A 144,179-nucleotide genomic window follows, 5' to 3' on the forward strand; every position below is an offset into this window, starting at 1 on the left:
TTATAAATGATCTGGAAACAAATACAACGAGTGAGATAATCAAATTTGCAGATGACACAAAATTGTTCAGAGTAGTTAAATCACAAGCAGATTGTGATAAATTGCAGGAAGACCTTGTGAGACTGGAAAATTGGGCATCCAAATGGCAGATGAAATTTAATGTGGATAAGTGCAAGGTGATGCATATAGGGAAAAATAACCCATGCTATAATTACACAATGTTGGGTTCCATATTAGGTGCTACAACCCAAGAAAGAGATCTAGGTGTCATAGTGGATAACACATTGAAATCGTCGGTACAGTGTGCTGTGGCAGTCAAAAAAGCAAACATAATGTTGGGAATTATTAGAAAGGGAATGGTGAATAAAACGGAAAATGTCATAATGCCTCTGTATCGCTCCATGGTGAGACCACACCTTGAATACTGTGTACAATTCTGGTCGCCGCATCTCAAAAAAGATATAATTGCGATGGAGAAGGTACAGAGAAGGGCTACCAAAATGATAAGGGGAATGGAACAACTCCCCTATGAGGAAAGACTAAAGAGGTTAGGACTTTTCAGCTTGGAGAAGAGACGACTGAGGGGGGATATGATAGAGGTGTTTAAAATCATGAGAGGTCTAGAACGGGTAAATGTGAATCGGTTATTTACTCTTTCGGATAGTAGAAAGACTAGGGGGCACTCCATGAAGTTAGCATGGGGCACATTTAAAACTAATCGGAGAAAGTTCTTTTTTACTCAACGCACAATTAAACTCTGGAATTTGTTGCCAGAGGATGTGGTTAGTGCAGTTAGTATAGCTGTGTTTAAAAAAGGATTGGATAGGTTCTTGGAGGAGAAGTCCATTGCCTGCTATTAAGTTCACTTAGAGAATAGCCACTGCCATTAGCAATGGTAACATGGAATAGACTTAGTTTTTGGGTACTTGCCAGGTTCTTGTGGCCTGGATTGGCCACTGTTGGAAACAGGATGCTGAGCTTGATGGACCCTTGGTCTGACCCAGTATGGCATTTTCTTATGTTCTTATGTTCTTATGAAACAGGCCAGTGCAGTCTCTACACCTCAGATGGTTCCAGTAGTTCCTGCTGCTGATACAGATGAACCTATGCAACTTGGTCTCGGTCGCTTGACCTCCAAAGAGAGATTTCGGAAGAAGCGCAGCCTTTGCATGTACTGTGGTCAGCCCGGCCATAATGTCTCCACATACTCCATTCGTCCGGAAAACGGACAGGCCTAAGTCCTGCAGGAAGACTGTTCTTAGGCCATACCGCGACATCTCCTCCGCTCTCTCTCCCAGCCTCTTTGACCTACGGACCGATCTCAGTTCAGACTCCTGCCCTAGTGGACTCAGGGGCAGGAGGAAACATCATTCTCAGACATCTAGTGGAAGATCTGAGGAGTCCTCTCATCAAATTAGAAGATCCACTATTGTGCTACAACTTGAAGTGGGCTTTGGACGATCCCCAACTTCGCTACTTCCACTGAAGATCTCAGTGACGTCCCCAGCAGCTCATCCATCGCTGCTGATATCCTGAAACCACTCACACTCAGTGAATTTTCTTCCAAGACTCAAGATCTACCTGTCATCAGTGCAGAAGACGACTTAGAATACAAAGTCGAAGAAGTTCTGTATGTTCATAAAAGAGGCAAGACTTTTGAATACCTTCTAAAATGGGAAGGTTTCGGCCCCGAAGAAAACTCTTGGGAGCCTCAGACCAATATCCTGGACAAAGAGATGCTTCGTCAGTTCCACCTCGTGCATCCTTAAAAACCTAAGCCTGGTACCCGAAGAGGAAATCGCCCTTTGAAGGGGGGTGCTGTTGTGTCCGTTGGTTCCTGATGCCCTGTCTCTGCCCTCCTTACCTCTTTGGCACCTCCCTCTTCGTCCACGGGAAGATTGGTTGCTGCGGCGTTCTTTTGCCGAAGTCCTCCGGTGTCCTCAGACCGGCTGGATGCTGCAAACTGCCATGTTTCCTGGAGGCCTAGGGGCGGGGGCGCGCGCGCGCGGCGAGGCCCTGACTGAAGTACCGGCGATGGCGCGAACCTCGTGGGCATCCCCCGAAGATGACATCACCTGTGACGGATATACAAGGTCTTGGAATTTGCTAACACATCGAGTTAGCAAGGGTTACTCTACCTAAGCTACTCTGCCTCCTCGGACTTACTAGGGGTACCAAGACCCAAGCAGCAATTTATAGTAGTGGATAACACATCTAAGGTAGCTATCATGCACTATAGATGCATTCAAATTACATGTATTTAAGCAATTCCAATATTCTACAACCCAGGCATGGATCACTCGTTTGTTCAACCCACATATATTCAAAGACATGGACATGTAAGTGCATAAATCAATTGATCTGAATTGCAATTTATAAATGTTTTTCTTTTAACAATAAATCCCGATGTTGGATAATGTCTAGTCCCGCCTTCCATGGTGGTACTACCAAACTGGCAATCTATGTTTTGTGGGTGATACATCGGAGTCACTTAAAACACATGTAATTTGAATACACCTATAGTGCAACATTGTCTTGATTACAATAACAAATTTGCATAGATCAAGTGGATCATCTTGGAATAGATGTTAAGTATGCCTCAATCAGTGCCAGTACAAGGATGTTCAGCTTCCCTAGGCAATAACATCACTCTACCACTTGATCTCTCTCTCTCTCTCCGGCGATCTCGCAGAGAGACATTGCATGGGTGCCATGCGATACCCTCACATTGACTGCAGCACTCTCAGTGCCCTGCCCACTTCCGGCGCCAGCGACCAGGGCTGCCTAGCTCACCAGCCCTAGCCTCAAGGAGGAAATTGGGAAGCATGCCTGAATTATAAAGAACAGGTTGGATTTTTAAATTAAAGACATATTAGGACATCATGACAATTTAGATTGAAATTCTTTATTATGATTCAATCAGGGCATCAATAATAGCTTATGTAGCAACTACAATTGATAGCAGCTGATGTATCCTATTGGGTAATTCTTCAGGGATGCTGACATATAAAAAGAGTGACCTGGACGGCAGCATTCCATTCCATTCCAATTTGAGTTAAGTAGCGATAAGGAAGAAAAAATCCCTTACAAAGATTTGAAACATGGCTGGCTTAGAGGTAAGGATTTTGCTGCAGCTCTGTTAAGATAAGTGTTTAATTGCACTAAAAATCTTTCAAAAAAGTCTTTTGATGAATTATACTATTGATAAGACATAGATGATGATTATAACAATTTACCATGGCTGAAGCTATATCAAGTATACACGGAAAAAAGTGTATGAAGGCATCCTTCTTATCATACTATGGGGCCAATGCAATAATCGTGCACAGAAAATGGGGGCTCAGTGTTGAACACCCGTTTTCCTAATGCGCGCCCTGCCACCTCTCTTGGGTGCATGATTCAAAACTTAAATGAGGTGTTGGGCTAAAAAAGAGGCACTAGGGAAAATTTGCGTCCCTAGGGCCTCCTTGGCATCAGGCGCCCAGGAGAGGTGGCTGTCAAGCAGACTGTCAAGTGAGTTGGGAAAACAGATGCTCAATCTACGAGCGTCCATTTTCTCCCGCTACCAGCATAGACATGCACAAGATACACGGCCTGGACTATATATCTTGTGTGTGTATTGGGCGTCCAGAATTTTTTTTTTCACTGTGGTACCCCATATTTATATTTTGTCATAGTGGCTAGAATTTCATTAACCAATACCTGGCAGGATCTATTTATCAAAATCCTCCTTCCTTTTATTCTTAATACCTTACATCTCATAGCAGAATCAGGTGCTCCATTAGATCAGGGATAGGCAATTTCAGTCCTTGAGTGCCGCAAGCCAGATATCCACATTGAATATTCACAAGATGCATTTCCATTCACCATCTCCATTATATGCAAATACATCTCATGCATATTCATTATGAATATTCAGAAAAACTGAATGGCTTATGGCACTTGAGTGTCTACTCCTGCACTAGATCAAAAAGGAGACATCTAAAAGAACACAGTCTCATCCCTATCCACTGTACATTGTCATCAGTTACTGATACCAAAATGGTCTCAGCACTGTTAACCTTTTGTAATCCCCCTTCCATAATCTGACAAAAAAAGTAATTGAAGCTATGGGTTAATAGAATAAATTCCCTCATCCAATGAAACGTTCTAGTACTAGTGTAACTGTACTAGTGTAACTGCTGATCTTCCTAATCTAACAGGCACTCTACCCACCTCCAAAAAGCTGTTGATTTTCTGTCTCACATAGTCCAGATCCACATCACTAACTTTGCCAGGTATGGATGCAGAGTACAATGTGTAGGATATTACCTGTGTGTGAAAAATTAGCTCCACCCAGAACTAAAGGAGCTTACTTTCTGGGACATATGTATATGCACTCCCATGCAACATTCATGTGCTAGAATCCAGAAAAAACCCCACCCCTGTCAAAGTCCCTCATATCCCCCCTAACATATCCTGAAAATTTGGTGTAGACAAGACACGAAATAAAAAAAAGTTATTAGGGAAACATACACACAGATGCAGAAACACAGACATAGCGATCTTATAAGGCTTCTTTTCCTTTGGAAAGTAGGCTAGTAAGAGTTATACTGAATAAGGATTATAATTCTGGATTTCTTGACACACTCTCAGCTCTATTTCTAAGTACAGTGCTCCTTTGCTTAGGTGAGCAATACCTAGATTGCTCCATTATGGACTGTGGAGGAATGTTCCCTTGAGGTACATTTTTGAGCAAAGCCTCCAGTATTTTTTATAAAACACTTATGACTATGAAATTTGTACTTGCTTTACAACATAGATTATGTCCTGTACTTGGTGCCTCATACTTTGTAAATCTCACCACTGCATTTATGTGCTTCCTTAGTTGCACCAGCAAGAGGTACCCTGTACAGGTCCTAGTTTCTAATATACTACATTTCTTTAGGGAGATATTGCTTGTGCATGACCTCTTTTGCCTGCCACTGTTGTTACTAAGCCTTTGATGATTCTCATAGTAGCAGTTTGCCAAGACCCCAGAGCTTCTGGGCCTTACAGGAGACAGTATTATGCATCTGTTTCCATGGCATAAGGTACTGACTTTTCCCTTGTAATGTGTTTATGCTGTTGGTTGGAGTCATCTTTCTCATTATCAGGGAGGAACTGCAAACTTAAAATGGCTCTTTAATTTCACTATCCTAAACATTCCCAGTTCGCCAAGCAGTACCTCTCTGAAAATGGCAGCAGGGCCTCACTCTGTTCTTATAAAAGATATCAATCTTTGTGCATGTGGGTATACAGCAATATAAACTCATTTGTCTTCCACTATGATGGATTATCAAAATTAGATGGCTACTTTTTTCTTTAGTGTCAAAACCCAGGTATGTCCCAGGCTCCGCAGCCCGAGCTCCCCTTCTGTCACTGTGTTTCACAGCACAGTTCATGTCTTTCCTTATTCCCCAGCACTTTAAACCTTTCTCTTCCATCTGTGTCTGAGGAGCTAAACTGAAAGCCGAGATGCCCATGAATTCTACTACCCCAGTTTGCCTATGTAACAGGTTCTAAGGGCTGCTGGTGCAGCTTCCCTGCCAGGAGTATTAATAGTGCCATTTCATTAGTTTGGGGATGGTATATGTGATACAGCTTCATCATCCCTGAATATGTGACACTGTTAAGGAAGGGGGAGGAGGTGGGTCTCACCTTCCTAAAATAGAGGCAAAGGGGATATATAAGTGGAGAGCCCTCAGAGGATTCTCACTATTTGACGTTTGACCAACCCTTGAACTAACAGCTCTTCCAGTGCGCTCCACTCTCACCAACGGTAAGTACCAAATGAGACATGGCTTATGGCTGCCCAATGCAGAAAAAGAAGGACGGATGGATATTCTAAGAAACTAACCAAAGAAAAATACAGAAATATTCCTGCAAGAAAACAGCAACGCAGAGAAGGGGGAGGGGGAAACAACCTGAAAGAGAAGGAAAATGAAAAACAGAGATTAAAAGGCACAAAGGAAAGAAGCACAAAAAAAAGGGAGTGCAGTTCTAATTCTGGCAGATGAAGGAACTAAAAATGGAATAAAAACAGCAAAAACATAAAATGTGGAGGACCACAAGGAGTTAAAGGAAAGTCATGACATGGTGCATGGGACTGGAGTGGGGGGTTGGGGGGGGTGAAGGGTGAGGGGAAGCCAAGACACTGATAAAATAGAAACAAGAAAGAAAAAGAGCAAGAGTGAGAAACTAAAGGGAAAAAGTAGAAATAAAATAAGACAAAACAAAAAGAGAGGTAGCAAAGTGAGAAAGAAAAATAAATCAAATTGGTAGAATAATCAGAAATGCAAAACAAACTTATATCCCACTTACCTCCACACAATTTTGTATTTAGAGCAATGTTCCCTACTGAATAGAGTTCTAAGAAATTCACAAGCTACATAATACTGAAGGTGCAAATATAACTGATTTACTCCTTCAGTTGGACTTCCCCTTTCCTCATTCCCTCCAGAGACTTCTGTAACTCTTAGGGGTAAATTTAGCAAAGTTTTGCTTCAATGCAATATTTGTCCTAGAACAAAAATGAAAAAATTCGAACATTTTCAATAGGGAAAACATCTCTAGTTTGTACGCTGGAATCAGACTTTGATTAATGTGCTCCCTTGGATTTTTGGGAGTAGAGGTGAACCAGATAGCAATGAAGGTACTATACAAGAAAAAGAATGGTTTCTTTGACTAAAGGGGGAAAGCAAAGAGGATAAGCTGCATCTCTCAGCACTCCTTAATTCGTTCCCTAACATCATAGAAATTCACTTATCTTTTTGCACACTTCTTGAGCTTCATTTCAAGGCTTGGTTTACATCGATCGGTTTCCAGGTGTACAAACTGCTTAAGATCATATCAGTTTACTGTTATGCTACTGGATGGCTAGGAAGGTGAAACTGTGGATCTCGTTATGGTTTAAACAGTACAATTTTGATGGCATAGTGATGGTGCTAATGTGTGTGGGGCGCACATGAGATCTTCTATTTTCCCAGAAAATTTCTCTATTCAGATGTGTTTCTTCTATGTTCTCCTATATGTGTTTCTCCAAAGCATGTGATCATTCCACTGCTACCTCCCAGATAACCCAGAGGTTGAATAGGCATTTTGTATGAAGCATCTGGTAATTTCATACATAAGAATGACCTATGAAAACTGAGTTTTAGTTTTAATCCACTTTCCAGTGGATGAATCACTAAAATCCAGCTTCTCAATTAATACCTGACAGTCTCAGAAGAGATGCCAAGGGCAGAATTAGGATAGAAACAGAACTTACCTTCTAAAACTACTTTGAGGTGTGTGGGAGTCTTGTACTGCTGCTCCGTTTCTTCTATACCTGTTCTGTGACTTACCCAAGAAATTACACAGCATGCATTGGACACATAGGAGAACACTGAAAGATGGTGAATTAAACCAAGCTTGAGACATGCAAGCAGTAATTCCCAATATCGAGGTTACCCACTTCGGTTCATTCACCTCTCATTCAGTCACCACACTCAACTCACAAATATAGTATTGAAGGAAGTTAAATATTTCCTAGATAAATAGCTCCTTTAAAACAGCCTTTATCATAACTATGAGTTCCTTCACCACTGCGTTTGTGAATTGGATGTAAAGTAATAAGAATTGGAACTTTGATGGTGATTATGATATTACTGATCTCACATTTTACACTTCTGCTAATTCAATCATATTTCTTAGTCACTGAATTACTGGTAGACTTCTTTCTCCAATAGTCAGCCTCGTAATTCCCACTTGCACTTTGCTCACTAGAAGATTGCAAATGAAGGGCCTGATTTTCAAAAGCACTTACACATTTAAAATTGGATTTTACACATGTAAATGCATTGTACCTGTGTAAGTGGGCTTTTGAAAATTGCTGCAATATATGCCATTGAATTGCGCAGAGAATTTATCCACTTAAGTGCACTTTATGCGAGTAAATGGTTTTTGAAAATTGCTACAATAGTTGTTACATTTATATGTGTAAATCCTTTCAAAATTACCCCCAAAGCTTTTCACCTATTGCATGACAGTAACTCTTGGCCTGGCTTGATGGGCAGCGCTGTAAGGGTGCTTCATGCCAGCTATGTCAGCATACTTTGCTTAAGTATATGATGCGCCTGTGTGGTCTTGGGTTACTCATGGGGCTGCCAGGAGAGACATTCTTGGAGTCTTGCTCTGTCAGCGAGTTGTTGTTGGGAAGAAACATTATCTGGCAGAACTGGGTAGCATTGCTGCCCACATTATAGGGAGATGCTCAGCACTGTATCTGAGATGGTTATAAATTCTAGAAAAGCAAGATATAGAGACAGAAAAAGAGGAAAGCAGAAAGAAAAAAAGTAGTAAAATAATAAGGAAAAAGAGAAAGAAAATCAGAAAGAAATAAAGGGAGAGAAAGAGGAAAAAGGGTAAAAAATCACAAAGAAACTAGAGAGTGTAAGAGACAAATAAAGACAAAGGAGGTTGCATGTCTCATTCAAAGCCAAAAAGTAACTGTAAATAAAGAGAATGTGGAAATGGAGCCTTTCAAGTTCTACATTTCCGTGTGACATAGGATCAAACTGTGAGACCATTTACAGAATGGAACCGCATCAAGGGGAGGGAGTTTGGTGGATGTGCACCCTACACTGACCTCATAAAGGGAGGGCGGCTCTAAAAAGCTAGTCACAAATGTGTCAAGTTAGTCTAATAGAGAGGTATCATGCATTGCACGTTTGAGGATTTGGTAGAAATCACTGATACTTCCTAGGATGAGAAAGATAAGTAAACCACCCCCAATGCCTCTTCTTCCACCATATCTCAATACTAACACAGAGCGGTCTCTTAGATCACCAAATAGGCCACCTTGCCCCTTTTAGAAGTGCGCCGACTGCCAAGCTGAGCCCCAAGGACACCTGAGGTGAAACCCTTGATTACTCCAGAGGCACTTAAGAGTTCCTGCTGGCATTATTTTAAAAGACCGCACTGTTCTGCAAGGAAAGGAGAAGGCTGGATCTATCAAAATTTGGGGGGATCTGCTGAAGGAAAAGGCGTTCAGCCCTCCAAGGTGCCGACACTATAGAATGAGAAGGGACTGAAGAATTGTGGGAAGCACATGACTAAAGAATGGCTGGTCACAAAGGGGGTCAAAACTAAAGCATCTATGTGGTCGCAAAAGCTGATGTGCAACATTTTTGTATACTTTTCATGGTAGTCTATAAAGTGTATCTCAACCTGCAAAAAAAAAAAGTAAAAAAGAAATGCTGCAAAGGTGCCAGATAGTATCAGGTTATGCAGCAACGAGGGTGGAAAATACAGGCAAATGTTCAAGCTTTCAGGGTCTCTGCAAATCAGCTTTGACTACAGTGAATATGTGAACCTGAAACAATGTCAAGATCTCCTCCAAAAGGAGGGACCAGGTTGATTTTAACACAAAGGACAAGTAACAGATGAGTCCCTCTTAGAACTGAGGAGAGATGCGGAATATAAGAAACAGTTTCTGGAAAGTCAGATAGTTGCAGTGTATAAATAATAAATGAAATGAAAATAAAAAAAGTGTTAAAGTGCTGACATTAGAGACAACCTTAGAACGAAGTGGAGATAAAGGACTGATATCAGGTTCTATTAAAGGCTAGTTAACAGAAGAGGGGAGGAAGGCTAGTTAACAGAAGGCTAGTTAACAGAAGGCTAGTTAACAGAAGAGGGGAGGAAGGCTAGTTAACAGAAGGCTAGTTAACAGAAGAGGGGAGGAAACAAAATGACTTCAGGCGGTCTAAGAACGCCAGAGAGAGAGGGGGCTCTGCATCCTCAGAAGGGTCTTAGTGCAGGTATGATTTGTCGAAAACCATATTTTCTTAACTGTGCTAGATGTTCCACTCCCACTTTGGTTCCTACTTCACTGCAGGTTTCTGCTGTACCGCAGTATCTAATTTATCATTTCTGCAGCACCCCCAGTCACTGACTTTCTAGTGTTCCCATTCCAAGTCAGTCCCAATAGGAGAGAGCAGACCAGAACTCTGCATGACCCGAACTCAGCATAACTCCCTGGTTTTAAAGGAATTCTCCTTGGTGCAGTACACTCGAGGTATATGTAGTGGATGGTGGCAGGCATAGGCACAGTGCCAAGGGCAGCTCTCTGGCTCAACTCCAGTCTTTTTTTTTTTTTTGACTGCATGCCATCTCTGCACATCACCCTGCAGTTCAGGCATATGAACAGGAATGATGAGGAAAGCACTTTTCATCTTTTATTTCTTTCCTCCTTATCCAGTTGCAAGATGTCCATGACCGACGTGCTCGCTGCTGCAGATATCACCAAAGCTTGTCAGGCTTTTCATGGTGAGTGATAATACAATTATTCCTGAAATTCAAAGGGGATGGGGAAACCACTAAAACTATTGGTGAAAGAAGATATCAGATGAATTGAATATCAGATGCAGGCTATAGCTAAACTCTGTGTGTGTGTGTGTGTACAATACATAAAAGCTCATCCTATAAAGTACTGAATCCTGCTGCTACAAAAACTCGTCTTAGAAAAGTGGAGGAAAAAAAATGCCTCATTAATTCTGAGACCTGCATTGCTAAAATGAACTGAAAACTCTATTGCAGAGCGTGAGACGGGGAAAGAGGAGGACAGGGGAAACATTATGCAATAGTGATAAGTACTGGAGACAATGTCTTTGGGTTGGATTTTTACACAAGATAGAATGTTGAGGTACTACTGGCATGTACTCAGTGATGTGACAGAGCACCCATCAGTCTCTAGGAAGGGATACCGAGTCTGCATATTCAGATGAAGTCAATGAAATAGAATTGAATGAGGGTACCACAAGGAATAAAAGCCAATATGTAGTACATGTTAATGTCTTGCACTAAGAAAGGTTGTCACATGCCAAGATTTATTACATGAATAAATATATTTAATAGCAGAGAGCTCTACCAATGTACATAGTCAAACTAAACGGGAACTCAGATTAAGCAAAATGGATACCTCCTCCACTGCCACTCCCTCTCGTCACTCAGCAATGCTAAATCTCTGGCTTCTTTTAAGGCACAGACTATGCTCAGGGATGGGTAAGAAAATTAAGTGCTTTACTATATTCTCCATTGCAGTTTTTTCCCCCATACACCTAGTCTTCTCCTCCTCCTCTTTTTTTTGTTAGTAATGTTTCTCATTACAAAGTAGGGAGTCCTTGGTCTCAGAAGTAGAGTTAGGGCACTTCATAGCAGGTCAGCTCTTCAGTATTTAGATAGCATAGGTAAGACTTAATCCTCTACATGCTTTCCCATATTCCCTTGCCTCCTTCCCGCTTCCTCCCCTGCACTTTTCTGTCTCTGTGCTCCATCCTCTTCTCTCATAGGTGGTCCATTTTAAGATAACTGGTTTTTAAGGCTCTCAGGATCACAGGTCAGGAGAATTTTCTAGTCCTGAACACAATAGGATGCCTTTTGTGCTGTACTCCTTCCCCGGCACCCTGAGCAGGGAGAAACATAATGATCATCGATTCCTAACTGCTGAGTAGAAAACTGGTTTAACCCCCTTTTCCTCCCTCTTTGAGGGCGTCATCTTTTTTGATACACTGACTTGTTAGATATAACCAATTTTTTCACTGGGTGCTGCACCGAAATTAGCACAAGTTTGGAACCTGCAACCATGCCAGTGCAAACATTTCAATTTTTCTTAGTATCCATTTGCTCACCCCATGTGAGTGTTCAGTCCATATTCAGCTCCCAAAATCAGGAAGTAAACTAATGAAAGAGTCAATGAATAAAATGCAGTATGGAGACTATGTTAAAAGGTGAGACTGTTTGTTCTAAGGAGAGTTTGATATTCATTAGGGTGCTACTGGATTCTGGCTGAGTGAGCAGAATCTGGAGAGAGAAAAAAATGCAAAAGCCCTCCTCTCTTTTCAGCTTCTTCTTTCCTCATCCAGAAAAGAATGACCTTGTAGGTAATTTGTTGCATTGCTACTTTTATTAACTTATGCATTTTTTATTTTATCTCAACTTGTATGTATTATTAACATAATTAAGTTTGGATTTTATTTTAGTTTTACTGTATGCCTTGATTTTAATTTATTTATATTTACTAATAATTTTTTTAACTTTCTGTTTTTACTTTATTTTATACTTTTGTAACTATGAGAAACGTTGTGATGGCTCCCCCGAACAACGGTATACAAAATCAATCAATAAATAAATAAATAATCTACAATAATTTTACCCAACGTGAAGTACAGTTTGCTAAGGGACACAGGGGGCATTGCTGGACAAGGGACCTTAGTGGCAGGGGAAGGGGCAAAATCCACACACCAAGACCTGTAACAGCACAGTAGGTAGGCACAAACAGGCAGACTGACCCTTATCTGCAATATTCTATGTTTCTAAATGAGGTTATTTCAACAGCGGAATATGAGCACAACATATACTCCATGTTTGAATTTAGCCATAATACTACTTTATACAAAAAAAAGTATGGGACCCAAAAAACAAATCAGAAGTCGATCAATAATGCTGGAAAGCAGAACAAATGGTAGTGATCGGTGTATCAAGGGATTCTTTATCGGTATTTATTCGTATTTGCCCAAATACCAATAATCCCTTGATACACCGATCACTACTGTTTGTTCTGCAAAAAAAGTATGCCATGGAAGTAGACAAGATCTTTGTTTCATACTTTCTATGAAAATTGGTTCTCTTTTATTCCATACAGTAAACAATATATCCAGTGCTCCTTGGCCTTCATATCCACATGAGTGGTCTCATTTGACTTTTCTGGAAATTAGAAGTGCTCAGGTTCCTTTGGCTTGCACAGCAAAAAGAAAGCAAATGAGATCATATTTGCTAGAAAACCGACTGTCCCACACCAAACTCCATTGAATGATGGCACTGCACTGCATATAATCCATGAATACCCTAGCACCATTGTAATCTACTGCAGTATAAATAAGTATGGTATTTAGGACTTTCTCTTTTTTTTATGGCAGCTCCTGATTCCTTTTGCTACAAGAAGTTCTTTGAGCTGTGTGGTCTGAAGAAGAAGAGCAAGACCGATGTACACAAAGTTTTCCACATTCTAGATCAGGATAACAGTGGATTCATTGAGGAGGAAGAATTACAGTAAGGAATGCCAATTTCAGAAATTGAATAGCGATAGCCCACAACCAGGGACACTAGAAACTTATAAAGAATTTTTTAAATTGCTGAGATTTTTCAGGTTTTGTGAAGCATAAACTTTAGTAATGACAAACTATTTTATAGCTTTGCAGTCTCTATCCTATAAACTCCTACCTTGTGTCCTGGAACACTGGAAATTAGTAGGAGCTTTTCATAGAGATTGCACAAAATTTCCACTGATTTTCATAAGTATGTATAATTTTTCTCTTCCATACTTTAAGAATGATACTCATTCAAAATACTCTTCAAGACAATTTCCCCAAAGAAGGAATACAAATTTAAATGTTTATTCAAAATGGGGTAGATTTTCAAAAAAACGCGAATAGGCGTACTTTTGCTGGCGCATCAGGCGCCAGCAAAAGTACGCTGGATTTTAGTAGATACGCGCGGAGCCGCGCGTATCCACTAAAATCCTGGATCGGCGCGCGCAAGGCTATGAATTCTGTATAGCCGGCGCGCGCCGAGCCGCGCAGCCTACCCCCGTTCCCTCCAAGGCCGCTCCGAAATCGGAGCGGCCTTGGAGGGAATCCTCTAACGCCCTCCCCTCACCTTCCTCTACCTAACCCACCCGCCCGGCCCTGTCTACACCCCCCCCCCCTTACCTTTCTCCGGGGATTTACGCCTCCCGGAGGGAGAAGTAAATCCCTGCGCGCCAGTGGGCGGCTAGTGCGTCGGGACGCGATCTGGGGGCGGGTCCGGAGGGCGCGGCCACGCCCCCGGGCCCGCCCCCGGAACGCTCCCGACAAGCCCCGAAAACGCCGCGCGGTTCGGGCCCGCCCCCGACACGCCCCCTCCGAAAACCCCGGGACTTACGCGAGTCCCGGGGCTCTGCGCGCGCCGGTAGGCCTATGTAAAATAGGCTTACCGGCGCGCAGGGCCCTGCTCGCCTAAATCCGCACGGATTTGGGCGGATTTAGGCGAGCAGGGCTCTTAAAATCTGCCCCAATATTTTTATTTACAAATTTTTTTTAATACCACCTATAGCAGAAAAACTGTTATAAGTGGTAAACAATAAAACAGATAGCTAATCCAATTTCATGTTATAAAAACATCAACACAGTAGACAAAAAGAAAATATAGGATACATGACTAACTGACAGAAGAAATAATCAAGGGAAGGCCAGATGAAATAAATGTGCTTCCAACTGTTTTCTGAAGAATTTGTAATCAGCACATTTTCTCTACTCCATGGGTAGCTCATTGCCCTGGCTCATTTCTATCTCTGTGACAGTGCATTGCACCGTAACTACGCAAGTTACTTGTCGAATATAATCAGAATAAAACCACCACCTTTAAAATAAATAATAGCAAGACTGAAGCCTTCAGAGGGATGTCAGATAAAAGGTTTGACTTTTGCCCTTTATATTTCTTCCCATTAGCTTATTAGCTCCACATTTGTGTCCTTTACCTTCCTGTCTAACAACCCTTGCTGCTGTTCTCTCTTTATTATTGAGAACATGAGACATGCCATACTAAGTCAGAGCAAAGGTCCATCAAGCCCATCATCCTGTCTCTAACAGTGGCCTATCCAAGTCCCATACAGTAGACCCATTTCTTATTGTTTTCTCCTAAAGATAAGCAGTGGCTTTCCCAAATTGTAAGAACATAAAATAAGTCATACTGGAACAGACTAAAGGTCCATCAAGCCCAGTATCTTGTTTCCAACAGTGGCCAATCCAGGTCACAAGTACCTGGCAGGATCCCAAATAGACAGATCTCATGCTGCTAATACGCAGGGATAAATAGTGGCTTTCCCCAAATCTACCTGGTTAATCAGCCTGGCTAATGATGGTTTATAGATTTTTCCTCCAGCAACTTGTTCAAACCCCTTTTATGCTAGTCACCTTGATCACATCGTTTGCCAGCAAATTCCCACAGCTTGATTGTGCATTGAGTGAAAAATTATTTTTCCATGTTAGTTTCATGGAGTGTTCCCTAGTCTTACTACTGTTTAGTAGGGTAACATCTACCCCCTCGAGCGCAGAGTCTAATTTTGAATGATCCAATTTTGTATTGATACATGCTGGAAGTCGTCACCCAGGACATTATGTTCCTTTTATTTTGTCTTCTCCTTCTGAACTGCGTCTTGGACGGCTGATTCTGGGGTGGAGGGGGGGGATGGGAGATATTGATTGCTTGTTCTTTGGTGATTATGATGCTAGGGGGCAGCAGTGTATGTATTCTGGCTTTGGTTGTTCATTTGCTGCAATCCAAAATAAAAATATATTTAACCATAATTGACCCGTCCCACTCCACACAGAGCTAAACCTCAAACACCACATAACACTAAAGGTTAAAGAAGGGTATGCTAAACTCATGATACTCAGAAAACTTAAGCCATTACTCTCGCTACCAAACTTTCGCACAGTGCTCCAATCACTGATATTTGCAAGCACCGATTACTGTAATGCTTTACTAGTTGGTTTACCCAACACTACGATAAGACCACTGCAAATATTACAAAACTCCGCAGCTAGAATTCTCACTGGAAAAAGTAGAAAAGATCACATCACAGATACACTGGCCGAACTACATTGGCTACCCATAGAGCAAAGAGTGAAGTTCAAAGCTCTCTGCACAATATATAAGCTAATCCATGATGAAAAAGCAGAATGGCTAAACACAGCACTCCGAGTACATGTTCCACATAGAAATTTAAGATCGGCAAACAAAGCCCTATTAACCATTCCCTCTGTGAAAACAGCAAGACTAACCTAGGTTAGGGAATGCGCACTGTCACTGGCAGGACCCATATTATGGAACACAATGCCCCTTGATCTAAGACTTCAGAGAAATCATAAATACACCTCAAAACATGGCTTTTCACACAAGCCTTTAAGAAAGAGAACGACGCAAGCAAATAAATATGGATAGCGGACTTAGAGCACCCAGCTTATAACTTCCAGAGTCTGCCTGGAAATTATTTCATCCCTCGTATAATTGTAGTCAAACCGATAGGTTGAATAACAATAAAACTTACAATCACCCATGGGAATTTCATCAATGAAAATTCCGTGTCATAAACCATAATTTACTTAATGTCGTATTGTTACCGAATAATAATGGCACCCTATATTTAAAGTATGATCTATATTTTCCGTGATCTATGTGCCCTATTGTAAACCGTTATGATGGTAAATAACTTAATGAAGGTATATAAAACCTTTTAAATAAATAAATAAATAAATAAATAAATAAAACACAAATGATTGTGTCAAATGTAGATAATAACAATGTCTCAGTACTAAAGCTCTTCCTGAATCTGTGTTGAAGGTCACAGATAGAACTGTCAATGCCAAAAATAAATTAATTAACCAAAGACAACCGATTCATTACTTTGGTTAGTGATGAAGGAGACAAGATTAGTCGATAGTTTGACTTGTCTGATGTGTCGGCTGAAAGCTTTTTTAACATAGGGGTTCATAGCAGCTTGCTTTAGAAGGGTGGTAATGTACCTGAAGCCATCAGGGGCCCCATTCAGAACTGTAGTGCTACCCTGGATGAACAAGCTGGAGGAAGTAGAAAAGGGTGGCAGACTTCTCCATTGTCAGAAAGGCCAAGCGGGAAAACAAAGAGATGGCAGAAAAAATAGGGCTAATGAATATGGTATTCTGAAAAATTATATCAGGTCACACAGCTATTTAGTCATCAAGTGCAGGTTGTGGGGATATCATGCCTATTCTAACTGACTTGCTTAAGCATAATTAAACATTCATGTACAAGTCCATGGTCCTGGATAGTCATGTGTTTCTTTGTCCTCCTACCCTTCCTGTACTGGATTGCAGTATACAGTGTTGTGAAGATCTATCAGTGCATGATACTTTAGGATGGAATACCATATTCATTACAGTGATGCGATGCACAGATGAGTTTGTGTATGAAGGGAATGGTCATCTTCATTGATGAGCTATGCCATTTGGGAAAGGATTGAGGGAAAGGAAAAACCTGCAAAGACTCTTTTCTTTTCACATGCCTGTGATCCTCCCCTAACTCTTACATAATATCATTTTCCTACTACTTAGAACAGAGATTTTTCCACCAAGGATGAAAGAATTCTGCGTTTTGTTCATTTTAGCTTTTTGCCTATTGATTCTTATGGAGTTGGTTTGCATAACTGCTTTTAAACAATATTCATATGAGATTCTATTAGTGAAAGAAGTGTGGGCAACCATTTTTTTGTTTATTGCCCATCGTTGTGGAAACCTGATCAGTGGGCTTTCTTCACCTCTTTCTAAATGTTTGAGAAATCAAGCAACTCCATTCATCAGAAGAGAGATAATGTGGGTCACATTGTTAAAGGTGATAGTGCATAACATAATATTAGAGCAGGAGGTGGTTCTAAAAAATTATGTGCAGAGGGTTTACTCAGATTTTATGAGATATGCAGGACTTCTAAGCCAATCTTTTTTTTTTAACTATAGAATTTTATTTTGCTCTTCAAAGTCAGTAAACAGCTTTCTGCTGTACATTTTTTTAAGTTCTAAATTTGAAGCTTGTGGAGTAGTCGCCTTGAAATATATATAAATAAATATTGAATACTTTCAATTCATGAATATTTGGACTGACTAATTTTCTGCTCTCATTTATTTCTGTGTGTAAATAATGTCCTAAACATGTAAACGCATACGGGCGGATTTTAAAAGCCCTGCTCGCGTAAATCCGCCCGGATTTACGCGAGCAGGGCCCTCGCGCGCCGGCGCGCCTATTTTGCATAGGCCGCCGACGTGCATAAGTCCCGGGGGTTTTTTTAGGGGGCGTGTTGGGGGCGGGGCCGAACAACACGGCGTTTTGCGGGTGGGACGCGGCATTTCTGGGGCGGGCCCGGGGGCGTGGTTTCGGCCCGGGGCGTTCCGGGGCGTGGCCGTGCCCTCCGGAACCGCCCCCGGGTCGGGTCTTGGCGTGCCAGCAACCCGCTGGCGCGCGTGGATATACGTCTCCCTCCGGGAGGCGTAAATCCGTGGATAAAGGTAGGGGGGGGTTTAGATAGGGCCGGGGGGGGGGTGGGTTAGGTAGGGGAAGGGAGGGGAAGGTGAGGGGAGGGCGAAAGAAAGTTCCCTCCGAGGCCGCTCCGATTTCGGAGCGGCCTTGGAGGGAACGGAGACAGGCTGCGCGCTCGGCGTGCACCGGCTGCCCAAAATCGGCAGCCTTGCACGCGCCGATCCAAGATTTTAGAAGATACGCGTGTATCTTATAAAATCCAGCGTACTTTTGTTTGCGCCTGGTGCGCGAACAAAAGTACGCGAACGCGCTTTTTTTAAAAATCTACCCCAATGTGTGGGACGTTCAACAGACATTCTTACTCATCGTCTTTACTATGATGGAGTCATACTACTTAAGTAATGTTGCCTTCATTGAATGCCTGGTGAAACAGCCAGGTTTTAACCATTTTTCTGAAAGTTGCCATATTTGATTCTAGTCATCAAGAGGAAGGAAGAATGTGGGAATCCAGGAGTGAGGCTTCTTTTTATGCGGGGAGGGGGTTCAAGTAGTGACTATGGACCACATAAGGCCTTGTGTTAGATTCTGTAGGTTAATCAAAAATCATAACTACACCTCAAGGAGGTCTACTTAATTTTTGTATTACTGGAATGTTAACATAATTAGGTTTCTAACACAATTTGTTAACCCTATTTTAATATTATTGGGATATTTTGCACGTGGAAGTTCACATTAACTTTGTGTTAATATTATTGCAGACTAACACAAATGTGCGTTAAAAGTAACACAATGGTGACGTGAGTTAAACCAGCATTAACCCACTTTAGGTACATTGATTCCCATAAGTCAGCTGTTTTTAAAGAGGCCACTGTGATAGTGCTCGCACAGACTTTTGTCTTTTATTTTAGACTGTTACATTTAAAAAATATATATATTTGGGCAAAGCTATGGCTTTTACTTTTTCAAAGGACTCCTCAATCATGTGTGTAGGGAAATAGGAGGTACATAACAGAGTGGTTTCACAAACAAGGTGCATTTTGATATTAGTATACCGATTAAAGTTACATTGTATTAAATACAAAATTAACTTCTCATTCAGAGTTAATGTTGGAAAATAAGCATAGTGAGTGATGGCATGTGTTGAATGGCATAACCTTCCTCTTTCTTTCTCCTTTCTTCTATAGGAAGGTGATGCAGGGCTTTGAACCTCACAGCAGAGTTCTCTCTGTCAAGGAAACCAAGGATTTTATGGCTGCTGGAGATAAGGATGGGGATGGAAAAATTAGTGTTGATGGTACGTGGCCTCGTGTAATTAAGACTGGAGCAATCACATTCATTTGGGAGCCTATATCCTGTGTCATGGGCACAGTAGGAAACCAAGATCTGGCTCCATGGCTAATACTGCTGTGTGGGCTTATAGGCATGTCAGAGAAGGGATAAATTTAGGTCTTGGGAAGGAAGCAGGAGTGCTGCTAGAGTAGCAAATCCCTATTGTCCATATGAGTAGCCCTGAAAGGCTGGAGGAGACTTAACACCCACACCTAAGCCCTCAAAGCAAGTGGATTTGCAAAGAAAAGAAAATGGTAATAACATTTAAAAAGAGACATCTGTTACAAGAGGTGATGGGTGAGAGAGAACTAGGTAATAATTTGCTCATAAACACATTCATGCTTTAATCATAACAGATATCAAATTGGGCATTCCAGGTCAATAAAATCTCTCAGATTTGCCTCACTGTTCCCTTACAATACAAATGAATGAGAGAACTTCTCTTTAAAAAACATGGTCTTATAATATACATAGATAGAGGGTAAGTGCAATCAGTAGAGTTACCTAGTGGAATGCCCTCCATAATTTTAGATCAGTACATACTAACATCTAGTTGGGAATGCCAAATACCAAAATTCCATCAGTACTGTACAGCAGGGATCACTTTCAGAACTCAGTGCCTGTTGCTGTATACAGGGAAGGTAACTTTCAAATCAGCGCGCAGCCACCCATACAGATGCGTATGGGCTTGCGAGCAAACATACACTGGAATTTTAAATCATGCACACATTTCCGCGTATATCATTTAAAGTATGCCTACTGTGCATATGTATACTCATAATTTTAAGTGATTGCTTAAGCAAACATATTTTGCAATCTTCTGGAGCCCATATGCACACACATTATCACAACTGGCAGGAATTAACACCCTTGACATCCTTGATAAGCTTATCATGCTTATTTTACTGTTGTAATTTATAAATGATGCCCTGGTTTAGGATTAGCAAATAAAATGAACAAGGCAGTCCAATATGTCAGAAGGAAAAATGAAAATGTAATCCATATCTGATTTGACATTTTTGTTCTAAGCATAATCTTTGTGTTTTAGAGCAGTGGTCCCCAACCCTGTCCTGGGGGCCCACCAGCCAGTCAGGTTTTCAGGGTATCTGCAATGAATATGCATGAGAGAAAATTTGCATGCAGTGCCTCCATAACATGCAAATTTTCTCTCATGCATATTCATTGTGGATACCCTGAAAACCCAACTGGCTGGTGGGCCCCCAGGACAGGGTTGGGGACCACTGTTTTAGAGTACCATATAAAAGTCAAAATTAATTTGCTGTAAACAAATTGTCAAGGAAAAAATGTCATTGGTAAGAATCATAAAATTATCGCCAAGCTTTCTGTGCTCCCATATGTCTATGTGAGATAGGGATGCACATGGAAACAATTTTTGTTCTGCACATCATTTCGGTTCATTTGGCTCAGGTTCAGAATTTTCATTTGTTTATTTTGCTCATTTGTTTTCCATCAAAGTCAATAGGGGATGCAATACATCCTGTTGTGGACTCTAACACTAGAGTTTTCTACCAGTTTTAATGAATCTTGCAGGCAGGCATAAATAGCAGAGGAAAGGATACTTCAAGACATCAAGAGTGGAACAAAATGTCAAAAGAATTGCCAAGAACATAAACACCTCAAGGCACCATGACAGGGGCAAAGCAATACCAATAGTAGCAGGAATATACCGAAGCCCCAAAAGAAGGCCAAATATACTAACAAACAGTGACATGAGAGAGAGAGGCATGATAGGAGGAATAAGTTGAGCAGCAGTGGAAAATGGCAACAATATAACAAGGTGCTGAGAGCAAAAGCTGTGGGCACTGGTTCACTGTAGCTGTACACTTAATCTTCCTGCCACTCACATGGAAATTCAGAGAAACCCAGGAAAAGAAGATTTATTTTAATGAAGACCAGCTTTTCCACCAACTCTGGTGCCATCTGTGAGGAATGTGGACTTGTGATGTCCCCTGCCATTGAGAATACCCATTCACTAGGCACATTGGTTGGTGGGTACAAAAGGAAATGCTGGGCAACCTTGTCCAGGTCGGATGACACAATGGCCTTGTGTGCTCAGTATGCTAATGAGTCTGTGGCCCTGTTCTTGATGGGCTCTGCGACATACTATGTGACTGAAATTTGTGCAAGGGGAAGATGCTGATCTCTGTTGACAACTGTTGTAGCTCTGCCATGTATCTGGAGAGCCCATTCTGCAGTGACCATTGAAGGGTGATGGAAAAACATAGGACAGGGTGTGGTCACTGACAGGGTGCTGCTCATGCTGACGGTACTCTGTGGGGTATAGTTAGAAGGAGCCCATGAGCAGCAACACCTGTTGTTTCAGTCCCTGTTACTCCAAGAAGGTGTTGCTCCACTAACCTTTGCAGAGTTAAATAAGTAGAATTCCATCTGGGGCCTACATCCTGAATAAGCTAGTGCAGAAGCCTCCCCACTACCTTCTGCTTCTCACCTAGTTGTCCACTCTTCATGCTCTGGTGAAAAAGCCCTACTATTTTCCCAATTCTGCATTTTACTTCCTTCAGAACTAAGCAACTGCATTTCTTGGCCTCCGGCCTCAGGGCATCCCTTACTGCCAGGTGCAGCAGATGTGCAAAGCATTGGATCTACTGATAGACCCCATCTTTCACTGCCCTTTTCATGATTCTGCTACCATCTGGCCTAGTTGCCAGCTCTGTTATCCTCTTTATTTCTGCTAAGACATGGACCAAGGTATGGCTCAGCTTCATCATTTGGATGTGCAGCACAGCTCACCTGTAGCCTGTTGGTCCATCCCCACTAGAGTTACTACCTGCTTGTCTCATCCAGCTGCCACAGGGTTCTGTCAGAGAGAGATAGGCATGAGTAGCATTCTAGTTGGTCCAGATGTTGCTAGTATAATGAATCGTACTCCCCTGCACCTTGGCCAGCTGTGCTTACATCTGAATATAGAACTCAATGTGCAGGATAGGGATTGCCTGCCTACTAGATGTTGTCCTGGACAGCACTTTGTAACTGGAGGATAAAAGGTGCAGCAGCCACTTAAATCCCATGTTCTCTAGCACCTGAAGGGGCTGGTCATCCAGAGATCATTTCTCTGATACACTGTGTCACCACTTACTATATGGCCTGTCTCTTATCCTGGGACAGTGATATAGAACACCACCCCATCTGCTCCAAGATGGCTTGCTACTGACATGGTGGTGGGGGCTGCTGGCCTACCATCTCATTGGGGGAAGGAGAGGGGATCAACTTGGGAGGCAGACTATGACTTTCCTGATCCTGCTGCTTCGAGTGGAATACAGGGTCTCCAGACTAGTATCGGCGGCCTACCATGAAAAAACGCTAACAGGTGTTGCTTTTGCAAATGATGCAGCATACAACTGTTTCAAAGATGCTTGTGTTGGTCCTAAAATCCTGTGGAGGAACAGCATTTCCTCTTCCTCTCTCATTGCCATTTCTGCCCTCTGATGCCAGTGGCATGATGGAATTTGAAACGGATCATTAGTAGCTAGGGGATTAGTAGTGTTACAATGTATACCCAGTTGTAGTGTGGATACACACAGACCACAGTCACTTTTGTTGGAAACAAAATATAGACTTTTGTCTGATTACTGGCTATATGCAGATATACACAAGTAACTGACACTTGCAAAAGAGTTCCACACAGTACACACACATCTTTACACACACAGAAAGACAGAGAGAACAAAGGCTGCTGTGCCTGCCTGTCAGAATTACTACTGTATACTACTGCTCACAATGCAATACAGATCTCTCTCTACTATGTGCTGCAGGCACATTGTGTCAGCATCTGCAGTGCTCGTAACGTCTTTCTCCTATCTAAATCTTTTTATAAGCTTTTTCTTTCACTTTGGCAAAGAGATTCAGAACCTCTCTCCTCTCTGTCTGAAATCCAACAGAAAAATAACTGTAAACTATATACTGACTGCTCAAAGTTAAGATTTCCTTTCAGTTTCAGGCTTAAAATAAATGAGAAAGTCATGCTGGGATAGACTGGTTGAAAAAGTGCTTCACCTTAATTGGTTCTGCACTTTCCTGGTCTTTTCCTAGCTCTGCTCAGTCTGGCTTGAAAAGAAAAAACATGCACGTTTGCTTGCCCCATAGACATTTATGGATATGAAAACAAATGAAACAAAAATGTGTGGATATTTTTGAGGGCATTATCCATTTGTGCACCAACCACACCAAAAATGGAAACATTTGTTTTGTTTTACCTATTAGTTTCAAATGAATGCACATCCCTAATATGAAATACCCACTGCATTGATAAACATTTATAAGAGATCTTCACAATAGAAACAGCAGAAAAAGACCATATGGCCTATCCAGTCTGCCCATCTAAATGACACATGAAACTAGAGGGCTTCATTTATCCAGGATTTTTTTTTTTTTTTTTGCTAGAGCCAAGAGACCAGGAGACATGCCTTCAGATTTTAATATTTAAAAATTACAACAGTGGAAGGGGGGGGGGGAAGCTGCTTAAGAATGTAGATGTATAGTTGTAAATGCAAAATAATCGGTGTCTTATCTTACCTTTCCATTTCTTTTCTCTCCAATCATTTCTGGCAGAATTTACAAACCTGGTGACCGCATCATAAAAAGTTCTAACCAACCTGGACCCTCTAAACCTCCTTCCTCACCTGATGTCGTCTTATTCCGGCCACCTCCTGCTGAGCTATTTGGTTTCTGTCCTATTTATTTCTCTTCTTTTTTACTCCACCTCTGATATCCACAGCCCTGGAATTCCGTGCTGGAAGATATGTAAAGTCAAACAATAAAGGTCAAATCAAACTGGGCTCTGATTGTCTGACAGTCTATCACATCCTTGAATCCTTGGTTTCATTTTGTTACAGAGGGGCTTTCTCCCTGCCCCGCCCACTTTTCTTTCTTTTCCGAGGTGGGAGCTCTCGCAAAATGAAAATTGTGACTTGGGGGCTATAAATACAGGTAGGGACTATTGATTTATCACTGAGGGATAAAGGATTCTTCTCAAAATAAACTGGAGAGTCCATCTCCAGAAACAATAAATTCAGTTTCTTAATAGGTTAAAATAAAGATGTCAGCAATAAAGGATTAATTTATCTATAGAGTAAGTGGAAGTTCTCTGTAATCAATTTCCCTATATACAACAATTTTAGAGGTAAAGGAAGAGGTAGCTCCATTGGTACAATCATTAGACACTCAGTTCTCATAACTATCTGCTAGTAGGAGTTTCATAAGCTATAGAGCCCATCTCCAAAAATATTAAATGGCTCTTGAGAATAAAGGACTCATCAATCCACAAAATAAATACTTGCAACAACATTCTCCACCTCTGCCCTCCGTGTCTATTTATCACAGATTGACAGAGACCGAAAGACACTAATGCCTGCTAGGGCTGAGAGTTTTAAAGAGATCTGAGAAGATATGCATGAGTTTCCTTCTTGATCACCACTGGTTGTCAGGACACAGTCCTGCTTTTTTCAGTATCCACATCATGGGTATGATGTACGTAGGGACAGATAGACCCATTCCACTTTTTTTTAGGAAGAATAATGAGAGCAGTACTGAAATTAGAGCTGGATTAATGAGAAAATCAGAAATAACTTGTTTGATAGTAAAGGATGGATGAAAAGTTAATGTGAGTGAATGTGCCATGGGGTAACTTTGTCTCAGGAGGTGTTGACCTCTTGTGGTAGAAGGATGAAATTTCACCACAGATTGAGGCCATTTAACTGATTAGCGTATGTGCAGTTTCCTGGGTTTTGTAGGATTATAAAAATTACACACTCGGTAACAAAGAACATGTTTCAAGTATACAGGGTTTCAATTTACTCAGGTTAGACTCTCTAACTTCTAAAGAATATATAACAAGAAGGGGGAAAGTAACTGAGTTCCAAAAACACTTGTCTTATTAGAAGTTATCATCTGATTGCTATGGGGATGGGGATAGTTCTGTGGCAAGGCACAGGGAAATTCATGTTTGGATCTCCTGTCCATTAGAGCTGTACAGGTCTCAGCATAATGCGGAGGGTGATGTGCTCAGGCTTGGATGGGGAGGGGGGGGGGGTGGAGAGATGGCTGCTGCTTCTGTGGCAGCCTTTGCTATCTAACAAGCAAGTGTGCCTTGAGCCACTCACATATTCTGTCTGATTGGGGAGAAGGAGAAAAAAAGAGGGAGTAAGGTAACCAACTTTTTTACAAACCATAACTGGACACCCAGCAGGGGGTGGGGATAGTGCATGGGTGTCCCCTCTGAGCCCGAGGGAGGGTGTGTTCTATAAAAATGAGCTATACATGTGACTAGAATGGAAAACAAATTTAAAAACTGGTTATTACCTGATGATGGGGGAACCTTTACCCATGGGATGCCCCTTGGTGGTACCCTGGGAGCTAGTGCATGGGGCTGGAGTGAGGCACATGGTTGTTGATAAAAACAAGGCTGTCAAGGTCAAAGTGAGAAGAAGGTAATGGCTGCAAGTGCAGGGCTGCCTTGACATTGGAAGGAGCTTTGTTGTCATTTTTCCCCTTATTTATTTATTTAAGAGTAAACAATTTTTTATTGAGCTTGATCCAAGAAAATTATACAACCAAAGGGGCCTGGACACTTGAACCCCACTGGCACATTTCAAGAAGATAAATCTGTAAACCAGCTCATTAACAATTTTGGTCCCCCCTATCCCACAGACTGCTGTACCATACCCCCACCCCTTTTTCCCCCTTCACCTTCACCTCCTCCCCCTCTTTCCCCTACCTCCCATTCCTCCCCTCCCACCCCACTAGTTGTGGACTCATATAATGAATGTACTGAAAAACTGCTGAACTGCCCAAAGATCAAACAGGTGTATACATCGAAGAGCAGGGTAGCTGCAACACAAGTCACCCCATCTACCGGCCCGGGAGCAGTCAACATTAGTCATTGAGAATGAGATTTCTGACTCAATGAGGTAAAGATTGTATATATACATCCCAAAGTTTTAAGAATTAGTGACGGTGCCGAGGTGTCAATCTGGATGCTAAATTTTCCATCTGCAGTAACTTATGGAAGGCATTTCTCCACATCCAGTATGAGGGCGCATCCATAGATCTCCAGTGCAGCAAATAGGGATGTGCAGAAGGAAAAAATTTGTTTTGATTTGTTTTTTGTTTCGCCGGGACCCAAATTCGTTGCATTAGTTTCATAGGGGGGGAAACCAATTTGTTGATTAGTTTTATTCATTTTCCGTTTTCCCATTAAAGTCAATGGGGGAAGTATTTGCAGCCTATTTTTGGTTGCAGAATTGGGGTTTTCTTATCAATTCTGATGAAACTTCTGGGGAGCAATCATCAGAATGAGAAAAGAGCTCCAAGGTACTTAGACTGTGGCAAAGTGGCATCAAAGTGGCATGAATAGCCTAAGGCACTGTAAAGGGGCAAAGGAGTACCAGGAGTGGCAAGAGTGCTTTAACAGAGGTGCAAAGCAGCAGTGAGAGTGTCAAAAACACACCACAGCTTCAAAAGAGAGCACCGATAACAGTTGCATGAACCCTTGAAGGCAGAATGACAGGCAAAGTGGCAAGACAAGTGGCATCAACATCCTACAGCACAATGAAAGGGGAACATAGCAAGCAGAAAGAGTATCAGAAAAAACCACAAGGCGCCAATAAAGGTACAAAGCAGCAGAAAGACTAGCACCAACACACTGAGGAACCATGATAGTGGCAAGAACACCACAAGTAGTAGAGGGAGTCATCTGGTGTATGGCAGCAAGGCAGAGTGGCAGAAAGTTGATAGGGGCAAGACAGGCTGGCAGAGTGGAGGTAGTGTGGTCCCCGTGGTTTTTATAGGGGCAAGACAGGCTGGCAGAGCTGAGGTAGTCAGGTCCCTGTGGTTTTGATAGGGGCAAGACAGGTTGGCTCCAGGGAGAGTTCCCTTTCCTTTGTGCAGGAAAGGGCTCCCTAGAATGGGTTCGCCCCTAGAGTGGGGTGTTTCCGTTGGTGTCTAGTGAGCTCTCGCTGGTCTTTTAAAATCTGGTGGACAAAGCAGATATACAAACGATAATTTTGAAGGCCGAGGCGGAGGAGGTTTCCATGTGAACAGCAGTTCAACATGGGTCAGCGGGTGTTAAAGATAGGCTGGCTACACCTGTGGAGAGTTCCCTTTCCTTTGTGCAGGAAAGGGCTCCCTAGATTGGGTTGTTGGCCCCTAGAATGGAGCATGAGCATTCAAAGCATGGCGAGTCGACGTGGAGGAGGTTTCCATGTGAACAGCAGTTCAACATGGATCAGTGGGCATTAAGAGATAGGCTGGCTACACCCGGGGAGAGTTCCCTTTCCTTTGCGCAGGAAAGGGCTCCCTAGAATGGGTTGTTGGCCCCTAGAGTGGAGCACGAGCCTTCAAAGCATGGCGAGTCGATGTGGAGGAGGTTTCCATGTGAAATGAAAATTGGTTCTTACCTGCTAATTTTTGTTTCTGTAATACCACAGATCAGTCCAGAAAAGTGGGTTGTGTATCCCTACCAGCAGGTCGAGTCAGAGAACAATTAGAACTTTAGGCACTGCTACATAACGAGAGTGCCATCTGCAGTCACTCAATATTGACCTGTACCCAAGCCCATGCTAACAGAACTAAATAACGAAGGGTAGCACCCAACCAAATTTCCGGACTACCACTTCGCCGCTGGCAAAAACCAGACCGAACAACTGCTAAAAACTGCTCCATGAATCATGTCTGCAAAAAAGGAGCTTCAACAATAAAAAACTTAAGCAGGTACTGACCAAGACAGTCTTTCGGTATCTGAAGAAAGGGGTGGGCCTCTGGACTGATCTGTGGTATTTTAGGAAAGAAAATTAGCAGGTAAGAACCAATTTTCATTTCCTAAACATATCCAGATCAGTCCAGAAAAGTGGGATGTACCCAAGCACCCTACACTGGGCGGGAACCCGAAAGACCCGCATGAAGCACACTCTCCCCGAAGGATGGTTCATCAGAAGTCTTAACGTCCAATTGGTAATGTTTCACAAAAGTGTGAGTAGACGACCACACTGCCGCCCTACAGATCTCCTGAGGCGACAGTAACTGACACTCTGCCCAGGAGGTAGCCTGAGCCCTAGTGGAATGAGCTCTGAGACCCAAAGGCTCCTGACACCCTCGGGCTATGAATGCCACGCAAATGGCTTCCTTAATCCACTGAGATATGGTCGCCTTTGACGCTTTGTCCCCGTTCTTTGGGCCACCAAAGAAAACAAACAAATGATCGGAACGTCTGAAATCATTGGTAACCTCCAGATAACACAATAAGGCGCGCCGCACATCCAAAAGATGAAGGTCTCTGTTCTGAGAAGACTCCCGGGACCAGTTAGGGAACCCCAGAAGCTCCATAGTTTGATTGACGTGAAAGGCTGAAACCACCTTCGGGACAAAGGACGGAACCATACGTAACGATACCAGATCGTCGTAAATCCAAAGAAAAGGATCCCGACAAGACAGCGCCTGCAACTCTGAGAGCCGATGGGCTGAGCAAATGGCCACCAAAAACACCGTTTTCAAAGTCAGATCTTTCAGGGAAACTCCACGAAGAGGCTCGAAAGGAGCGCCACATAGAACTCGCAGGACTAAATTCAAACTCCAATCCGGACACACCGAACGGATGGGAGGGCTCAAATGTTTGACCCCGTTAAGAAACCGAGCAATATCCGGATGCGCTGCCAGCGAACAGCCGTCAAAGCTTCCCTGCAAGGCACCTACAGCTGCAACTTGTACACGAAGGGAATTGAACACCAAGCTGTTAGTGAGGCCCTGTTGCAGAAAGTCAAGCACCCAAGGAACATGCACCGCTAAAGGGTCGCAGGAACGCTGATGCCACCACGTCTCAAAAAGCTTCCAAAATCTCATATAGGCCATAGAGGTGGCTGGACGTCTCACCTGTAGGAGGGTGGAAATGACTTGTTCTGAATAACCCATCAAGCGTAAACGTCGCCTCTCAAAGCCAAGCCCCGAGAGAGAAGCGATCCTCCCAATCCGAAAATATGGGCCCCTGACGGAGCAGATGCGTTAGATGAGCCAGCTGAAGTGGACCCTCTAGAGCCAAGCGTACCAGATCCGCAAACCATGGACAACGTGGTCACTCCGGCGCCACCAGAATCCCCCTTCCCGGGTGCCGCTCTATGCGACGGAGAAGCCGACCTATGAGGGGCCAGGGCGGGAAGGCATACAGAAGAATCCCCGTGGGCCAAGGACACATGAGAGCATCTATGCCCACCGAACCCTGTTCTCGGCAACGGCTGAAAAAACAGACTGTTTTTGCGTTCGCCTGCGTTGCCATCAGATCCAGCTGAGGAGTTCCCCATCTGGCGCAAATGAGATTCCACGCCTCGAGAAATACCGTATTTTTCGCTCCATAAGACGCACCTGACCATAAGACGCACCTAGGATTCAGAGGGGGAAAATAAAAAAAAAAAAATTTAGTGCTAAACCAGCTCTGTCCCCGGGCATCTGTGCGTCTTATGGAGCAAATTAGGGGAGTGCATAACTTTTTTTTTTCTCCCCATTTTGTTTTCGGGTCTGGGGAGGGCCATTTTGGTTCACTCCCCAGATCAGAAAACTTTTCTTTCTCTGGAAGCCCCCCCCCAAAAAAATACCCCATCCCAAACCTTTAAATTAAATTAACAACCCCCACTCTCCTGACCCCCCTCCAAGACCTGCCAAATTAATTTACTACAACCCTCCACCCTCCTGACCCCCCCAAGACCTGCCAAAAGTCCCTGGTGGTCCAGCGGGGGTCCAGGAGCGATCTCCAAGGCTTGGGCCGTCGGCTGCCAGTAATCAAAATGGCGCCACGGCCCTTTGCCCTTACTATGTCACTGGGGCCGACCAATGGCAGCGGTAGCCCCTGTGACATAGTAAGGGCAAAGGGCCGTCGGCGCCATTTTGATTACTGGCAGCCGACGGCCCAAGCCCAGGAGATCACTCCCGGACCGCTCCTGGACCCCCGCTGGACCACCAGGGACTTTTGGCAGGTCTTTGGGGGGTCAGGAGGGTGGGGGGTTGTAGTAAATTAAGTTGGCAGGTCTTGGGGAAGTCAGGAGGGTGGGGGGGTTTTGTTAGATTTTTAGTTTTTTTTTTATATTCGCTCCATAAGACGCACATAAATTTTCCCCCCACTTTTGGGGGGAAAAAAGTGTGTCTTATGGAGCGAAAAATACGGTAGTTCCCATTCTCCTGGGTGTAGTTGCTGACGGCTGAGATAATCAGCTTGCACATTCTCTACTCCCGCGACATGGGATGCGGCAATGCCCTTGAGATGGTGCTCCACCCAGGTGAACAGAAGACGTGCCTCCAGTGCTATGGCGGGACTTCGAGTCCCACCTTGCCGGTTAATGTACGCCACCATTGTCGCATTGTCCGAGAAGACTCGCACCATTCTTCCCTGGATCCAGGGAAGAAACGCCTGCAGGGCCAGACGTACAGCCCTGGTCTTGAGCCGGTTTATGTACCAGGATTTTTCCATCGCCGACCAGAGCCCTTGGGCAGACCTGTCTGCACATACCGCCCCCCAACCTGAGAGGCTGGGCATCAGTGGGGATTATCAGCCAATTCAGTGTCCAAATCCACCCCCCGTTCCAGATTGTCCAGTGACAGCCACCATGACAGACTGGCTCTGGATTCCGGAAGTTGAGGCATTGGTAGATGGAATTGCTCTGACACTGGGCTACAACGAGACAAAAGCGCACGCTGTAAAGGTCTTAAGTGAGCGAACGCCCAAGGAACCAAGACAAGGTTGAAGCCATGGAGCCCAGGACCTGAAGATGATGCCACTCTGTAGGATTGTTCCTTCGAAGAAGGGAATGTATTTGTTTCTACAACTTCCCTATTCGGTCCGCCGCTAGAAACACTTTGCCCAGCAAGGTATCGAATTGTGCTCCGAGATAAATCAACTTCTGAGTGGGTTCCAAGTGACTCTTCTGCACATTGATTACCCAACCTAGGTATCGCAATGTGAACATCACCATGTGCACCGATCTCTTGCAATCCTCCTGAGACTTCGCGCGAATCAACCAGTCGTCCAGGTACAGGTGAACTAAGATTCCCTCCTGACGAAGGAAGGCCGCCACCACCACCACCATCAGCTTGGTGAACATGCGAGAAGCTGTTGCGAGATCAAATGGGAGGACTCGAAATTGGAAGTGTCGTCCCAAGACCTTGAACCTCAGAAACCTCTGGTGATTCAGCCGGATCAGAATGTGTAAATACGCCTCCGTGAGGTCCAGAGAAGTGAGAAACTCCCCTTTTCGAACCGCAGCCATCACTGTCCTCAGGGTTTCCATACGAAAGCGAGGAACCCAAAGACAACGGTTCACCTTCTGCAGATCGAGGATGGGCTGAAATGTGCCCTCCTTCTTGGGGACCACAAAGGACACGGAGTGCCGACCTTGTCCCTGTTGAGCCTCTGGAACTGGGACAATAGCTTTGAGCTCGAGAAGTCGTTGTAGAGTCACCCGGACCGCCTCTCGCTTGACACCTGAGGCCACTCGGGACTCCACAAAAACCTCCCGGACCAGGTGTGAGAACTCCAGTGCATACCGTTTTTGATCACTTCTAAGACCCAGAGGTCTGATGTAATTCTTGCCCATTCCGTGTAAAAGTTGGATAATCTGCCTCAGACAGCTTCGACGATGGAATGGGTGCGCGTGGCTTCATTGGGGGTTTTTATTAATTCCTGCACCAAGATGTCCCAAATCTCTTCCAGGCCAGCGACCCCCCTCGAAAGGAATGCTGGCGCGCTAAAGCAGGTTTAGAAGAAAAAGGTGCGGAGTATCTACCCACTCTGAAGCGGCGAGAATCCCGAAACCTAGCTTGAGAAAGGAAGACTTTCTTAGAAGATCTTTTATCTTCCGGAAACCGATTGTCCTTGGATTCGGCAAGCAGCTTTAACAGCTGATCCAGATCCTCCCCAAACAGGAGCTTGCCCTTAAAGGGTAGATTACAAAGCTGGGACTTGGAGGACAAATAGGCCGCCCAATTTCGCAACCAGAGGAGACGCAGCACTGACACCAAGGACACCATACCTCTTGCCGAGGTTCTCACCAGATCATACAAAGCATCTGCAACATAAGCGATGCCTGCTTCTAGGCAGGCGGACTGCAGAGCCCCACTGTCGCCGGTACCGGCCCCGGCAGCCGACTCCTGGACCCAACACAGACAGGCCCTCTGCATGAGGTTAGCGCAAATCGCCACCCGAAGGCTTAGAGCGGCAACCTCAAATGCTCGCTTCAACTGGATCTCCAGCTTGCGGTTCTGCATATCCTTAAGGGCAGCCGCCCCAGCAACCAGGATAGTGGTCTTTTTCGTGACTGCCGAGACCGCGGCATCCACCTTTGGAATCTTCAGTAAATCCAAAACATCAGACGATAACGGGTACAGTTTCGCCATAGCTCTGCCCACCTTCAAGTTGGAATGTGGAGTCTCCCACTCCCGGGTCACTAGTTTGCGAACCTTCTTAGGCAGAGGAAAACATGTTGTGGGACCCCTAATGCCGTTGAGGACTGATTGACGCTCTCGTTGTCAGACTCTTCTTGAGAAACCTTAAATCTCAGAACTTCAAGGACCTGGGGAATATGGGGTCTTAACTCATCCCGCTTGAACAAACGCACCACGCTGGGGTCATCCCCCTCCGCAGGAGGGTCATCGGACTCATCCGGATCATCAGTATCCACATCAGTCAGATCCAGCCGCGGATCCGGGTCTGCCACCCCTACTACCCTAGAAGTCAGTGTCGCCCCAGACCCCAGGATCGTGTTTGGCGTACTCTGGGGAAAATCCCCTGTGGGGTGAGCCTGATCAGGGAGGCGCTGACGAGGGTCCATACCCCGACCTCTTTTCTCAGGTGGGTCCGAACCTGTCCCCAGAACCGGGCTGCTTTACCATCGAGCGTTTCCTTGCCAGGAAAGTCTGGTGCATAAGGAGGACAAATTCTGGGGAAAACCCCTCCCATTGGAGAGTCGGCTGGGGTGATATCATCAGTTCCCCTGGTAAGGTCTTCCCTCACCGGGGCTAGAACAGGCGGAGAATCCTCTTCCCGCGAAGTCGAAGGCGTGACAGATGTTCCCTCCCCATGGGAGGAGGCAAGAAGCCCTGAAGAGCCCTCTAACCCCGGGGAACACGCTGCGCATAAGGAGGCCGCATCTAACGCCTGGCAGCATGACCCACACACGTGGCAGGCCTGCGATTCTGTTATCGATCCCATTTGCAGCAGTGCGCCGATAGTCTGATGTGAAATCGAAAAGGGTGCGAATAAAAAAAAGAAAAAAGAAACGCTCGGTGCCGCGACGTGGAGAAAATTTCAGTCAGGCAGGGCCGGAAAAACAAACTTTTCATGAGACTACCAGCTGAGGAGAAAAAAAATGCGCACAGCCATGCTGCGGGAAAGAAGCCTGTCTATAGTGAAATCGCAAGGCCCCCAGCGGGGAAGCAGCGAGTAAATGAGGCACAAGGAAAAAAGCCCACCCTTGCCCTCAGAAAACGACCCAGAGCCCTGGGAGCTGAAGGGAACACTGCTGACAGCTTCCCCGGCTGGCCTTGCACCTCTCCTTACCTCAGCACTGAAGACTGTCAGTCAGCCGCAGTAAAAACAGCTCTTTTTTTTTTTTTTTTTTTAAATTAAACTTTACCAAGACAGAGAGAAAAGCTGTTGCAGGAGACAAGGGAGCAGCTGTAGCAGAGACGGTGGTGAGTAGCCAGGAGCCCCTGGTCGTCAGACACTGAACTGTAGCAAATGAAAGCCTGACAGGAATATCCAATTCCCCGGACGCCCGGCTTCTACTGAGGGATGGCCCACGAAGGCGCCTAACACCTCAGGAAGCGACCGTAAACCAAAAAATTAAATTCAAACTAACTAAATAAAAAATAAAAATAAAGTCTGCAGGTGTCCATCTGTACCACCTACTGGAGTCAGAAAAATAGAGTGACTGCAGGTGGCACTCTTGTTATGTAGCAGTGCCCAAAGTTCTAATTGTTCTCTGACTCCACCTGCTGGTAGGGATACACAGCCCACTTTTCTGGACTGATCTGGGTAAGTTCAGGAACAGCAGTTCCTGTTCAACATGGGTCAACAGGTACTAAGAGATGGGCTGGCTACACTCGGGGAGAGTTCCCTTTCCTTTGCGCAGGAAAGGGCTCCCTGAAATGGGTGGGCCCCTATAGTGGAGCATGAGCCTTCAAAGCATGGCGAGTCGACGTGGAGGTTTCCATGTGTACAGCAGTTCAACATGGGTCGGCGGGCATTAAGAGATAGGCTGGCTACACCCGGGGAGAGTTCCCTTTCCTTTGTGCAGGAAAGGGCTCCCTGAAATGGGTTGGCCACTGTAATGAAACCGCTATCTGATGGGAGGAGCAATCAGATAGGAGTTAACAGTCTGCTGAGGAGATAGCAATCTGTAATATTTAGGAGGGTTGTGGGTGGAGCCTTGGACCAGTGGCAGATGACCATGCCCCCAGGGAAGATCCCGAGAGGGACCACCGGTCAGGCTCAGAGTATGGAGACAGACACGCACTAGTTCTTTTATTAGACAGTATACCGAACCACCAGAGGTGGCAGTAGTGAGCTGGAATGCCCAGCTGGGCTGTAGTCCCTCAGATACTGGAACAGCGATCCCTGGAGGCTGAGCTGTAGAGAAACTGAAATATAGAGAGTAGGCAGGGTAAGCAGAGTACATGTACCGAACCTGATGGAACACTCACACAATGTCTCATAGAAGCCCAGGAGATGGAAAGTATAGGCCCTCGAGGAACGAATACCTGGTTCCAGGGAAAGCTCTGAGAGAGCGATGGTAACTCACAGATGTAGTAGGCAGTGCTGACTTCCAGGCAGAAGTGAATTCGAAGAAATACGGGAGCAAGGGCCCTCGAGGAGCGAGTACCGGTTCCAGACTGCAATCTACAAAGTAAGAGAGAGGGCGAGGCCCCCGAGGAGCGGGTATCCCTGGTTAGTCCGAGGAGGCAGAGTAGCGTACATAGAACAAATCCATATCCATTGTCATTCCTTGCTAACTCGATGTGTTAGCAAATTCTAAGACCTTAAATATCCGTCGTGGGTGATGTCATCTTTGGGGGAACGCCCCCGAGGTTTGCACCATCACCGGTACTTCAGTCGGGGCCGCGCCGCACACATGCCCCTAGGCCTCCAGGAAACATAGCAGTTCGCAGCGTGGAGCTGGTCCGGGGACGCCGGAGGGCCTTGGCAGAGGAATGCCGCAGCAACCAATCTTCCCGCGGGCAAAGAGGGAGGTGCCAAAGAGGTGAGGAAGGCGGAGAGAGGGCGTCGGGCACCGACGGACACAACACCACTACAGTGGAGCACGAGCCTTCAAAGCGTGGTGAGTCGACGTGGAGGAGGTTTCCATGTGAACAGCGGTTCTGGTTCAATATGGGTCAACAGGTACTAAGAGATAGGCTGGCTACACCTGGGGAGAGTTCCCTTTCTTTTGCATAGGAAAGGGATCCCTGGAATGGGTTGGCCCCTAGAGTGAGGCACGAGCCTTCAAAGTGTGGCGAAGTGGAGGAGGTTTCCATGTGAACAGTGGTTCAACATGGGAAAAAGGGTGCTAAGAGATAGGCTAGCTACACCCGGGGAGAGTTCCCTTTCCTTTGCGCAGGAAAGGGCTCCATGGCTCAGACGTCTCTTCTCCAAGCTAAACAGACACATCTTATTTAGCCTTTCCCTTGTAGGGGAGCTGTTCCATCCCCTTTATCATTTTGGTTACCCTTCTCAGTGATTTTCCAAATGCAACTTTTTTTTTGAGATACAGAAACCAGAATTGCACACAGTAGTGCAGCATCACCATGGAGCAATAAAAAGACATTATGACATTCACTGTTTTATTCTCCCTGGAGGAAAGGGGAATTTTTTATTATTATTTAGATTTTTATATTCTGCTTTTTCAGCACTTCAAAGAGGATTACATTCAGGTACTGTAGGTAATTCCCTATCTCCAGAGAGTTTATAATCTGAGGTAATGGAGATATGATAGACATTTAAATATTCCCAAGGAATAAATACAGAGCAGGTGGGCCTCTTTCAACAGAAAAGGCACTCTGGAATGAAAGACATAGAATGGCAAGAGGGGGTAGCTTGAGTAATTATCTAAAGAAATATTTCTTTACAGAAAAGGGTGGTAGATGCAGTGAAAGCTGTGGAAATGAGAACTGTATCAACATTCAAGAACATATCAAGCACAGAGGTTCTCCGAAGGAGAGGAAGGGACTATTATATATATATGAGCAGGAGATGTAGATGGGTAAACTGTATGAGCCATATGGTACTTTATCTGCCGTGATATTCTCTATTTCTGCGTACTGTGCACTATATTAGCTGTGTAGATAAAGGCAATGCTGTCTGTTAGGAAAGACAAAATTGGTAGAAATACAATTAGAAAAAGCGATATTCTAAATAGCCTCGGTTCAACGGCCCCCATCCCAAACCAACCAACTTTCAAAAGCGGAAAAATCAGATACTTCCCTACCCCCTCACTACTAACACATAAAATAATAATCAGGAGAGAGACAGAAATATAGACTCATATGCTAGCAAAGCTACTCTGAAAACAAATGTTGAGAATGACTGTCTAGCTTTGTCTTTAGTCCAACTAACCTATCACTAAAAACTGGTGCCAAAAAAGACCGCCGGCGCCTTTCTCCGTGAAACATGTACGACAGTGAAGGTTTTCTGTTTCTTCCTTTCTGTTAAATTCCACTCCCTGACAGACATGCTGCACTCTCACTTCCTCTTCTTGTTGGTTAAACAACCAAGCAGTCCACTGGGTGAGGCGGGAACAGGAACGATTTCAACCAATGACCGCGAAGCTATGCCCGAGGGGCACCACATTTATCAAATCGAATAACGGGAATTGTTTACATGTGAGCCACGCCTAATTCTCCAATGGTTATCCTCGCCGCTCTTGATGGACAAGCAGAGTGTCGAATTGGCTGTTGGCGCTGTGATGGTTTTTTTTGTAGTTTTCCTAGTGTAGGCAGTTGCTATGGAAGTGTTGGCTCGGGAAAGGGGTGGGGTCTGCGAGCCTCTCTTCCCTGTCTGGTGCTTCAGTGCTGAGGCGCCGCGGCTGCCCCTCGTGGACGTCCGTTCATGTAACCCTCTGTCTGAAATTATTTCAGGTCCCGATAACCTTTTTTACCCCCCCCCCCCCCCCCCCATCATCCCGGTGTCGGGATGGTGAAACTGTCGGCTAAATGCATTCTAGCAGGTGAGTGAACGGAGCTCCTGACACCAGGGCCCCTAACGTGTCGAGGCCTGGTAACATGGCAAAGTCATTAATTTATGGGATTGATAATCTGCACCTTGGTGAGTAATTGTATTGTTGTTGACCGACCCGGAGGGAAACTTCCCACCTGTCCTGGTGTTTTGGGCTCCCTTCTTCATCCCCCTTCATGCTGCAGTTTGATTTCTGCCCGTGATCGAACGAGGAAGCAGAGACTGCTTATACCACAGCGCGCTTTGGGGGATGTAAAGCGCCAAAAGCCAGGACTGGCCAAAAGAGTCTTTCTGCCAAAAGCTGGGCCGGTCGCTAATCTCTCACTCTGCTGCGGTGCAAGCAGTAAAGAGCCTCACATGGAAACAATGAGAAATATAAGAGCCGAGCAGCAAGTACCGTAGCTCAGAAGGACGAGTTAGTCCTGTTCATTCAATCCTGCATCATTCTGGAAACTATCAGCTATTTTCAGATATTTCACTACATTTGGCAGTGTCTCTATAATAATATACATCTTTACTTTCTTTACATGTTAATAAAGGTTTTCTTTAATTAAAAATAAAGCTTAGTAATATTCAGAGAGTTGCAGAGACCCCGTCACCAACCCAGAGATACAGAGGAGTCTGCTGTTCACAGTGATGGGGAGAAAAAGGTAGTTCTTCACCGTTGATTTTATTTGGGGGGCTGGGGATACATTTCAAACAAAATACAAAAAAATGCTGCCCCCCCCCCCCCGAACAAAATCTGCAGCAGATACATATTAATAGAGCAGGGACCCTAAACATACCACCTGTATCCCCAGTTTGCAAAGTTGCAGCCCAAAACGTCCTCCTCTAGTTATACTTAAAACCTTCTGGGGGCTGAATGTTTCTTGTCCCTTCCCTCACGGTCATAATTTTTCACACATTTTCTCAGTAAAGCAGTGTACTTGCTGCATTAGTTTAGTTGAATGTGTGGAAATAAAGGTCAATAAACCAAATATTATATAAGATGATACTTTTTATGAGATTTACTTAATACATTTCTTGCCTAGCTTTCTGGAGCTAAAGAGTCCCATAAACCAAATGGATTTCTTTTGCAGCATGGAACTAGAGGATCTGTTAATTTTAAAGATCTCTTCTGTTGCTCTGTTTAGTTGAAACTGCTAGCTGAACCAAAAGAGGTGAGAAGAGCTGTCCTTATAGAAATCATAGGCATTAGGGCATACTTTTCAAAACCATTTACATGTAAAAAAAAAACCAATGTTTTATGTACATAAATGGCTTGTTATAAAATTGCCCAGGGTTTGTGCAGGTTAAAGGATGCCCCAAATATAATTCTGCTCATACTTTTCCCCGGACTGTGCAGAGATGTTTACTGGAGATGAAGTCTGGGTGGGGGTAGGATTTACATGCATCTACATTTTGATTTTCAAAAATATGCTTGTAAATTATATCAGGAATCCCCCTCCTCCTCTCTGCATCCCCCCCCCCCCCCTGCCCACATAAATTAGCAGTTGTAATGTGTGAGGGAATATAGCCAGCATAATTTTCAAAATTAGCTTGCACATGTAAGGTTCCTTTGAAAAATGGTGTAACTTAGGCAGATCTTTGTGGGCTTGCAAAAAAATTACCCTCTAAAAGAACACAATAGAAATTAACCCCCTCTATCTTTATTTATGACAGTGATCTTTGGTCATTGAAGATTTTCTTTGGTGATAAAATTGCTATCTAGAGCTGAAATTGTGATCTTTGGGATTGCGTGTGATTTGTGGATGATTTCTAAGTCAGTTCTTCCTAATGTACTGGCTAATTTTATTTTCTTTATACAGAGTGAAAATAATATGCAAAGTTGATTCAAAACATGTCAACAGCACGGTAGAATAGTCCGAAAACCAATGTTCTTCATTAGTACTGTTTACAACATCAATTAAATCAGGCAGATTGAATCTCCAGAAGCAAAACCAAATACCTGAATGGGATCTGTCATAAAAGGGCTATTCCTTAGCGTTTGGGCAGGTCAGTCCCAACAAGTGGGTTATATACTTCTGCCAGCAGATGGAGACAGCAAAAGTTGATGACAAAGCCATGTAGTCCCATCCCGATATCAGCCCACCAGTATTTGCCATCTCAAGCAGATGGTGGCCATGCATTTCCTTTCAGGGAATTGCCTGTGAGTAAAAAGAAGGAATTGAAAGGAGATAACAGAAAGACGAGTTGTCACTATTATTTTATTTATTTATTTATTTATTTTTCTATACCGACATTCGATCTGGCATATCACATCGGTTTATATATAACAATATGTCTAAAGCGAACCTTGTAATGACATAGTACATTATAACAGCTTAATTGAGTAACTGGCTGTATACCAATAATGGTTTTACACAAATTATTATTATTACATGCTTGAATAGCGTAACTTAATACAGCATATATAAAAGTTTAATAAATTAACTATGTACAGAGGAAGGGTGGGGCATGATATAAGGGGGGACTGTGGCAGGGTTATTTGCCTTGAGTGAAAGCTTTCCGGAAGCTTTCACTATAGCACCGTCTGCCTCCTGAGGTGATACTGTGCAGTCCCTCTCAGTAGAGTGCCTTCAGTCCAGTAGCCTTGACTGTCGTGGACGAAAAATTTCAATAGCAGTTGCAGGCCGAGAGAGGCTCGGCTTTGAAGGCTTTAGCCGTCTCCCCCCGTAGCCGGGACCCGCTTCTGCTCTCAGCCAGGGAGGCTGACCTCAGGTAAAAGTTTTTACTTAAAAAAAAAAGTGAGAGGTAAGCAGGAGAAATGGGGAAACGGGTCTGTTAGCTCAGCATTCACCTATCCTGCTTATGTCTCTGAGGAGTTCGGTGAGATGCGGTGGTAGTGCAGGCACAGCAGGTTGAGCAGCCCTTTGGCTAGGGTTCGCTTCCAGGCTTCTCGCCCTATGGCACATGATAGGCCATGAGGTGATTTTGTGCTCTTTTCGCTGCGGACAGTCAACCTGTTCCTGCGCACCCAGTTATGTGCCCAACTTCGTCGTCTTTTTTAGGATGAAACATCTACATAGCACCACTTGCCTCCTGAGGTGATACCATGTGGTCCCTCCCTCAGTAGAGTGCCTTAGTCCAGTAGCCTCGAGTGGCGTGGACCTAAATTTCGATTAGTGGTTGCAGGCCGAGAGAGGCTTGGCGGTGAAAGCTTTTACCCTCTCCCCCTGTAACCGGGACCCATTCCTGCTCTCAGCCAGGGAAGGTTGAGCTCAGGCTTCTCCCTTTTTGGGAGCTTGGTTGGCCGCAAGGTATTTTTGCGCTTTTTGTGCAGTGGGACGTTGGCGCACTCCTATGTGGCCATTTGAGCATCCTGCTTATACTGGGTGACCAGATTGTTGGATGTGCAGCCTGGGCCCATATACTTACAAGCCCAGGCTGCACATCCATTCATTTTGTGTGCGGGTTTATGCATTCATTTTGTGTGCGGGTTTATGTGTGCATATTCTAGGCATGAGCTTTTACCGTTCTGCACACTTACAACTATGGCGCCCGCAGCGAAGAATCTTATCTATTTGTGCTGCATGCCACATCAGGGCCATTCAACCACAGCTTTCTTTAACCCTATGTCAGTGCTACCTGGATGCTCAGGGAGATTTACCCCCTTCTGATTTTGCTGGCAATGGTACATCTCTTCCTTCTGAGAGGAGTGGGCCGAGGGAGAAACGCAGGGAGTGTCCCCTTCCTTGAATGATCCACAGGCTGAGTTGTCACAAGCCACTGGCTCTCAGGATGTCAGGTTTGGTCGGGCCTGTGGCTCCTGGAATGAACCCATCCTCCTTTATCTGGGTAGAATTCTTCCAGGGATTGCAGACACTTCTACAGGACCAGCCTTCTGAATTGGTACTTCCTGCTAAGGTTGGTCCTTGTGCTCCAAGTTCTTCTCTGCGTGTCTCCACTGTCAAGCGCCGTGGCGCAATGTAGCCTGAATAAACTTGAATTTATGTGAATCAGGATGATACCGATGGTGGTGGGAAACATTCCCCCAGATTTGGAACCATATTGAACTCTTCTCCATTTCTTCCATAGAAATGAGTTGCCGGATTTGATCTCTCAGACCTTGAAGACCATTGAAGTGGCTGGGCCTGATTCCTTTGGGATGCAGAAGAAAGTTCCTATTTTGGTCATCCTCTGCAAGGCTTCTTGTTTTCTTCTCCTCCAGGATGCAATCCAGGAGTTGTTTGATCTGGAATGGAGTGCGCCAAAGGCGTCTTGGCAGATTTATACCCCTTGGATCCTCCAGCCAAAGAGCAGTTGCTTTTCCCTAGGATGGATACCTTGGTGTGTTCTGTCACGAAACATACCACATCACAGTAGAGGGAGGTGTGGCACTGACGGATGTTCAGGATAGGAGGATTGAGGCCATCTAAAGCAAAGCCTTTGAGGCATTTTTGGTCTTTTAGGGGAGGTACTTCCCACAGGTCCTGTTCCTTCTGCAGGTCTCAGTCCTTTCACACCTGAGAACCTTGAAAGGATGCAGACTCCGGAGGTGGAGCCTCTCAGTCTGCCTAATGAAGATTTGCAGGCTCACTTGTTGGTTCAGGTGCTATCTATCCTGTTTTTATCACAGATGGGTCCATATTCGGATCAATGTGTTCTCGAAGTTATTCGAAATGGGTATGCTCTAGAATTTCTTCACATTCCTCCGGAGGCCTTCATGGTCTCTCCATGTAACTCCCCTCAGATGTGGGTAGAAGTGGAAGCAACATTATGGCTGTTAAAACTGAAAGCGGTGATTTCCGTTCATGAATCACAGGCTGTTATTCTATTTATTTTGTCATGACCAAGAAGGAAGGGGCAATTTGGCCCATAATGGATCTCAAGGGTGCCAACTGACATGGACAAGTCCCTCATTCCAGGGTGGAAACAGTGCATTCTATCACGATGGCAGGAGAGTAACCTACATCTCTGGATCTGACTGAGGCGTGACTGCATATTCTCGTATGTCAGGAATATCAGTTTGCTTTTCTGGATTGTCATTATCAGTTTCAGGCCTTGTCTTTTAGGCTAGCCATGGTGCCCAGGACCTTTTTCCTAGGTCATAGTGGTGGTAGTGATGGCTCTCCTTAAGAAGAGCATTCTAGTTCACCCCTATGTGGACGACTAGTTGATTCAAGCCAAGATCGTGGAAGAGAGTCTTCATGCTTCCCACAGGGTGTTTCCTTGCTACAGGAACTAGGCTCAGTGGTGAATCTGGTCCAAGAGTGATTTGCAGCCATCTCAGACCCTGGAGTATCTCAAGGTTCGATTCGATACAAGGCAGGGCAGTGTATTTCTGTCGGAGTCACAGATCCACACATTGATGCTGCAAGTTCGATCCCTGCTGAACTCTTGTTTGTCCAACCATGCAATCTTATCTGCAGGTCCTGGGGTTGATGGCTGCCACATTAGAAGTTATTCCCTGAGCAAGGTCACATATGCTCCCTCTTCAGCACCTGATGCTCTCCTGATGGAATCTGCAGTTGAAGAATTATGCAGTGATGCTGTTCTCCTGTTAGAGGTGAGATTCCAGTTGGACTGGTGGTTACAGGCGGATTATCTCAGGAAAGGAATTTCCCTGATGACTCCGGATTGGTTGGTACTCACAGCAGATGTAAGCCTCAGGAACTGAGGGGCTCACTGTCAGAAGATGGTGGTGCAAGAGCGCTGGAATACAGCACAGTGGCAGTGAAACATCAACAAACTGGAGCCACTAGCAGTTTGGAAGGCATGCCTGCGGTTCACCGAGCGGCTAGAGCAGCATCGCCTAAGCTTATCCACCTTTCACATTCCCAGAAATGGCACTATCAGAGCTGATTTCCTCAGGAGAAATTTGGACCCAGGAGAATGGGAGCTGGCGGATGAGACCCTTCAGCTCCTGGTGAATTGCTGGGGCCTACCGGATCTAGACCTGTTGGTGACCTTCAACAATGTAGAAGTTCCACTCTTCTTCAGTCACAGGCGGGACCCAAAAGTGATGGGCTCTGATGCTCTTGTTCAAGAGTGGCTATGCGGCTCCCTTCTGTATGCGTTCCGCCCTGGCCTCTGGTAGGTAGGCTGGTCCAGAAGATTGCAAGTCAAACCAATACAATCCTTTTAGTGGCTCTGGATTGGGCTCGAAGGCTGTGGTACGCCAATCTCCAGTGCCTTCTGGTATGCAGTCCCCTCAGACTAGCATCTCGGATGGATCTGTTACGTCAGGGGCCCATTCAGCACAAGGATTCGTGTTGATTCTGTCTTATGGTCTGGCTATTGAAAGGGCTCGGTTGTTGAAGTGGGGTTTTTCGCCTGTGGTAATTTCCATTCTTCTTCGGGCCCAGAAATTTTCTACTTCTTTAGCCTATGTTAGAAGTTGGAGGATCTTTGAGACCTGGCGTTTTGAGAGAGATACTCAACCGGTCAAGGTGGATATTCCTTTGATCTTGGAATTTTTACAGCACGGCTTGCTTAAGGGTTTGGCCCTTATCACCTCAAAGGTTCGAGTTGCAGCCCTGGTTTGTTTTAGGGGGAGAGTCAATAGAGTGCCGCTGTGAGACCTTAACTTGGTCCTCGAGTTTTTGGCAGGTCCGACTTTTTGACCAATGCATACTTTTTCCTTGTGACGGCTTACCTTTAAGACAGTTTTTTCTAGTAGCAATCTGATCGGCATATCGGATCTCTGAGCTGCAGGCTTTTACTGCCGTGAGCCTTTTTTCTCCATATGGCTCTGGGTGAAGTCCAACTTTGGACTGTGCCCTCCTTTTTTGCCCAAGGTGGTTTCGGAGTTTTATTTGAATCAGTCCATTTCTCTGCCCGCCTTGGACACGGACAGAGATGAAGTGAAGTACTGTCTTTTGTGTTCCTTGGACGTCAAGTGTCATTTACTGCTGTACTTGGAGATGATTAAAGATGTTCGGAAGTCTGATCTTCTAGTTGTGCTCCATGGTGGAGGTAAGCAGGGCATTGGCGACATGGGCAATGATTGCCTGTTGACTTAAGGAAGTCATTATGGCAGCCTCTATGGCTGTTGAGGTAGCCTTACTGAAGCAGGTTGGACCGCATTCCATGGGGGCTTAGGCGGTATCATGGACAGAAGTTCATTTGTTGTCACCTGCTGAAATTTGCCTGCCGCACTTGTGGAGAGTCTCTGTTCATCATGTCTCCCCTGGAGGAAGGCTCATCAAGTTTGCCGATAACAAAAGGGACTCGGCCACTTCGCGCGGCCCCAAAACCTCGGCCCAGCTGCTCTCCTGTCCCGGACTCATTTCGCTGCAGTGTTGGAACTGAGACACTCCTGTCTTCTCTGAGAGTGGCGATACAACAAGCTATTCAGGGTGCTTCTGACCCGCTTCCACTGTCTCCGCAGCCGGCGGTCCCTGGGGGGGGGACAAGCCGCGCGAAACAGGGCCATATTTATTGGCTGAAAGCCTGGAGGAGATTTCAGATTCTTTTTCCTCTTCTCCTGCCTTTTCAGGGGATTTTCTTCATTTTCTTCGCAAAGCTTACAAATCTAAGAAATTTCATAAGAGACATAAGAGTCTCTTATCTGAACAGAGGTTAAAGCCACGTTCCTCTAAAAGGGCTAGTTCCACGGATTTGGGAGTGGGGTCAGCTCCGAAGCGTCCCCTTCGTCCGGGTCCGGATCAGACAATTTTTTCTTCTTCAGATGATTCTGAGCATGGCTCTTTACCTATCCCGGACAAGTCCTTGCTGGAGGGGGATTTAAATGAAGACCCTGCTTTGAGTATTAGTTCAGACCCTCATGTTGCGGATGGGGATGACCCCAAAGTAGTCCACCTGTTTAGAAGAGAGGAACTTAGTCCCTTAATTCCAGCAATTTTACTGGAATTGGGTCTCGAGGCTCCAGTGAAGGATTCTCGGATGGGTGGCGTTGACTCTGTTGCTTGGCCTTAAAGGTCCCACGACATCATTTCCTTTTCATCTTTCTCTCACTGACCTTATATACCGGGAGTGGGATACTCCTGAGTTGGGGCTTAAGGTAGCACGAGCCATGGAAAAATTGTATCCATTACCTGAGGAAGCTTTGGAAATTTGAAAATTTCCTAAGGTGGATGCCGCTGTTTCAGCCATCACTAAGAAAACAACTATTCCAGTAACTGGGGCTACGGCTCTTAAAGATCTCCAAGATCATAAGCTGGAGGTTCAGCTTAAGTGAATTTTTGAGGTTTCTGCTCTTGGTGTGCGGGCGGCCATGTGTAGTAGCTTGGCTTTGCGAGCTGGACTAAGATGGGTCCAGGCTTTACAAAACAATTCTTCCCTCTCTGAAGAGGAAGTTGCTCAGGCTGGTAGACTGGAAGCTACAGTTGCTTATAGTGCAGATGCTTTATATGATCTCATTAGGACCTCGGCTCGCTCTATCGTTGCTTCTGTATCGGCTCGCAGACTTCTCTGGTTGAGGAATTGGTCCGCAGATGCATCCTCCAAAGCTCAATTAGGGGCTTTACCCTTTAAGGGAAAATTATTATTTGGTAAGGAATTGGAAGATTTAATTTTGTCCCTAGGGGAAAATAAGATTCACAAATTGCCAGAGGACCGTCCTAGAACTAGAAGCTCTTTTTCATCTCGCTCTCGTTTTCGGTCTAACAGAAGATTTTGTTCTTCTCATCCGTCGGCTCCTCCAGCTAAACAGTCTTCAGGTAGACAACAGAATTGGTCTCGTTCCTTTTGTGGCTGCCGCTTTGGTAGACCTGGAACTTCCCAAGTCTCAGGAGGCACAAAGTCTGTCCAATGAGATAAGGCCGGTCTTTTCTTCGGTTCCCGTCATAGGGGGCAGGCTGTCTCTGTTTTACGGAGAATGGGCCAGATGTACGTCGGATCAATTCAAGACTCGCTACAGCGTTTAAGCGACCTAGGAGCTATAGTTCCAGTTCCAACATCGGAAAGGTTGTTATTCAATTTTCTTCGTTGTTCCCAAAAAGGAAGGAACCTTTCGTCCCATTCTTGATCTCAAAAGGGTCAACCATTGTCTAAGGATTCCATAGTTCCGGATGGAGACTCTTCAGTCTGTCATAGCTTCGGTTCACAGAGGAGAATTTCTAGCATCTCTCGACCTCACCGAAGCTTATCTTTATATCGGCATTCGATCCGATCATCAGAAATTTCTCAGGTTTTGCATTCTAGGGCAACATTATCAATTCAGGGCTCTCCTGTTCGGATTAGCCACAGCTCCCAGAACATTTACCAAGATAATGGTTGTGGTGGCCGCTCAACTCAGGAAGAAGGGCCTGTTGGTACATCCGTACCTGGACGACTGGTTGATTTGAGCGAAGTCGGAATCTCTTTGTTATTATACAATCAACAGGGCAATCAGCTTTTTGCAGTCTCTAGGCTGGGTGATCAACGAAGACAAGAGTCACCTATTACCTTCCCAATCTCTGGAGTTTTTGGGTGCACGGTTCGACACTCTCTTCAAGGGATAGTGTTCCTTCCGGAGCATCGCCTTCTCAAGTTCAATCACAAATTTGAGACTTACAGTCTATTCCTATTCCTTGTGTGCGGGATTACTTGATAGTTTTAGGTTCAATGACCTCTACTCTGGAGTTGGTTCCCTGGGCCTTTGCGCACATGAGACCACTTTAGTCTGCATTGCTTTCACGCTGGAATCCGGTTTCGGAACTATACCACCTTCCCCTTCCTCTTACAGAGGCTGCTCGTTCCAGCCTAGATTGGTGGTTACAGACAGTGAATCTGCAACAACGTGTACCGCTAGAGATTCCGGAATGGACTGTGGTCACTACCGACGCCAGTCTTTCAGGCTGGGGAGCGGTATGTCAGAATACATCTGTTCAGGGTCAGTGGTTCGAAGAGGAAGCACAGTAGTCTATCAATCTTTTAGAGACCAGAACGGTTCGTTTAGCCTTAATCGCTCTTCAAATGCGACCACGGTAGCGTACATCAACCGTCAGTGAGGAACCCGAAGCTTCCTGGTAGCTCTGCTTAGCTCTGCTTAGCATCTGCAACATCTGCTCAGCATTGCAGCCTCACACATTGCCGAGGTGGACAACATTCAAGCCGACTTTCTCAGTCGGCATCATCTCGACCCAGGCGAGTGGGAACTGTGCGAGGAAGCCTATTAAATGATATGCAACAGATGGTCCACTCCGGCAATGGATCTCATGGCCACATTTCAGAATGCCAAAGCCCCTCGGTTCTTCAGCCGCAGGAGGGAAAGAGGAGCGGAAGGAGTAGATGCTCTGGTACTTCCTTGGCCAAGGGATGTTCTTCTCTACGTGTTCCCTCCCTGGCCTCTGATCGGCAAGGTTCTGCGTCGGATAGAAGTTCAACAAGTCGTCGTTGTCTTAGTGGCCACGCCGTCCGTGGTTCGCGGACCTGGTCAGACTAGCACTGGATGGTCCCCTTCGATTTCGAGATCTTCCGTGCCTTCTGTCTCAGGCTCCGGTTTGTTTGGAAGAGGTTGAACGCTTCTCTCTAGCGGCATGGCTTTTGAGAGGCGTCGGTTAAAGAATAAAGGTTATTCAGATGCTGTAGTGACTACTTTATTGCGTTCTAGAAAACCTTCTACATCTTTGGCTTATGCAAGGGTGTGTGGAAGGTTTTTGAATCTTGGTGTAATGAGCATCAAGTAGATCCAGTTCACTCTTCTGTATCCAATATTTTATCTTTTTTACAAGATGGATTAGCCAAGGGTTTGTCCTGTAGTTCCTTACGGGTACAAGTGGCAGCGCTTGGATGTTTTTGTGGTAAGGTTCAGGGATTATCCTTGGCTGCGCATCCGGATGTAGCGCGTTTTCTCAAAGGTACGCAACATCTACGTCCTCCATTTTGGAATCCTTGTCCTGCTTGTAGTTTGAATTTGGTTCTTAGGGCTCTGTGTTCGGCTCCCTTTGAACCCCTTAATCATGCGACTTTGAAGGATCTCACATTGAAGGTGGTGTTTCTTGTGGCCATTTCTTCAGCTCATAGAATTTCAGAGTTGCAGGCCTGGTCTTGCAGAGAGCCTTTTCTTAGAATTTCTGATACAGGAATTTCATTAAGGACTGTACCATCTTTTTTACCTAAGGTAGTATCTTCTTTCCATTTAAATCAGTCCATAGAGCTTCCGGCTTTTCCGTGTTTAGATCGTTTGGATCCTTCTTCTAGGGATCTTAAAAAATTGGATGTACGACGAGCTCTGTTGCGTTATCTTGAAGTTACAATTTTCGATTGTCTGATCATTTGTTTGTTTTGTGGAGTGGCCCTCGCAAAGGTCATAAGGTTTCGAAGGCTACGATTGCTCGTTGGTTAAAAGAGACAATTCGTTCAGCTTATCTTCTAGCTCGTCGTGACCTTCCTGAAGGGTTGAGAGCTCATTCTACTAGGTCACAGGCTACCTCTTGGGCAGATTGTCAGTTAGTTTCTCCTCAGGAGATTTGTAAAGCAGCGACTTGGAAGTTGTTGCATACATTTGCTCGTCATTACCGCTTGGATGTTCATGCTCCAAGTTCGGCAACCTTCGGAGACAGTGTTCTCCGAGCGGGACTCTCTGGGTCCCACCCTAATTGAATCAGCTCTGGTACATCCCAGGGTCTGGACTGATCCAGGTACATACAGGGAAAGGAAAATTGGTTCTTACCTGCTAATTTTCGTTCCGGTAGTACCATGGATCAGTCCAGACGCCCACCCTTTATGTCTGTGTATTATATTTATCTTTTCGGAGAGTCTGCTCGTTCACTGGGTGATTAAACCGCCTTTTCATGCTGTCTATTTTTCTTAATATTTTCTTGTTTATTCCCAAGATTTTGTTTTTGGGATTCTGCTTCCATTTAGGATTTGTGAGTCGGAAATTCGTTCTCCTGTTTAGATAGCTAGTTAATATGTTAGTAGTTAAATTTCTGCTTTGATACTGGTCAATACTGATTGGCTGCAGGTGGTGCTCCAGGGTATACGTCAGTGTCATTAGAATGTTTTCTCTGCCTCCCTCTGCTGGATTGGTGACATAACCCAGGGTCTGGACTGATCCATGGTACTACAGGAACGAAAATTAGCAAGTAAGAACCAATTTTCCTTTAGTTTGCTTGATATGTTCCTTCTTTTGGCTGAGTTCAGTGTTCCTGTTGGTTGAGAGAGATGAATGATTGAATGTAGATTATAATGTTCAAGTATAATCAGTTTTGTCCACAGTTTGGCTTTTCCAGAGAATACTAGCGGCCTGATGTCAGGGCAGGACTATATGACAATGACATCAGCTTTTGCTCTGTCTCCATCTACTGGCAAAAATGCATAACCCACTCATTGGGATTGAACAGCCATTACTAAAGGAAAGGAAATTATCAGTTAAGTAGTAATTTCTACCTTTTATATTGCCTATATGATTTTAAATAGGTGAGCTATCATCCTTAACTCATTATTTTACAGGTTGTGATTAATTTTTATGCTGATTCCATAAAAAAAGTATCACAGATGCAGGTGTACATGAGTATCCCAAAAACCAAATATATCTCTGTATGGACCTCTTCGGGTACAGTTTGACAGAAGGCTTCAGAAGTTCATGTATAAGAATATCTGTTAACGATTTTATGTTGGTCCAGTGAAGTGCACATTCTGCAATGAATACAATTTTCTCCAAGGCCAATACATGTATTAGGCAAAAATCTGTCAAATATTTTAGTTACTTAGAACCATCATATTATTTCTGTTTTGAAAGCAGCTTGTTTGCAGGAAGGAGGATATTTGAACCTGCTGCCTTAGCTGATTTCAAATAATAGCATAAGCACTTAACAAGCATGTTGGTATGCGTGGTGATGCTCTGCCACTGAGCTCAGAAAACCCGGATGTGACCATTAAGGGCTAACATCATCTGTGTATGTTAACAAATGCCAGAGTAATATGCTGAAGTGCATTTTGGAATCTTCCCTCCTGTGAGTAAGGATGGAACTGGTCCCAGACTGTTGCAGCACCGGGGGTGGAAGTGGGAGGTGGGGAGACTTTGTCACAGGACAGGAGGTCATTGTAAACAACGGGATGAGTCAGCTGCAGTAGTGGCTGCTAAGGCTACGTAATTTCAGCATCTCCCACCTCCTTTTAAGCTGCTGCCTTAGCTGGACAGCATATGCCTGATGTGTCTGTGGGATGTTTGGCTTCCATCTCCCACTGTTACTAACAACTAATGTTCCTGGGGAAAAAAGGGAGAGGCAAAGAAAGGAAGAAACCAGATTTCTAAAAAGGCACAGTTCTTTTTTCCTTTGACAAATTCACAGGTGATGCCACAGTGGGGAAAAGCACCCTGGTCCAGCTCTTCCGGAGTGATGGAGCCCATTTCCAGAAGAATTATGCCATGGTGAGTAACACATAATATTAATTTAATAAATATGATATAGTGTAAGGCACATTCTGAGAACATGATCTATTTAAGAAGAATATTTATCAAAGGTTGTCACCTATTCTCTATCTGTGAGACAAAAAAAACCAAACCCTTTTATAAATCAGGTCTTTAGTCCTCCTGAAACTTCAGGAAGTAGCAATAGGAAACTGGGAACAGAGCTCATAGGAACGATTGCAAGAGAATTGTCTACTGTCTTTTCTAATACCATTTTCTATGGTATAGTTCTATTGTAGTATGCCTCAACTTATCTGTGAAGTAATTGTCTGTCCTTTTAGTGACATGTTCATAGAAACATAGATACAAGACAGAAGGAATCGATCTTACAATGGGCCTATCTAGACTGCCCATCCACATCAACTGCTCAGCTCTACAATCCCTACCACTTCTTCAGCGATCCCATGTACTTGTTTCATGCTTTCATGAATTCTGATACTATTCTTGTCTCTACCACCTCTACTGGGAAGCTGTTCTATGCATCTAATGCCCTTTCTGTAAAGAAATATTTCCTTAGATTACTTCTGAGTCTACCCCCTTTCACCCTCATCCCATGACCCCTTGTCTAGAATCTCCTATCTGTTGAAAAAGGCCTGGCCCCTGTGCTTTGATACCTTGGAAGTATTTAAATGCCTCTTTCCCCGTACTTACCCGGATCAGTCCAGACCATGGGTTAAGCCCCCGTTCCAGCAGGTGGAGACAGACCAAAGTTCTAAGGGCAGCCCATATAAGGACAGAACCCACCCTGGAACCCTCAGTATTTGTCTGTCTCCAGCAGGTGGAACAGCTCACCCTTTGGTTCCCTGTTTAGCTTGCCCTCTGTGTTTTCTTTCCTCTTCTTTCTCTGGGGCAAGCTCACACAAGTACTCTTTTAATTTACTTCTTAATTTTTAAATTAAAAAAAAAAAAAGATTTTTTTTTCTCTGACTGACTGTGTCAGGGCAGACAGTTCTGTCTCCCTCGCTCTTGGGGTTCCTAGGGGGGCTTTGCCCCTTGATTTCTGTCAGCCTAGGTTCCCTTCCCGGTGACCTCTGTGGGTGATACTGGTGGTGCCAGTCCCTCTCCCCATGTTTTGTATCTGCTGCCGTGCCCCGAGATGCCCATACCTCGGTGGAGCTTCAGGGAGGATTATTATAACCCTGCCTCTGTGAATGCAATGAATTATTAATGTGAATAAACTGTTTTTGTTTTCCCAAGTTTTCACAGAATATATTTTTTTACTTGTCTTTGTTTAAATTAAAAAAAAAAAAAAAAAAAAGGCAGCAGTTTGAACCCCACTCCCTCCTCACAAAATCAATCTCCCGCCCATCTCCTCAGGGGCTCCCTGCTCAGCTGTTTTCAATTATCTTTACAGCCGCTTTCCTGCTCAATGCCGTGGCCACCTTTTTGTTTAGCTTGTGGAGAGTCGGCCTCCCAACTCTCCTGTGAAGGGATATGCTCCAGGTGTATTTCGGGGGGTGAAGGCTCCTCCCCGTCGTGTTTCTAAGCTGTTCCCGTCTCGGGAACGCGTGTCAGCGATGGCCATTTTGGGGGTTTCTGATGAAACACTTCATGCTTCTCCGGGGGCTGGGGACCCGATTTCCCCCCCCCCCCCCCCCGATTTGATCCCCGGTTCGCTCTCGGGGGGGGGGGGGCTCGGACCCCCCTCCCCCCACAAAAAATTCAGCCCGGACCCGTTTTTCATCGGAATTTGTCCTTTTATTGCATGAATCTTAGTTGGCCAGTTTACAGAGGGAGGGAGACCCCCCCCCCACCCAGTTGTTCCCCTTCCTCCGAACCCTCCTCCTTTGCCTGTGCTATCACCTGATGTGGTTCCGGACCCTCAGGGCCCGGTTAGGGTTCGTGTGGTCCCGGGTGCCCCCCTCCCCTGGCGGACCCTCCCCCCCACCCCGCCTCCCTTAGACCCGTTTGATGTTGGGGATAATGATACCACAGCCCAAGCCCCCCGCTGGAGGGCGACGACCCCCGTGTCCTGCGCTTATTTCAGCGGGAGGAACTGGAGCCCCTTATTCCTTTCGTTCTCCAAGAATTGGGAATTGATGCCCCACCAGATGATTCTGTGGCGGCAGCGATGACACCAAACGCGGACCCGGTCCTGGAGGGACTCAGGGCGTTACCGTGTACTTTCCCGTTTCATCCAATGCACTGCCTGCTTCTCCTCAGGGAATGGGAGTCCCCAGAGGCGGGGCTTCGAGTTGGTAGGGCTATGGATAAGCTATACCCGCTACCTGAGGACTGTCTGGACATGTTAAAGATTCCTAAAGTAGATTCTTCTGTCACCGTGGTGACTAAATGTACCACCATCCCTGTGGTGGGCGCTACTGCATTACAGGATGTGCAAGACCGTAAGCTTGAATTTTATTTGAAATGCATTTTTGAGGTTTTAGCGCTCGGAGTCCGGGCGACTATTTGCAGCAGTCTCATGCAGCGAGCAAGCCTTAGGTGGAAGCAACAGTTACTCAGCACCCAGGACCTCCCGTCTGCAGAGGCAGAGCAGGCTGAGCGTTTGGAGGGCACTATAGCCTATGGTGCGGATGCCCTCTATGACTTGCTTCGTGTCCAGCTCCCTAATGAGATTCGGCCAGTCCATTCATCCGAACGAAACTTAGGTGGGCATCTTTCTCTGTTTCTCGAGGAGTGGGCTAAAATCACTTCCGATCTCTGGGTCCTCGAGGTGATAGAACACGGCTACGCGTTAGTTTGCTAGGGACCTGCCGGATCTATATATCATGTCCCCTTGCGGCCGTTCTAAGCGGCCTGCGGTCTGTCACACCCTCTTGAGACTTCAGGAGTTGGGGGCGATCCTTCCGGTACCGCTGTAAGAACAGGGCGCCGGCCAGTATTCAATTTACTTCATTGTTCCCAAAAAGGACGATTCTTTTCGCCCCATCCTGGATCTCAAAAGGGTCAATCGGGCCTTCAAGGTTCCCCGTTTCAAGATGGAAACCCTGCGTGCAGTGATTGCGGCCGTCCGTCCTGGCGAGTTCCTCGCTTCCCTCGATCTGACAGAGGCTTATCTTCACATCCCAATCTGTCGGGAACATCAAAGATTCTTTCGCTTCCAGATCCTAGACCAGCACTTCCAGTTTCGGGCTCTTCCCTTCGGTCTCGCCACCGCTTCCTGCACCTTCACCAAGATCATGGTAGTCGTTGCGGCAGCTCTCCGACGAGAAGGAATCTTAATCCATCCTTATCTAGAAGATTGGTTGGTAAGGGGCAAGTCCGCTGCCCTCTGCGCACTCGCGATAAACAGAGTTTTAGCCCTACTCGCATCCCTCGGCTGGATAATCAACTACTCCAAAAGCAATCTTCGGCCCTCACAAGAGCTGGAATTCCTGGGAGCTGTCTTCAATACTCGGGTCGGGAAAGTTTTTCTTTTGGACTCGCGGACTCTCAACCTGATCAGTCAGTTGAACACTTTCATCTCTCTACCACTTCCCACGGCGTGGGATTACCTGCAAGTTTTAGGGACCATGGCTTCCACGATCGATCTCGTTCCCTGGGCACTTGCTCACATGCATCCTTTACAGAAAGCATTGTTATCCCGTTGGAAACCGATGTCCGACTGTACCAAGAGATTCTCCCTCTCTCCAACTCTACCATTGCCAGTATACAATGATGGTTCTTCCCAGCACACTTTCTCAAGGGGATGCCTCTTCTGACTCCCTCTTGGGTCATTGTGACGACAGATGCCAGCCTCTCCGGTTGGGGGGCCGTCTGCCAATCTCAAACGACTCAAGGTTTCTGCTCCCTCTCTCAGTCTCAGTGGCACATCAATCGTTTAGAAGCCCGAGCGGTTCGCCTGGCTCTCAAATTTCTTCCTCTGATTCGACACAAAGCTGTCCGGGTTCTATCAGACAACTCCACCACGGTGGCTTACATAAATCAACAGGGGGGGACTCGAAGACATCTAATGGCGCTAGAGGCCAGCAAGCTTTTTCTCTGGGCAGAGAGGCACTTGGATCGCCTGGCGGCCTCCCACATAGCAGGCAAGGAGAATATTCAAGCCAACTTTCTCAGTTGACAACATCTCGACCCCAACGAGTGGGAGTTGTCAGACGAGGCGATGGACCTAATCGTGCACAGGTGGGGTCCCCCTCGCCTGGACCTCATGGCGACGCTTTCCAACACCAAGGCTTCCTGGTTCTTCAGCCGGTGGAGGGAGCATTGTTCGGAAGGGGTGGATGCGCTGGCCCTTTCCTGGCCCTCCGACGTACTTCTCTATGTGTTCCCACCATGGCCGCTAGTGGGGAAGGTTCTATGAAGGATAGAACTTCATCGCGGACCGGTCATTCTTGTGGCCCCCGAATGGCCCTGACAGCCGTGGTGTTCGGATCTGGTGAATCTCAATGCGGACGGACCTCTTTGTCTCGGTCACCTGTCCCATCTTCTGTGACAGGGTCCCGTATTTTTCGATCAGGCAGATCGCTTCTGTCTAGCGGCATGGCTTTTGAACGGAGACGTTTGAGACGCAGAGGATATAGGGATGAAGTTATTGCCACACTCCTCAGGGCTCGCAAACAGTCAACATCGCTTACCTATGTCTGAGTCTGGAAAGTTTTTGAAAACATCTGCGAGGAGTTGGGTGTTTCAGCATGTTCACCTTTGGTTGCGGAGATTCTCGCTTTTCTTCAGCGTGGTCTCTCCAAGGGTCTTTCGGTTAGCTCCCTTAAGGTTTCTGCTCTTGGTTCCCTTCTGGGCACCATCGAAGGTCGGGCAATCGCCTCTCATCCGGATGTTGTTTGTTTTCTCAGGGGCGCTAAGCACTTGAAACCGCCTGTCCAGTCTATTTGTCCCTCATGGAGTTTAAACTTGGTTCTTCGAGCTCTTTGTTCGGCTCCGTTCGAGCCTCTCCGTCGAGCCACTCTCAAAGATTTGACTCTCAAGACTGTCTTCTTGGTCGCTATTTGCTCCACCAAGAGGGTATCTGAGCTTCAAGCTCTTTCCTGTAGAGACCCTTTCTTGTGTTTCTCGGACTCAGGCGTCTCTCTCAAGACCATCCCTTCTTTCTTACCTAAGGTTGTTTCATCCTTTCATGTTAACCAGTCCGTGGAACTTCCTGCTTTTTCGCCAGTGGATATCGCGGCGTCTGGTAATAGTGATCTTCGTCGTCTCGATGTCAGACGAGTCTTATTGCATTATTTTGAGGTCACTAATGATTTTCTTTTTGTCATCTTTTTGTCCTGTGGAGTGGACCCAACAGGGGGAAGCAAGCTTCTAAGGCTACGATCGCTCGCTGGTTGAAGGAGGCAATTTCTTCGGCCTACATTTGCAAGGGCCGAGCAGATCCTGAGGGCCTAAAAGCTCATTCTTTACGTTCTCAAGCGACTTCTTGGGCGGAGTCTCATTCGGTGTCGCCGCAAGAAATATGTAGGGCGGCTGCATGGAAATCCCTTCATACCTTTGCTCGTCACTACCGTCTCGATGTTCAGGCTCCAGTTTTTGGTTCCTTTGGTTGGCAAGTGCTTCGAGCGGGACTGTCTGGGTCCCACCCTTTGTAGGGAAGCTTTGGCACATCCCATGGTCTGGACTGATCCGGGTACATACAGGGAAAGGAAAATTAGTTCTTACCTGATAATTTTCGTTCCTGTAGTACCACGGATCAGTCCAGACACCCGCCCATTCTTCTTCTTCTTCTGTCCGCTCGAATTTTCTTCCTGTCATTTTTGGAATTTTTCCTTCTTATAGGATTTTCTTTTTTGATCCCTGCATCTTCTTCCTGGAATTTACTGATAGGCACCGGAAGCCTCGTTACGATGATCAGGGATAGATATACAAGAGCGTTTAGTTACACAGTTCATTCAATTGTTTCTGTTATTTTGTTGGTTTAAATTAAATTACTAGTTATCCTGTTACTTGCTTGATCTTGTACTTTCTGCTTTGACAATGGTTATACTGAGGGTTCCAGGGTGGGTTCTGTCCTTATATGGGCTACCCTTAGAACTTTGGTCTGTCTCCACCTGCTGGAACGGGGGCTTAACCCATGGTCTGGACTGATCCGTGGTACTACAGGAACGAAAATTATTAGGTAAGAACTAATTTTCCTATTATATCTTCCCTATCCTATCTTTCCTGTATGGATTTTAGATTTTTCCAAATTCAAAGCGAGTTACAATTCAGAACTATCCCCATATGTTCTAAAACAAGGGTAGGCAAACATTTTTTTTAAAGAGGTCCACTAATCGGAGCCAAGGGCTGTTGTCCCTGTCAGTGTGGGGGGGATGATCCCTTTAGTACTCCATGGGGGGGGGGGGGGGGTGTTACAGTGGCAAGTATACCCCACAGTGAGAGGACCAAAGCAGCAACCATACCAATAACAAATAGAATAACATCAAATAGTTTAAAACATATATTACCAGCTCTCCCTGGTTGGACTTACACCAACCCCAGATCGAGGGCTTCTTCAAAATCACGCCAGGAATAAGCCCAGCAGTGATGGCCGTTGCAGGGGCTGACGGTGTGTGAAAGCCGCCCCTGCTGGCTGAAGAGATCTCTTAGCCCGGGTGCGCCGACTACATCATCTCCCCCTCACCATGGAATTCTGCTGCCGTTGGACATTTCATCAGTCTTCCTCGAGGTGAATTGGGGAGCCTTGAATTTGTCATGGGCGGTTGTGGAAGAGGCTGGGAGCCCTATTTCTTCTGCCACGATCGCGGCTTTGGATACTGCTGAAGAGAATAGCCCCGTTTTTGGGGGCTTCTGGAATGGTTGCTCCTTTGCCTTTGGCCCTGCACCGGCTCTTCCAGGTGATTTGGGTGAGGGTGTTTCTTGGAGTGGAGGCGATGCGGCTAACTCAGTTTGATTAAACCCCCTGTGATTACCCTGGAAGTTGTATGGAATGCCTTAGTGACTCTTGAAGCTTCTATTTCTTCTTTAACTAAAGTTATCTTGGACACTAATCAAGTTCTTGCTAACACAAATTTGGTTTCTTCCTACAGAACTAAGCTGGAGGTATTTGATATCCGGGTTACCTCGCTTGAAAAGGTTCAGCAAGTTTTGGTTTAATCAGACCAAATATGTTCTAAGAAGTGAGAAAATATAGAAAATTCCCTGCAAAGCCTTAACTTAAAGATATTAAACTTTCTTATTAGAAAATTGATCTCTCCTGTAGAAATTATATCTCTCAAATCTTGAAAATTCCTAATGCTGCGATGCCTGTAATAACAAAGGCATACCATTTACCACAAGCAGAAGAAGACCCAGATGGGAACTTGCCCCAGGAATCTGCCTTAGACCTCACAAATATTCTTGAAAGTTCGCATATTACCGAGATTTTGCATAGAGGAACTGTATTAGTGTCTTGCTTTTTCCTCTTATAGAAATAATGGTCTTTAGCTTTTTCTTTCATAACCATTCTCGTGTATTATGGGCAAAAGTTATGGATATACCCTGACGTCACTAGGGGGGGGGGGGTCAATATATCTTGCAATATCCTTGCAAGTGTATTATTAGATTTCTTAATGTTAATTATATTTTCCTAGCGTGTAGCAGATGGACTCAGGACCAATGAGTATAGTGTGCTCCTGATAGCAGTTGGAGACGGATCAGATTTCAATCTGACATCAGCCCCAGTACACATATCCCTGCAGGACACCATGCTCTTCAGTATTTTCCTTGAACCGTCTCAACTCCGTTCGTTCTTAGATTTGCACGCTTAATAGCCACTCCTATAGATCAGCTATATAAAGTAATACTGGTGTTCTCATTATCCTTTTTTCTTAATTTCTTGGAGTTATTTATTCGCTCCTTTTTCCCTTGTCTCCCCTCATTTTCTTTTTATTATATAAGGATGTTTGACTTTTTGCCTATTTTTCAATGATATTGTTTTTATTCTGTTGTATACCGCATGTTTCTGTATCAAGGAATTCTTGTGTTTTCCCGTTGATAGCAGGGCTGAATTAGCCATACTGTCATGGGATCTGTCCATTGGGTCCAGGAGCTTTATTAAGCAGAGGTTTGGCTTTTTAGTCTCTGCGGCTGCGCATGTGTTCCCGCGCAGGAAAGTAACAGATTCTCCTCAGTCTGTTTCTTTCTGCGCGCGGGATCGCACGCGGAGCTCACTTTCTCCTCAGGGAAAAAAATGTCAAAGTCGGGATTTAAGCGTTGTTGCTGCGGCAAGGTAATGTCGGTCACGGATGGCCGTGACCGATGTTACCGTTGCCTCGGTGCCAACCACAATGCAGGGGAATGCAAGTTTTGTGCTCGCATGTCCCCTAGGGCCCAGAGACAGCGGGCCTACAAGATGAAGGAGCTGCTCAGCCTCTCGGAGCCATCGGAGGCTCACTCCTCGCTGGGACCATCAACGACACCCGCTCCCTCACACAGGAGAGCGGCATCGTCGGATCCTCGCCCCTCCAGGCCTGGAGGAAAGGAGGTATCGAGGTATTCGAGGCCATTGGATCAGGGATCTGATCCAACCGATCGGGACCGTCAATATCGGAGCAGTCAGCGCCGCCGTCTCCGGTATGAACTGTGGAGCCGCAAACCCTATCAAGCGCCACGACGCCGAAGATACTGGCGCAGATGACGGCCCCGAAGAGACTGACGCCGAAGAAGTCGGCGCAGATCACGGCGCCGAGAACCTCAATAAACAACAAGAAACCCCAAACGGGTCAAGGAGTCAAACCCCAGATAGGCGAACACCTCCGGCATTAAAGATATATACATTGAATCATTCAAGGCGAGAGGGCCTAAAACGGAGGCATCAATTCCCATAATTATCCCACTCAACCTCTCGTGCCTCTAAGCCACGTCATTCTGAGACTTCATCAAAGGGATCTAGACCAAAGCATAAGACACGGTCACCAACAAGGGATAGACCTCACGTGGCGCCAGTACTTACCCATCGCCACAAACATCACTCACATCATAAAACATTTCCACATAAGACTCCAGGATGGGACGTTAGCCCCTCTACCTCCATATCTTCTAGGAGTAAATATCCTAAGGCACCTTCACATAGGTCAGTGATATACCTAACATCTTCTAATGCATCCACCTCTTCAAGCACCTCTTCTAGAGGAACAAGAGATAAAGCTCACAAACCAGAGCACGTCTCACATTCATTGCCTCCGCCAATGCCGGCATAGCCGAGACCACATCATTCACCAGACCCAACTGGTAAATCTATCATGCCTCCTAAAATGAAAGAGGCTTTTTGGCAGCTATTGCAGTCTCTAGCGAGTTTCTGTGAGACCTTAGAAGCCTCCTTCAAAATGACCAATCAACCATTGACAAGTTCTAGAGAACAGAGTGTCGTCTATCAAGAGAACCGTCTGTAGAACCTCCATCATCACCGGTACCAGACCGGCCACATTCTCCAGTTACAAAACAGGACACACCTGTGGATTCCACATCTCCACCAACATCTCCTTCATCCTTGATGGGGTTCCCTTCAGATCCACAGGAACAACCACAAGAACCATATTCTCCGCCAGAAGATCTTTCATACCCAAGATTCTTAGAGAAGTTGGGTACCATCTTGCATTTAGATGTGCAAAAGGAATCAGATCTTAGATCAGAGACCTTGGGTCTTCTCAAAATATTTGATGTTCCAGGAGAACCCACATCTTTACCACCATAACAGTTACTTCATAGTGTTCTCCAAAAATCCTGGGAAACCCCTCACTCTCACATGGCGGTCTCACGGAAAACCGACATTAAATTTTGCATGCGGAAAACCTCACCATACGTGCTACCACAATTACCTCATGCTTCAATAGTGGTAGAATCGGCGATGCAGCGCTTTAAGAAATCAAAAACACAATCTACATACCCACCAACCAAAGACAATAGATATTTGGATGAATTTGGCAGAAAAATGTACCAGAATGCAATGCTAAACACCAGAATTATACATCACCAATTTTATATGGTACAGTACTTATATGAATGTATCCAAGCCACGAAGGGCATGCTCTCCTCCACTGCAGATCAAACTCCACAGACGCTCCATGATATGGAGGAGTGTTCCCGACACCACCTCCGTTCAGTATACGAAGAATTTGAAACATCATCTAGAGCGTCGGCGACGGCCATAGCAGCCCGTAGGATGGCATGGTTGCGTTCAAGCACCATCAGAGAAGATTTGCACGAAAAATTGGCAAATCTACCGTGGACAGGGGACAACCTATTCGGTGACCGGTTTCAAGAGACGGTGGGAAAACTAAAAGACGAAGCTATAGCAGTGCAATCATTACAATCACAACCTGCCTACTCTAGCACACGACTTTATTTTCCATATCATCGTCGCTCCTCGTACAACCGTAGACCCTATAGGTCTCATCAATCTTTTCGTCCACAGACATACCCGTCGTACCAACGACCACAACAACAACATGCCCCTCTTCAACGCAGGGATAAACCTCGAAATCAGAGACAACCAAATCAGCAACTACTGTAAAAACAACTCTCTCTTTTTAAACATACAGCCACCACCACAACACTTAACGCCACTGGGAAGAATCCACTCTTGCCTACCAATGTGGGAGCAGATTACCTCAGATCAATGGGTTTTGGAGATAGTACGTCAAGGTTATCAACTTCAATTCACAACAAAACCCACATTACCCTACCTTCACACACAAAAAAATTCAGAGATCTCAGTCATAACTAGCGGAAGAGATTGCACTCCTGCACTGGCAATAGGCCATCACGCTAATTTCCCCAAAACACCAGAACTCGGGGTTTTATTCCCCATATTTCCTGATACCCAAGAAATCAGGTGGCCTCCGCCCTATCCTGGATCTTCGAGAACTCAACAAATTTCTTACCAAAGAAAAATTCAAAATGGTATCCTTAAAGTCAATCCTACCTCTAATTCAACCCAACGACTGGATGTGCTCCATCGATCTGAAGCATACATACACTCACATTCCAATCCACCCATCCTCTTGGCGTTACCTATGCTTTCGGTACAAGCATCAGCATTACCAACACAAAGTGCTCCCTTTTGGACTGTCGGCTGCACCCAGGGTGTTCACCAAATGCATGGTAGTGGTGGTGGCTCAACTCAGACAACAGGGGATGACAATCTTTCCATATCTGGATGATTGGCTAATAGTAGCCTCGACTCCGGATATATTGATCGATCATCTCCGAAGAGTAATACAGTGCTTACAAGGATTAGGACTAGTGATCAATTTTCAAAAATCACATCTGCGACCAACACAGAAACTGCAGTTTATAGGAGCATGCCTGGATACCACTCGGAACAGAGCATACCTCCCAGCGGAACGAATAACAAACCTCCGTCAACTTCTTTATCTCTTGCACAACACTCAAAGACCCTCAGCGAGGCAAGTTCTAGTAGTCTTAGGTCACATGGCGGCAGCCAATTTTACATTTCCCAATACCGGACTACACATGAGACATCTGCAGTGCGGATTAAAATGACAATGGAAACAACACACACAACCGTTAACACAGAAAATATCGCTGACAGCCGAGATGCGGAAGGACATAATATGGTGGCTCTTACATTCCACCCTTTCCAAGGGAGCACTATTCAGTCCTCCTCCTCACAATACAGTCCTAACCACAGACGCATCTCGCAAGGGGTAGGGAGCGCATCTCGAGATCTACGAAACGCAAGGATTATGGACGATAGCAGAGCAAACCCTGCAGATAAATTTGTTGGAACTCAGAGTGATACGAAAGGCTTTACAAGTTTTTCAGAACTACCTCAAGGGTCGCAGAGTCATGATCTACATGGACAATCAAGTAGCAATGTTTTACATCAACAAACAAGGAGGGTCCGGTTCATGGTCCCTCTGCAAAGAGACCTTGATCATCTTTGAACATGCTCATCAACATTGCATACATTTACAAGCGACCTACCTTCTGGGTGTGGCGAACACAAGAGCAGACAGGTTAAGCCGAATTTTTCATACTCACGAATAGGCACTCAATGCAGAGATAGCCCAAAACATCTTCATGCAATGGAGAACACCTTCGATAGATCTCTTCACAATAGAGATAAACGCTCAAGTTCCAAACTTCTGCTCGATACGTCCCAGTCCACTCAGGATCGCTCAGGATACCTTCCTCATCTTGTGGACAACAGACCTCCTGTATGCCTTTCCTCCCATTCCACTTATAACAAGGACAATTCAGACGTGCATAGCAGACAAAGCTCAAATGATACTAATAGCTCCAGCCTGGCCCAGACAACCATGGTACAGTTTCCTTCTCCAACTATCTCTCGAAGAACCAATACGTCTACCAAACCATCCAGATCTGCTACTACAGGATCAGGGGACGCTTCTACACCCGTTACACTCATCTCTCCATTTGACAGCATGGAGGTTGAGCGGCTACTGTTAACAGAACAAGGAGTTTCCGCTTCGACACGATTCATTTTGTTAGAATCCAGAAAACTCTCAACAAGAAGGAATTACAACTACAAATGGAAACGATATTCTACTTGGTGCATATCCAAGGGCATATCACCATTAGACTGTCCACCGGAAAAACTCATGGATTATCTTCATACACTGTACATAGCTGGTCTAGCCACATCTTCCATTAGAGTTCATCTCAGTGCCATAGGGGCATATCATAGACCGATTAATGATATCCCTATATCTAACCACCCTTTATTATCTCGTTTCATCAAAGGATTAACTCATCTTCGTCCTCCAATTTCAAAACCTCCAGTTCCTTGGAATATCAACATAGTTCTGGAACAACTCATGCTTTTCCCTTTCGAACCCATGAACTCTGGAACAACTCATGCTTTTCCCTTTCGAAGCCATGGACTCAGCACATATAAAGTACCTTACTTGGAAAGTAGTGTTTCTAGTAGCAGTAAAATCAGCTAGACGAGTCAGTGAATTACAAACCTTAGTCCATTATTCTCCATACTTGCAGTTTTATCACCAAAAAGTAGTTCTCAGAACTCACCCATCTTTCTTACCGAAGGTGGTTTCACAGTTCCATCTCAATCAAAATATAGAACTACCAATCTTTTTCCCTAAACCTCACTCCAATGATAGGGAAAAGTTACTCCATACGCTAGACTGTTAAAGAGCACTAGCTTACTACAAAGAAAGAACAAAATTGGATTCACGGACTTCTCAACTCTTTGTATCTTTTGATCCAAAAGCACCTGGACTTCCATTAACCAAACGTACCATCTCTAGCTGGATAGTACAATGCATACACTTTTGCTACGACAAGCAGAAATTACATCTATCTTCTATTCCCAAAGCTCACCAAGTCAGAGCAATGGCGACGTCATGGGCACACCTTCGAAACGTACAACCCATAGACATTTGTAAGGCAGCTACATGGTCATCCCTCCATACCTTCACATCCCACTATTGTCTTGATCAACAAGCAACCACGGATGCGAAGATAGGGCAAACAATCCTGCACTCTCTATCCTCCAATCCACGATGACTACCACACTACTACAGATCACGTTCAACCATACATATCACAAACAATGTGATCGGGAGCTTGGGACTCCCATGACAGCATGGCTAATTCAACCCTGCTATCAACGGGAAAAAGCAAGTTTGCGTACCGTAAACGGTGTTTCCGTCTGTTTTCCTAAGTGGCTGAGAGCCACCTCTCCTGGGCGCCCGCTGCCAAGGAGGTTCTAGGGGCGCACAGTTTCCCCTATTTACTGCGGCAGCCCATTTGCATGTTACATTGGGCGCCCCAGAGAGGTGGATCAGCATGCGTTAAGGGGGCTGGCGCTCAATCATGAGCGCCCCTTTAATGCGCACCGATATTGCATTGGCCTGAGGGTTAGGGAGGTTATCACAGCTGCATATGTGGATGCTGGGTAGCCGTTACCTAGACAGGTTAGGGCTCATTCCACTAAGGCTCAGGCAGTGTCATGGGTGGATCTGCTGTCCTAAAGGTATCTGGGTATATTTGCCAAATAATGTTGAAAATTGGCATTTATCTGGATAGCTTAGCTGGATAACTAGCCCTGCCCTGGAATGTCCCTGCCCCACCCTGGATTTATCCGGCTAATTTTTTAGCCAGGTAAAAAGTTAGCCAGCTAAGTCTGCAATAGAGCAGTGGGATTTTTAAATCCTTGCATTTGTCCGGTTAATTGCCAAACCTAGCCGGACAAATGCATTAATATGTGATTATTTTTTTCTTTACAATCTAGTCTTGAGGTTTCTCTTTCAAATTCCCCCTCATCACACTTTTCTGAGGACTCATGTCCCCAGTCTGGGCTAGGGAGCCCATGTACAAGGGCTTCACACTCAGCGTCCTTGATCTATTCAGGAAAAGAGATATCACAACTATTTTCTAGAGCTACAGGCTGACATGAACGCTTTTAAAAAATCTCCAGGCCAAGGGTAAAGTTACTGACAAAAATTGTCTTAATACAAACAAACAATCAGGTAATCATGGTCTATTTGAACAAGCAGGAAGAAATAGGATAATTCTTTTGTTGGGAAATTGACATGGTGGGATACTGGGCCATCTCTCATGGGATGATCTTCAGAGCTATTAGGCTAATTTTCAAAAAATGGCCAAGCACCTACGTTATGAGGTCAAATTGTACCCACTTAAGTTAAGCTGATTATCATCTGAATCTAGCGTGTTAGATTTCAGCTGAAAATCATCCCAAATCTAATGTGGCTGAAATGTAGCATACTAGAATTAGGGTGTTCAGCTTTGGGGCATCTAAATAGCCAGCTAGCAGTGAAAATCAGCACTAAGGGGGCTAAATTCTCTCTTACATAAGAACATAAGAAAATGCCATACTGGGTCAGACCAAGGGTCCATCAAGCCCAGCATCCTGTTTCCAACAGTGGCCAATCCAGGCCATAAGAACCTGGCAAGTACCCAAAAACTAAGTCTATTCCATGTAACCATTGCTAATGGCAGTGGCTATTCTCTAAGTGAACTTAATAGCAGGTAATGGACTTCTCCTCCAAGAACTTATCCAATCCTTTTTTAAACACAGCTATACTAACTGCACGAACCACATTCTCTGGCAACAAATTCAAGAGCTTAATTGTGCGTTGAGTAAAAAAGAACTTTCTCCGATTAGTTTTAAATGTGCCCCATGCTAACTTCATGGAGTGTCCCCTAGTCTTTCTACTATCCGAAAGAGTAAATAACCGATTCACATCTACCCGTTCTAGACCTCTCATGATTTTAAACACCTCTATCATATCCCCCCTCAGTCGTCTCTTCTCCAGTCTTTCCTCATAGGGGAGTTGTTCCATTCCCCTTATCATTTTGGTAGCCCTTCTCTGTACGTGCTGGAATTGAATGTAAAACTTAGGACCAGTGGTGCCCGGTTCTCTCTCCCACCCACCCAGATTGAATGTAAAAGCCAGGGCTGATAACTTTTACAAGTTTTTCCAGAAGATTCTGGGATATACTCTATGTTGGCACCACTGGATGATGTCATTCGTGTGCGTGACTGATCATCATGCTGTTCTCAACACCTAGCATAGGTTAGCAGCTTTGCTTTATCTCCCATTGCCTGAGGTACCTGAGTATATTTACTTAGTAACATGACGACAGAAAAGGACTATATGGTCCATCCAATCTGTCCAGTAAGCTTATGGTAATATCTGCTGCGTCTGGTAGGTTACCCCATGCTTATCAGTTTCCCACACCATAAATGTCAGGGCTCTTGTTGGATGCTGTTTGAATCCAATTCCCCATTATGCCTTGCCGTTGAAACAGAAAGTTATGCTTGAATTGCATCAACAGTATCAAAGCTTATTGGTTAAGGGTAGTTACCCCTGTACTTGTTTCCCAAGACTGTAAAAGTCAGGGCCCTCATTAGTCGCTGTATGAATCCAGTTCCCCTTTTCCACCTGCCATTGAAGCAGAGAGCAATGGTGGCGTTGCATCAACAGTATCAATGCTTATTAGTTAAGGGTAGTAACCGCCACACCAGCAAGTTACCCCCATGCACTCTCTTCTTCATTTCCGTCCTTTAGCCTTTAGGAGGAGATCCACAATATTTATCACATGCCGTTTTGATTTCTTTCTCTGATTTGGTTTTCACCACCTCCTTCGGAAGGGCATTCCAGGCATTCGCCACCCTCTCCATGAAGAAATATTTTCTGATGTTGGTCTGTCCTCCCTGGAGTCTCGTTTTGTGACCCCCTAGTTCCACTGAATATGTATATCCTGTGCCTCTTCTTTTCCAGGATATACATATTCATAAGGATAAACACAAACAATAGATGCCTGATCTTTTTCCAAATGTTTATTAAGCAGAGACGTGTTCCAAAATCGCCCGACTCAGGCAGAGTTTCGCGGTTCAAAAACCGCTGCCTCAGGGGCTTCAACACTCCACAGTTATGAAAAAATCTCAGTAGTGTATTTCTCATCCGATGTAGAGTCAATTACTGTCAGCAATGCTTCTGCAAACAGCACTTCACTCCCGGTCTCTGCTGCTACTGTGGAGTGTTGAAGCCCCTGAGGCAGCGGTTTTTGAACCGCGAAACTCGGCCTGAGTCGGGCGATTTTTGAACACGTCTCTGCTTAATAAACATTTGGAAAAAGATCAGGCATCTATTGTTTGTGTTTATCCTTACGACTATCATAGATCGCCTACCTCTTTGTTTTCTTGGACCATTTATACATATTCATATCCTTCTGTCTCTCCTCATAGGTTTTCTGATACTGACCCCACACAATTTTGGTATCTCTTCTCTGGACCGTCTCCATCCTATCTCTATCTCTTTTGAGATAAGGACTTCAGAACTGAACACATTACTCCAGGTGAGGCCTCACCAAGGACCTGTTCAAGGGCATCTCTGCCTCCAGTTTCTTACTAGTTATTCCTCTCTCTATGCAGCCCAGCATACCCAGCATTTTTCTGGCTTTAGCTATCACCTTGTCACATTGCTTTGCCATCTTCAGATCACCAGAGATTATCACCCTAAGATCCCACTATTGGTCCGTTCACATCAGTCTCTCCCCCCCCCCCCCCCCCCCCCATCATATACAGCTCTTTTGGATTACTGCATCCCAGATTCATGACTCTGCACTTCTTGCCATTGAATCCCAGCAGCCAAATCTTCAACCACTTTCATAAAACACTTTTCATTCTCTCTACTCCTTCAGATGTGTCTACTCTGTTGCAGATCTTGGTATCATCTGCAAATAGACCCTGGAAATGGGAGTGCTGCTCACAAAGATATTGCTCACAAAGATATTGAACAGAACTGGTCCCAATACCGATCCCTGTGGCACTCCATTTAACACGGCTCTCTCTTCAGAGTAGGTTCCATTTACATTGCATGCTGTCTCCTATCAGTCAACCAGTTGGTAATCCACACCACCACCTTGGTGCTCACTCCAAAGCTTCTCATTTTGTTCACAAACCTCCTATATGGGATGGTATCAAAAGCTTTGCTGAAATCCAAGTAGATGACGTTGAGTGTTCTTCCTCAATCCAATTCTCTAGTCATCCAAACAAAAAAAAAATCAATCATATTTGTCTGACAGGACTTTCCTCTGGTGAATCCATGCTCTTGAGTCCAGCATCTTACTGGATTGTAGATAGTTCCATAACCTTTCTTTCAGCAGCGTCTCCATTAATTTTCCCACCGAGGTGAGTCTAGCTGGCCTATACTTTCCAGCTTCCTCTCTGCTACCACCCTTATGAAGTGGGACCACAACCGCTCTTCTCCAATCTCGTGGCAGCACTCCCATTTCCAGGGTTCTATTGAACGGGTCATTTGCGGAGCCGCCAGGACATCTGAGTTCTCGTAGTATCCTGGGATGTACCTCATCTGGTCCCATGGACTTGTCCACATTCAGTTTTCCTAGCTCTTCCTATACATACTCTTCTGTAAAAGGATTTGTATCTAGCCAATTTCCTTCTATGGTCTTGTTAACCAGCAACAGTTCTTCTCCAGGGTTTTCTTTAGTGAACATTGTACTGAAGTATTTGTTTAATATTTCCACCATTTCCTTGACTCTTTCTACACATTTCTCCTCGTCATCTTTCAATTTCACTATACCACTTCAGGCTTTCCTTCTTTTTCTTCTATATTTGAAAAATGTTGTCACCTCACTTACCTCTTTGGCAGTCGTTTGTATCTGTGTTAACTTATTGTAAAACCCCATGATTTAGGGTATGATTTAAATGACTAAATAATAAGCACACAGGATCCTGAGATGTGAGGATCTGAAGATAATACCATGAGATGAGGTAGGCTCTGTGGTATTGCATCAAGAGTAGACAGACTAGATGGGACTTGTGCTCCTTATCTTTAGTTATTTTTTATGGGCGAGACAGAGAAGTGACATGAGAGAGAGATTTTAAGAGAGACAGATGGAGGGGAAAGTGAGTTAAAAAAGAGGCACACAATGATATAGAATAACAGTCTTTTAGTACTAGACTATACAATTTATTTTAAGATGTAGTGTATCCTAACAAAAGAATGGTGTGCTCTTAGAGGTCAATATTAAAAAATAGCCGAGCTTCTAAAATAGTTACCTATTTTCAGTTAGGTGCCTATTTTAGTGTTCAGCTAAAAATTCACATGAATTTAGGAACCTTTAACGTAGGGACCTAAATCGGCCTAGATTTAGGATCCTAAGTTTTGAAAATCAGTGATAAGCTCCTTACTTTGTTTCTCCACCCTAATTCTTCCCTTGTAGCCACCAACATATTAGAATCCTTAATTTAAGTGCATAATGAAACTAGGCACCTAAATTTATGGTCTCAGCCCGAGTAAATTTTCAAAAATGCCAGTTAGGAGCCTAACTTTATTAAGAGGCTAAACTTTTTGAAAATTGGCCCCTTAGTTTCTGTGTTTCTGCCTGTTGATAATGCTAATAGGGATGTGAATGACTTAGTTTATTATGGTATTTTGGATAACTAGAATACATGTTCCACTTTTCTATTCTTTCCCTTACCCAGTGTCTGGCAGAACAATGATTGTGAGACAACATGGCTTATGATCCCCACAGCTTTTCTCCAATGTGCTGATTTCCACTCTAAACAGGAGAAGAGTCATTACAAGCACTGTGAGGGTACACTATGGGAACATATTTCCTATGTAAAAGGGGATTGGCTAATTTTATTGTTTGTTTGTTTTTTTACCATCACATTTCTCTACTAAGTGTGGTAGTGGTTCCCAAACTTGTCCTATTAACCCAATAGCTAGTTGGATTTTCAAGACTGAATATTTGTACATTTTCTCTCAAATTCACTCTGGATATTCTGAAAACCCTATTGGCTGTGGGATCAGTATGACTGATTTGGGAACCACTGATCTCTGACAAAGGATGTAACCCAGATTTTGAAGTATAAACTCTGTGACCGTACTCTGGCTGCAAGTGTGCAGAAACATCAGTCCTGGTCCTGTTGTTTGCTTTCTCATTGGATGTTGAGATTATTGCTTCTTACCCAGACAAGATAGTTCAGTTTGCATTAGGGATTAACTGTTAATAAGCATGGAGCAGGAGATGGGAGAGTGTAGTGCCAGAGAGGAGCTGAACTCTAAGCCCTGCAGCAAGGTGACAGCTGTAAGACAGTGTGAGGCAGAGGGGGAGAAGCAGCAACAGTCGTTGTCTGGCCTGGCAGAGCTGCATCAATGCCATGATGATAATAGTTGTGGCCCTACCCTGTGCCCCAGGTTCCTGCCACCAGGGCCACAGCCAGGAAACACTGAAGCTAGCCCAGGACCTGTCTCATCCCCAACTGTCACCGCAGCATACAGCAAAAGTATCCATCACACACTCCTGCCATCCATGCCCCCATGGGCTTTGAGCTCCAACACCTGTTGTTAAAAGAGAGCTAATATATTAAATGTAAAATGCAAAGCCTTAAAGCTATAAAGTAATATTATACTAATTAGTTATTTATTTAGCCTTTTAATATTTTACATCCTTAGTGTGAATCTGTAGAAACCTGAGGACTGCAAAATGCTGGTGCTCAGTAATGACTAGAAATATCCAGAATGGTATTTTTCTTACCTCAGACTCCTGTTTCTAATTTGTAGACAGTTGGTGTGGATATCATGGTGAAGATGGTGCATATTCCAGAAACAAATGACAGTGTGGTAAGAACAAATTATTTCAATACTGGCACGCTTCAATTCCCTTCAGTCCTGACTTGCAGCATCTTCCCTGTTATTACAGTATTTGGCACATGGTAGGAGTGGAGGTTCTACCCCTACCATGTATTTGGACCATCACATACACTTCTGCCAGTGCATCGCAATCTTGGCTTGCAATACACCTATTATTCTAGTACTGAGATCCATACATAGCTCTGCCAGTGCACCTGAGTCACTTTTTTTTTATATTGCACTTTTTGGCACTTTAAAGTGAATTACATTCATGGACAATAGTCATGACTTGCAGGTGCTATTTAGTAAGGACAACACATCTATACAAAGTTTAGCATTTGTATGGGCAACTGCATGAAAAAATCTGTTGTAATTCTAATCAGAGATATATATTGTATAGCAAGACAAGAGCTCAGTTACTCTCAATCTTGAAGTAGTACTAAGAGCAGAAGCTGCCTATGCTGGTGACTGAACAGGATCTATAAGTATTGCTTTGCTGGGGAATTTTTTGTGAATTAAAGTTTGGGAGAAAAGAAAGATTGTGGGGTAAATTGGTTTCTCACAGGACAAGCAGGATGGTAGTCCTCACATATGGGTGACATCACAGGATGGAGCCCAATCACGGAAAACTTCTGTCAAAGTTTCCAGAACTTTGACTGTCCCCTACTGGGCATGCCCAGCAAGGCACTAACCCTGCAGCCAGGAGGGGTCCCCCTTCAGTCTTCTTTTATCCGCGCAGCAGTAGCCTCGCGGTAAAGAAGCTCTGAAGAGATTCCTGACAGGAATTTTCCTCACGGAATTACTAAAAGTTAAGTTTCCCCACAGGGGCATCCCACGCCTGGAGAAGGAAGGCTGGCGTCCCAGGCTTTGTCACAGATATCTGAGATTCTGTCATAGTTCTTCTCCTCTCTTGAGAGTGGCTAGAAGGTCCATCCATCGAACCCTTCCTTGCAGGAATTCTCTCCAGTGGGGGAGTCTCTGTCTCCATCTCAGGAGGAGCATAGTCCACCAGAGAGGCTGTTAAGCCCCCATCCGCAGTTCTCCCTGCAATCTGACATGGGATCAAATCACACTGGGCCTGGAAGATTTAATAGAGTAAATTGACAAACTAAAGAATAAATCACCAGGACTGGATGGTATATACAAAACAGAGTTCTGAAAGAACTAATACATGAAATTGAAGACCTATTACTAATATCCTGTAACTTCTCATTCAAATCAGCAGTGGTATCTGAGGATTGGAGGGTGGGAAATATAATGCCCATTTTTTAAAAGGGTTCTGGGGTGATCAGGGAAACAATAACTAAAATAATTAAACGTGTTTACATTATACATCAGTTTGTTCCCTTAAAAATCCAGTCCAACAGTAAATATACAAACAATTCCCAATCATACAATTCTACAAAAATTTACAAATACTCATATGCAACAATACATAAAACTGACACAAAACAGTCTTACAAACCCAACAAAGGGCCCTTGTTTCATCAATGCCTACGGCTTCATCAGGGGACATTAATATGTGCTTCTTCATATTGGAAATAAATCCCAACACAATTCATGAATTTAATCAATTTATCCAAGATATCAAAGGAAGTACTCATATATTAAATTCATTCCAGGGAGCATGTATTCAGTTTTCTCCAATTGCTGGCCAACTGGTGATGTCAGATATTCAATGTTTTATATCTTTAACCATAGATTCTCCATTAGTGTATATTGTGCTTCATATACAGGGAAAACATTACCTCTCTTGGAGTCTATGTGAGCTTCTAATGAAACGCCATATACTAGCAGTTTAAAAACTGCAGCAACAGCACTGCTCAATAAATCTCAATATTGAACACTGCGGTGTGAAAAGCCGCCATTTCTGAATGGGTGTTCGATATTGTGCATTGTATAAATTGTGATGGGATTGTGAAGATTTGAGAAATTGAAACATAAGCATTAATGTCCCCTGATGAATCCGTAGGCATGAGCGAAACAAGGGCTCTTTGTTGGATTTATAGGAATATTTTGTGACAGTTTTATGTATTGCTGTATATGAATGTTTGAATTTTTGTCGAATTGTATGATTGGGAATTAATTGTTTGTATATTTACTGTGGGGTTGTTTTTCTAAGGGAGCAAATTGATGTATAATGTAAACATGTTTAGTTTTAATTATTGTATCCACTAAATATTTAAACGTGCATTTACGGGTATTTTGTACTTTTGTATTAGTTAATCCAATGCCCAGGCTTATACCTTCGCTATTTATATATTACTGCTGCGATCCAGGAAACTACAGACTGGTGAGCTTGACCTCCTCCCAGTTATACCCCGAGAACACCCCTAACTTAGCTGACTAACTTATTAGCCGGTTAGAATTTAGGCAGGTAAGTGCCCAAATATTCATAGAGAGAATAACTAACATATGCGCATGTGATATAAAATTGGCTATACATCCGTACAATTTTATAAGGACGTACGTGCAAATGCCAGTTCTACCACATAAGAGGGCGATTATTAGATATGCGCGCCAATGGAGAAATTACTTACCTGATAATTTCATTTTCCTTAGTGTAGAGAGATGAACTCAGGACCAGTGGGTTATTCTCCCCTGCCAGCAGATGGAGATGGAGCAAACTGACATCACAGTATATATACACCCGCAGTGACTCCAGCCTGCCAGTATTCTCTTCAAAAGCAACTGTGGACAGACTAGCAAAAAACTTGATTAAAAACAGTCGACCATAACTGTATGCAACCAACAAGAAACACAGAACTCACGTAAGAATCTAGGTGCCCCAATCTAGGTATTGGATAAACACTTACCAGTAATCCCTGTCTCTTGTTCCCGAAGATGGGTTGCCAAATCTTCATTGGGAAGGTCCGCCACCCGAGCCCGCTCCTCTCTTGGGCTGTCTGGGACAAAAGGACTGACACCTACTGAAAGGCCAAGTCCTGAAAGGTTGACACTCTGTAAGGACGAAACCGCTTGGAATCTCAGAGACGACGACTCCTACCAAAAGGACGCTATAATTGCTTCTTATCCTCTGTCAAGCGAGGAAGCGGCGATTCGCCCCACTTACTGGTCAGTTTTTCCAATTCACTCCCAAACAACAGCAAGCCGTTAAAGGGCATCTTTCTAAGATTAGCTTTGGAGGCTGTGTCAGCTAACCAATTTCATAACCAGAGTTGACACCTGGCCACTATCACCGAAGTTACTCCTCTGGCTGAGGTACAGACCAAATCGCAGCCCGCGTCTGCTAAAAAGGCGGCAGCGGGTTCCATAACCGCTCTGGAATTCCCTCCAGAATTATCAGCCTCCTGAGAGAGAAGCAGACAAGATTGCGCCACTAGGGAGCAACAGGAAGCGATCTGAAAGTCATAGTCACTGTCTCAAAGGCTTGCTTAAGGAAGGCCTCAGTCCTCTTGTCATGCACATCCTTCAAGGCTGGTCCTCCCTCCACGGGGATAGTCATCCGCTTAGAGATAGCACATACCATTTTGGGAAAACGCAAACGCTCTCGCACAGCTGGATCCAGGGAGTACAGGCCTTCCAACGTCTGACCCCCTTTAAAATTTGCCTCTGGGGCGTCCCATTCAAGATGAATCAGTTCCTGAATGGCGTCCATTACAGTAAAAAAAAAAAACAAGAGACTTTACGCAAGGAAACCAAAATGGGGTTCTTCAGCTCTGACATGGCATCCACACCAGGAAGACCCAGCTGCTTCAAAGTCTGGGAAATCAGGGCCAGCAGTTCATCTCTATGAAAGAACCGCAACATGGTGCAATACAGTTCCACCGGAGGGATTTCTCCATCTTCCAGGGAATCAGGATCTGCCTCATCATCAGTTCCCTCCGGGTTCCTGTCAGGAATACCCGCAGGGAGCTGAGGCGAGCCCTGTTGCTTTAGCATAGGACTAGAAGAGGGAGGAGCCACCAGCTGAGGGTTCGACCTGACCTGACAGGATTGGGTGAAGTGGAGGACTGTGCCTGAAGAAAAGTTTGTAAGCCTTGAAAAAATTCCACCCAAGAAAAAGCAGCCAGGTCCAAACCAAGTCCAGAAGGAATTGGAGCGGATCCCACCGAACTACCCTCTCCAGCGGAGGAGCCAGTCGAGGGAGAACCAAAGTCTGGTGTCCCTCCAGCGAAGGCCGTAGCCAACCCATCATCAGAATGGGAGGAGCCAGGCTTAGCAAAATCTGAGGAAGACAACTCACCCTGAGCGTCCGAACAGTGTCGACACATGCATACAGGAATTCCGGTATATAAAAATTAAAAATAAATAAATAAATAAAAATAAAATGTTAGAAAACAGATCAGGCTGAGAAGCCCTAATATGACAGGCAACACAAAGAGAAAGGCGTTTAGGCTTCTTGTTTGCCGGCGTCATCGTGCCAGTAAACATGCGTCTGAACGGGTCACGCTCAAAAATGTATGCGCACAAAAATTAAGCGCCAGATAGGAAAGTGTGGTAAGGCAAGCACACAACTTGTGCACCAAGCAAAGCGTTTGAAACAGTGCAAAACCTGTGAGCGCAAAAGCAGGGCCGGTGCAAGGGTATTAGGCGCCCTAGGCGAAACGTCAGCTATGCCACCCCCCCGCCTCCACACACAATTAACTTACATTGTGCATTAGTGAAAATAACGACGTCTGTATTTATAACAGAACACTTATTTGACATTTTTATGCCATGTAAACCATTGAGATTTTATTTATTTATTAAACAGTTTTTTATACCGACCTTCATAGTAAATAACCATATCGGATCGGTTTACATTTAACAAGGGTATAACTGGAGTAAACAATTCAAGTAAACAAAGATAAACAATAGGTACGAATAAGTCAAAGTTACAATCAACAGGGAAAGAGAAACTTGGAAGCTTGCAACAAGCTGGAAAGAAGATAAGGCAGGAAAAATATAAAGTGTAACCATAGAGCGTACAGGTTAAAAGCTTAATAGGTGCTTTAACCTGGAGGAATCAGAGTCCAAATCAGAGATGATTTGTCTTATCAACGGTATAGAAACTTTTATAAATAAATAAATAAAAATAAATAAAATAAACATAAACCAAAGCTATACTTGTTGCTCAAACAAAAAAAGCAGACACCACATAATATTAAATAATTAAAATGGCAGTCAATCAAGAAAAATAAACTTAAAAAGCCACCTTTACTTACCCCCTCCAGCAGCTCTCCTACCCCTCTTCCATGCAGGCCGTAGCACACAGCAGAAGCAGCAGTAGTGGCTAAGCTCTATACTCATGGTCCTCTTCATTAGTGCCCATGTCTCACACACTCACCATACCAGTCATGCCCCCATGACCAGTTTCTGTCTCTCACACACCAATCATCTCCCAAACAGTCTTTGACAAACACACCAGTCACCTTCCTGAACAGTTTCTCTCATGCCATACACACACACAGGCTTCCCACTCCCGTGTTCTACTTACATATATGGGCTTCTCACTCTCATAATCACTTTCTCTTTCTCACACACACTCACCAGTCTCTCACTCCCATGCTTGTTCTCTCCACATGCACAGGCTTCTCATTCCCATAATCACTTTCTTTCTCTCACACACATACACAAACACACACACCAGTCACCTGATCGATCTCATGCATACACACACACAGGCTTCCCACTCCCATGTTCTCTTTCAGATATACAGGCTTCTCACTCCCATGCTGTATCTCACACACTCCCAGCTTTCTCACTTCCATGCTCACTCTTCACATGCACAGGCTTCTCATTCCCATAATCACTTTCTTTCTCTCTCTCACATACACACAAACACACACCAGTCACCTGTTCTGTCTTATATATACAGGCTTCTCCCTCCCATGCTGTGTCTCACACACACCCAGGTTCTCACTCCCATGCTCACTCTCTTCACATGCACAGACTTCTCATTCCCATAATCACTTTCTCTCTGTTACACACACACACACACACACATACACCAGTCTCTCTCTCATTTCCATGCTCGCTCTCCAGGTGCACAGGCTTCTCATTCCCTGAATCACATTCTCTCTCTCTCACATTCACATACACACCAGTCACACCGTCACCTTACCAACCATTCTCTCTCTCTCATACATGCACACACACACAGGCTTCCCACTCCCATGCTCTCTCTCACATAATCAGGCTTCTCACTCCAATGCTTTCTTTCACATACACCCCCACAACACCAGGCTTCTTACTCCCATGCTTTCTCACATACCCAGAGTTCTCACTTCCATGCTTTTTCTCTCTTTCACACACACACACACATCAGTCACATCCCTGACTGTCTCACACGCTCACACATCAGTCATCTCCTTGAGCAGTCACTTTCATTGTCTCTCACATATACACATACATCAGCTCTCTCGATCAAATACATTCTCTTACTTACACACAGGCTCTCAATCACACACACATTCTCTCACTTACACACAGGCTCTCAATCACACACACATTCTCTCACTTACACACAGGCTCTCAATCACACACAGGCAGGCTGGCTGCTTCTCTCTCTCTCTTCCTCTCACTCGCTTCCTCCCCCCCCCCAGCACAAATGGTAGCTGCAGCAGCCTCCTCCTCCAGCCCCCGCAGGCCAAAAAGGAAGAATCCCATCGGCCGCGGGAGGCTCATGCTGCTGACTCCTTTCCCGATTACCGGCTGCTTCAATTGCTCGGGGGCCGATGCTGCTGTCGCCGCTATTTTTTTCATGCGGCACGGCTCTTTCTCCTTCTCGCGCATCACTTCCTGTTCCGGGTCGGGGGGGGGCGAGAGGAAGAAAAGGGCAGCCGCGGATACCACAGCTTTTTTTTTTTTTTTTTGCAGTGCTGCCGTTCCCACTGGGCTTGAACGTGCTGATAGCCCGGCGGCAACGGCAGCAGGGAAGAAAGAGCAGCGGGAGAGACCGGGAGCACGCGAACCGCTGGGGGAGGTCAGATGGGTCTTTTGGGGCGGGCTGCCGGCAGCGGCTCTTTTATTTTTATCGGGGGGGGGCAGCGGCTTAATGCAGCTCTTTTAATTTTACCGGGGCAGCGGCTGAGCGCGGCTCTCTTAATTTTACCGGGGCAGTGCCGCCCCCGGGAAGCTGGCGCCCTAGGCGACCGCCTAGTTCGCCTAGTGCTTCCGCCTGCCCTGCGCAAAAGATGCGCCCAAAATTGAGCAAACCATGTGTACGCAGAACCAATGCACTGCGCACACAAACGGCCTGTAGAGGGCAGCAAAACACGCACAGGAGTGTGCGAAAACGCCATGGCCTACCACATGGCGTGCAAGCACAAAGCCTAACTGCGGGGCCTAGCCCACTTTATTTATTTATTTATTTAAACCATTTTTATATACCGATTTTTTTACTAGAAAGTAGTCAAAATGGTTTACAAAGGCAAACATACATAATAAAAACAAAATAAAAAAATACAATTTATAGACAAAATACATAATTAAAAGGGAAGAAAGTAAGAAGTTAAAATAAGTTACATGAGTAAGTAAAAAGGAGAAATTCAAACAGCAGGGAGTGGTAGCTAAATTCCTGCTCAACCCACCCGGTTGCCCAGATCCCCAACGGGAGCGGGAACGAACGTCAGGTTGGCGCACGGAGACTGGAGGAAGTCCTAAAAACCCCTCTAACAGTCTTTGTATCTGAAGGTAAAATGTTCTCTTTTTTTTTAAACCTTACCTGAGCTCATGCTTATCGGCTGAGTACAGAGACAGTCTCCAACTGCGGGGGGGAGAAGGCATCTGCCGTCACCACCATGCTTTGCCTTCTGCATTCACTGCCTTTCAGCTGAACGAACATCTAAATCCATGCCGGGAAACCCAGCTACCGGACCAAGGCACACCTCTGAGGGACCATAGAAATCACCTCAGGAAATTCTCAACTGGGGGGAGGGACCTTTTGGTATCACTGCAGGAAAGCGGGGCTTTCTTTTCCTTAAGCCAAACTTCAAATTTCTCCTTCCAGAAAACTCAAAGCAATCCCCATAGGGAGATGCACGTCCACCATCTGCTGTAGACAGAGAATACAGGCAGGCTGGGGTCACTGCAGGAGTATATATATACTGTGATGTCAGCTTGCTCCGTCTCCATCTGCCGGCAGGGGAGCATAACCCACTGGTCCTGAGTCTTATCTGTCTACATGCTAGGAAACGTAATAGCACTTTTTCCCAGTTCACCCAGTTAACAGATTGGATTTCCTAATCCCCTGTGTTATTTAGCTTCCCTTTTACCCTATTAACCCCGACCCTTAAAACCCCACTGATTCGCCTAGCATTTTTTATTTTAATATTTGCACATCATCCTTAGCAGAAGTAAAATTACGTGGTAGGGGATCACTGCGTGCACATTTCAAGGTAACTTTCCGGAACGCCCATGCTCCACCCAAACCAAACCCATACCCTGCCCCTTTTTAAAACTTTTTTATTTGTGCACGTATTGGGAGATATGTGCATACTCACATGCTTTTTAAAATCCGCGTGGCACGCGCTGGCCCAAGACGCACGTATCTCCTGGCTTTGGCGCACTTAGAGCTTTTAAAATCAGCCTTTTAGCCAACTAATTTTTGAGTTAACCGGCTAAATGCTTTTGAATATGGACCCCATAATTACATAGTAGTGACGGCAGATAAAAACCAAAGAGTCCATCCAGTCTGCCGAGCAAGCTGTTTATGGTGGTAACTGCCGTTCCATGCAGGTTACCCCAGTGCCTTTTGTTAGGGTTAGTAACTCCCATGCCTTCTGTTAGTGAATTTAGTGCTTGTGAAAGATACCATTGCTAGAAGCTTTCTGTTTATCTGCAGAATAGATGAAGCATGAGCTTCCCCACATATCTTGGGTTCCACTGGCCTGATTAGAAAGAACTTCCAAGCACCCCTCGATATCTTACTTATATATGTTATACCTGTTGAAATCCAGAAGGAGGATGTCTTTGACACAATACAAATATTTAGAAGGTCACTAGCAGTAAATTTGACTGAGATTGTATTCATCATACTTTGGTTCACGGGTAAAGTTCATTCCCACCATGGTATGTGTGAAACAAACCTATTTGGAGACACTAACTCATTACCTGTGTCTCAGTCCGGCTCTGGGGAATCGGAGGTAATTAGTCACCTAGCTTGTGCAGTCTTTGGGCTCTCTTCTAAGACTGCCACCAACATCGCCAATTAATGCTGACCTGTGGCACTGGATTGTTTTTGCTTTTTCTTTGTGATGTGGATGCATTTCCTCTGGGAATTGATTTGAGACCACTAACTCATTTCACCATATTGGTCATCAAACAGCTTTCAGCTAATGGCTCTGTCGCTATTGACCTGAGCTGGGTTTGAAAAATTCAATGCTTCTAACTAAGACTTTACTCAGATTTGCCTTTAAATAAACATTTGGCAAAATTTCATCTGAAATTCAGCTATTAAGCCAAATACCATGGGACTCTTAGAGGCATGCCAGCTTTTCATGAGCAAACCTCATTACTGGAGGAGTTTCATTATTAAAAGGCAAGAGCATTTTCCTCCTCACAGTTATGTGCCAGTAACATGAAAAAAATCACGATGTGCACACTGCTTGGAATAAAACCTATGCACAGGCATTTGTGGCATCATAAATCCCACTTTAATATCATGTAGCTGTGAATCATGTTCTATCTATATTTATAAATAGACTCTAAACACTGCATAAAGATTTATAATCATTTATTTAAAAAATAAAATGTTCTGCCTCAGGGGCAGCAGAAAGCCTTTTTGGTTGGGGGATGGGTGGGCAACCAAGCTCTTCCCCTTGCTCCACTCCATCTCTGCCTCCAGCTTCACCCCCACTGCCAAGTTCTTACTTTATGTTTACAGTTAATGTCATTCTTTCTTATATACATTCATTACATAAATCATAGTGAATAATGATTCATTCCCAGACCAACTAATAAAATTCTGGATGCCAGAAAACCAATGGGTCTGCTTTCTGCCTGTGAGCTGGGATGGCCTGCCCCTGAGAAAAACAGCAACACTAATGGAAGTGCCAGTTCTAAGCAACTGTTCTGTACTATGTATGGCGAGAGAGAAGATCATCAAGTACTAAAAGATGTAATCAGAGACCAAGAAAATGGGGTCTAAAGATACAGAAGCAATCCTAATTGTTTGGGCACTGCTCGCCTGCTTAAAAAGAACATCCAAACTCACCTTGATATGTCGCCCTAGCACTTACCCCCTAGGGAAGTGGCAGATGGGTAAATGGTGAGAGCTTGTTCGCGGTGAACTCTCTCAGGGTTAGTGCAAGGATATTAGGCACCCTAAGTGAATCTTACGGCCTTAGGCCCCCTCCCCCCACCCTAAACACCCCCAATAATTATATATTCATATAAAAACATTTTACATGAAAAAGGACAGGTTCTTTGGGTACTTGCCAGGTTCTTATGGCCTGGATTGGCCACTGTTGGAAACAGGATGCTGGGCTTGATGGTCCCTTGGTCTGACACAGCATGGCATGATCTTATTAAAATTCAGTCTTCTGAGGTAAATATCACTGCTGTGGTGTCATCAAGGAAACCCTGCAAAAAAGACACTTGGAGCATATGGTATCAGACCTTTGGTAAAATGTGTTGGGTTTGGGCTTGGCCTTCAGAAAGTCATAGGTAAACTGAACTACAATTACAATATAATAAATCTCCCACACCAATACAGCACTAACTGCCAGCATTCAAACAGTAAGAACCCTACCCATGAAAATACAACTCTGCAAATATTACTGCAGGCACTAAAACACCAATACACATCCTATTGGGATTACAGAACAGTCAGGCCACTATACTAAACAGTAGCAGAATACCTCACAGTCACACATGCAGAGCACAGAGGGATCCTCACCAAATACAGAATAAAAAAAACCATAAGATACAAATAGATATGTGCAGACAAAAACTGAACTGGAAACTGCAACAAGCCAGACTCTGCAGTGCAACAATGGAAAAGCAGAAACATCACCATGCATCATAAATATCAAACAATACCATCAAGAAATATAAAACATCAATCATAATAGTGAAATAAAAAGAATATTTCAAAACAGCTGACTAATAGAACATTCTTTAATAAAGACATAAAAATGTTTTGAGTTCCCAACAATCAATAAAACAATTCCCAACATTCTGTTTGCTTTTTTGACTGCCGCAGCACACTGAACCGACTATTTCAATGTGTTATCCACTATGACGCCTAGATCTCTTTCTTGGGTTGAAGCACCTAATATGGAACCCAACATTGTGTAATTATAGCATGGGTTATTTTTCCCTATATGCATCACCTTGCAGTTATCCACATTAAATTTCATCTGCCATTTGGATGCCCAATTTTCCAGTCTCACAAGGTCTTCCTGCAATTTATCACAATCTGCTTGTGATTTAACTACTCTGAACAATTTTGTGTCATCTGCAAATTTGATTATCTCACTCGTAGTATTTCTTTCCAGAGAATCAACCTATTGGGGATCCCCCCAGGGCCCTTTTCGGCGCAGTTCATTTTACTCATTCATTTGGCTTATCTGGCAAGTCTCTCTCAAGACTCCTCAGCGCCTCTGCTGACAAAGATGCCCAGGCTACACAATATGGGGGAGGTACCCTTTCCCTCCCACGGTCCAGGTCCCAAGCCTCCCGCGGGGTCGGACCCGGCAGGGGGATTGCAGCCTTCGGTCCCCTCAGGGACAGGCTTCCCAGTGGGCTCCCGGCCACCTGCAGTCCCCGCACTCTCCCAGTTGCGAGGGGTCTCGCAACCATAAAATCCAGTCCCTGTTCTGCCACAGCACCCAGACCCTGATGGCTCGGACCCTCTCCCGCTGTTAGAAGGGGATGACCCTCTAGTCTTAAGACTTTTCCAGCGGGATGAGCTTGATCCTCTTATCCCGCAGGTGTTAGAAGAACTGGACATTGAGGCCCCTCAGGAAGCTGCGGGCCCTAGCGAGACGGGAAGGAAGGGTGACCCCCTCCTGGCCGGACTTAGACCTCCCGCAAAGACCTTTCCCTTTCATCACAGACTTCTCCAGTTGTTGTCCAGGGAGTGGGAAGTTCCTGATGGCACTCTTCGAGTCGGCAGGGCAATGGGTAAACTTTATCCTCTGCCCAAAGAATCTTTGGATCTCCTCAAGGTGCCTAGCGTGGATTCTTCGGTATCGGCAGTCACTAAAAGGAAAACAATCCCGGTCACCGGGGGCATGGCTCTGAAGGGCACACAGGACCGGAAGCTGGAAGTTTATTTGAAAAGAATTTTTGAAGTCGCAGCCTTAGGGGTCAGGGCAGCAGTCTGCAGTTCCCTCATGCAGCGGGCTGGGCTTTGTTGGATGCAGCAATTGCTGGGGGCTCAAGAACTTCCTCCCGACGAAGCAAGTCATGCGGATCGCCTGGAAGTGGTTATAGCTTATGGGGCTGATGCCCTTTATGACCTTCTTCGTGTCCTGGCCAGGACTATGGCCTCAGCTGTCTCAGCGCGTCGCCTCCTGTGGCTGCACAATTGGTCAGCGGACTCTTCGTCCAAAGCAAGATTGGGGTCATTACCTTTCAAGGGTAAATTGCTCTTTGGGGAAGAGCTAGAACAACTCATCCAGTCCCTGGGCGAGAATAAAATTCACAAACTACCTGAAGACAGACCCCGGGGCACATGGAACTTCGGTGCTTCACGTTACCGATTCAGGGGTCAGCGTCATTTTCGGCAGGCCAGAACAGGTCCACAGAGAAATGTCTCTACAAGATCGCAATTCTGGGCTCATTCCTTTCGAGGTCATAGGCAATCCAGGGACAGTCCCTCCCAAGGGACGAACAAATCCGTACAATGAAAGCTTGCCGGCCCACTCCCCCCCTCCCAGGATTGGCGGACGACTGTCCCTCTTCTACGAGGAGTGGGCCAAGATCACCTCAGACCTGTGGGTCCTGGATATCATAAAGCAAGGCTACGCGTTAGAGTTTGCTCGGCAGCCAAGAGACCGTTTTATCTTTTCCCCTTGTGGACAGATGGAAAAGCAGGATGCGGTGCAGGGCATTCTGACCAGGCTCCTGGACTTGGGGGCCATTGTTCCGGTACCATTGGCGGAACGAGGCTTAGGCCACTACTCCATTTACTTCGTGGTACCCAAAAAGGAAGGAGACTTCCGCCCCATCCTCGACCTCAAGATAGTCAACAAAGCTCTCAAGGTCTCACATTTCCGGATGGAAACCTTGCGCACAGTAATCGCTGTGGTCCACGAAGGAGAATTTTTAGCTTCCCTAGATTTAAAGGAGGCTTATCTGCACATTCCGATTCACCGCTCGCATCAGCGCTACCTTCGCTTCAAGTTCCTGGGACAGCATTTCCAGTTTCAAGCCTTCCCGTTTGGACTAGCGACTGCTCCCTGGACTTTCACCAAGGTGATGGTGGTTGTGGCCGCGGCTCTACGGAAAGAAGGTATCTTGGTTCATCCCTATCTGGACGACTGGCTGATCCGTGCAAAGTCCCGATGTCTGTGTCAGGAGGCGGTGCAGCGGGTGCTTCAGCTCTTGCGCTCCCTCGGTTGGGTTGTCAACTTCCGCAAGAGTCATCTGGATCCTTCCCAAACAATCAATTTCCTAGGAGCACACTTCATCACCAAGCAGGGGAAGGTGTTCCTCCATCGGAACCGGGCGTCATCTCTGCTTGCCCAACTGCACCTCTTCGTGTCGCTATCACCGCCCACCGCATGGGATTACCTTCAACTGATAGGCTTCATGGCGTCCACCATAGACTTGGTGCCGAGGGCATTCGCCCATATGCGACCACTTCAGCAGGCATTGCTCTCACGCTGGAAGCCAGTGTCGCGGGAGTTTCAGACTCTTCTCCCGTTGCCGATGGCCACCAGACTCAGCCTGCAATGGTGGTTCAACTGGGACCACCTCTTGAAGGGCATGGATTTGACCACCCTGCAGTGGATAATAGTCACCACGGATGCAAGCCTCTCCGGATGGGGAGCGGTCTGCGGATCCCAATCGACGCAAGGATTTTGGTCACCTGTTCAGGCGACCTGGCCCATCAATCGCCTGGAGACCAGGGCCGCCAGACTGGCACTCATCCATTTTCTTCCCTTACTACAGGGGTGTGCAGTATGGATTCTCTCTGACAATGCGACGACGGTGTCTTACATAAATCGTCAAGGCGGCACCAGAAGTCATCACTTCTCCTAGGAGACCGACAAGTTGATGTTATGGGCAGAAGCCCACTTCTCTCAGCTGGCAGCCTCTCACATCGCAGGCGTAGACAATGTCCAAGCGGATTTCCTCAGTCGACAGCGCCTAGATCCGGGAGAGTGGGAACTTTCCGATGAGGCAATGCTCTCCTGATTCGTCGATGGGGTTCTCCCCACCTGGATCTCATGGCCACGCAACGGAATGCGAAGGCGGCATGTTTCTAAAGCTGCCGAAGAGAACACGGCTCAGAGGGCATAGATGCCTTGGTGCTCCCATGGCCTCAGCATCTTCTCCTGTACATGTTTCCACCTCGGCCCTTGGTGGGGAAGGTTCTCCGCCGCATAGAGCTACATCGCAGTCCAGTAATCCTGGTGGCTCCGGAATGGGCGTGCAGGCCATGGTTCGCAGATCTGATCAACCTTGCAGTGGACGGGCCTCTAAGACTGGGACACCTGCCGAACCTTCTCAAGGCAAGGTCCAGTATTTTTCAACCAGGTAGGTCGCGTCTGTCTTGCGGCCTGGCTTTTGAATGGCGCCGGTTAAGGCGACGCGGATATCCGGATGGAGTCATCTCCACCCTCTTGAGGGCTCGTAAATCTTCCACGTCCATTGCCTATACAAGGGTTTGGAAGGTGTTCGAATCCTGGTGCCTTCCCCTCCGGATCTCTCCCCATCACGCATCCATCGCACATATTCTGGCTTTTCTCCAGCAAGGTTTGGATAAGGGTCTGGCCTTCAACTCTTTGAAGGTCAAGGTAGCGGCTCTCAGAGCCCTGGCGCCTCACTCTCAGGGTCTCCGTCTCTCTACGCATCCCGATATAGTGCGCTTTTTACAAGGCGTGAAACATCTCCGACCTCCTCTTCATTCGGCCTGTCCGTCCTGGAACCTGAATTTGGTCCTTAGGGTCATGCTAGGCCCACCGTTTGAGCCCCTTAGCTCAGCCACAATAAAGGATCTGACTCTGAAGACTGTGTTTCTAGTAGCCATCGCCTCCGCTCGCCGAGTTTCGGAGTTACAGGCCTTGTCCTGTAGGGAACCTTCTCTGCACTTCACGCCTTCCGGGGTCTCTTTGCGCACAGTACCCGCTTTCTTACCCAAAGTGGTCTCAGCTTTCCATCTCAATCAATCAGTAGAGCTTCCATCGTTTCCGTCGGATTCTTCTCCGGAACTCAGACGTCTTGATGTTAAGCGAGTTTTGCAACGTTATCTGGAGGTGACTAATTCTTTTAGGCTTACCGATCATCTTTTTGTACTTTGGAGCGGTCCCCGGAAGGGACTACAGGCTTCCAAAATCATCATTACCAGATGGCTAAAGGACGCTATTGCCTCTGCCTATGTTGGCATTGGGCGAACTCCTCCGGAAGATATTAAAGCTCCTTCTCTACGCGTGCAGGCGACTTTGTGGGTGGAGAGTTCTTCCGTTTCAGCACAGGAAATCTGCAGAGCATCCACCTGGAAGTCTTTGCACACTTTTGCGCGTCATTATTGTCTTCATATTCCATCTTCAAATTTCAGATCATTTGGGGCGCGAGTTCTCTGAGCTGGGCTGTCCGGGGCCCACCCTACTTAGGGAAGCTTTGGTACATCCCAATGTCTGGACTGATCTGGGTACGTACAGGGAAAAGAAAATTATTCCTTACCTGCTAATTTTCGTTCCTGTAGTACCACGGATCAGTCCAGACGCCCTCCCCTTTTCTTTGGAACCGCGCCCAGCTCTTTCGCCGTGACTCTCCTTAGTCTGTTCATCAGTTCTCTTTGCAAGTTCTCTACAGAGTTTTCTTCCAGTTTTCAAGGTTAAATTTGTGATTTGTTTACTGTTCATAAGTAAGTTGCTCCATACCACGGGCTTCTGGTTCTGATATACTATATACTGAAGGGACATAGAGGGCGCTCCAGCCTATAGGGGCGGTCCTTTCAATTTTTTGCTCTGACTCCATCTGCTGGTCGGGGGACATAACCCAATGTCTGGACTGATCCATGGTACTACAGGAACGAAAATTAGCAGGTAAGGAATAATTTTCTTATATTCCAGAGGTGGCATTTACAGCTCTTGAAGGAGGAAGATTTGTCCATTGTACAATGGCAACTCCTAGTGGCTAGTTTCAGGATGAACATGTACTGGACTCCAGAAGGAGCTTCAGTCTGTGGCCTCTGGCTAAGACTGTCACCGCAGTGGCTAAGACTAAGTTGGGAATGATATAAAAATAGCTGGGGTGGAGAGAGGAACCTAGATAGTTGCAAATGGAGGCCCATGGTCCGTAGCAAAATAGAGGCTGGTTTCGATTCACCTGGAAGCCCAGAGGAGCAGTAAGAAACTGCTGAACCAAGATAAAACAATAGAATGACTTTGGGGAAAAAAGAAAAATAGGAAAAAAACAGAACCTAGAAGCAGGTTGAGCAATATGACAGTATTACCTCTTTAATACCATGCTAAGTATTTGGCTGAATCCTGCAATTTGGCATTCGTTATTCTCTTAACTCTCTGATTACAGAAAAAATGGTATTTACCATCATAATCCTTTTGGGCAGATTTTTGGGTGGTCCCTGAAAAAAAAAAATCCTCCCATATTTATGTCTAGTCCAAACCCATCAATTCTTCCATTACATTATTGGCGACTGGCTATTTATTGACGCCTGTGAAACTGCAAAAAAGAAAATATTACACACATTCAATTATGGCCCTGATAGGTTTAATTCAGCACTTAGACCAGCAACTGAAAATAAACATTTGTTTTGAGCAGGCGATTCCTAGATGAGAACTGTGAGCTCGTTTGGTGGTTCCTTGGAACTCTTACAGCACTAGTCGAGTAGATCACATTGAACTACAAAGTGTCAAAAAGCATGGCCTTTGCTAATGTTCCCCTCTTGCCTTCCTGCTTTCTTTTCTTCCTCTCCCCATGCTTTTCCTATCTCCATTCTTTTCCTCTACACTTGTTCTCAGCTTTGTTTACATCCAAAGCTTCTACAGAAAACACTTTTTTCTTTCCTTCCCCAGGAACTTTTTATCTACGACTCCTCTGGCAAAGAAATTTTCTATGAGATAATGGAGAAACTGGCAAGTATCACAGGAAACAGGTTATTTAACCCGTTAAGATTTGCTTTTTATTGTACTGGGCTAGAGCTGTATTTTATCCAGCCTTCTGTCAAAGGCTCTTGCTCCAATTCATAGCTTTTGAATCTAAGCCATTTCTGCCCCGACTCTTGTTATTGCTGATTATGTCTTTATTTACTGCTGCTGTTAACCAACCTGTAGGTGTTGGCGTTCCTGTCCCCAAAGTCTCATAGTCGACACTTCCACAGCACTTGACAAAAGGAGCGGGCACCCACACCAGGAATGCTGATAGTGCTGGTCTTTTAAGCTGCACCCCCCCCCCCCCAAGGAATAAAATGATAGTAGATTGCCTTTCCAGTTTCTGTGGCATTTCCTTGCATTAGAAGAGACCAGCCCATGTTTCAGCATCTTCAGGGGAAGATACCTGGGCTAGACTGGATACTTCTTCAGTTCATGCGTTGGGAAAAATGATTTCAAAGCTAGTTTCTGCACATGCTCAGGACTTACAGTTCCATTTGCTATTCACAGTGGGAACAGCCCAGCGTCCTCTGCCTGGTTTATGACATTAGCAATGAGCAGTCTTTTAACAGCTGCGCCAAGTGGCTGCAGAGGGTGCGCTCCCGAACTTTAAGTTCCCATCTTCCAGGTAGGTGGCAAAGATGTTTCTCTCTCTCCACTTTATTCATTACTGGACAACAGATGGCTAGCTCCTTTGACAAGTTTCACTTTTTGAATTTGTGAGAATTGTTGGTCTCTTTTCCTCTCTCACTTGTTCTGTCATGGACTTAGAAAAGTGATGGAGGTTGTGATGCATTGAACGTTTACAAAATGTTACAGAAGACCATTTCCCAAGATAGTTCCTGACTGCCCGCTTTGCTTCCTAAGGGCTCCGTTTGTAAATAAGTGTGCTTTACCCCCAACTGTGCATCATAACTCCTTTCTCTTTCCTTGTTATATTACATTCAGCTATTCAGTTGAACAGCAGTATTCATACTTTTTCCACCTTGTTTCCCATGATTGTCATATTATCCTGCTCCACCGTGCTATTTCTTGTCGTTAACTTCATATACCTTCTGTTGTGCTGTGTTATTGTAAGGCATCCTGGGTGAGAGCACCATATGAATAGGGAAATATGGAAATAAATACAAAAAGAGACAAACTAATGTCAGTAAAGAGGAAAGGGATAAAGAGAAGGCCAGTGTAACAAATAATACATAAAGCATGAACTCCACATGGAAGGGAATCTAAGTGGATAAAAAGATATTTTTCCTAGCATGTAGCAGATGGACTCAAAACAAATGGGTATAGTGTGCTCGTGCTAGCAGTTGGAGACGGATCTGACGTCAGCACGGGTACATATACCCCCACAGGAAGTGTAGCAAATCAGTAATTTCCGTCTCCAAAGCAGTTTGGAGCTACCTCACGCTCGCTGAGCGTGTTTCCAAATTCTAACGACTAAATTCATAGAAGAAACCTACTGAAGACGAGCCCCGCACTCCTGTGGTGATGCCAGGCGGTCACTCACCCAGTTGAGTTTCCCGAGCTGACTTCCGTGGTCCCTCGGAGGTAAGAGCCTCGGTCCGGTGGCCGGTTCGCGGCAGGGATCCAGCCCCCGAGTGAGAAGGGCTCGGGCGCGGCTTGGCCCCGGAGCGAGACGAGTTCGGGCGCGGCCTAGAGGCAGCCTCGGTCCCGGCGTGGACTTGGCTCCCGAGCGAGACGAGTTCGGGCGCGGCCTAGAGGCAGCGGGTGCACTTCCTTAAGGGTGGCGGTGAAGGTACTCACCCTCTCCCCCCGCAGCTGGAGACCGCCCGGGTCGCAGCCGGGAAGCGCCGAAGACAAGGTAAGGCGTACATCTTTACTTGGTCTCCGAGGAAGTGTGGACTAACTGGGCCTGCCTACGAGGCAGCCCGCCTAGGAGGTCGTCATTTTGCCTGCTTACTCATCTTCGCCAATTAAGCGCACGTTGCTAAGCGCACGCGATAGGCGCTCGTTGCTAAGCGCACACGATAGGCGCACGTTGTTAGCGCACGCGTTAGGTGCACATTGTTAGCGCACGCCATAGGCGCACGTTCGCGCACGCCATAGGCTCACGTTGACTAAGCGCACGCTACTAGGATACGCGCACATTTATAAGCCGCCCGTTTATCGGCGCACATTTATAAGCCGCCCGTTTATAGGCGCGCATTTATAAAGACGCCCGTTATAGGCGCGCATTTATAAGACGCCCGTTATAGGCGCACATTTATAAGACGCCCGTTATAGGTGCACGTTTATAAGATGCCCGTTATAGGCGCACGTTCATAAGAAGCCCGTTATAGGCGCATGCTGTTCAGCGCACGTGTTAGGCGCACATCGTTGGGCGACTCCGAATTTCAGGCGAATGGAGCATAAGAGAGCCCATGGGTCCGCAGAGCCGGCACCTCTAGAATCAGGCATGAAAGCTCTAAGCCTCTGCTCAGCATGCAACCTCAGAGCCACACAGAGCGAGGAAGCAGACTCCCTATGTGCCCAATGTGAGGAGGCCATGGGAGTTCCAGGACAGGACCGGTCCCAGCCCAGCGGTTCCTCAGGGAACACACCGGACTTAGCAGGCCGCGGCGAGCAGCCAGGGAACCCGAGAGACCTGGTCCCCCTACGGCCAGATCCGGCTTCGCTTTCCTGGGTAGAATTATTCAAGGGGATTCACGCCTTTGTCCAGATGCAGTCTGCTCCTCGTATGGGTCTTTCCATCCCGGTTGATCCGGCCCCTGGACCCTCGAGACCTAGGCGCGGCCACTCGCCACCTGACAGCCCCGATTATGGGGATTCGGATTGCTCCGAGGAACATGAGGAGCCCCCCGAGGAGGGTGAACTTCCCTTGGAGATAGAACCATATCGGTCCATGAGACGCTTCTTTCGGAAAGAAGATCTTCCAGGCCTGGTCTCACAATGCTTATCGGAGCTGGCCATTTCGGGCCAGGACGCCCCAGGGGACCCTAAAATGAACCTCCTGCTAGAGGGCCTGTGCCAAACGGCTCACCACTTTCCCCTCCTACAAGCAGCACAGCAGCTAATCGATCTGGAATGGAAGACACTGGAGGCCTCATTCAAAGGGGGTCGGGCCTTGTTAGGCATGTACCCTCTGGATCCGGCATCCAAGGAGCTGCTGGTGTGCCCCAGGGTAGATGCCATAGTTAACGCAGTTGTGAAGCACACTACCATTCCGGTGGAGGGGGGAGCGGCCCTCAAGGATACGCATTACCGACGCATGGACACCATTCTGAAACAAGCCTTTGAGGTAGCAGCCATGTCCCTACGAATCGCGACTTGCTGCACTGTGGTGACGCGTTCCTGTTTATCACAAGCAAGAAACAACACCCCGGGAGAAGACATGGAATCAGCTCTCGCATTTCTCACTGACGCAGCCTCCGACCTCGTCCGTACGGCAGCCAAGGGAGTGTCCTCCTCAGTGGCAGCCAGGAGACAGCTTTGGCTACACAATTGGGCGGCCGACTAGTCCTCCAAGACACGACTCACAAGAATGCCCTTTAAGGGTTCCCTACTGTTCGGCAGCGATCTCGAGAACTGGGCTACTAAATGGGGTGCCTCTCCATTACCCCGTCTACCAGAAGAAAGGTCAAGGAGGAGCCAGCGTTCTTTTTCTAGACCATCCAGAGGTAGAAACTCTCAGCGCTTCAACCCCTACAGGACTCGCTATCAAGCTCCTCGTTCTCAGGCCAGGAACCAGCCCTTTTGGACTAAGCACAACAAGAAGAGAACTGGCCCGGGTTCTGGCCCCGGCCGTAACCCACAATGACAATCAGCCGACCCATCCGAGGGTAGCAGCCATAGGGGGCAGGCTAACCCTCTTCTACCACAGGTGGGTCGAGATCACTCCGGACCAGTGGGTCCTCGCCATCATCCGGGAAGGATATTACCTGGATTTTCTTCGGCTTCCGCCGAACAAGTTTGTGGAATCTCCTTGCTCACCGCTCAAGAAAGCAGCACTAGAAGTGACCTTACAGAGGCTCCTGGCCCTAAGAGCCATAATCCCAGTACCTGCAGGAGAGATAAATTCTGGGCATTATTCCATCTATTTCATAGTGCCCAAGAAGGAGGGCACTTTCAGGCCCGTCCAGGACCTCAAGTCAGTCAATCGACACCTACGGGTCCCCAGCTTTCGCATGGAAACTCTGCGGTCTGTCAAGAATTCAGTACAGCCAGGGGAGTTTCTCACCTCCCTAGATCTGTCGGAAGCCTACTTGCATATCCCAATCCATCGGGATCACCAGCGCTATTTACGCTTCAAAGTCCTGAATCAGCACTTCCAGTTCCGAGCTTTACCCTTCGGGTTAGCCACCGCGCCGTGGATCTTTACCAAGGTTATAGTAGTAGTAGTGGCGGCAGCACTCAGGAAGGAAGGAATTCTCGTCCATCCCTACCTGGACGATTGGCTGATCAGGGCACAGTCACCGGAGGAGAGTCACCGGGCAACCAACAGAGTTATAGCTCTTCTGGAAAGCCTAGGATGGATAGTCAACATAAAGAAGAGTTCCCTACAGCCGTCCCAGTCGATGGAATACCTAGGGGTCCAATTCGACACCCAAGACGACAAGGTCAGCCTGACCTCCAAGAGAAAGTCAAAACTCCGGAATCGTCTGCAGGTCCTGCTGAGCGCCAGCCGGCCCACAGCTCGGGATTACCTACAAATCCTCGGCCTCATGGCATCCACTCTGGAATTGGTGCCATGGGCACGGGCTCATATGAGACCATTGCAACGCGCCCTTCTATCTCGATGGAGTCCACGATCACAGAACTACACCATACACCTACCTCTGCCGGCCAGAGTGCGGAATCAGCTACGGTGGTGGTGGTTACAGCCCGGCCACATGAGCCGGAGGTCAAGAATGTCCTCCCCAACCTGGATTCTGCTCACCACAGATGCCAGCCTGAACGGATGGGGAGCACACTGCGAGGAACTCACCGCCCAAGGGCGGTGGACCAGAGAAGAGTCAAGGTGGAACATCAACCGACTAGAGGCACGGGCAGTCAGGCTTGCGTGCCTGCGATTTGCCCATAGACTTCGCGACAGAGCGGTCAGAGTGATGTCAGACAACGCCACCACAGTGGCATACATCAATCGACAGGGCGGAACCAGAAGCCAACAAGTGTCCCTAGAAATAACTCCCCTGATGATTTGGGCAGAAGCAAATCTACAGGACATCTCCGCCGTCCACATTGCCGGGAAGGACAACACGACGGCAGACTTCCTCAGCAGAGAAAGCCTAAACCCAGGGGAGTGGCAGCTGTCACCCACAGTTTTTCAGATAATTGTGGATCGATGGGGGACGCCAGCCATGGACCTACTAGCGGATAGGTCCAACGCTCAAGTTCCCAGATATTTCAGCCGCAGGCGGGATCCTCGAGCCCAGGGGATCGATGCCCTGGTACAACCGTGGCCTCAGGGGATCCTGCTATACGCCTTTCCTCCGTGGCCCCTGCTGGGCGCCATTGTACACAGGATTCAGCGACACAGAGGCTTAGTTCTTCTAGTGGCCCCAGACTGGCCAAGAAGACCCTGGTACGCAGACATGAGAAGACTACTGGCAGGGACTCCTCTCCGCCTGCCTCCGCACAGGGACCCTGCTGCAGCAAGGTCCCATCCTCCACGAGGATCCAGCTCAATTCTCTCTTACGGTCTGGCCATTGAGAGGGCTAGACTGAAGAAAAGAGGATACTCGGAGCCGGTAATAGATACACTTCTCCGAGCACGCAAGTTCTCCACATCACTAACATATATAAGGATCTGGAGAGTTTTTGAAGCCTGGTGCGACTCTCACAGCACCAATTCACATACCGCTAAGATCCCTCTCTTTTTGGACTTCCTACAAGATGGACTTCAGAAGGGTCTGTCCCTCAGCTCCATCAAGGTTCAGGTAGCAGCGCTGTCTTGCTACGGTCCCAGGAGTGACGGCAACTCCATTGCCAAACACCCAGACGTTTCACGCTTCCTGAAAGGAGTCAAACACATTCGCCCGCCACTGAAGTGGCCAGTGCCCTTGTGGAACCTCAACCTAGTATTGGAATTTCTAGCGGGATCCGCCTTCAGGCCCCTTCGAGGCCTGTCTCTCCGTTTGTTAACCTTGAAGATGGTGTTCTTGCTGGCCGTATGTTCAGCACGCCGCATCTCAGAGCTACAAGCACTGTCCTGCCGTGATCCATTTCTCAGAATCACTCCAGAGGCTATCCATCTTCGTACGGTACCTTCCTTTTTACCCAAAGTAGTCTCACAATTTCACCTCAACCAAACCATATCCTTGCCTACCACAGAAGGTTTGAAGAAATCGGAAGAAGGTCGAATACTATGCCATCTCAACATCGGCAGACTACTGTCCAGATACCTGGAAATGTCAGAAACAGTACGAAAGACGGGCCACCTGTTCGTCCTGCACAGCGGGAAGAAGCAAGGGGAAGCGGCCTCACGGCCGACCATCGCCCACTGGATTAAAGAAGTTATCAAGGCTGCTTATGTAGAGGCAGGAAAACCACCACCTCTACAGGTCAAGGCTCATTCTACCAGAGCGCAAGCGGCCTCTTGGGCAGCAACTAAGATGCTGTCGCCTGCAGCGATATGTAAAGCGGCAACGTGGTCCTCCCTCCATACCTTCTGCAGATTCTATCGTCTGGACGTCCAGGCCAGGGAGGACACAGCATTTGTGAGGGCAATCCTACACGGTCCTCGGGCAGCCTCCCGCCCAGTCCGGGAGTAGCTTTTGTACATCCTATTTGTTTTGAGTCCATCTGCTACACACTAGGAAATGTTGAGATTACTTACCTGATAATCTTCTTTTCCTTAGTGTATGCAGATGGACTCAGCATCCCGCCCGGCTGCCGGTATACATGGGGATTCACCGATTCACGGTAAGCCATGTTTTCTTATATAGGGCATCCACCCTGCCGGGTGTCGACGCCTTCCGGCTGAGTACACTGGCGGTCTCCAGCTACCATCAATTGGTCAGGGTAATCCTGTTCATTTAATCGATCGGTCAGTCACACATATATCCATAAAAGCTTTTGCAAGGAAGATTACTGATTTGCAACACTTCCTGTGGGGGTATATGTACCCGTGCTGACGTCAGATCCGTCTCCAACTGCTAGCACGAGCACACTATACCCATTTGTTTTGAGTCCATTTGCATACACTAAGGAAAAGGAGATTATCAGGTAAGTAATCTCAACATTACCTTTCACTTGCCTGGTTGTTACTGAATTTATAACATTGCTTGAAATGTGTTCTGTCTTATTCAGTTTGTACTGTTTCACCATTTCAGGGGTGCTGGTGGGGAATAAGACAGACCTGGCTGGTCGGCGAGCAGTGGAACAAAAGCACGCACAGGATTGGGCAGCCCAAAATGACTTGGAGTACTTTGAGACCTCAGCGGTTTGTAATACATTTGCTTCTGTTTGGGCTACTGTTAGGGAACTGCCACCCAGAAGGAGAGGCATAGGCTGCATGTAGGAAAGAAGTTCTGACTACTAGCAACTGGCTATTACTTTGTGTAGGGTAGTGGTCTCTAACCTCTATTTGTGTTCATAATCGTAATATTTGTCATTAGTATTAAATTCACTGTTAATGTAAATACTAAAAAAAAAAAAAAAAGAAAAAAAACTTCTCTAACATCATAAAAGGAAGTCTCCACAGCACATATTTTCTTCTTTTTGCAGAAGGAAATGGAGAATTATGAAGTCCCTTTCCGCAGTCTGGCCAAATCATTCCACCGTTTGTACCAGGAGAGGGTGGAGTCCATACAGACAATAGTGTAAGACATGGCAGACCTTAGAATGATTTTGTGAAGTAAAACGTTCATCTTCGGTCCTGGTACTGCTCTCTTCTGAAAGGAAGAAAACTAAAAAGCTAGAAAAAAAATACACACAGATATTTGGTTTATATTCGTAAGTAGTATCTTGAGAAAACAGAGCAAGAAATAAAAATTGTTATAAATTCACCTGGCTGTTTTCCATGACCTTTTGTGGCTCAAGTATATGTTCTTTTGGTTTTGGCTAGATTCTCTTCATTCACTCCTAAATAATGCAACAGTTGGATTCCAGGGCCTATACAACATTCTATCATCTTGTCCTAAAAATTAAGTTATCACAAAAGCAAATTCCCTTATTGGTTATGAGTGAGCAGCAGTCTAGTGCCAGTATTCTATCATTACTTGGTCCTGCAGCACCCTCTGCTGGTTTCTAGTTGAATATTCAGCAGCTGAAATATTGTGGCAATGAAGCATTCTAAAAGACCTGAGCAATGTATACAGTAACGTGCTGCCTATTTCTTATGAAGGGTCCCTTTCTGCTACCAGTTTCTTCTCGAAGTGCTTTCACCAACTCTGTTCCACTCTAGGATGATCTTTCTTATCGTAAAATTTAATATGAGACCTTTGGGTGCCCCTTCTGGCATATTATTGGTAACAAGAGAGAATCTCCTCCACTTCAGGGATCTGTGATTCACACAAGAGGATCTGAATACTCTGAAAACTGAATTTTTTTGTGTGACTTGTCCTTTAGAAAAATGGGCCTGTATAAAATGCAATCATCATGCTTTAAAAGAGTTGAAACAAAGTACAAAAATAACTTCACCCAAGGATATTTTAAGTGTTTAATTGTGTTTGTAATTTGGTGGTTTTATAATGTCCACACAGCTGATAACAGCCACTTTTTGAAATGGTCAGGACTTTTTTTTTTTCAAAATAGGTAGCATTGGTTAGCAGAAATGCATAAAATAGGTTCCTTTGTCCTGTGGATTATTTCAGAAGGGCACATGGCAAATACTGATGTGCAGCCTGCAGCCAATTAAAAATATAAGCAATAAATTTGGAATGAAATTAAGCAATATTTGAAAACAAACATATTTTTTTAATTTTTAAGTAGGCATCAAACATTGAGTTTTACCATAATGTTCTTAGGGGTAGATTTTTAAAAAATACACGCATGCCTCCATGTGAGCGAGCTACCCGGCGCGCACACATGGACTTGCAACTTTATAACATGCGTGCACATGTTATAAATTCCAGGCCGGTGCACGCGGGGGGGGGGAGGGGTAGATTTGGCCAGTTTACGTGTGGCGACAAGATCGGGCCTCTCCCAGTTCCCTCCCAGTCCGCTCCAATTAAGGAGCGGACTGGTAGGGAACTTTCCTACCCCCCCTCCCTCCCTCTTCCCTGACCCCTTTTCAGGGCCTACCTTTTTTTATTTTCTTTATTTCAGAACTTACTGAGCTGGCATAAGTTGTGCGCGCCGGCAGGCGATCCCCCAGCACAGCAGCAAATGACCGCTGTACTGGCCGCCTCCAGCTCCGCCCCTCCCCGCCCCCCGGACTGCCTCTTTTCTTGGGCCCGGCACTTCTGCTCATAACCCCCGTTTTCCCCGCACGCAGGGGATTTAAAATTTAGCCGTTAGTGAATAACGTCACCCCTTGTCATGATTTGCCAAAGTCTTTTTCTTTTCAAAAAGTGACCAAACCATATCCAAATCGTGCTTCAAAATTGAAAATGTTTACATTTTAAAACAAGGTAAACATGATGCCTAAATTGTCAGTTACATAGGTACTTAATTTGAGTTGTCCAATAGCAGGCATCACTGAAATTCTGTGCACTTCTATAAATATTTCATAAAGCTGCAAGCCCCGTTCCCTGTACGTACCAGGATTAGTCCAGACCGTGGGTTGTCTCCCCCTTCCAGCAGATGGAGTCAGAGCAAAAGCTGAGAAGGCGGACCCTTATTAGTAAGAGCGCCCTCTGTGTCCCCCTCAGTATTCTTCTGACTCCAGCAGATGCGGGTCTCACCTATGGTTCCCCACTCAGCTTAAAAGGGATAGTTATTTAACGTATAGCTTTCTCTTATTTCTTTTTGGATGGATCTGGTTCTTTAACAAAAAATAAATAGATAAATAAATAAAATAATACAAAGAAGTTGAGGAGAGTTTTTTGCCTCTGGCACTTGAGTCTGAGCTTGCAGGCAGGACTCTTGTCAGGGACTGGCCTCTCTATCTCTTTCTCTATCTCCTGTTACCTGTCTCCGTTTGGGGTAAGTGTAGTTTTATTTTTTCAGCTTCTTCTCTTCTGCTGCCTGGGGTGTAAGCTGGTGGTCCAGCCTCTCCCCCATTTTGCTGACCCGCTGCCTGAGAGGCCGTTCTTCCTCAGAAGCAGCCTTCGTTGGTCAGAGACGCAACATCCCTCTGACACAGAAAAAAAAAGAAAAACGAGGGAGAGCTTTTTAGTCCAGGTCGCGTACCTGCTCTCCGGGGTCCAGTGTTGGTTTTAGAAGCAGCGTGGTTTCTCAGCTGCAGGCAGCCTTCGGAGGTGTTCCCTGCTCTTACCTCCATGCCGAGCGCTGCGCAATGCTCCGCATGCGGAGAGCTGGCCTCCCGGATGTCTCAGGAGGTCTTTGTGCCGGGTGCCTCCCGATTTCTTGGATTTCTCCGACAATGCCTTGGATTTCTCCCACAGTGCCTCCTTGCATTCTAGCGTGGATCTGGCCCTCGCGCAGGCTCCCTCGCCCCCGGTTCTTACCCCGGTGGACTTGCCGGATGTAGACTTGCCTCGGGGGGATCCTCCTGCTCTGCCCCCTCCTCCCCCTGGGCCATTTCCACAGACTTCATTTTGTTGATGCACAGTGCCTATCTGACAATGCCTGCTGTTGCTGGGGGAGAGGGCTTTGCCCTCTCCCCCTCCGAAAATTCCACAGGTTGAGGAGTCCCAGGGGGCGCTGAGAGTCGCTCACGGGTCGGCTGTGGCCCCCTCAAGTTCTTGTATGCAGGTGGTCTCGCAGCCCCCTCTTCCGGCCCTCCCTCCTCCTCCTCAGGATCCCTTGGTGGACCCGGATCTGGATGACACAGCTCCGCAGGTATAGGGCGATGATCCCAGGGTTCTTTGACTCTTTCAGCGAGATGAATTGGACTATCTTATTCCACACGTCCTGGAGGAATTGGATGTCGACCCTCCAGAGGAGTCTCCAGAACCCACTACCACTTCCAAGAAGGGGGACCCGGTTCTGGTGGGGCTCCGTCCGCCTGCTAAGACTTTTCCATTCCACCCTAGCCTCCTACAGTTATTAACTAAAGAATGGGAAAACCCCAAGGTATCCCTGAGGGTTGGCAGGGCCATGGACAAGCTGTATCCACTCCCGGAGCAGTACCTGGAGCTCCTCAAGGTTCCTCAAGTGGACTCCGCGGCGTCCATTACCTGCTATTAATTAAGTTGACTTAGAAAATAGCCACTGCTATTACTAGCAACGGTAACATGGAATAGACTTAGTTTTTGGCTACTTGCCAGGTTCTTATGGCCTGGATTGGCCACTGTTGGAAACAGGATGCTGGGCTTGATGGACCCTTGGTCTGACCCAGTATGGCATGTTCTTATGTACCATCCCGGTCAAGGGAGGTGCCGCCTTGCGAGATTTGCAAGACCGCAAACTCGAGGTTTATTTAAAGTGGGTTTTTGAAGTATCCGCTTTGGGTGTACGAGCGGTGGTCTGTAGCTCTTTGATGCAAAGGGCAGGGTTAAGGTGGGTCCAGCAACTGCTTAGTACCCAGGACCTTCCCTTGGCGGAGGCACAGCAAGCGGAGTGCCTGGAGGCAGTGATCTCAAATGGGGCAGATGTCTTATATGATCTTCTCCGGGTGTTAGCGCGGTCCATGGTGTCCATGGTCTCGGCAAGGCGTCTCCTTTGGCTTCATAACTGGTCCGCAGATTCTTCATCTAAGGCTCAGCTGGGCTCTCTTCCTTTCAAAGGGAAATTACTGTTTGGGGATGAACTGGACCAGCTGATTAGGTCGCTGGGCGACAATAAAGTGCATAAGCTGCCAGAGGACCGTCCTCGCAGTTCCAGGGTCTTCAGTTCCATGCACACCCGTTTCCGGGGACAGCGACGTTTCCGACAGTCTAGACCTCCGGCTCACAAGTCTCCTTCAAGATTGCAGTCTTGGTTTCAGTCCTTTCGTGGGCGGCAGCCCGCTCGCGATAACTTTGCCCAAGGAGCAGCCTCTAAATCCTCCCAATGAAATGTTGCCGGTCCACTCTTAGACTCCCAGAATAGGGGGATGCCTCTCCCTCTCCCTCGGGGAGTGGGCCGAGATCACCTCGGACCGTTGGGTCTTGGACATTCTACAACACGCTTACGTTTTAGAATTTGCTTGGCCTCTTCGGGACCGGTTTGTCTTCTCCCCATGCGGTCCATCCAGAAAGCAGGAGGCGATCCGCCAGACCCTCTATTGCAGAGCTTTCCAAACTTTTCATGTTGGTGACACACTTTTTAGACAAACATAATTTCGGGACACAGTAATTCAGTCTACTAGCAAACCAGAGGTTGTATGCAGTGTAACAAAGGAAAAAAGAAACATCACCCATCCTTATAAAACAAATCAAGAAATATAAAATCATCAGCAGTAAAACTGTACTAACAAAAAGAACATATTTCGAAACAGCTGATGAGTGGAATATCCAATAATTAAAAACTCATATAAAACATTTCCAGATACCAACAAAATATTTCAAAATAGCAGACACAAAGACCCAGTAATGAAAAATAATAAGGATACAAACATTTTTTGCTCTGCATACCTGGGAACGTTTGATATCCAGGTGTCCTGAGATTGTTCTGAATTAGCAGGAGGAGGGGTGGTTTGCTTGGAACTTTCTCCTCTCTCAGTCACATACCAGCGCTCTCTCTCACACTGGCTCTCAATGACACACCTATACACACATGCTCTCAGTACTCACATATACACATGTTTTTTTCTCTCTCACTTATATAGGCTCTTAATTACACATTTACACACATGCTGTCTATCTTTTCACGCTTACAGACACACAGGCTTTCAATCACACACATACATGCTGTCTTTTTCTCTCACACACAGACTCTCATTCACATGCTTACAAACATGTCCTCTCTTTCTCTCATTTACACACAGGCTCTCAATCACATACTCACATGCTCCCTCACCTAAATCAGCTCTCAATCACACACAGACACACATGGTCTCTTTCTCTCATTTAAACACAGGCTCTCAATCACATACTCACATGCTCCATCACCTAAACCAGCTCTCAATCACACACAGACACACATGATCTCTCTCTTACTTATACACACAGGCTCTTAATCATACATACACGTGATTTCTCTCACACACAAAGGATCTCAATCATACACACATACTCTTTCACACAAACAGGTTTTCAATCACAAACTTACACATACAGGTTCCCAATGGTAAACTTACATTCATGCTCTCTCTCTCACAGGCAGGCTCTCAATCACAGACATACTCTCTTTCACATGTACAGGCTCTCAATCATTCACATACATGCAATCTCTCACTCTCTCATACACACACACAGGGCCCCGCGGCCCGGAAGAGGAAGTGGAGTGTATCGGGTGAGTGCGCGGCAAGAAGAGGCCACGCTAGTGCGCTCGGCATCGGCCCGAAGAAAAGAAGACTGCAGCGCGGCTCGGAGGAAAATGTTCAACCGCGGCCGATGGGACTCCGCCTCCGCGAGGGCTGAAAATGAAGAGGTTAGTGTTGGGAGGAGGCTGCTGCCGCGAGGCGCGAGTTCCCGGGGAAACTCCCGGGGGAACTCGCGCCTCTCGGCAGCAGCAGCAGCCTCCTCCCAACGCTAACCTCTTCATTTTCAGCCCTCGCGGAGGCGGAGTCCCATCGGCCGCGGTGTTGAACATTTTCCTCCGAGCCGCGCTGCAGTCTTCTTTTCTTCGGGCCGATGCCGAGCGCACTAGCGTGGCCTCTTCTTGCCGCGCACTCACCCGATACTCTCCACTTCCTCTTCCGGGGGAGGGGGGCGGGAAGAAGAGAGCACGCCGGTGCCCGCTGACTCCAGCTGTCCTGCCGCGTTCCGCCCAGGCGGAGGAGGACCGGGGAGCAGCTGGGTCAGCGGGAAAGTGTGGCGATACTTGTCTGCGAGCCAGATGCAGCATATCTGGCTCGGAGCCATGGGTTCCCGGTCCCTGCACTTGCCGGTGTGTCACGTGCACCGGGCTTGCGCGACACACCGGCACACCTCAGGCGACACAGTAAAGTGTCGCGACACACACTTTGGAAAGCTCTGCTCTATTGCTTCCGAACCCTCAGGGCCATCATTCCAGTGCCTCTGGCGGAATATGGGCTCAGCCATTATTCCATCTACTTCGTGGTGCCCAAAAAGGAGGGGTCTTTCCGGCCAATCCTGGACCTCAAGATGGTCAACTAGGCTCTCCAGATTCCTCACTTCTGGATGGATTCCCTGCGGTCGGTGATAGCTGCAGTACGCCGCAGAGAGTTCCTTGCCTCGTTGGACTTGACGGAGGCTTACCTTCATATTCCCATTCGGAAGGACCATCAGCGCTTTCTGCGGTTCAAGATCTTGGGGCAGTATTACCAATTCCAGGCCCTGCCCTTCGGCCTTGCGACCGTGCTGCAAACCTTCACCAAGATTATGATGGTTGTAGCGGCGGCTCTGCGGAAGGAAGGAATTTTGGTCCACCCTTATCTCGATGAGTGGCTTATCCGAGCGAAGTCCAGCTGCCTATGTCAACAAGCGATCGACCAGGTTCTGCATCTCCTTCAGTCACTAGGCTGGGTGATAAATTTTGCCAACAGTCAGCTCACCCCGTCACAGTCTCTCGACTTCTTGGGGGTGCACTTCGATACCACTGTGGACAAGGTCTCTCTCAGAGTGGAGCGAGCGCTGTCTCTTCAGTCTCAGGTACAACGTTTTCGGATCCTTCTGCCCCCCACCGCCTGGGATTATCTGCAGCTTCTTGGTATCATGGCCTCCACGATAGGTGTGGTACCGTGGGCTCTGGCATATATGCGGCCTTTGCAAAGAGCTTTGCTTTCCCGCTGGAAGCCAATCTCCCGAGAATTTCAGGCTCCGCTACCAATTCCTCCCTTAGTCAGCGTCAGTTTCTCGTGGTGTCTCAGTCTGGATCACCTGCTGCAGGGAGTGGACTTGGAAATCCCACAATGACTAGTCATCCCTATGGATGCCAGTCTCGCCGGCTGGGGAGCAGTGTGTGGACGGCTCTCGGCACAGGGCCAATGGACGTCGGATCAAACAGCCTGGCCTATCAACCGTCTGGAGAAGAGAGCTGTCCGTCTAGCGCTCAAGCGGTTTCTCCCACAGATCCAGGGCCAAGCGGTTCGCATACTCTCTGACAATGCCACAATGGTTGCTTATATCAACTGTCAGGGAGGGACCTGAAGTCATCATGTGTTGCAGGAAACGGACAAACTCTTTCCTTGGGCGGAACTCAGTCTCTCCCGTCTAGCGGCCTCGCACATTGCGGGAGTGGACAATGTCAAAGCGGACTTCTTGAGTCGTCAGCACATCGATCCCGGAGAATGGGAGCTGTCCGAGCCGGCAACTTCCCTTCTCTTCAAGAGGTGGGGGCGTCCCCATCTGGACCTGATGGCCACTCAAAGAAATGCGAAGGCTCCGTGCTTCTTCAGCCGACGAAGGGAGCACTTGGCAGAAGGCGTGGATACCTTAGTTTTGCCGTGGCCACGGCACGTCCTTCTCTACATATTTCCACCCTGGCCTCTGGTGGGAAAGATACTCCGGAGGATCGAGTTACACCCGGGACCTGTCATCCTGGTGCCTCTGGAGTGGCCGCGTCGCCCATGGTTTGCGGACTTGATCAACCTGGCAGTGGACGGTCCTTTGCGCCTGGGACATCTGCCGAACCTCCTACGACAGGGTCCCGTATTTTTCGACCAGGTAGAACGCTTTTGTCTTGCGGCCTGGCTTTTGAGAAGCGCAGACTGAGAAAGCGGGGGTATCATGAAGCGATTATCTCTACCCTTCCGAAGGCTCGGAAGACTTCAACCTCGGTGGCCTATGTCCGGGTCTGGAAGGTCTTTTAAGCCTAGTGTGTATCTTCAAATATCTTGCCGTGCCAGGCATCGATAGCCCAGGTCCTGGCTTTCCTACAACGGGGGGCTCGACATGGGACCGGCTTTCAATTCGCTGAGGGTTCAGGTGGCAGCTCTCAGGGCTCTCTTGCGTCTGGCAGGAGCTCCACTGTCTTCACATCCAGATGTTGTTCGGTTCCTTAGAGGAGCGAAGCATGTCAAGCCTCCGCTTCACAGTTTATGCCCCTCCTGGAACTTAAATTTGGTACTCCAGATCCTGGGAGGTCCGCCTTTCGAACCCTTAAGGAGGGCCACTCTCAAAGACCTCACTTTGAAGACGATGTTTCTAGTGTCTATCTGTTCTGCCCGTCTGATCTCGGAGCTACAAGCCCTGTCATGCAGGGAGCCTTTTCTCTGTATTACAGATTCGAGAGTCACGTTGACCGCGGTGCCTTCTTTTTTGCCGAAGATGGTCTCTGCTTTTCATTTGAATCAATCGGTGGAGCTTCCATCTTTCTCTGACCAGGTTTCCATGCAACTGCGGCGGCTCGATGTTAAGCGCATGCTCATGCGCTATCTGGAAGTTACTAATGAGTTTCGCCTGTTGGACCATCTATTTGTCCTCTGGAGTGGTCCCAAGAAGGGCCACAAGGCTTCGAAGACCTCTATTGCCCGCTGGCTGAAGGAAGCTATATCGGTCACATACCTTGGTGCGGGCCAACAGCCTCTGGTGGGCATTAAGGCGCATTCTCTTCGAGCCCAAGCAGCTTCTTGGGCAGAGATCCAGGCGGTGTTGCCGCAGGAGATTTGCAGAGCGGCGACCTGGAAGTCGCTGCATACCTTTGCTTGGCACTATCGTTTGAATCTTCAAACTCAGGATTTTGGTTCCTTTGGTGCTCAGGTCATCTGAGCTGGGCTTTCAGGGACCCACCCTACTTAGGGAAGCTTTGGTACATCCCACGGTCTGGACTGATCCTGGTACGTACAGGGAAAAGAAAATTATTCCTTACCTGCTAATTTTCGTTCCTGTAGTACCATGGATCAGTCCAGACGCCCTCCCTTGCAATTTTGGGGGGTTTTCGGGGAAGCATATTGCAGCTCGTCTGTTTACTGTTTTTTCCTAGTCATACCTGGTGGGTTTGTCTGACTAGGAGTTCATTCTGCAAGTTCCTTTCGTTAGTTTGCTGTGAAAGTTACTTCGCGTTTGGTGATTTGTTCCATTCGCAGTTCAGGTTTATTCTTGGATCCATCCAAACTGTTTTTTGCTTCTTGCTTGGATATACTTAATACTGAGGGGACACAGAGGGCGTTCTTACTAATAAGGGTCCGCCTTCTCAGCTTTTGCTCTGACTCCATCTGCTGGAAGGGGGAGACAACCCACGGTCTAGACTGATCCATGGTACTACAGGAACGAAAATTAGCAGGTAAGGAATAATTTTCTTACATCGATGTTTCAAAGATTGACAAGACTGACATTCGGCAAATGATGACAAGGGGTGGAGTTATTCGCTAAGAACATTATGGTGAAGCTCCATGTTTGATGCCTACTTAAAAATTTAAAAAACATATTTTGTTTGTTTTGAAATATTGTTTAATTTCATTCTACATTTATTGCTTATGTTAGTATAGTAGATACATGGTGCAGTGGCTCCTTATTACATTGCCAATTAAAAATGACACTTTTACAGAGGGACTCTAGCTGTAAACAAAATTTAGAAATCCCCCTCATTTAAACTAACACTTCCTAAATGTTTTCTTTACTTCACATTGTTGGCTTCATTTTTTGTCATACTTTTTCTGATGTTGTTGAAACAACATTTTCTTCAAGGGACAAGCAGGATGATAAGCCACACAAATGGGTGATCTCATTTAACTGCCACACTGGCCTCCTTGGTCATTTTTTGCCCAAAGAGACATAGACATAGAAATGATGGCAGAAAAGGACCAAATGGCCCATCCTGTCTGCCCAGCAAGCTCCCACACTTATTTTCCCAATCTTATCTGTTTCACCGACCACCAAGTTCAGGGTCCTTGTTGGTAATTGCTTGATTCGAATTTCCTGCCACCCCCTGCCGCAGATGCAGAGAGTAATGTTGGAGACGGGGGACATTTATTCCTCACAGTATTACTGCTGATATTTTTCAGCAAGCTTTAAGCAATTTCTTACATTTTTTTCCAGTCGCTTGGGCCTCCTTTCTTATGTCCCTCTTAACTACCTTTAATTCAGATTTTTTATGGCTATTTTTAAATTTTATTTCTTTTCATTGAAGGTTGCCAGTTCTGAGGTAAGCTTTTTTCTCTTTTAATATTGGAGTGCTGCTCATTGTGGCCTCTTATCGGTATTTTTTTCATTGTGAAATTTAATTTTACTTCGTTTCCCTATTTGTGGCCAAAAAAAATTCAAATGCTTCTCCTGCTAGAAGTTCAAGATATCCCGCACGTCAAAAAATAGCTCATCCTCCTGGATTGTGACACTGCTGCAACATGACCCTACTTCAGTGTTGGCTTCAGATACCTTTGAGAGAGACTTGGACAGAAAGATCCTCAAGGTCATCTCTGGGCACCTACAACAGGTTCGAATGTCGGTATGGAGCATCTCAGCACCTGCTATGGAGCTGATTGAACCAGTTGTTGAGACCTTATTCACGGCACTGAGTGATTCTACGCCGAAGGTGGGATTTTGGAATCAAGACTCTGCAATGACACTGTCTACACGAAGTCGGAGCTAAACAGTTTCGGAGGTGGAGGCTTCACAAGCTGTTTGTTGAATGTAAGACCTCTAAAGGCCATGACTCTAGGGTTGGTCCCTTCTCAGACTTCAGCTTCACTTTCAATCTCAGATTGTGAATCTGAGCAATCCTGAGAGTTTGCTCATGGATCTAGAGAATGAAGATCTAAAGAAAGTTATTGACCTGATAGCCCTTCGGACCCCCTACTTTCAGGAGTATTTCTACTCCAAAAAGCCTCCTTCCCAGCTTTTGTTCAGAGAATTATTCAGGTCATTACCTTTAATTTCAAGGTAGGGGATATATCCAGGACACCCTTATTTGGCTTTCTCAGAATTGTCGATGTACCTGTTCACCAACTTCTTCAGGATGTACAGAAATGAATGTGGGAGACTCCACTGTCCATTCTTTCTGTGAAAGTATTGTGTCTAACCTGCTCTCAGATTCAACAAGCCAAAATTACCACATCAATCTGTGGTAGTTGAAGCCATGCTAGAAGAAGTCAAGAGACAGAAAGCTCATTCTTCCATACCCTCGGATTTGATTGTCAGATCTTGGAACTCTTTGGGAAGAAGTTCTTCAGATGTCTATGTAAGCTCCTACATAGCATCCTATTGGATCTTTATGGTTATGTATAGGCCCTTTATTCTGGAAAAAGTAAAGACATTTTCAGGCCATCTTCCTCCAGAGATGCAAGGAGAATTTTTTTTCATCTGGTGAACTCTGGAGAAGAATATGGGAAACATATGACCTGCAGTGCTTTTGAGAGGCATTAAGAGCATCTGTTATGGCAATAGGAGTCTGAAGACTCTTGGCTGTGAACTTCTAGCTTCAGAGAGAATGTGCCGGAAAAACCTGCAGACTTGCCCTGAAGTGAAGATACTGTCTTTGAAGATAAGTTCAATGAAACAGTAGATGAAATCAAAGACCATTGTTTAGCACATCATACTCTTTCTCTGCAGTCACCTCTGATCCAGTGACCCCTCATGGAGGCTTCAGAAAAGACTAATGAGGGAACAGTTTTTTTTTCTTCAAAAAGATGTTTTACTTCATCCATGTGCCCTAGGCACCAACAGAGGTCCAGATCACATCCTCAGAATTGGAGAAGCTCAAGGTTTCATGTAGCATCCCAGTCAAAACCATGTTCAAGGTTTTGACTAGATCCACAAGCATAGCCAGTATTTACCTGTCAGGGGGAAGTTTAGGTTTTATGCAGTCCATTGGACCCTTATAACTTCTGACAAGTAGGACCTTTGGATTGTAAAAGAAGGGCCACCATTTGTCATTGGAGGTGCACTCCAAATCACCCACCAAGTGATCATTCAAAATCCCTGCAGCACCAGGATCTAGGGCAACTGGAGCTCTCCTGTTCTGTGCAGGCCAATGCAGTCAAACCTGTCCTACCACAGGAAAAGGGGTGAGGTTTTTATGCCAATACTTCCTGGTTCCCAAGAAGACCAGAGAATTCTGTCCCATTCTAGACTTAAGGGCCTTGAACAAATTTCTAGTGAAAGAAAAGTTCATAATGACTTCCCTGCACTCTTATTCCCTTTCTTAAAGCACACACTCATGTATTTATTTGTTTGCATTCATAGGCTGCTAATGCATTTGACTGAAGTGGATCACAACTTACATACATAATCCAACATAAATGCATATGACAGATATACATTAATAAAATCAACCATAATAATATATTAATAAATAATATAAAATCTGCATGGTAAAATACAATTGCTTCATGGGTTAAGAATTTAAAAAGAACAATAAAGCATCATTCTAAAAGATGTAATCCAAATTAAAATGAATAAAAAGCTTGTTTAAAAAAAGTGTGTTCTTAATTCAGATTTAAACAGTTTTGGGCACCTAAGCCTCCTGAGTTCCTGAGGGAGAAAATTCCAAAGGCTGGGTACTGCAATGGAAAAGGCACGATCTCTAGTGGCATGAACCTTGCCTGTTTAATGGGAGGAATTTCTTAATAATTCCCTCTGTGAGGACCTCAGAGTTCTTGTTGGCTCATATGCTCCAGGTACTAAAGTTGCCCACGGCAGTGTTTTTAAAGTTAGAAGTTTGTGGGTCAACATGGCAACTTTGTACTTGGTTCTCCAATGAACAGATAGCCAATGAAGACTGACAAGGACAGGTGAGAGATCATCGTTTCTGCCTGTATAAGTGAATAGTCTGTCTGCTGAATTCTGCAGTAGTTGCAGTGGTTTAATTGAAGAATCAGTGAGACCAATGTTAAATGCATTACAGTAATCTAGTGCAGTCAGTAATAGTGCCTGCACTACCATCCAAAAATTGTGCAGGAGTAGAAGCAGCTTCAAACCCCGTAAAAAGCGCAATTTATAAAAACCAGCGCATACCACCACTCTAATTTGAGGTTTGCTATCCAGCTTGGAGTCAATAAGTACTCCTAAGCTATGTGTGCTCTGAAATGCAAATTGGAGTGCCCTCAATTTGAATGGTCAAGGGGCCCTCAATTAAAATCTTACATTAAATAACTATAATTTCCGTTTTTGTAAGGTTCAGGGCTAGCTTGTAGGTTAAGCCATTGTCTGATCTTGTTCATGCAGTTGAAAATTGAGGCTGAGGTATCAGTCCAGGATTTTGGTAATGGAATACATCCCACTCACCACGAAGCATCTCATATTTCTAGCAGGGAAACACCTTTAGTATCACATGTTGCCTTTCTAGCCTTGCTTCAGCTTCATATATGCTCATGAAATGTTATTGCAGCGTATCTGCAAAGTCTAGGCGTGTATGTGTTTCCCTACTTAGACAATTAGCTGGTCAAGAGCACATCTCGGGCAGGGGCGAGAGAATCTATGTGCTATACCACTGGGGTCTTGGAGTCACTGGAGTTCATCATAAATTACCCGAAATCAAAGCTTAGTCCTTCGTTCATTGAAATTCATTGGATTCTGCTAAACATAGTTTGTATGAAAGCTGTTCTCTCCACCAATCTCCAAATTAACAACAGTGAAGGGACTAATTCAGTCTGGTTTCAGTTTAAAGGTTTTGCACACGTTGAGGATGTCAAGTCATATGGCCTCAATTCTATTCATCTCAATTCCACTTGTCTCCCATGAGACAAGTCTAATGGGTCCTAAAGTCCAATGGAACCAACCCACCCAAGGATTCCAGGAGAGCATTCATATCATGACTCATTTCAAAGATTCTTTGTCTTGCTGGCTTATCCATACCAATTTGATCAAGAACTTACCTTTTCAAATTCCTTCCTACCAGATTGTTTGGATGACAGATGCATTCAGTTTGGGATGAGGTTATCACATTCAAGAGCTTCATATCCAGGGCCCTTTATTTAAGGAAGACAAATGTTATCACATACATTGCCAGGAAATACAGGCAGTTATAAATTCTCTAAGGGCTGTTCAGACAGACAATGAGGTGGCTTTTTTAAACTGTCCTTGCTGATCTTAAGAAACTTTTTCATGCTCCTGAATTTTGCACTGTTTTACAAGCCTCAATATTCCCAATCATTGATTTTTGTATATATGTTGTCTATATACTGGCCTACTGCTTATAACATTTCGACCATTACAGCTGTTGCTAAATTCCTCGGCTCGCTTAATTTCAGGATTGAAGCGTTTTGACCATAGTACTCCAGTTTTGATCAAGTTACACTGGCTACCTATTGGCGAAAGAATCAAATACAAAATTGGCATGACTGTTTTTAAATTGATTAACGATCAGACCTGTCCATGGGCCAATGCCATCCTGAAATTTTACTAACCTTCCAGAAATTTACGTTCATCCCAGAGCAAACTGCTAGATGTTCCATCTCCTAAAGTTGCACGTCTACATATTACTCAAGAGTGCTCTTTTTAGTTGCCGGTCCAGCCCTGTGGAGCTCTTTCCCATTGGAGCTTCATCAGTATGACTCGGTAAAAAACTTCAGAAAATGTCTTAAGACCTTTTTGTTCAAATTAGCTTATTTTTAAGTTTTTTTGACTTGATTTACTTGTTTTAATATGTTCTTATTATCTTTCTGTCTACATTTTTATTATATTTTAATTTTATATTTATTGTTATATTTTAGTTCTTTTTCTTTTAGTACATGATATTATGTTTTATTATTTAATTTTATGAATGTTCTCTTGCACATCGCCTAGACCTATTGTGTTAGGCAATCCATACATTTTAATAAATATAAAATATAAATGGTAATGTTCTACATAAAAAAGGAGAAACAGATTTCTTCCTCCTGGGAGTTGGTCAAGATATGAAACTGTGACGTTTCTCACAGGATGACCTTGAGAGCTGCCTATCTGGCAGGCAAAGAGAACATTCTGGCAGACACCAGGGGTCTATTTACTAAAGCTTTTCTACCATTCTGTGTCTGTGGAAAAAAAGCTTAGTAAATCAGGCCCTAAGCTGGATGACAGGCCCCCATGAGTGGTCCCTGAACAAGGAGGTAGTGAAACAGTATTTTTCTTGCATGGGGATCACCCAAGATAGATCTGTTTGCCATCACTCAGAATAGAAAGTTCCCCTCTTCTTAGCGGGAAGAAGACTAGCCTCAAATTCCTTCTCCCTTTATTGGGGATGGATCTTCTCTATGCATATCCTTCGATGCACCTGGTTGTGAAGCCTTGCTGAAACTCAGAATTGTTCCTACAAATTTTCAACAATCAAATACAGCAAAAACATTTTTTTAAACTGAGAGATGAAAAGGTAAGATTATCTATTTCTGTTGTATTTATCATGCCTATACAGCATCACCTATGAGCCTACAAAACTGAACATTAATGTGTTCTTTATATTTAAACAAGCCTTCTATAGATTTATAAAATATAGGCTCAAAACACTATTTCTGAGGGTAATTTTTCAGCAACCCACGTATATCAGAAATCTATTGGGGGAATTTTAAATCCCTGGCATGGGCCAATACCGGCAGATATGCGCGAGGCCAAGCCGCAAGCGCAGAGCACATTTTCAGAGCAGTCCGGCCACGTGTGTATCTGTCAGTATACACAAAAGTGCCAAGTTCTTGAAAAGGATCGGGCTGGGAGTGGGGCAGGGGCTGGCCAGGACAGCGTGCACCAGCGGTTGTCCAGCATGCAGAACTAACTTCTACTCAGGACAGCAGGTAAGTTAAGAAACAAAAAAAAATGAGGTTATGGTGGATTTAAGGGTTGGGGCGGAGAGGAGAAAAGGGAGGAAGGTTAGTTAGGGGGTTAGGGAATTGGGGAAAGGCCCAATCGCATCACCACATGTTGATTACAAAATCCCCTCTTGCGTGCGTGAGTCAGTCCTGCACTCACATTCGCATTGTTATGTGCATGTTATAAAATTGGCATGTCCTTTTTAAAAAGTTATCCATGGGTACAAAGTGACCAGAGACTTATGCACATAAGTTGCTTCAAAAATTCACAATTCCCTATACGTACCCGGATCAGTCCAGACCATGGTTTATGCCTCCCAGCAGGTGGAGACAGAGGTAAACTTTAGAGGCACCCACCATAAGCCGGTGTATCTCCTGCATCCCTTCAGTATTTCTCTGTCTCCAGCAGGAGGAGGTAGTGCAAACCCTGCAGTCTTGCCCTGTTTCTGGGGTGAGGCTATCCCTTACAAATTAAATTTAACTGAGAGTAAACCAGCTTAAGCATTGAATCAAGCAAGTTTTAAAAAGGAAGCAAGAGACTAGAAGCAGTTTTCCTGTCAGAAAGCAGTGTAATCCTCCCAGAGGGTTGTTAGATCCTGAGGGGTCATCTTCTCTAGTAGCAGGTTATAGGAGCAGGGGTTGGTGACCCCCTGGGGCTCTTGCAAGGTAAACAACCAGGGTAAAGATTATTGGTGATCCGGTTCCTCCTTTCACCCGTGGTGTTACTGAGCTCTGTAAAAAAAAAAAATTTTTTTTGAAAATTTTTCTTTGGTCTGCTGCATTCCAGGACCCCTGCCCACCTGAATCGCCGCATTTTTCGAGTCGTTTTCCCCCCATGATGCCACGGCCATCTTGGTGTGTGGCATGTGGAGAATCGGCCACGTGGCTTTCTAGGGCTGGGATTTGCTCCTGCTGCCTCTCTGGAGGAGAGGGCAGCTCTTTTTCAGGGTCTGCAACAGTAAATAAACCCTGGGGGGGGGGGGGGGGTTCAAAAACGATCAGTTTCTCGAGGACTCAGGGCTGATCCCTTTTCCCTTTGCAGGGCCAGCAACCATCTTAAACACCTTTGCTGCAGCTCAGACACAGGCTGGGGGGGGGGGGGGGGGGGAGGAGCTTCCCCCAGCGCTGTCTCCAGTCCCTGCCATGCCTGGATGTTTTACAGGAGGACCCTGTTTTTACAGGGAATCAGGATTTAGATTCTGATTCTTTTTCTTTAGATTTTGTCCTCCTTATGCATAAAGCCTTTTTGGCTTCCAGGTCTCCGCAGGGTGGTGCCTTGCCTGTCCGAACTACGCAGGGACCGCCCCTAAGGTAGCCAAGCGTGCAGATGTTGCCGCGTCTCTGAGGGTTGCAAAGTTAAAAGGTGCTATGGCTTCAAGTGGTTCCGCTGCTCCAGAGGTTCCGGTCCACGCAGCCTCAGATGCAGGAGACTCTCCATTACCCCCCGCGGCTGGGGGCCTGGATGATGATCAGGGGAAACAGACTCCTTTAGAGGGAGGAACTAGAACCCCTCATTCCAGCAGTGCTAGCTGAGCTCAGGGTTGAGTTCCCCCCGCAGGCTCCGCATCAGGACTTGGTGGACCCGGTTCTCGCCGGTTTGCAAACATCGACCCGGGCATTTCCTGTCCATCCTATGCTTCAGCAGCTGGTGACCAGGGAGTGGGAGGCTCTGGAGGCTGGTTTGAAGGTTGGCCGGGCTATGGACAAGCTCTATCCAGTGATAGAGGAATTTTTGGAACTCTTGCAGTCCCCTAAAGTGGACGCTTCAGTTTTGGCTGTTGTCAAGCAAACCACTATTCCGGTCGCCGGCTTGACAGCCCTCAAGGATCTTCAAGATCGCAAACTGGAAGTGCTGCTCAAGTGCATTTTTGAGGTGTCTGCTCTGGGTGTCCTGGCGGTGATTTGTAGCAGTTATATGCTGCAAGCCAGTCTGCGCTGGGTTCAACAGTTGCTGACGACTAGAGATCTTCCTCCAGGGGAATCAGAACAGGTGCAGCATTTGGAGGCTGTGGTAGCATACAGGGCGGATGCTCTGTATGATCTGTTTCACACCTCCTCTTGCACTATGTCATCGGCAGTTTTGGCAAGGAGGCTCCTGTGGTTCTGCAACTGGTCAGCGGATGTTTCATCCAAGGCTCAGCTCAGGGCTATTCCTTTTAAAAGTGTTTTTTTATTCAGGGACGATTTGGAGCAATTGATCAAATTCCTGGGAGAGAATAAAGTTCACAAGTTACCAGAGGACAAGCTGAGGTTCTCCAGAGGGTTTCCATGTTCCCGATCTCATTTTCGGGGACAAAGGAGGTTTTAGCAAAACAGACAGCAAACGGCTGGACAACAGCAACCAGTGGCACGGACCCAAGCCTGGACCTCGTCCTTTCGAGGGCGCAGAGGTGGTTCCTCCGTCACCCCCGCCTCTAAGTCTACACAATGAGATGGGGCCGGCCCACCCTCGGGTTGGGGGTTGCCTGTCCCAGTTTTACGAGGCATGGGCCACGATTACATCCAATCAGTGGGTGCTAAGCATCACAGAACGAGGCTACACTTTGGAATTTGCTCGGCCTCTCTGGAATTTCTTTCTAATATCTCTCTGCTGTCCCCAGGCCAAAAGGCAGATTGTACGTCAGACTCTCGAACGTCTTCCAGCTCTCGGAGCTGTGAAGCTGGTATCTCCAGAGCACTGGAGGACAGGGAGGTACTCCATTTACTTTGTGATGCCGAAGAAAGAGGGATCCTTCCACCCAATTCTGGACCTCAAAAAGGTAAACAAGTCTCTCAAGGTACCTCACTTTCACATGGAGACCCTGCGGTCAGACATCGCGGCGGTGCACAAGGGAGAGTTTCTGGCCTCTCTGGATCTGATGGAGGCATATTTGCACATTCCCATTCAAGAGGATCAACAAAAGTTCCTTTGCTTCATGATCCTAGGAAGGCATTATCAATTCTGTGCTCTGCCTTTTGGTCTCGCTACCGCTCCCTGAACATTCATGGTAGTCATGGCGGCGTTTCTCCGGCGACAAGGAATTCTCATTCATCCCTACCTGGACGATTGGCTGATCCAAGAAAAGTTGAGTGATTGCTGTGTGGTCACGATACACAAGTGATCGCACTCTTGGAGTCCCTTGGATGGGTAATCAATCAGGCCAAGAGCAACCTCATTCCTACTCAGACGTTGGAATTTCTGGGAGCCCGTTTCGACATGACAGTCAGAAGGTTTTTCTCCCAACGGATCGACGGAACAAGCTGATGGGACAAGTTCGTCACTTGTTAGCTCTCCCTCTACCCAAGGCCTGGGACTACCTTCAGGTTCTAGGCTCGATGGCATCTACTCTAGAGGTGGTTCCCTGGGCATTTGCTCATATGAGACCTTTACAATGAGCATTACTTTCCCGAGCTGGATAGTGATGACCACAGATGCCAGTCTCTCCGGCTGGGGAGCTGGCATCCTAGTCACCGGAGGAGTCCAGATGGTCGATAAATCAATTGTCCAGTGGATTCCTGGAAACATTTGCACTCGGGCCGTCGGCTGTCAGTATTCAAAATGGCACTGATAGCCTTTGCCCTTACTATGTCACAGGGACTACCGGTGCCATTAGTCGGCCCCTGTCACATGGTAGGAGCACAAGATGGCGCTGGCCATCCATTGCTCCTACCATGTGACAGGGGCCGACCAATGGCACCGGTTGCCCCTGTGACATAGTGAGGGCAAAGGCTATCGGCGCCATATTGAATTACCAGCAACCGACAGCCCGAGTGCAGGAGATCACTCCAGGACCCCCGCTGGTCCACCAGGGACTTTTGGCAAGTCCTGAGTGGGTCAGGAGGGTGAGGGGTTGTAGTTAATTAAATTTAAAGGATTGGGATGGGGTTTTTTTTGGGAAACTAATACATATGTAACTAACAAACAGATCGGGGTCCCCCGAGAACAGATGCAACGGATTTGGGTCCCAACGAATACGAATACCGGATGGGACGAATCCGTCCCTGCTGCACATCCCTAATATGGAACCTAACATCGTGTAACTACAGCAAGAGTTATTTTTCCCTATATGCAACATCTTGCACTTGTCCACATTAAATTTCATCTGCCATTTGGATGCCCAATCTTCCAGTCTTGCAAGGTCCTCCTGTAATGTATCACAGTCCGCTTGTGATTTAACTACTCTGAATAATTTTGTATCATCCGCAAATTTGATAACCTCACTCGTCGTATTCCTTTCCAGATCATTTATATATGTATTGAAAAGCACCGGTCCAAGTACAGATCCCTGAGACACTCCACTGTTTACCCTTTTCCACTGAGAAAATTGACCATTTAATCCTACTCTCTGTTTCCTGTCTTTTAACCAGTTTGTAATCCATGAAAGGACATCACCTCCTATCCCATGACTTTTTAGTTTTCGTAGAAGCCTCTCATGAGGGACTTTGTCAAACGGCTTCTGAAAATCCAAATACACTACATCTACCTGTTCACCTTTATCCACATGTTTATCAAAAAAATGAAGCAGATTTGTTAGGCAAGACTTCCCTTGGGTAAATCCATGTTGACTGTGTTCCATTAAACCATGTCTTTCTATATGTTCTACGATTTTGATCTTGAGAATAGTTTCCACTATTTTTCCTGGCACTGAAGTCAGGCTCCCTGGTCTTTAGTTACCCGGATCACCCCTGGAGCCTTTTTTAAATATTGGGGTTACATTGGCCACCCGCCAGTCTTCAGGTACAATGGATGATTTTAATGATAGGTTACAAATTTTAACTAATAGATCAGAAATTTCATTTTTGAGTTCTTTCAGTAATTTTACTTGCCTTTCTAATTTCTGCTAACATTTCACTGTCTGATTCTTCATCCTGGCCAGGCAGATGATCGTATACTCCCATTACTATATACTCTTCTCCATCACACATGGAATTTCTATCCTTAAAGATTCCATGGTGCATTTTGTTTTATCCTGCTTGACTATAGCATCTTTAACATAAAATGCCATCCATCCACTAATTTTATCTGTCTTATGTTGATATAGTTTGTACCCTGGTATATTAGTATCCCATTGGTTATCCTTCTTCCACCAAGTCTCTGAAATGCCTATTATGTCTATTTCTTCATTAAGTGCCAACTCCCGGGCTAACTAGTTTGTTTACCAGAGTTCTACATGGAACTGTGTCAAAGACTTCTGAAATTTATATAAGTCACTACTGCATTTCCCAGTCTACTACTCTGGTTACTGCATCAAAGAGATTGTTTGTTTTAGAAGATTTTCTAGATTTGTGAAACCATGTTGCATATGATCCTGTAACTCACTGGCTTCAAAGTAATATATTCTATTTTTAAGTAGTGCTTCCATTTCCTTGCCTACCATTAATTTTATGTTTCAAATCTTTTTATTGAATAATGACATAAATAAACAATTTACATCTAAAAATAGATGTGACGGGAGTGGTTACTCTGCACGCTCCCTCACAGTGGCATAACAATAATTCATAATGAGATAATCAAATAATTAGCATCATAAACAGAACAAGTTTGAAAACTTCCATTACAATAACTAACCCCCCCCCCCCCCCCAAACCCGAGCACAGGTAATCTCTGCTTAGTGGTCATTATAGAAACCCAAAGTCAAATTGTAAATTTTCATGATGCACATTGTTAGTTGTTATGCAGAGTGTTCAGATAAAAGCTGCAAGTTTTCGGAGGCAACATTTGTAGGTACAGCTGCCATACATTTAGAAATGATATACGCTTAATCGTTTGATCAACCTTTTCAACATAAAATTCCATAGTACAAAGATGTAGAAGGGCAAGTTTTAATTGAATAAGGGTAGGCACTTCCAGCTAGGACCATTGTTGTAGAATTGCTTTTTTGCTAGCAGGAGAGTTTTGCAGACCCAAAGTTGGACATGTGGATTAGGAAAGCTGACATCGTGTAAATTATCCAATAACATGGCCCGAGCATCCAAGGGGAGAGAGATCTTTGTAATGCTCCTAATATGTTGCTGAACATCTCCCCAAAAGTTTTGTATACTAGGCAGGCCCAAAAGAAATGTCTCAGGGTACTTCTAGTAGACTTACATTTGGGACACTGGTCCAACTGCTAGATTTTCATTTTAACTGCTCTCTCTGGGGAAATATAAGCTTGCATGAGGAATTTATATTGGATTTCCTGGACACCAATATTAGTGGTAATTGAGCATGCTCCGAGCAAAAATTTAAAGTAATGGCCAGCAGAAAAAACAACGCCCAGTTCCTGAGACCAGCCAGATAAAATATTATCAAAGGGAACGAGTGGAGTTTTTAGCAGTATTTTCTGATAAAAATAGGAGAGAGAATGCCTGCTAGGGTCCTCCTATTCAAAGATTTCAGATACCTCAGATTGGAAGGCCCGAGTGAGTTCCATCAAGCCCAAGGATTTTATATAGTATCTGGCTTGGAGATATGCATAAAAGTGCTTATGATATGTATCATAGGCGTCTCGTAGATGTTGGAAAGATAAAAATACTGCTTTGTCACTAAAGTGGTGTGCTAATATCTGGATTCTCTTGCTGGCCCATACCCAGTAAACTGGATTATGAATCCCTGGGGTAAATGCCCCATTGCTCTGTAAAGGGAAATAATGTGTGATCCTCCAATTGAGTCCAAATCTAGAACAAAACCACTTCCATGTCTGCCAGATTAGAATGATAATTACACTTTCTTTTGCTTGTGGTGGAAAAAGCCCTTTAGGGACATGTAGCACATAACGGGGGTCATAGGCCATTACCAATTTCCCTTTCAATATTCAAAGGAGTATAAAAAGACAAATCCATCAGCCAATCTCCCAAATGGAGAATATTACATGCCATGTTGTAAACACGGAGATTTTCATTTCCAAGGCCACCATGTTATCCTTTCCTCATCAATTTCTTTAAGGCAATTCTAGGTTTTTTCCCTCGCCAATTAAATAAGCTTATCAATTTCTCTACTTTAAGTATTTCTTGTTGAGTAAGGTAAATAGGCAAAGTTTGGAAGAAGTAGAGCTATTCTGGCATTAGCATCATTTGGAAGAGTGTGATCCTACCAGATAAAGATAAGGGAAATTCCTTCCATGTCTGTAAATTGCGTTTGGTTTGGTCAAGTAATAAACGATAATTGGTGTGTTTCAATTTTTCTCACAGGACAAGCAGGATGGTAGTCCTCACATATGGGTGATATCACAGGATGGAGCCCAATCACGGAACACTTTTGTCAAAGTTTCCAGAACTTTGACTGGACCCTACTGGGCATGCCCAGCATGGCACTAACCCTGCAGCCAGCAGGGGTGCCCCTTCGGTCTTCTTTTTTCCACGCAGCAGTAGCCTCGTGGTAAAGGAGCTTTGTAGAGATTCCTGACAGGAATTTTCCTCACGGAATTACTAAAAGTTAATTTGCCCCACAGGGGTCCCTCCTTTAACTTTTTCAAGCCACAGTACTCCAGTAAGTTTTTACCCATTTTTCGTGGATTACCGTCGAGTTTGGACCTCGCGGCCTACTGGCCATCGACCGTACCGCGGCTCAATTTTTTCCATGGCCATGGCATCGAGGTTTTGTCGGTGCCCAGACTGTAATCGCACCATGTCCATCACAGACCCCCATAAAGTCTGTGTAATGTGACTTGGACGAGAGCATGATGTCTTGACCTGCACCAAATGTGCCCTAATGACACCAAAAGGTTGCAAGGCCAGAATGGAGAAGATGGAACTTCTCTTCCGTGCTCAAACCCAACTCCGTCCATTGCGTCAAATTCGTCAGAACCGGCTCCGTCAACTTCGTGCCAGCATTGACCACCAGCCGGTGACCGTCCGGCGTCGACGACATCTCGGCCTTCAACACCCTCTACTCCCCCTCAGGCCCGAGGGGATCGTAGAGACAAACATCGACATCGAAAGTCTCAGACCATCGAGGGAGCGAAATCATCGACCTCGCCATCGTCCGAGCCGCCGTCGAAGAAACCCCGTCCAGAAAAGGCACAGACCTTTTCAGCGACCAGGTCACCGAGGCAACCCTCACCCAACAGGGTATCGGGAACCGCGACTACTCCTTTAATGGTGATCCCTCCGGCTATGCCTCTGCCTCCTTCTATTCAGGAGCCGGGGCTGCTTGCTTCAGGTCTCCGAGGAGAACTGGACCGGATGGTTCAGGAGGCCATTGACAAGGCAATGCAATGACTCCAGGTTCCTCCGACACCGGTACCGATTGCGGAACTGACCACCGACCCGATTCCGGCAGTGTTGGCACCGCTGCTTTCCAGGATGGAAGTGCTCATTGCCACTTTTCCACCGATGGACCCCAGGTCACCGATGGATCCAGTGCCCTCCCCACTTACTTTGTCATCGGGAGGAGAAACACCGTTCCACATCCCTCCATCGGGAGTTCTGCCTCAGCCATCGATGCCGATATGTCCCTCGCCACCAATCTAACAGTCTGTGCCGATACGCTCGTCGGCGCCACTGAGCCATCCATCGATGCCCTCGATGCCTGCACCGGTGCCTTCGATGCCTTCATCGGTGCCTCCAATTATTCCTTCGATTCCTTCGGAGCCTAGACCAGGACCTTCAGGTATCCCACCATCCCGTCCCCCTCTACATCCTGCTTCAACAGCAGGGGAGAAGAAAAACAACCAATAAGGGCTGAATAACATAGTCTGGGTAAAACAAATAAGCATGGGTGTAACTTGCTTATTGCGGCGGTTACTACCCCTACTACCCCTAACTAATCAAGCTTGATATTTTACTCGGATGCAGCTCCATCACTGCTCTCTACATTAATGGCGGGGGTGGAAGGGAAATAGAACCAAAAAGCTAAGAGAAACAGATAAGTATGAGAAAAAAATGTGTGAAGCTTGCTGGGCAGACTGGATGGGCCGGTTGGTCTTCTTCTGCCGTCATTTCTATGTTTCTAGAGGGGCAGGTGCTCATCCCTATGATACCTGGACTGATGATTCCTCACCAGACACCGATGATTTGCCTTCACCACCTTCACTCACTGAAAGTAGAAAGCATTCTCCTCCAGAGGACCTTTTCTTTATAAATTTTGTGAAGGAAATGTCTGAATTGGTTCCCTTCCAATTCAGACTGAACAGGATGATAGACATCAGATGATGGAGTTGCTCCAATTCCTGGATGCTCCCATGGTAATAACCTCCATCCCTATCCACCAGGTTCTTCTGAATCTCCTCAAGAAGAACTGGGAACATCCTGGCTCCATTCCTCCAGTCCATAGAAAAGCTGACACTACCTATTTGGTGCAGTTCTGGGCTTTCAGAAACCACAATTGGATCACCAATCTGTAGTGGTAGAATCTGCACAGAAGAGAGCAAAGAGGTCAAAGCCTCACACTTCTTTTCCCCTTGGCAAGGAACAGAAGTTTCTAGATGCCATTGGTCGCTGAGTCTTCCAAGGATCAATGCTCATCTCCCGAATTGCCGCTTATCAGCTCTATATGACCCAATATAATAGGGTCATTTTTAAGCAGATACAAGACTTGACAGACTCCCTGCCTCAGCAATTTCAAGATCAGGTCCAAACCCTAGTAAACAAGGGTTTTGAGGCAAGCGAGCATGAGATCAGATCATCTTATGATATCTTTGACACTGCTACTAGGGTATCTGCAGCTGCTATTTTGGCAAGAAGGTGGGCCTGGCTCAAGTCTTCTGACCTTCGCCCTGAGGTACCGGATAGGTTATCCGACCTGCTCTGTGTAGGTGATAATCTATTCGGCAAACAAATTCAACGAACGGTGGCAGAACTTAAGGACCATCATGAGACCCTGAGACAGCTCTCTCTGATGCCTTCTGACTATTCTTCTAAACAGCCCTTCGGAAAGGACTCTAAAAAGTCATTCTTCTGCCCGAAGAAGTCCTACCCGCCACTAACCAGATCCTGTTCCACGAGACCTTTTCAAAAAGCACAGTCTCGTCAAACACGGAAACAAAAACCGCAAGCAGCTCCTCAACCAGGTCCCGCTTCAGGTTTTTGACTTCCACCTAGAAAGCAGCAGCCAGCTTCCATTGCCTCACATACCAGTGGGAGGTCGATTGTGCCACTTCCACAACATATGGCACTCAATCATCTCAGACCAATGGGTACTAGCGATAATTGCTCAGGGTTACCATCTGAACTTTCTCTCCGTGCCACCGGACTCCCCACCTCTACTGACGTGGAAAACATCTGATCACTCCATCCTTCTGGATCAAGAGGTTTCCTTCCTTCTCCAGTCCAAGGAAATAGAACCCATACCCTACTCTCAGCATGGCCTAGGATTCTATTCCCGGTACTTTCTAATCCCCAAAAAATCGGGAAGTGTTCGTCCTATGCTTGATCTATGGGCCCTCAACAAGTACCTCCAGCTAGAAGAAGTTCAAGATGTTAACCTTAGGCTCGCTTCTTCTTCTACAAAGAGGAGACTGGCTCTGCTGTCTGGACCTCCAGGACGCATACACTCATATTGCGATAACTCCATCTCATCACAAATACTTGAGGATTCTAGTAGGCCTCAAGCACTATCAATACCGAGTGCTTCCATTCGGCCTACTGTCTGCGCCACGAGTCTTCACAAAATGCCTCGTAGTAGTTGCAGCTTTCCTCAGGACCCAAGATGTTCACGTGTACCCCTATCTAGACTGGTTAATCAGGGCTCCCACTCAGCAAGCTGCTCTGTCGTCCCTCAATCTAACCTTACACACTCTAATTTCATTAGGATTTCTCGTCAACTACAACAAATCCTACTTAGTCCCATCTCAAATCTTGTCATTCATTGGGGCAGACTTGGACGCCTTGCAGGCAAAGGCTTTCCTACCTTGACAGCGAGCTCTCACTCTCATGTCTCTCGCACACCAGCTGCAGTCTCAGCAATCCACGACTGCATGCCACTTTCTCATCCTCCTGGGACACATGGCGTCCTCAGTTCAGGTCACACCAATGGCCCGTTTGGCCATGAGAGTCAAGCAGTGGACTCTAAGGTCTCAATGGACTCAAAGCATTCAGCTCTTGTCGACCGTTGTCTATGTAACCGACTCACTCCGTCAGTCTCTAGCCTGGTGGAAAAATCAGATCAATCTCCTCCACGGCTTGCCCTTTCAAGCTCCAGATCCTCAATTAATTCTCACCACCGATGCTTCTGATCACTCAAAACGACGGGTGCCTTCGCCACCCCAACCTTCACGCCTTGTCCCTGACGGCATGGATGTTGAAAGGTTAATCCTCCAGCCACTTAACCTTTCTGAACCAGTTTCCAGTGTCTTGATTGCTTCACGGAAGCCTTCCACGAGAAAAACTTACTCTTACAAATGGAACAGGTTCACGTCATGGTGCTCTTCTCAGTCCCTTGACCCCTTTACTTGTCCAATCATGAAGTTTTTGAACTATCTCTAGCACTTATCAGAGTTAGGTCTAAAAACGTCTTCCATCAGAATGCATGTCAGTGTGGTAGCCGCCTTCCATAAAGGTATTGGAGATGTTCCTATATCAGTACAACCCCTTGTAACACGTTTTCTGAAAGGCATGCTTCACCTCAAGCCTCCACTGCGTCCTCCGGCCCCTTCTTGAGACCTCAACCTGGTTTTGGGTCAGCTCATGAAATCACCATTCGAGCCTCTTCACTCCTGTGAACTTCGAAATCTCACATGGAAAGTGATTTTCCTTTTGGCAATCATTCCGCTCGCAGAGTTAGTGAATTACAGGCTCTAGTTACCTATCCGCCTTACACTAAACTTCTGCAGGACCGGGCAGTACTCCACACTCACCCTAAATTCTTACCCAAGGTAGTTTCGGATTTTCATATAAATCAATCCATCATACTACCTACCTTTTTTCCCTCACGAAAATTCGGGGGGAAAAGTGTGTTTCTTATTTTAACCGATATATAACGAATTAAGAAATATCATACAATATTTCAATTCGCTATAAAAACGATTCACATCCCTAGTAAGCAATAGGAATGAGGAGAGGTGGGATCCCGGAGCGAGCTGAAAGCGCTGCTTCCCCTCACATCGCACCACGTGACCTCGCCTACCATTAATGTTAAATTAATAGGTCTGTAATTTTCTTCTTTCTCTTTTCTCTCACCCTGCTCGTCTCCGGTCTCTTGGAACCACTTTGGTTTCAAATGATAAGCTGAACAGAGTGGTGAGGGGTACACAGCATCTCATTTAGCTGCTTCAGTGTTCTTTGATATATACCATCAGATGCCACAGCCTTGTTTACTTTCAGGTTTTCCAGTAACTTAAATACTACTTCTTTAGTAAACAGTAATGTGTTCACTGCCCAGTCCCTTAAGTCGTTGCCTTTGCTCCATCATATTCTCCTTTTAGTGTGAATATTGAACAAAATTATTTGATATCTGCTTTTTTCTGATCCTCCTCTTCACTAAACCCATCCTTCACTTTAATTCTTACTATTCCTCTAATTGATAGTCTTTTTTTTTTTCACTTACATAGGTAGAAAAAATTGTATCCCTTTTGTTTACTGATTGGGCGATCCATTTGATCTTTTGTTTAATTGCTCATTTTGCTTCTTCTTATTTCTCTTGGTAATTTTTCCTGTCTTACTTCCTCTGTATCTGTTTACATTTAATGAATGCTATCAATTTGCTCTTATTTTTACCTAGCTCTTTGATGAACAAGCATGATAATGATTTGTTGCCATTTCTGTGCACCTTTTTATTGTTGTCTATAGTTCACTTCTATTTCTTAGATCCCCTGTACCTGACCAGGCTTCTTTAACATAAGCATTCATTTTCCTAGTCAGCCCTTCTAAAATCTATAGCTGAGGGTATTTTATGCAATTCAAGCGGGCTACAAATGTGTTAGATAAAATAAATCTGTGATCTGCTGGGTACTCTTGTGATCCAAACTGGCCACTGAGCTTGATGGACCTTTGGTCTGGCCTAACATGGTACATCTTATGTTCTTATAACCCATGTTCTAGTGTAGTTTGGTTGTGATCCAGTTTTTACTTTGTACTTTTTATTTACTTTACAAATATAAAGATTTTTTGCACTTCTACTATTTTTAGTTTAGGCCACTGTTCCACTTCACTAAAATCTTTCCACCACTTAAGGTACTCCCTATTTTAATTAGTACTCATGGTTTTCACCCTCTATGTCTTCACATTTATATTAAACCACACTGCCCAATGATCACTTAAGCTCAGGTGTCCACCTATCTGGATATAAGAAACACTTTTCCCATTTGTAAGTGCAATATCACGCCCTCTCTGGTGAGTTTTGTTACCATCTGCCTGAGGAATGCTCCTTGAAGGGAGTCTAGGATCTTTACTTCTAAATAGAGACAAAATGCTCCAGTCTATCTCTGACAGCAAATCTCTCCCAACCAATACCTTCTCCTTTCATAGCAGCTGTATGGCATGCACTAGATCTCTATCCAGTTCTTCTGTCTATGCCAGAGGTCTGTAGATCATTTTGGTATAAATGGGAAGAGTCATATCCCCTTTCCAAAATAACCCACAATGCCTCTTTCTTTCCCTATATCTCTTGCTCTATGACAGCAACAGTATCTAGGTCTGCCTCTGCCATTAAGGTTTATAAGTCTGGAATTGTATTACTAGAATACTATGTGCATATGTGCTCATAACCTTCCAGCTATTTCTCTTTCTCTCATATTTCCTCTGCATATCCTCATACCTGATTCCCAATGTTGTCCCTCTTATTTACAGGTAGCCTGTAAAGATGTACGTTTATGAAGTTTGGGGTTAGACACTTTTTCTCTGCCACTACTCTGAGGCAACCTATCCATACTTGAAATAATAACTAAAAGGACTCAATTCAGACCTTAAAAATAAAGGTTAGGAAGAAGTGCAGTTCTGTCTCCATCAAATGCATTTTGAAAGTCAACTATGCACATGGTGATTGCTTTTAATTTATCTCATCTCTGCAATAGTATGGGCTTGATTTTCAAATGTTTTTAATTGCATAAAGTTGGGTTTTACATGTGTAAATGCACTTTACCCATGTTAAATGGCTTTTGAAAATTACTACAATAGTATGTTACAGTTATATGAATAATTCCTTTGAAAATTCACCTGTGTAAAAGCAGTTGTTATTGAAAGCAGATAACATGCTGAGTACGTAGGACTGTTTCCAATTCTGTAACATCATGGAGTTAAGCTTCCAATCCTAGAAATGTCACTGTCTTTTTCGGTCTTATTTTGCAGTAACTATATAGTTAACTCAAAGTAATACAAAACAGGTTTTCAGATTCACTGGAAAGTTGCCATATTTTCTTTAGAATTGTAGAATGCTTTCTCCCACAAAATGCTCTCGAGCAGCTGGTTCTTCCCATTCTTCACTGGGGGATTGTTGTTGTTTTCTTATCACAACACAGGAAGTAATCACAATTCCGGGATTCTGAAATGTCATACAGTTATGCCAGTCTGTTTGTATGAAAATTAACACACCCAATAGCTCATTCTCAATCTAAATCATGAATATTTGCCTTTTCTGAAGCTATTCTCCAGTGCTGAGTCACCACATAAGTGAATATTGGCTACATCCCAAAATGGCTGTATGCATGCCTTGCTGAATGTTACCAAAAGCCTATTCAATTTCCACTCCAATACTTCCAGGTATGAATGCAACAGCTAAAGTGAGTCTATCAAGTAAAGTTTTGGCAAAGCTTTCACAGAGCCCAGAAAAAAATATCTAGTGTCCTTAAAAGTAAGGAAAGCTAGGGTAATTCCCCCTCTCTCCCCCAAACACACATACTTTGCAGTAGGGTCATCTTTGGGCACTGCTAAGGTAGAAAAAAATTTCTGCAGCCCCGGCACAGGGTTCCTTTCTCTGGGGATTAGCTACGGTATTACCATGAGGCCCAAGGGGAGTCACACACCAAAAAAATTAGAAGTCCACATAAAGTGTTGTTCCAAAAACTAGAGAAAGGAATTTATTGAAGAGTCCAAATTTCAAAGTCCGTATAATCAGAAAATGAAATGAAAAAATTGAGAAAACACAGTCCAGCACTTGAGACCAGAAACAGTTTCTGAGTCTAATCACAAAACCCTCACTGCTGTTACAGTTTGTTTTTGATTACGTAACATAGTAACATAGTATTGAAGGCAGAAAAAGACCAAATGGTCCATCCAGTCTGCCCAGTAAGCTGTTTATGGTTGTAACTTCCACTCCATGCAGGTTACCCCCAAGCCTCATGTTAAGGGTAGTCATATTTACAATCCTAACTAAGCAACTGTCAAACCCATAAACCCATTGCTAGCAATATTTTTACAGAGTGAGCAGCCTTCTTGATAGTTCAGATAATGCTGTTTTAATGTGCTTTGCTTTTGGACTTTATCATAGAAGCAGTCCAGTGCTTTTTCCCAAATGTCTGCATAATAGTACCTCGGACTGTAAAAGTCAGGGCCCAGCATTGGCTATTGTCTGAATCCAATGAATCCAATTCTCCTTTTTCTCCCCCTGCCATTGAAGCGGAGAGTAATGTTGCAGTTGTGTCCCAAGCATCAAGGCTAATTGGTTACGGGCAGTAATATATATATATATATATATATTTGTTTGTGTAAGCATTATGACATAAATGAACAGTAGATTACAACTGAAATCAGATTTAGTATCTGCCTCTCCATGCCGGTACCCCCATACACTCTTTTCTTCATTTCCAACCTCTAGTCTTTAGGGATACACAGTGTTTATCCCACGCCCTTTTGAATTTGTATAAGTTTTTATTCTCATCATCTATTTGCCCTCACCCAGGGCCAGCGGAAGCACTAGACGAGCTAGGCCTGGTTCTAGGGCGCCGACCATTAGGGGACGCCACCGCCGCCATTCGCAAGCCAATGAGGTGGCAGGCCAGAGATGTGCTGGCAGGTCCACTGCACGACCTGTTCAATAGATCCCTGGAAACAGGCATGGTCCCGCTTCATAAGAGTGGGAGCAGAGAGGAGGTTGGAAATTACAGGTGGGTTAGCCTCACCTTGGTGGTGGGAAAAGTAATGGAGACTCTGATGAAGGAAAGAATAGTGAACTATCTGCAGTCAAATGAATTGCTGGACCAGAGGCAGCATGGATTCACCAGAGGAAGGTCCTGTCAGACAAATCTGATTGATTTTTTGATTGGGTGACTAAGAACATAAGAACATGCCATACTGGGTCAGACCAAGGGTCCATCAAGCCTAGCATCCTGTTTCCAACAATGTCCAATCCAGGCCATAAGAACCTGGCAAGTACCCCAAAAACTAAGTCTATCCCATGTTACTGTTGCTAGTAATAGCGGTGGCTATTTTCTAAGTCAACTTAATTAATAGCAGGTAATGGACTTCTCCTCCAAGAACTTATCCAATCCTTTTTTAAACACAGCTATAATAACTGCACTAACCACATCCTCTGGCAACAAATTCCAGAGTTTAATTGTGCGTTGAGTAAAAAAGAACTTTCTCCAATTAATTTTAAATGTGCCACATGCTAACTTCATGGCGTGCCCCTTAGTCTTTCTATTATCCGAAAAAGTAAATAATTGATTCACATCTACCCGTTCTAGACCTCTCATGATTTTAAACACCTCTATCATATCCCCCCTCAGCCGTCTCTTCTCCAAGCTGAAAAGTCCTAACCTCTTTAGTCTTTCCTCATAGGGGAGCTGTTCCATTCCCCTTATCATTTCGGTAGCCCCTCTCTGTATCTTCTCCATTGCAATTATATCTTTTTTGAGATGCGGCGACCAGAATTGTACACAATATTCAAGGTGCGTCTCACCATGGAGCGATACAGAGGCATTGTGACAGTTTCCGTTTTATTCACCATTCCCTTTCTAATAATTCCCAACATTCTGTTTGCTTTTTTGACTGCCGCAGCACACTGAACCAACGATTTCAATGTGTTATCCACTATGACACCTAGATCTCTTTCTTGGGTTGTAGCACCTAATATGGAACCTAACATTGTGTAACTATAGCATGGGTTATTTTTCCCTATATGCATCACCTCGCACTTATCCACATTAAATTTCATCTGCCATTTGGATGCCCAATTTTCCAGTCTTACAAGGTCTTCCTGCAATTTATCACAATCTGCTTGTGATTTAACTACTCTGAACAATTTTGTATCAATAAACCTTCATACTGTTGATGCAACTCCTTTATTGCTCTCTGCTTTTACAGCAGGGGGAAAAGAGGAAAAGGGGAATTAGATTCAGACAGCAACCAACAAGGACATTGGATTTTACAGTCTGGGAAAACAAATAAGCATGGAGGTAACTTGCTGGTGTGGCGGTTACTACCCTTATCCAACATGCCTGATACTTTGGATGCAACTCCAACATTGCTCTCTGCTTCAACGGCAAGAGGTAACAGGGAATTTGTCTCAGACAGCAACCAACAAGGGCACTGACTTTTAAGATTTGGGAAACTAAGTAAGGATGTGACTTGTATGACGCAGTAAATGCTACCATAAGCTTGCTGGGAAGACTGGATGGACCATTTGGTCCTTTTCTGCTGTCATTTTCTATGTTTCTAAATAATAATCAATTTGAGGAAAAGTTAGAAAGAAAAGGAAAAGTGATTAAAAAATCGTTATTATGAGAAAATTTTCTTCAAGTTGGCAATGGAGAAGATGTTAATGTAGGATCCCCAGCTGATCCTATCCAAGCATTTTAATAGGCAATAAGCTGGGGAGGATCATCAAAAGCATATTTTAATCCTTAATATTTAGCATATTTAAAGGGAAAGTTTAAAGAGAAAGTAGCTCAGAATGGCAGCATCTAAAGAAGCATAACTAAAAATTGCTTCCTTTTCCTCTGAGTAGCTTTGGATACATCTGGGAATGCATGAATTTTAGTATTATGGAACAATGTTTCTCTATGACAATAGAATAATTTCAAAATCCATTCCTTATCTGGATCCAGAACAAATTTAACAATTAAAGTAGAAAATTCAATAACCTCCAATTCCTCATTCTCTAAAATTTTAGGAGGTCAGTATTCCAAGCCATTTAGATGGATAGCTCCAAATTATCCATCTAAGGACTAGATTCATCAAACTATCAAATGCGATAGGAAGAGGAGTGTGTTTTATGATAATAGCCTATTTATTGCAATGTACACTATCTTAGTGCTTTGCATAGGTATTATAGAAAGTGCATTAACTTTTAACTTTTTTACCCTTTGCGGTAATACCACAACTATTGCATTTCCTATGAGAGAGAGCTAGAGAGCTAGAGACTAGCTATAGTTAGTAGAGATGTGAATCGGAACCGGTATCGGTTCGGATTCCGGTTCCGATTCCCCTCGTGAAATTTTTATCTTGCAGTCCGATCTGGTTTTTTTTTATCGGCTGCGCCCGAGCCGATGACCAAAAAATACAGCCGACTCTTTAAAATGAGTTTGTTAGTATCCCCCCACCTTCTGGCCCCCACCCTCTGGCCCCCCCTCCCAAAAAATTTTTAAATACCTGGTGGTCCAGCGGGGGTCCCGGGAGCATTCTCCCACGCTCGGGCCGTTGGCTGCCAGTAAACAAAATGGCACCGATGGCCCTTTGCCCTTAGCATGTGACAGGGTATCTGTGCCATTGGCCAGTCCCTGTCACATGGTAGGAGCAATGGACGGCCGGCGCCATCTTTAAAAATGGTGCGGGCCATCCAGTGCACCTACCATGTGATAGGGGCTGACCAATGGCACCGATAGCCCCTGTCACATGGTAAGAGCAAAGGGCCATCGGCGCCATTTTGATTAGTGGCAGCTGACAGCCCGAGCGCGGGAGAATGCTCCCGGGACTCCCACTGGACCACCAGGTATTTAAAAATTTTTTGGGGGGGTCCGGAGGGTGGGGGGATACTAACAAACTCATTTTAAAGGGTCAGGTTGTGTCCTTCCTTCCCGCCACCCCCCCCCCCCCACAATGATAAGAAAACCCACTAAATTAATCGTGAGGTTTCCTATCGCTATCGGGGAGCCCCCGATATCGGACGATAGTGAAAATATCAGACGATATTTTCAATCGTCAGATAAACGATTCTCATCCCTAATAGTTAACTATTTATATCTCTTTAGAAGGACCACCTAGTAACTCGAGGTGAGGTGTAGGTAGTAGTGTAGGGGGGTTAGGGGCCACTTTGATATGCAGAGTGAGAGGTATGAACAGAACAGTGTTCTCTTGTGAAGATTTGATGTCCTTTGGAGTGAGGAAACTCACACAAAGATGAGATTTGTACAATGTTCTCTCAAGCTAGCTTGATGTTCTTGTGTACTGTTCTGTGCGTACGTCTCACTCTGCATGTCAAAGTGGCCCCTAACCCCTACACTACTTCCTAAACCTCACCTCGAGTTACTAGGTGGGCCTCTTATAGTAGCATAAATAGGTGCTTACTGTGGTGCCACCCCCAGAGGCTCTCCCTCCCTCTCCCCCCCCCCCCCCCCCCCCCCATCTCAGGGCCTTTCCCCAGCCTAAAAATGCCAAAACACAATTTGCAAAAAAATCACAATTTGCGTTATGGGCATATTGCACAGCTTAACGCCAATGAAAAAGGTGTAGTTAAAACTGTGCAATAAGGCTCTGCACTTTGCAAAGCCAGCCCACTTTTCAAAAAATCCCACCCCCAACTCCTTCCCTTTTAAAAATTAGCATCGCACCATGCATTATGGTGCTTTTCGCATGCATTAAGGCATTTTTCGCACGCAAAAATGCCTTAACACATGCAAAAAGGCCATAACGCGAGTTGGAAAAATAGCCCCCTAATTGAGAAGTTTTGGAATATTGAGCCACTTGTCTGGCTAGATTTTAGATGGATGAGTCTGGTTAAGTTGCAATCCTGTAGGGAAAAAAAAATAACTTTACTGTGGGTCTCCCAGCCCAATATTCCCCCCACCCCCTTCTCCAAATTTAACAAACCCCTGCTGGCCAAGATCCTACCACAAAGCCTTCAAAACCAAAATCTTAGTGCCAGTTCTCTAGCCCTCCCTTCCCGCTAAAAATGTAAAAAAATATATTGCCCCCTCATCACCCCCCACAGTCAACCGCCACCACCTTTCCCGGAAGCCCACCCACCCACCGAGTACACTGCAATCTCAGGCACTTCCAGCATTATTCTGTTTAATAGAGCTGGATGTGTACGCTATCAACATAAATGTTCAGCGCCGGGCCAAGAGTATGTGAAATTCAGCAGGACCATTTGTTTAAAAGAATACACACTAAATGAAGAAATACTCCCTGACGCAGTACATTTTGAAACACAGCCCGATTCAGTGCTTACACTGCTTGGCAGTAGACATTAAGTTCCTTGAAGACTTAAGGAATGTACTTTTCTATATGCAGTTTCATTAAAAAAGTGACTAATGTAATAGACCTATGATTAAAATTATTTAGCCTGAGGCTAATCACAGTTGCCTGCGGCTATGTTTATGAAGATCCATCCCTATTTTTCAAAGTACTTTTTGATTATGATGATGGACCCTTGGTCTGACCCAGCATGGCAATTTCTTATGTTCTTAAGTAATGGCTATTAATCAATTATAATGTTTCTACATCAAGATTTAGGGATGTGTTTTTAATTTTATTTTTTCCATAACTTGTTTTTGCAAGGGCTTATGATACAGTGGCTTAGACAGAGATTACCCAAACACCTTCCAAAGTCACTGTCCACAGTCTTAAGGATATCATGGGTTGTACTTCCCTGAAGTCAAAGGATTAAGAAGCCTTTCCAGCTTTCGCCTTGTTTTTTGCTTCCTCTGAAGACAAGCAGGATTTCGGTCCTCACACAAGCAGGATTTCAGTCCTCACACATGGGTGATTTCATCCAATGGAGCCTGGCACAGAACTTTGATCTCAAAAGATTCTAGAGCTTTCAGCACTCTGCTGAGTATGTGCATTTGTAGCATCTCCGTGTCTCTCAGCCGGAGTTCATCAGTCTTTCTTTTTCCTCAGAGTCATATGATCACGGTATCTGCAAGCAGCTCTTTTTCAGGCAGAGCCTTGGTGGTTTTTATTTTCCCTCACATCCCTTGTGGTTTAATTTGTTTTTTCTCTCTCTTTCTAGTACCTCTCTGTTGGCCGCATGGCAGGCCTTTTGCACTATGCAACTGACAGAGGTTTTTTCCCTTAATAAATAAAGCTGCATCTGCAGCTTATTCCTGTGTCCTCTTCCTCACCTATCCATTTTTTGCCTTTGTCAGGTGCCTGTTTGGACTAGCAGTATACAGTCAGTATGTGGTCCATGCAGGCATCTGGCCTGAGGACTTCCCTGAGTTTCTACCCAGGCAGAAGTTCCAGGATGTTCTCTCCGACTGCTGGGCTTTGACAGATTTTCAGACTGTGAAGGAATCCAAGACCAGATGTTCCCATGGAGAGGAGAGCTCATCCTTCCCACACTCCTCGGAACTAATCTCCTTCGCTAGTGCCTTCGATGACAGCTTCCTCCTGCTTGTCAGATCTATCTGGCACTGCATCTCCTTCGGAGAGAGGGTGAGCTTGAGCCTAGGTGATCAGCTTCACTGCTGTACCATTGGTGCCATGCCCTGCATCAGTTGCCTGTGTATATTGGTGACAGAGCACCGACTGGCCCAGGAGCATGTTGAGCACCACAGTTACTTTTGAGTGCTGGGAATACTGTCAAGAACTATGGCTGCCATCGAGCACCACAGATGCCCTTGAGCACTGTGGATGCCATCAAGCGTTAAGAATGCTCTTGAAGTCGTCAAGCACTATGGTCGCCAATCAGCACCCTAGATCGAGAACCATGGATGCCATCATGTGCAAAGGGAAGCCATCAATGCCACTGAGTGTCATAGAGGCCATTGTGCGCCGTGGGCACCTGCAGTGCCAGTGAACAACACAGGCATCATCAAGCACAGTGAGCGCCACAGATGCCATTGATGCCATCGAGCGCATGGGTGCCATTAAGCAGCATGGCATGGTGGCTATCAAGTGTCAGGGGTGTCATCATGCGCCATTAATGCTAGTGAATGCCACGGGCATCACCAAGCACTGCGGGTGCCACGGATACCATCAAGTATTATGGGTGCAGCCTGTGCCTCCTGATGGTGCCTGTGCCATCAGGAGGCACAGGCACCATCAATGCTGTGGAGTACTGGGACCCCAGCGAGCACCACAGGTACTGTCCAGTGCCATCGATGCCATTGGCACTCTCGAGAGGGGCACCATAGGTGTCATTGAAGGACCAAGCACCACTGCTGCTATCAAGTGCCAGGGGCACCACTGTCATCTCTGGTGCCATGGGGCACCATGGACTAGTGGCGTATCCATGGGTGTACCATGGCCCACCCACTTTGGGCTCAGGCCCACCCAAACAGAGATTGCTGATGCCACAGCAGCATGATGATGTGCCCATGGGTACATGAGCAGAAGATATTGCGGTGACATGGTGATGACAATCCTGTCCCATGGAAGTGCATAATGCGATTTCCCCCCCCCCCTCCCCACACACACATATGTGTGGCCACAGCGTGGTAAAGACCTGCCTGCAAGGGTTCCACCCCCCACGAGCTGAAGAGGACTATAGGGGTGGAGTGAAGACCTGCCCGCGAGGGCTGAAGAGGACCATGGAGGCCTGGTGAAAAATGGCCCGCAAGGGTACTATCTTCTGTGGGCTGAAGACCACAGTGAATTGACAGGCCTCAGTAGGTACAAGAGGCAGGATGTGAAAGGGAAGGTAGGAGGAATGGGAACATCTCACTCCCTCAGCCTCCTCTCCCTATCCCTTCCATTTCCATCTGCTTCAGCACTCATCTCCCCTTCCTTCCCATCTCTCCCTATTTCTGAGACTGGAGGGGATGGAATTGCGAAAGACACTGCTTTCAGCAACCACGGCCTCCTGGGATAGACTAGGTAGGAGAGATCCCATCATCGGTCCCAAGTTCAACGGACTTGCTGGGGACATGGCAGGATATAAACTTTTAAATAAAATAAATTAGGCTGGGCATTGTCTGAATTGTTTTATAATAGGATTAGGCTATTTTGTTTACGGAGCTTAGTTCTCCTAATGGGGTGATTTTAGAGTATAGGTGGTGAATATTAATTTATGCTTATGATTGATTAATGTTATACATTAATGTTATACATTGCTGTATGTATAGTAGCAACCAATAAATGCAACTTATTAATAATCTGGTTTTGCAACTCCCATTATGTGCTATATGTAACCCTTTTTTGGGAAATAGTGATGATTCCAAAGGGCCATAAAATAATTTCTTTTCGTGGGCTGGCTCTTCTGTTTTTTTCTCCAACTCTTCTTTATCCCAGGGGGGACTCTGTCTGTGGGGTGAAGGCTATCCTTCTTTTCCCAGGCAGTAGTGTTTTTCCCTGTGTGTGTGTTATCATAGCTCTTGGGGGTAGATATACTGACAAATCAGGCAGGACTCACTGGGTGGGTGTTCAAATTATAGTTTACTGTAATTCCTTGTAATAGAATCAATGGATGCAAAACATAAAGTGTCCAGTTACTTCCAGTGGTCCCAGATTTACATGAGACAGGGTTTGTTTGAGTACTCTCTGAGTCTGTGGAAATGTCCCTCCAGGCAGGGGCTTGGAACAGGGGTATCCTCCATGGAAAGGAAAGATGATTATCCCAAGGAGGCTGGGGAAATCCTAACAGAGACCGGATCCCTTTCCACAGTACCTGAGGTCCACGTGGAATCTTGACTTCACCTGGCAGTGTCCTGTGTCCCGGGGTGGAAACTCCGGATGGGGTCTCCTGATGCTTCTCCTGTGATGATTCTTCTTCAAAAGTCAAGCTGGGTTCCCATGAGGGAAGGCCTACACTGGAGTCAGTCACTCAAAGTCTCCAGCTCAGGGGAAAAGGAAGGAAAAATCTCTCTTTCTCCAAGAATGGAAAAAATACAACTTACAAACTTAAATTAGGATCTCTTCCCACACTGGGTACTGCAACCTCTCCTCATGTTAGTCCCTCCTGACCACCCTAGTGAGACCCCAAGGGATCGCTACATATAAGAGAAAATTTGCTCAATTGTTTTCCTCACAGAAAACAATAGGAGCTGGGATATACTACCATCTGTCCTTTTGGTCATTCATATTTCATTCACATGGAACATGAAAGTATCAAGACAAAGATCACAACAGTACCTTTTTAGTATCCTTTTCTGCTGCTTTTAAAGAAACAATATGGGTTTCCATACTAGAGATCTCAGCACTCATCTTTTATAGGTGCCTTGGTATGCTCTTACTATTATCCAACTAGCTTAACTCTCTTGTTAATCATACATGCTCCACTTTTTCTTGATACCTCATCTGCATATCCTCCCTTTCATGCATATATACCTGCAAGTGTAAACAAACTATGCACATTTTCCTGACATTGTTTGAATAAAGCAATTTGGTTGCTGTTTTTCTACCTGGCTATGTAGTAATAAAGGCCACCAAATAAATTGTAGGTGATAGCTTTTTATTGGACTAAATACATTATGACTAGCTTTCAAGAGCTATGCTCCCACTCATCAGGTCAATGTAAAATGAGTTAGGCATGAAATTGCCTGAATAAAACAAGCAAACTGGAGGTTTCATGGTAATGATGGTGTTTGTTTTCAATGCTGTAAACAGTTGTAAAATAAAAGGATTAGGGGTAAAGGGAAGCTTTGATAAAATAAAACAAAAAACCTACAGACAGGGCACCTCTATTAGTAGTTTGACAGGATGGACCAGGAGAATGCTCGCAGCATTAAAGAGGATTTCACCTCAGTGCTGCCAGATCAAATTTCAGCTAAGATGGCCTATGTGAAATGAGATGGTGCTCTTGTTCCAGTTCGGGGGCCATAGCAGAAGCAGTCACATCATGGCTCCTGTCAGATTTTTATGAATCTATGAATTCTGTTGCACACTTTGTTACCATCTTGTGAAAAGGACACAATGTGAGAGATCTCTAGTAGTCAGGCGATCATATAGTGAGCTATGCCTTCATATATAACACTCCTGCCAGGTGTTATGCGCCCCGCCCGCGGCCGTCCTGCGCATGGGACCGCTCACCTGCATAGTTCCTCAGCAGGTCCTGGGACGACCTCCCTTGTGGTAGTTGCTAGCCCAGCTAGGCCCCGGCGTCCCACGGCAGTCGCCGGGCCTTCCACTGTGCTCCAGGCCTCACGCCAAGGTTCAGAGTCTTCCTTCATGCTAGCCATGCCTATATGCACGCGCGCGTGGACTGCCCCAACACTTGTAGGGCCGAGGACGGGTCTGGGTTCTGCGGCGCGCCCTGATTGATCTACAATATAAGGAAGTTCCTGACTTCACTTCCTTGCCTTGGCAATCGGGTCAGTTTGTATGCTAGATTGTCTCTGTGCTTGTTCCTGTTTGTTCCTAGTTTCGTTCAGGATCCTTCTTTTCCAGTTCCATTCCTGACTTGTTCCTGCATCCTCGCTCCTGAGTCCTGCCTGTTCCTGTGTTCGTCTATCTGTTTTTCCAGGTAGTACCTTCGGACTGACTTCTGGTACTGACCTCGGCTTGTTCCTGACCTGCCTGCAAGTCTGCCACCTGTCTACGACCCCAGCTAGTTCCTGACCTGCCAGCTTGTCTGCTGCCTGTCTACGACCCCAGCTAGTTCCTGACTCGTCTGTCTGTCTGCTGCCTGCCTCAAAGACCTCAGCCTGCTCCAGACCTGCTCACCTGACTGCCGCCTGCCTCTAGACCTCTGACTACGTCTGGCCTCCGGTATCTGACCCTTGCTTCGTTGACCACTCCTCGGACTGACCTATGTTCATTGACCTTTTGCCTGCCTGACCTCGCTTCCAGATTCTGGCTCTGTTCCTCGCCTTGTCAGCACCAACTCTGTTCTGGTTCTCCCTGCTCCAGCTCGAACCTGACCGTGCTCCTTCTGTGTCTGTGGGCATGCTGGACTTCCATTCTTCCAGGAGACCCTGCGAGGCCCACCTAAGTCCAAACGGCCCGGGTCCCTATGGGCTCCTCCCGGGGGGACCTCGGGCTTCCAGTGGTGAATCTCTACCTAGCCTCTGTCTCCCTCAGTGCTCCGCCCCCTGGGGCCAGTTACCTCCTGTTCCCTTTCAGGAGCCATTCCATCCTTGCTCCAGGACAAGGGTCCACCCCCGAGTGCAACAGGTTGCCAAGGCCATGGACTCGGTGGAGTCTACCGCCTCCAGGGCCCTACCAGGACTGGCCACCATGGTAAAGCAGCATCATCAAGCCTTAGAGATGCTGGCCTCTTTGGTAGAAGAACTGCGCTCTCAATTACAAGATACAGTGATGGCCAATCCGGTGGGCCTCTCGGCCTCTGTGCTTCGCAAACCAACTTTGGCACTTCCTGCCCCCCCCCCAGGTACAATGGGGATCCACGCTCCTGTTGTGGCTTCTTTAATCACTGCAACCCTCATTGTTTTTGAAGGAGATTACCAAAGTCACCTTCATTCTGTTCCGGTTGGAAGGGAGGGCTCTGGCATGGGCCTTTCCCTTATGGGAACATTCTGACCCCATCCTTTCCAAGTTATCTGACTTCATTACTATGTTTAAGTAGACCTTCAGAGACCCAGGTCACATGGCTGTCGCCAGTCATAGTCTACTCCACCTCCGTCAAGGGTCAAGAGAATCTCTCCGAATATACGGTGGAGTTTTGAACTTTGGCCACAGAACTTGGATGGCAAGAAGATTGTCTGCAAGCCAACTTCCTAGATGGACTCTCTAGTGCTCTAAAGGATGAGCTCGCGGTCCGTGAGACTCCCACGTCTCTAGAAGACCTGATCTCTCTTGCCGGTAGGAATGATCATCGCTTCCGTTAAAGACGCCTAGAAGTAGAGGCTCCATGCCCTCCTGCTGCATGCCCCATGAGTGCATCTCGCTCTCCAGTGAAAAACCTGGTGTTACCATCTTCTTCCACTGTGGAACCCATGGAGGTGAATCGTGGTCGATTATCCCCAATCGAAAATCTCCGTCGGAGAAAGGAAGGGTTTTGCCTTTACTGTGGCATTTCTGGACATCGTCTGCAGTGTTGCCCTGTTTGTCCGGGAAGCTGCAATGCCTGAACCCAGCGGGGGTCCCGAGCTTGGGCACGACTGTTTCTGGCCCTCAACTCTTGCTTCCTGTAACCTTGGGCGTTAAGGCCCACACCTTCGCAACCACTGCTCTCATCGATACCAGAGCGAGTGGTAGCTTCATAACGGACGACATCGTCAAACTTCTGAAAATACTTCTTCAACCCCTTGAGGTGAGTCTTCATATTGCCTCCATCCAGGGGGAACATCTTCCAGGTCTCGTTACTCACCAGACAGCGGCGATCCAGCTCATTGTAGGTACTTTGCATCAGGAGGAAACATCCCTCTATGTCCTAAAACGCTCTACCCATCCAGTGATCCTGGGGCTCCCCTGGCTCCAGGCCCACGAACCTCAGTTTGATTGGCAGTCCCTGCAATTGGTACAGTGGGGCCCGAAATGCCTGAAATCTTGTCTGCATCCAGTATCCACCGTGATACTGGATGCAGACAGGATGGCTGTTTTGAAATCGGTTACACTTCCAGGTTTACCTCCACAGTACTCTGACTTTAGTGATGTGTTCTCTAAGCAGAAAGCGGATACCTTACCCCCATTACACAAGTTCAGCTGTTCTATTGAACTCCTGCCTGGCACCATGCCTCCCAAAGGCAGAACCTACCCGTTGTCTCAGTCTGAAACCCAGGCCATGTCAGAATATATTAAAGAGAATCTTGAAAAAGGGTTCATCCGTCCTTCTGATTCCCCCGCAGGAGTGGGGTTCTTCTTTGTGAAGAAAAAGGATGGTGGACTCTGTCCCTGTATTGATTACAGGGGTCTCAATGTGATAACCCGTAGGGATTATATATATATATATATATATATATATATATATATATATATATATATATATATATATATATATATAGGATCGCTACCCGTTACCCCTGATCAGTGAGTTGTTCGACCGTCTGGAAGGGGCACGAATCTTCTCCAAACTGGATCTGAGAGGTGCGTACAATCTGGTACACATTCAGCCTGATGATATCTGGAAGACGGCGTTTAATACCAGAGACAGCCACTACGAATACGTGGTAATACCTTTTGGGCTATGCAACGCTCCAGCCGTCTTTCAGCACTCATGAATGAAATCTTCCGAGATCTCCTGTACAATTTTGTAGTCATCTACCTCGACGACATCCTGATCTTTTCTAAAGATATAGAGTCACACCGTGAACACGTCAGCATTGTTCTCCAATGTCTGAGGGAGAATCACCTGTACACAAAGCTAGAAAAATGTTTGTTTGAGCGGAACCACTTACCCTTCCTGGGATATATCATCTCTGATCGGGGGATTCTCGATGGACCCAGAGAAGCTTCAGGGAATCCATGACTGGCCTCAGCCAATAAGCCTCCGGGCATTACAACGCTTCTTAGGATTCACTAATTATTACTGGAACTTCATTGCGAACTACTCTTCGATAGTTGCCCCACTCACTGCTATGACTAGGAAGGGGGTCAACACCCGAGTTTGGACACCGAAAGCAATTGCTGCCTTTCAGAGAATTAAAGAGGCCATCAGCTCCGGTCCCTGTATCTACCACCCCGATCCCAGACATCCATTCATTGTGGAAGTTGATGCCTCCGCGATCGGCGCCGGAGCCATCCTGAGTCAACATGCTCCCTCGGGTAAGCTAGTACTCTGCTTGTTTTACTCTCATAAGTTTTCCCCCTTGGAGCAATGTTACATCATTGGCGACCGCGAACTCCTTGCAGTCAAATTGGCGCTTCAGCAGTGGCACCCCTGGTTGGAAGGGGCGCAACATAAGTTTACCATCTACACGGACCACAAGAACCTCGAACATCTTAAAGAAGCTCAACTTCTGAACCCCCGTCAGGCCCGGTGGGCTTTGTTATTCGAGAGGTTTAATTTCAACCTTTGCTTCCATCCAGGTTCTAAAAACTTGCGCGCTGATGCAGTCTCTAGATCCTTTGAGCCGGAGGACATTCCAGAGGTCCCCAGCTTCATTATTGACCCTGCTTGTATTACCCTGGCGGCTACTACCACAGTTCCTCCAGTTACATGAGAGTGTGAGAAGGTGGGCTCACGATTCCAAACTAGCAGGCCACCCCGGTCGCGCCTGAACCTTGGATATGCTGAAAAGGCATTATTAGTGGCCTACTATGATTCAAGATTCCCGAAACTACGTGGACTACTTATGCTCAGCAAAAAACACCTACGGGGAAGCCTTGGGGCTTGCTTCAGCCTCTCCCAGCACCTACTGAACCGTGGTCCAGCATTTCTACAGATTTTATTACAGATCTGCCTGTTTCCCAGAACAACACTGTGATATGGATCGTTATCGACCGCTTCTCGAAAATGGGACACTTTATCCCTCTACGGGGTCTTCCTTCAGCCCCAGAACTTGCCAGACTTTTTCTGAAGAATATCTTTCATCTTCATGGACTCCCCAAGGAGATTGTGTCCGACCGGGGACCACAGTTTTCTGCCAAGTATTGGCGTTCCTTGTGCCGAACGTTCAATATTACCCTGAACAAATCATCGGCCTACCATCCTCAAGCTAATGGGCAGGCCGAGAGGACCAATCAGACCTTGAAGACATTTCTACGTTCCTATGTTAATGATCAGCAAGACAATTGGTTGGAGCTCCTCTCCTGGGCCGAGCTGTCACACAACACTCATGTCGCAGCAGCCACCGACACAACTCCGTTTGCAGTTGTCTGCGGACGGCAGACCGACTGCCTCTTCCTGTACCTTTGACTGTTCCGTCTCCGGTGACTCAATCCATGGCTCAAACCATTCGCTACGTGTGGACCCGAATAAAGGAGCGACTGGCGCAAGCTGCAGAACGCGCCAAGCGCACCTCTGATCTTCATGGACGACATGCTCCACTCTTTCATCCAGGCCAGAAAGTATGGTTGAGTGCTCGACACATCTGCCTAAGGCTACCCTCTCACCTTCTGGCTCCCAAATACATAGGACCATTTCCGGTAATCAGAAGAGTAGGAGCTGTTTCCTATCAACTGCAGTTACCTCGTTTATTGGGTATCCACAACACGTTTCACGTGTCCCTGTTAAAGTTATTGGTTCTCTCCTGGCCCTCTCGTAAAGACCCTCCTGCTCCGCGTGTCTCTGCAGAACCAGACACGTCTCTCCAGGTAAGAGAGGTCCTCGACGTCCGGCAACGCCGAGGCAAGTGGGAATATCTCTTAGTCTGGGAGGGCTATAGGGCCGAGGAGAATTTGTGGGAACCATCTCAAAATATTCTCAATAAGGATCTTCTGAAGACCTTCCATAGAATGCACCCTGAGAAACCACAGCCGCATAGGGGGAGGTCTAGAAGGGGGGGTAACTGTTACGCGCCCCACCCATGGCTGTCCCGCACACTGGACTGCTCACCTGCATAGTTCCTCAGTGGGTCCCGGGACGACCTCCCTCGTGGTAGTTGCTAGCCCAGCTAGGCCCCGGCGTCCCGCGGGGCCAGTCGCTGGGCCTTCCACTGCGCGCCAGGACTCATGCCGAGGTTCGGCGTCTTCCTCCATGCTAGCCACGCCCATATGCGCGCGCGGACTGCCCCGACACTTGTAGGGCCGAGGGCGAGTCTGGGTTCCATGGTGCGCCTGGATTGATCTACAATATAAGGATGTTCCTGACTTCACTTCCTTGCCTTGGCAATTCAGTTGGCTTGTATGCTAGATTGTCTCTGTGCTTGTTCCTAGTTTCATTCCAGGATCCTTCTGTACCAGTTCCATTCCTGACTTGTTCCTGCATCCTCGTTCCTGAGTCTTACCTGTGCCTGTGTTGCTCTATCTGCCTTCCCAGGTAGTACCCTCGACTGATTTCTGGTACTGACCTCGGCTTCTTCCTGACCTGCCTGCCTGTCTGCCGCCTGTCTACGACCCCAGCTAGTTCCTGACCTGCCTGCCTGTCTGCCACCTGTCTACGACCCCAGCTAGATCCTACTCGTCTGTCTGTCTATCTGCCGCCTGCCTCAAAGACCTCAGTCTGCTCCAGACCTGCTCGCCTGACTGCCGCCTGCCTCTAGATCTCTGCTTGCCTCTGACTATGCCTGGCCTCCGGTATCTGACCCTTGCTTCGTTGACCACTCCTCGAACTGACCTATGCATGTTGACCTTTCGCCTGCCTGACCTTGCTTCCAGATTCTGGCTCTGTTCCTCACCTTGTCAGCACCAACTCTGTTCTGGTTCTGTTCTGCTCCAGCTCGAACCCGACTGTGCTCCTTCTGTGTCTGTGGGCACACCAGACTTCCATTCTTCTAGGAGACCCTGCGAGGCCCACCTAAGTCCAAGCGGCCCGGGTCCCTATGGGCTCCTCCTGGGGGACCTTGGGCTTCCAGTGGTGAAGCTCTACCTAGCCTCTGTTTCCCTCAGTGCTCCGCCCCCTGGGGCCAGTTACCTCCTGTTCCCTTTCAGAAGCCATTCCATCCTTGCCCCAGGACAAGGGTCCACCCCCGAGCGCAACACCAGGGCTATGGGACTCTGCCCAGCACACCGGTTGGCCACATAGGAAAAGTGATTCATATGATTAGAAGTCCTGTTCACCTCTCAGTATTTCAGCACAGTACGGGCATAATGCATGTTGTAAGATATTGCTGTTATATCATCATCTAAAATTGTGGCTATTTGTTAAATAACATTGAGAGCAGTTTAATGATAGCAACAGGATTTGGGTGGAAGCAGTCCCTAAGAGTGATAATGAGAAGGGAATGCGCTAGCGAACAGCCGGATTTGAAGGGCAGTGTGTTCTGAGCCAGAGATTTAAAACTTTGCTTTGATTTTAGACTGTATGATGTAGTTCTTTTTTGCTAATACTGTATGTCAGATATATGGCTTTTATTTTGTGGGGGAAAGGGGTTGGGAATAAAAAGAGGGTTGGGCATATGGGAGATTTTAGAGTGATTGCAGTGTTTTGTGCAATTGTGGTTTACTTTATTAATTGTGACCTACGTGTATTTTGCTGTGTTATTATGTGTAACTTGTTTTCAGTGTCCACCAGAAGGATGAGTAAAATAAAATTATAATTGAAATCAAATCAAATGAAATCAAACATTAAGTCAAACATAGCACATACAAAAAATTAATTTCCTCTCATTCCCTGAAGAGGTCTCAAAAAAACTGGTCTTTTGGGTGAACTGACTCTATAGTATTTACATGTAAAATATTTCTAATTCTTTTTTTAATATTTTTTGAGGGAGCAAGATTAAGGATTGGCAGGTTATAAATTGTTTAGAGGAAGAGAGTGAGTGAACAAGAGAGAGGCATAAGGAGAAGT

The 144,179-nt window shown here is 45.8% G+C and overlaps 2 protein-coding genes across 2 annotated transcripts; both read left to right on the plus strand.

Moving 5' to 3' along the window:
* The first annotated feature begins 5,649 nt into the window (after positions 1–5,649).
* Positions 5,650–24,251, plus strand: PVALB (parvalbumin). Its single transcript, XM_029590083.1, has 5 exons — positions 5,650–5,800; positions 10,262–10,329; positions 12,978–13,110; positions 19,290–19,399; positions 24,025–24,251. The coding sequence occupies exons 2-5, from the start codon at positions 10,269–10,271 to the stop codon at positions 24,051–24,053; spliced, it is 333 nt and encodes a 110-aa protein (XP_029445943.1). The 5' UTR covers positions 5,650–5,800; positions 10,262–10,268; the 3' UTR covers positions 24,054–24,251.
* A 13,220-nt stretch (positions 24,252–37,471) lies between these two features.
* Positions 37,472–96,203, plus strand: IFT27 (intraflagellar transport 27). Its single transcript, XM_029590084.1, has 7 exons — positions 37,472–37,670; positions 50,863–50,942; positions 70,937–70,996; positions 88,162–88,221; positions 88,747–88,864; positions 95,529–95,638; positions 95,923–96,203. Exons 1-7 carry the CDS (start codon positions 37,637–37,639, stop codon positions 96,019–96,021), a joined length of 561 nt encoding a protein of 186 aa, XP_029445944.1. The 5' UTR covers positions 37,472–37,636; the 3' UTR covers positions 96,022–96,203.
* The last annotated feature ends 47,976 nt before the right edge of the window (positions 96,204–144,179 follow it).

The sequence above is a fragment of the Rhinatrema bivittatum genome, chromosome 2, assembly GCF_901001135.1.
Source record: "Rhinatrema bivittatum chromosome 2, aRhiBiv1.1, whole genome shotgun sequence".
Lineage (NCBI taxonomy): Eukaryota > Metazoa > Chordata > Amphibia > Gymnophiona > Rhinatrematidae > Rhinatrema > Rhinatrema bivittatum.

What these genes read in the sequence shown, in the direction of transcription:
- IFT27 (XM_029590084.1), top strand. Translation starts at nt 37,637, where the DNA reads ATGGTGAAACTGTCGGCTAAATGCATTCTAGCAG. An exon ending in GGCTAAATGCATTCTAGCAG is followed by an intron (nt 37,671 to 50,862) that starts GTGAGTGAACGG and finishes ACAAATTCACAG; the next exon opens with GTGATGCCACAGTGGGGAAA. An exon ending in CAGAAACAAATGACAGTGTG is followed by an intron (nt 70,997 to 88,161) that starts GTAAGAACAAAT and finishes TTCCTTCCCCAG; the next exon opens with GAACTTTTTATCTACGACTC.
- PVALB (XM_029590083.1), top strand. Translation starts at nt 10,269, where the DNA reads ATGTCCATGACCGACGTGCTCGCTGCTGCAGATATCACCAAAGCTTGT. An exon ending in AGCTTGTCAGGCTTTTCATG is followed by an intron (nt 10,330 to 12,977) that starts GTGAGTGATAAT and finishes TTTTTATGGCAG; the next exon opens with CTCCTGATTCCTTTTGCTAC. An exon ending in ATTGAGGAGGAAGAATTACA is followed by an intron (nt 13,111 to 19,289) that starts GTAAGGAATGCC and finishes TTTCTTCTATAG; the next exon opens with GAAGGTGATGCAGGGCTTTG.